Raw genomic sequence first — 144,179 nt, forward strand, 5'->3', positions numbered from 1 at the left:
TCCTTCTCCTCAGGGCTGCTACCAATCCATTCTCTGCCCAAGCTCTCTTTATCCTTGGCATTGCCCCAGCTCAGATGCAGGACCTTGCACTTGGCCTTGTGGAACCTCATGAGGTTCACACAGGCCCACCTCTCAAACCTGCCCAGGTCCCTCTGGATGGCATGCCTTCCCTCCAGCATGTCATCCCTTCCCACACAGCTTGGTGTCATCGGCAAACGTGCTGAGGGTGCACTTGATCCCACTGTCCATGTCACCAACAAAGATGTTAAACAGCGCCACAGTCTCAATACTGACCCTCAAGGAACACCGCTCATCACTGATCCCCACCTGGACATTGAGCCGTTGACCACAACTCTTTACGTGTGACCATCCAGCCAATTCCTTACCCACCGAGTGGTCCATCCATGAAATCCAGGTCTCTCCAATTTGGAGACAAGGATGTCATGGGGGGCAGTGTCAAATAATTTGCACAAATCCAGGTAGCTGGACTTAGCTACTTGGGCTAGATAGAAAATTAGCTTTTCTAAACTTTTGAAAAACTTCTATTAACTTTCAAAAACAACAAGAAGAGGAACCTAGACATTGTGAACATAACATTTTTAATGCTGAACTGTTCTGAAGAAAAAGGAAATTACAATCATGAGAGGAATGGGTAAACCAATGGGGGAGCATGGATCTCCCCATTTCTGCAGAGGCGGCTCCTCATGGTTGGTCTGAATGCCTTGTGTCTTCAGCTAAACGTTGGATCAGATTTGTGGCTGGTCTCAGCCTTCATTGCTGCATTAGGTCTTCAGCTTCCTGTGAGGATTAAGCACTTCTCTTGCCCGGGTGCCTTCCTACAGCTTTGCGCAGGCTGCAGCAGCACGGCTCCAAGCCTCTGCTGAAATATGTGGTGCTGCCTAGGGGACTGAGTTTCCCAAGTCTTGTTAAAATCAATGTCTCAATATCCTTGAAGCTGCCTGTGAAGTTTTGGCCATGAGTTTTTGGCCAAGATAGGATGATATATACCATCTTGTAGTGGGAATATTAATTAGTTACTGTTTCTGAAGTGCCTTGAACATGAAAATCTTCCGTCTCATTGTATCTCTGTCTTTTCTTATCTTCAATAAGAGATTTCAAGCCCCTCTAACTACCCTGGCCAATATTTCATATAAACCTGGAGTGCAAATCCTACACTGACATCTTAGAGGATAAGCCAAGTGACTATCATTCAAATATTTATTTCATGTGAAGTCAGAACATTTTGCACTTTCCTCCACAATTCTTTCAAAAGCAGCTCATTTCTTCTTGCTGGAAGAATGCCCATGGTTCATTTGACACTAAAGATAGGGCTCTGCTGTTTTCTTTTAAGTCAGTGATTGGAGGGTTGGGAGCAAAGAGGGAGTTAAGCTTTATTATGCTGCCTTGTCAAAAGGATACAACATTATGCAAAAGGAATGATGTGGAACAAAAATTACTTTCTTTTCCATGCACTCTCTCTTGCTGGCATACAGATTTCAAACAATCTTCCTCTGCTTTGCCTGGTAGATTGGATTTCAGATAGCTGTGTCAATTAAGTGGTAAGCACTTTGTGCACCTTGCTGTCTCAATCTTCGAGGAAGCAGCAATCAGTTTTCTGTCACCCTCAAAATTTCCCAGTTAATGAGGCAGAAGGGTGGTGCTGTTTGTTTATAAATCTATCTTAAAAATGCATTTGATCTCTTCAGTGTTGGAGGAGTCTACAGTCTGGAATGAACAGTATTCCCTGGGAGTAAAGACTGGCACAGTGCTAAATCCATGGAGGGGCAAGTGCAGCACAGAGGCACTCAGTGATTTGCCTGAGGTCATGCCACGATTTAATGTAGATACGAGGTCCTGGGCTTATAGCTACCATACCTTCAAATGAGACAGACACAGAGGGAGCATGTGATCTATCAAGAGAAAAGAGGACAGCCTGTTGCTTTTCTCTGCGGCTTCACAGAACAGAACAGAAAGCACTGAGTTATGCCCCTCCTGATTTGTGTTTCTAACAACATGTCCCTATCTCCCAGTTGCTTGCCTTGCTGCAGCAGGATCATTTTATAGCCAATAAAGTGATTCTCTTTGTGTGTTTATCAGCTCTGAACGTGGAATCCCTCATGGCTGAATGAGGCTTGCATGGAACGCTGTGGGAAACGTGTGGCAGGCTCCAGGAGAATTCCAGTGTTGAATGTGATTAGTTTCCCTATACCTCTGAGGAATACCACCAGGAAATTGCTAACACTGTAAATTGTCTCAAATATGCACTTACTAAAGCCTTTAAAGAGCAATTACTGTATGTTAACTGAACACCAATCAACTGTAAAAACAGCAGTTATGTGGGTTTAATAGGTATATAAAGGAGAAAATCTCACCGCCCTGCAATTAATTCTAAATCACATAAAAAGTGTAACTTGTACACTTATTGCTTATTAATACATAAAACATGTACAGCATGTTAAAACATTTAATTAGCACTTACATAATAGGCTAAAAGTTAAGTATCAAATTATCACTAAAATACTGTTGAGCTCTTCATTAAACACGTGAAACAACCCCCCAACACGCAGTGTTCAGGTCGTTCTAGCAATTAGGTGCTTTCAGCTACTGCTCAGTAATTTTATGTCAGCAAACTGTCCCGTGCTGTGTCAGGAGCAGTGATATATTGTCTGGTTTCACTGTCCCCAGAAGGGACAGTGGGAAGAGATGCTCCTGAACAAGATCTGCAGCTCTTGTCTCCTTGAAGCTGTGCTTAAAAATATGGCCAGTAGAAGATAAATTAATGACAAATCCCAAGGTGGAAAACCTTGGAAAACCATGAGGAGAGAGGTCAGAGCCTATCTGCAGTGGATGTCCCCACACAGCAGAGGAGGAGGTCAATGGTAAAAGGCACAGCCAGTGCAATCGGCAGGCGGGCTGATGGCAGAGGCCAGGGCGGAGGGGGCTGAAACCAGAGAGGCCTCCAGCATCACCAGGAGGAGGGCAAGTGACTAGATATTGCAACAGGTGTTTGAAAATGTAGAAAAGGGGGACACCTTAGACTTGACTTGGAATCAAAATGGGTGCTCGCTAGGGTTCCCAGAGAGAAGGAACATAATATCTGATACATGCCACTGGGAGCTCCAACCAACCACGCAGCCTGTTGACAGAAGGAAACCACAATGTAGGATTACCCTTTGTTTAGTCTAAATCAGCTGCCAGTATGCGCATACACCACATGAAAGGAGAAACCTGAACACATTCCCAGAACGTCTTCCTGAAAAAGCCATCTGCTGCCCAAGCTAATGTTACCATCCTCCTCATCACAACGAGTTTTAAAAGGATAAATTCCATTTTCTGGGCAAGATAACATCCTCACCTTAACAACACAGCTCTGAGCTGCCAAGTGCAGTCAAGAGACTGGTTTCTTCACAGAGGCTCTCAGCTATTGCATGCAAACTCACTAGAAAGGCATGAGTGAGGAAGGGGATTGCAAGCAGCCAGCACGGGCCATCACTCCTGTGGGTCTGCAGAGGGCTGTGGGCTTACAACAGAGACTCAGAGAAGAGGAAGGATTGCTAAGGGTCAGCACCACTAGCACCAGATTAAGGCAAAGCTTCCAGCAAGCTGGAGGGGTTTACCGCAAGGAGAGCTGTGCTGTCATGTTTCTGCACTTGCAGAAGGAGGTGGGAGAGGATGGGCATCCAGTCAGCCCCCCTGACTTCTGCAGGGCTGGTGTGGAAGTGCCTTGTCAAGGTGAAGGTCCAACAAGCAAGGGCCTTCTCTTAGCCCCAGCCATGTGGATGCATGGGGGCTTCTCACCAGAGGAGAGTGTCCCTTTCCCCAGAAGCTCCATTAACTGACCCCACGCAGGTGGGAAGATCTGTTTTCCCTCAAGAAAGAGGGAACTCGCTAATTTCGCCTAAATTCTTTGACTAAACTGTATTGCATTTTAACTCATCTTGAAAGTAAACTGGAGCCCATGGCAGCACAGCAGCTTTAAAGATATGTTATACAAGTAAAATAAAATCACGTCCTTCATGCACGGAATTTTAACTTAAAGAAAATATTTAACTTAAAGCTTTTTTCCTCTTGATATAGCTGCATCCATACACATACCAAGAGGACAGATTTAAATGTGAGCAGTTGTGGAACCAAGAGACAGATAGTTCCTAATCCTAACTCATGTCTTCAATAACTATCAGCAAAAGTACCAGCAGTCCTGATATCATCTAACCTGCAAAGTAACAAATGTGTGTCCTTATCAAGTGTTTGGACAACATGATGCCACTCGAAGAAAACAAGTAGCTTGCCAAAGGAACATATTGCTCCTCTCCCCTGTAGCTGAATGTGTTTTGCACGTCCTTGGAGTAAACTTGTTCTTTTTACACTAAGAAATGGAATATTCAGGTCTATATTCTTTATCCAGGGGACTTATTCTTGACCTGGCATTTGTTGCCTATCTCTGAGGTGGGTTTATTATCCTTCTGTGCACAGATGTGCACAGGAGTAGATGTTTAGTCCTTTTTTCCGGGCTGAACCAATTTTACTGTTAGTTCAGTTTGGCTGGACCCTGCTCTCCATGATGCAGACACTCCCTTCTGGGTTTACTTGCTTATTCTGGTTAAAAAAAAATAAATAAAAAAATGGTAAGTGCTTCATGCTAAAGTGATGAACAAGGGCCCAACTTACAAGAGCTTTTGTCCCAGTTATGATAGACTTCCCCAAGACAATATTATTTCCTATTCTTCCTGCATCAGTTCTCCATCGAGTAAATGGAGCTATTGAAAGCTCTTCCTTCTCCAACACCAACACACAGCATATTTGTCCCTCTGATGGTAAAATTTTTTTTAGATGAAGAGTTTGTGCTCTGTTCATACTACAGCAAGTGCTACAAAAATACTTCTGTGGCATGACTTCTGTATGCTATTGTCATGTGCAAAAAGAATAGTGTCTTGTTCCATTTTTTATTCCGTCCTTTAACTATAAATTACTCTGTCTGAGGGTGCACGAGCGACAGAGGATACTAGCATGAAATACTAACTGGCTTTTGCTGAAATTATGACTACCATTGCTGAAAAGAAGCATGAGAATTAAAATAATTGAAACACTTCATTAACAACAGAAGCCTTCCCAGTGCTATGGATCCTCCATAAAGCAGACTTTGAAATGGTGATAGGAGACATTTATAAATAGGTTTAAGTCCTTGTCTGTCACTGGAGTATAAACAGGAATTAAGGTTTAGGAATTTTGAATACAAGTTTGTACAACTCTTCCTGCTCAACTTCTTTGAGAGGACTCAAAGTCTAAATATTATATATTTCATGAATGTAATTCAGAACACGTGAAAGCTAGTCAAGAGGGCAGTTTCACTACCTTTAAAAGACTGAAATCTCAGTATGAAATTGGACACAATATGGACTAACTAAAGCTGCACTGGAAACCTTCTGTTGGAGAAGCAAACAAGATTTATCACTCTTCACAGACAGCTAAAGATGTCTGGAAAACTGTGCAGTCCAACAATGAAACAGCTGCAGAGAGAGGTTATTTAGGAACCATCAATTTAGATGTTCAGATTAGAGATGGATTCAAGACACAGGACTTTGATCAGGATTCAGACATGCTGTAAGTTTTCAGACTGACCTTCCATAGGGACTGGGCAGTATTCAGCTCCTAACTTCTCCAAAGTTTATGTAGAATTTGGATCTGAGAGTATAGTTTGCACCCAGCTGCAGCTCCTAGAGGTCAGGTGCCTCAGTGTTGAAAAGAAGTACTTGAACCTTGACTCACTTAATCAGAGGCTTTGAGGTCTGTAAGGAAAAGCACTGTGTCAGTATGGTTGACATTCACAGGTAACAACAGCAATGGACTGAAATTGAGAAGCTAGCTTGTGGCATGGCTCTGTGTGTTTATATTTTCTCTTTTCCAACATTAGCTTTCAGATGGCATTAGACATCTGGAAAATATAAGCATAATGGTCAGGTTTGAGATACGTAAGCTACCATAAAAAGGCAAGTGACCTACAAATACATAAGATCCAACCATGAAATGAAGTCCTTGTTATTTGCAGAAAGTGTGACTAAAACTCAGAATCTGTCAGTAAAACTCTCATAAAGCAGAAACTCACCTGAGTGCTGGAGAACAGCTCTTTTGTATTACATGCTTGCTGTTTCCTTACAGCCTTTGCTAGTGTTCTTATCAGCTTGCAGCTCTCTGAATATGATCATTTTAATTGAGAAAACTTGAGGGCTCATACTACTCAAGGTTTCCCTTTGCAGGAAAATCAAAATGAACTCCTCTTTCATGAAAAGATTAGCCACCTGTGAACACAACACTTTCCAGGTGGCTATATCTTATCAGGCTCCTACGTGCATGTGGAGCAAGTAATGATGGAGTTTGGTCTCACCAGTATTACACCAAGGAGGAAATCTCCTGGTTTTTTTCTGAGGCCAAAAGACCTGCAGTAAGTGACTGAAGTCTTCTGCTTCAGGTGAATCGAGACACAAATGAAAAGCAGACACTTCACTGCCTGCAGTCAGAGAGATGTACCAGGAGGCCCTCTCAGTCACCATCACACCTATAATACAAACTCCCATATTCACTCCTGAACTCACATCTCCTGGAAAGTAGGATTTTCGGATGTTTTCGAAACCACTCGGGTGCCAAAGGATTCCAATAGGCCCCTGGAAACAGAAGTTTCAAACTTCTAAAAATCTCAAGCTGCCATTTCAGCTGTTGCAAGGCAAGGAGGCTGCCAAGGAAGTAATGCGTTTGCTTACTTTTGCCACCATGTGTGTCATTAGCATACTGTTTGGAGAGCCTTATCCCTTATTCCTCTTTTCCATCTCTCTCTCAGGCTCTCCCAGCTTGCGCAGTGTTCCTGTGAGCAGCCCACCCACTCAGGGTCAACACCCATTCGATTTAAATTAATGGGAAAACAGCATGTCCTTTTCAACTTTCCAACTCCATTACATTGAAAGAAATCTAAGCTACAGCATGCCTGAGGGGATGAATGAGGTCCTAACTGCTAAACATGTATGTTAAATGGATTAAATAACAACATACATTTAATCTGATTATAAGAATGTAATTACACTTTTATTGCTGCTGTTAATTAATTACATAGGGTATGATATCTAGAGCTGATCGCCTGTTCCTCCTGCTTTTGGTGGATAGGACAGATGACCAGCCTGCTCCTGAGAGAAGGATCAGGCACATTCACATCCATTCACCCCTCCAAATCTTTTTTCTGTGTGTGAGCTGAAACAGCAGACATCCTGTTTGCACCTCTGCTCCAGAGCTCATCAGAAGGACTGATGAAGGCAAGGACAACTGCGCTTTTGATTGCCATGTGCCTTGTGTGTGGTCACAACTAGACACAGCCTAACAGATAGCTCTGCTTGCTTGCCTTGCTGCACGCTCCACCTTACCAGGCAGGTACAGTGCCTGTGCAGTCTGTCGTGCCCATACATGAGCCTGGGCTCCCTGTAGCACCAGAAACCACGTTGACATTCTCACTCTCCTAAGAATAATAGCTGAACTCCTACCAGTTCTAGTGTGGCCAGGGTTTTTCATCTGATTACTAGGAGTAACCCTGCAATGGAAAGTGGAATAGACAATTACAGGAGCAGCTGGGGCAAGGGGTAAGCAAGCCTCATTTTCTGCCTGTTTTCTAGTAGGAGTCTCCTATAACAATAGCAAGAAATACCTTGTATGTAGCTGCAGCAAGACGACTCAAAAGATGACTCAAAGACACTACTTTTTTTATTTTATTTTATATTTTTTTTCTGCAGACAACATCCTTTTTAATGCCATATATTTATTTACCTGTGGGATACCAACTCCTTTCTACTTCTGAATTATTATCATTACTTAAATCGTGTGGTTTCAACAATCACATACCTGAGTTCCTGAAGAGTCTAAGCAGAGGAAAACATTCTCCGGACATAACACGCAAAACACTCATTGCTTTACAGAGCCTGCTGTCTAATTATCCACTGTTTCATACAGACCAAAACTACCACTTCTCTTACTGCGGCATCTCTGATAGAAGTCTTTGGTGACTCCAGTCTAAATGACTCCACAGACCCAAAGCATCTTTTGGCTCAGGAGCTTAATATGATTTCCTTCCGCTGCAGAGAAAAGTTAAAATTTCAGTCCAACATTTTCAACACAAGCTAAATTAATTTGAGGCATAGCTGGTAAATATATTCCTCTCTTTAAACACTACTGAGAGCACGGCAGAACAGCTGCAAAGAGACACATTTTGCTTAGATTTGGAAGTCATGCATGTACAGTTGGCTAGACTAAGCTAAGCTCTTCATTAATAGAAGAGTAAACTCAATAGAGAATTCAAGAATCAAGCTGAGCCATATTTGCTTTTACACTAAACTATTCAAAGAGGCAAATTATTTGAGAATAACAGAAGCACGTCTCTTCTCATTCCAGCAGATGACTTCATTTTTTCCTAAGCATCCTAGCTGAAATGAATCAACTGGAATTCTTGACAGATTATTTTATATACACAAAAAATGCTTTCTATGAACAACATAAGAATAATAAGAGTTCACACAACTAATTTTCAGGATAACTAAAATTACTAAATTAACTTCAACACACAAAAATATTTTACTTGTCAACTCTCATCACAGAAACAGAGTTCAGTAAAATTTACAATGGAATTAGTAGTGAAACTACAACATATAATGTAAAATGAATGTGGAACAGGTAGAGCTCCTTATGTTTCTGAGCATAAAACTGTCTTCAGAATGGATTAGTATGAGATTTTTCATTAGAGACATACTATTCTCTTCCTGCTCACCAAGCAATATTCTGTTTTTTCCTTCAGGAGTCAAGCCCCTGACCTAGTCAGACACATGATCTGATCAACTCTCCCATTCCTCCGTGGGACTTGACGAGATGCATCCCCAGGTCCTGAGGAAACTGGTGGATGTAGTGGTTAGGCTGCTGTCCATCACAGTTGAGAAGCCATGGCAGAGCAGTAAAGTTCCTACTGACTGGAGGAGGAGAAATATAACCCCCATTTTTAGCAAGAGAAGAAAGGAGAACCCAGGGAAGTACAGGCCAGTCAGTCTCACCTGTGCGCCTGTCAAGACCCTGGAAACTAGGCTAAGGCACATGGAAAATAAGGAGGTGACTGTTGACAGCCAGCATGGCTTCACTAAGGGCAGGTTGTGCCTGACAAACCTGGTGGCCTTTTACTATGGGGTTATAGCACTGGTGGATAGGTGAAGAGCAACTGACATCATCTACCTGAACTTGTGCAAGGCATTTGTCATTGTGCCCCATGATGCCCTTGTCTCTAAATTGGAGAGATGTGGATTTGATGGATGAATCACTGGGTGGGTAAGGAATTGGCTGGATGGTCACACGTAAAGAGTTGTCGTCAACAGCTCAGTGTCCAGGTGAAGACCAGAAACAAGTGGTGTTCCTCAGGAGTTGGTACTGGGACTGGCGCTGTTTAACATCTTTGTTGGTGACATGGACAGTGGGATCAAGTGCACCCTCAGCACGTTTGCCGATGACACCAAGCTGTGTGGGAAGGGATGACATGCTGGAGGGAAGGCATGCCATCCAGAGGGACCTGGGCAGGTTTGAGAGGTGGGCCTGTGTGAACCTCATGAGGTTCCACAAGGCCAAGTGCAAGGTCCTACGTCTGGGACGGGGCAAAAATAGAGGCTGGGCAGAGAATGGATTGGTAGCAGCCCTGAGGAGAAGGACCTGGGGGTGTTGGTTGACAAGAAGCTCACCATGAGCCAGCACTGTGCGCTTGCAGCCCAGAAAGCCAACCGTATCCTGGCTGCACCAAAAGCAGCGTGGCCAGCAGGGCTGGGGAGGTGATTGTCCCCCTCTGCTCTGCTCTCGTGAGACCCCACCTGGAGCACTGCGTTCTGCTCTGGGGACCCCAGCGCAAGAAGGACATGGACGTATTAGAACAAGTCCAGAGGAGGGCCATGAGGATGATCAAAGGGCTGGAGCAGCTCTCCTATGAAGACAGGCTGAGGGAGTTGGGGTTGTTCAGCCTGGAGAAGAGAATGCTCCGGGCAGACCTTACAGCGGCCTCCCAGTGCCTAAAGGGGGCCTACGGGAAAGCTGAGTAGGGACTCATTGTCAGGGGATGTAGAGATATGACAAGGAGCAAAGGCTTTAAATTAAAAGAGGGTAGATTTAGATATAAGGAAGAAATTCTTATACTCTTGGGTTGGTGAGGCACTGGAACAGGTTGCCCGGAGAAGCTGTGGATGCCTCGCCCCTGGAGGTGTTCAAGGGCAGGTTGGATGGGGCTTTGAGAAGTCTGGTCTAGTGGGAGGTGTCCCTGTCCATGGCACAGTGTTGGAATTGGGTGATCTTTAAGGTCCCTTCCAACCCAAACCATTCTGTGATTCTATGATTCTGCTAGCAGAAAATAGTTCTCAAATGTAGAAGAAGAAAAGCCAATAGTGCTACCTGACTCTTAGCTGCACAGTCCATCAGTCCATCTGTTGCTACACAATGGAGTACATTGCACGAGAAGTTATTTGTTCATGCGTTTTTTTTTTTTCTTGATGTTTTCATCCTTTTTTTTTTTCCTTTTTTTTTTTTTTAAGTTGACAGAACTTTGGATGGGATTCTTCCAGCTGTAACAAGTGAGAATGCTGGTTCAATCACAAAAGCAAAGCAAAAACAAAACCCCACCACACTGACACTAGTCTTTTTTTGTATTTCACTTGATTTGTAGCATATTGTGGGAGTGCTGGAGAAATGGAATTGTGAGATTCAAGGCTGAATTAATTAAATAGTTTGGGCCAAGAGGAATCCCAGAAGCACAGAGAGATATCTTCTATTTGATAGCTGTTTTCTACATCTAAGCGCTGTTCAGTGCTGTCCCTTGCTAATGATGAAAATAAACCCACACAGAAAGTCTGCTAAAAATTTTCTTTGATCCTGCCATGAGATCGTTACCGTAGGAGCATTACATCACTGAGCATATATTTGTATGGAAGTAATGCCTTTTGGTTAAAAATGAGTGGACATAGGATAGACAGAAATGCTGAGTTCAGAGAAGAGCTCATGAGTCAATGAGCACCTCCTTAAAGTATTTCACACCAAAAACACGGACTTGCAAAATGTCAGGGGAAATTTATCTTGAAATAGGAAATGGGCCTGAGAGGGATTTTTGGAGGTCTCTGGTCTGACCTCTTGCTAAGAACAGAATTATTGCCAATGCTACACTAGGTCAGCCATGGCTTTTATGTGTTTGAAAAAACAACAAGGGTGAAGATACCATATCCTCACTGGGTGACCTGCTCCATTGTTGTCCCACTCCGCTGTTCAGGAAGCTGTCCTGTTACCCTGTTCAAATACCTTCTCCCTTTATATCCACACTCACACAACCTGCATGACTGATGAATCAGACTTCCTTCTCTTCCTGCACCCTTGCAAAAGGTGTACTGCATTTCCACATACAGGTAAGTAACTGCAGACACAGCAGGAAGAATGATGCGTTCGGCTAGGTTCTCCAAACCTCTGTTGATCCAAACAGGCATCAGCCTTCTTTACCAAAAATTTGACCAGGATGCTCGCTCTTTTTCTTACGGCCCCCATTCCCACCTTTGACTCATAGGGTTATTTGACGCCACCCATTTATCTGAGGGCAGTCTGATAAGTGACAGACAAGACAACATCAAAAGGTCTACTTGTTGCATCCTGGGAGGACTGTAGCCTTCAATGCTGCAGGTTGTACTCCAGACTGCTCAAACTGAAATCCCTGTTTCCAGTGGCAGGTGGTGTGGGGGCAGTGGAATTAACCACTCTGCAAACAAAGAGAGGTTTCTGTAACATCTTAAGCCTATCTTGGATTACGCATTCCCCTTTTCCAAAATCTTCTTACCCAGAATCATTTCCTGTTCAGTAATCTGGTTGCTTTGGAGCCAGACAGTTGGCTCTCATGGTGGAAAAGTCCTGTGTTATCAGAAAAAAATATTGAACAAAACACACTTCAGGGTAGGGAGGAGAGGAAAAGCTTGGGGCAGTTTTCACTGAAATGTACCGAACATCTGCAATTGAGATATTTTCTTGATATTGAGATACTTTCTTGAAGCCAGGAGACTGACTTTCACTGTTTAAGTTCACATGAAGTCTTCCATAAGACACTAGTTTCCAAGATAACTTAGGTACAAGTATCACATAGGTCCCACTCATTTTGCAAACAGTAGATTGTCCACTGAAAGCCCTGCAGCACTGGACTGATAATCTTTACTGTGACATTGCCAATCCTCAGTTTTGGTCCCTAAATCACTAGGTAACCTGTGGCCTAGGCTGCTCAACCCAACTCTAGGGAGGTTGTGTGTTTGCAAGAGGGAGACTGTGGTCTCCCTTCCCATAGCAACTCCAGCAAAGCCTTTGCACCGGTGTGAGGACCTCAAGGCCAAACGAAAATGCCAGGAGTCAGCTAGCAATAAGGTAGTAAACATTTACCCAGACTTCTTAAGAAAAGGAAGGACAATGAGCCTGGGAACACTGTGTGCAGAGCACCAGTTGTCCAACAGCATGAATGCTTGCTGTGAAGCCCAGGGCTCCCAGTTACAAAAAAAAAAAAAAAAAAAAAAAAAAAAAGGAATTTCAAGTAAAGACTCATGATAGCAACTACTTCCTTTGCTTCTTCCTCCCCCAAAACCTTAAAATGTATTTTAATTCAGAACAGGAATTTCAAGACAGGTGAGCGAGTCCCATTCAGCCAGAAACCTGCAACTGGGAAGGGAAGACAGAGGGCTTTATTTCAATTTCACTTACACAAACCTGCCACTGAGGTGAATGAGATAACAGAACTGTAATACCCTAGAAATCATCGCAAGGTCTTTCATTATGTCAGTCATGTAATTCTTGTTAGTGGCTGATCACTGGCAACCCTTTCTCTTTTTGAAGTGCAAGTTAGTTCTGGGTTAGAACATAGTGTGCAAATTATTTGTAGGCCTCCCTCATGGACAAAGGTTTCCAGAGATCACTGAAAAAAGGCAATGTCTACAAAGCCTAAAATACATCATTTCCCCACCCCACCCCACCCCACCCTTTTTTTTTTTTTTTTTTTTTTTGTATAGATAGGCTAAAGAATTAGTTATTTTAAGACACATGGAAAATAAGGAGGTGATTGGGTGGGGAAGGGGGACACTTCTGACATCTTTTCAATGTGCTATTAAAAATCTATACTTAGCAAAGAAAGATTCCAAGACAACACCACAAGCATCATTTCAAGTTTTCAACAGAGGAAAAGGCAAAAAATAATCCCCTTTGCCCCAGCTAACTGGGTGTATATTCAACTCTGATTAAGCACAGTGTCAGGTCATCAGATACTGGAGCATACAGTATCCTAACTCACGAAGAGACTGAGTTGATAATCCAAATAGTAGCCTGTCTCCATCTATTTTGATCCTTCAAGAGAGACTGCAAAATTTCTTCATTTCTATGTTTGGGTTCAGGAGGAGTCAGCAGACTTTGGCAATATGCCCTTGTCCTCTAATGGATGTTGGGCTGGTGGATATGCAAGGCATTCTTCAGGGATGTGGCAGACCCCTCGCCCCTATGTGAGCTAGATCAGAGTCACTCCACCCCACCTGTAAATCCAAAGTTCCCTTTCCATGAAATAGGGGGAGAAAGGATGAAGAGAGGAAAAAGGGATGCTTTACTCCCTCCCAGAGATGTTAAATGCAGAACCAGTCACATAGATATTTCTATAGTCCCATCATGAAAGTAGCCAATAAAGAACAACACACACACAGGCACACACTCTTAAAAAGTTTTTATTAATTTTCATTGTTTTTTTTTTTAAAAAAAAACAAACCCGTCAGTGCAACAGTTCAGTATCCCCTTCCTATCCCCCATCAGTAAGCAGTAATTTTAAAATCAGGAAATACCGAGTGCTGAAGCCAATGGGTTAGCATTTTGCTATTTAATTCCTTCTGTCAAACTCTGAAAAAGTCCTCTGTATAAATTAAACAATGAAAAAAATGTTATTTTCAATTCTATGTCATTACAGTCAACAGAATCATAATAATGCATCTAAAATGTGTGTCCACAATATATCAGGTATACATTTTTGGGAAAAGAAAAAAAAGGAAAACAATATGACATTCTAAGCTTGTTAAAAGGATAATGGTCCCATATGTTTTATTAACAGGTTAGCAAAACAAAATCCAATGGATTACAATATTTACATGTTATTTGAAAAATAAAGTAGTGATAAAAGCATGTCACAATCATTTATTTCTTTTTTTTTTTTTCTTTTTCATTTTTGGTAACCATTACAAACACCCAATCCAGGTATGGAACTGTTGAAATACATTTGAAATGAGGCCAATTAAAAACAAATACAGACACAAAATGTGTATTTATATTTGTCCCTCGAATGTGTTTTTCACATGACGTTCCCTCCCTACTTCAAAAAAAGGCAAAAAAATTGGAAAACAAAAATCAAAGGAATCCCCCTACCCCACAACTGATGAATCCTCAAACGCAAAACACCATGCTTCTCAAGTAGCACTTATTCTACAAATGCAACATTTTTGCCATCAATTTTATGTGAAGCTCTCTGAGACACCATTTTCCCAGCAGCTTCCTCTTTTCCCCCCTCCCCCTCCCATAGATCCCCCCCAAAACAAACAAAAAAAAAAACAAAGACACATGCATTTCTAAAACTAGGTTTCAGTCAAGTACTTTCTACTTTTTGGAAAGAAACTCTTTTTTGTTCACAATCAGAACATACCATGGGCACCAGATCCTGTATTCCCTGCTCAAAATCCCCTTGAGTTTGGTAGGCTTTCCATCCCAGGAAAAGTGCAGGATCAGCCACTTAGGTATGCAGGTTCCTATTCATTCTACGCTGCTCCCCTCATGCTAAAAGCTAAGGAGGAGGGGAAAAACTCAGCAACTCCACCTTGAATCGAGTAAAGTAGTTCTCCAGGCTCAATGTCATATGTAACTATTACACCTCCGCTTGCAAAAAGATGTGTGTGTTAACAAACACCCCTCCCCTCCCACCACAACAAAAAAGAAAGCACGCACACCACGGACAGAAAAAAACAAGGCAGCCAATCTTAACAAAAAGTTACTGGTGTGAGACTGATAGATGTTAATATGACAAGCAACAGAACGGTTATGAGGACCTATGTGTTTGGCCCGCAAGCTGCATAGCTGTGCTGTAAGTTTGGTTCTTTAGTCTTAAAAAAAAAAAAAAAAAAAAAAAAGTTAAAACATCTTTGTTATTTACGTATGTTTAAAATTAACAGCAACAACAACAGCAACAAAAAGTTCTATTCACAAGATCTAGTCTCCTTTCCCTGTCCCCCCTCGAAAAGAAATAATTCGTTTTACATGACAAACTTAATTGTGCTGTATTTGTAACACCTCAGGCTGATAGAAAATAAATGTGGCAAACAAAACCGCACAATCAGTCACATGAAATCTATCAAATCCTAAAATTAGAACTGAATACTAACAAACAGCTTACCTGGAATAAAGGATGACAATTCACAAACAGTTATCTAGGAATTAAAGTCTCTCTCTTTTTTTTTGTTTTTTTTTTACTAAAATAATTAAAAAAATCACAGTATTTTAAGAAATAAAACCCACACTGGGATTTTAAGCACAATTTGTTTCTTTCTTTAAAACTTTTTTCTTCCTCCATTCACCACCTTGCCCAGCAGTCTCTCTACATTTAACCACAATGACAACAGGTAGTACTGACAAATGCAGAGATCTCCCTTGGTTAATTTTGAGGTACTAGGAAACAGGTGACTGTTTTAAGCAAAGCAGTTTCTGTTTTGTTTCTGTTTTCTTTTTTTTTTTTTCTTTTCATTTCTAAAGCAGTTGCATTCAGTCTGGAAAAGCATTATGTATTAAAACTAGAAAAACGCACCAAAATTTGTGCGTTGAAAAGTTATCCCCTTACTTCTTCCAGGCTCACGATGCCTCCATTCACAAACAATCCAAGTCTCCACTGCAAAACACGTTGTGTAATGTAGGAATATGGGGAGTTTCTTCATTAGTCCAAGATGAATGTAACTTCCCATTGTCAAGATCCAGAAGAAAAGATGCAGTGATGTAATGGAGCCACTTATTCCACCACTTAAATAACTTTAATACACACACACTCACACAGGTACCAGTGCTTTGAAAATAGATCATTCAGTCCTAAAAGCAGCTTTATTTCTTCCTTCTGCCCGCCCCGCCCGCCCACCCCATCCCACTCATCACTGTTCAAGTACGTTGGTTAAAATCACACCAAATGCTTATTCGTTTTTGGCCTCCGGGTTTTCTTGGAGAGGTTTGTCAGCAGCTACCACACTGACTACTGTTTCACTGCTGTGGGAATAGTCCAGCACCATTTTCTCAATGCTTTCTTTTTCTTCTGGCAGTGTGCTAACAGTCTCCTCCACATCCTCCTTCGGCTGGCTGTCCTCGCTGGTCCCATGCTTACTTTCATTCAGTGCCCTGAAAGCCAAGCAGCAGAATACAGAAACGCAGTCAAGACAGAGAACAGCAAAGCCAATCCATGCGTATCACAGAAGGGGGAAAAACAGACCTCTTCCTAAAAAAGTTGACACAAGCAGCCACACCTTTGCCACCTCATGCTTAAGAGGAGAGGTAGTGGAATGAAGCTGCCAGTGGGACCCATGACATTACAGCTCAAAGAAAGGCACAGGAAAAGAGTACTTTTCCCAAAGAGTTAATGATCCAGTAAAACTTTTTCTAGCTTTCAACATTGCAAATACTCTTATCTAGGTAGACAAGATTAAGAGTATTAAGATTAAAGTATTTTTCATCCTGCCACAGTTAAGTTACAACATTGTATTTAAATGTCTTCCCCAGGACAGCAACCTTGAACAAGTTCTGTTCTTTGAAGAAACTCTTGTCAGCAAAGACATCTCTACTACAGAACTGATCTTCATCAAGAGAAGGAAAATTAAGTGTTCCAGAGACAGCTATCTTATCTGTGACGTGTATCATCCCACGGTGTGTAAACTGTTGACAAAGATCTTTGCTATGAACTTCACTATGCTCATTTTAAGAGGAGTTCTTTACAAATTTAACTTCCCTTTAAGGCCTTACCGTAATTTCTCTGCACATAATTCTTTGCACTGCTCTACATGTTTAGCTGCAAGCATGCAAAATAAACATAATAAGAAAGGCAGGAGAAAAAAAAATGGTGCTTCCTAGAACATTCCTCATTTTTTTTGCCGTTTTTAAGTTGCTCTACTGGCAGGCAAAGTCAACAGCACACTGCTGAAGTTATCCTGGGGCAACTATGTGGTATTCACTTAGGGATAGCCCTACAGTCTACAGCCACTCTGGGCTGTGCAGTTAAAAAAGGCTGAACTGGAAATTCTCATACAGAGACATCCAATAATTGTAGCAACACTTAAGATAGAATTCTTCCTTCATGTAAACATGTTTGCCTTCATCATGGGACTTGCTGGAAGGTGAGAATACTGTGGGGGAATACACTACTACTGTTACCTCTGGCTCTTTGGTGAAGGAGGGTAAACCAACTTACATGCCATGTCTCAGCACATGTCGCTCCCACTCAGAGCCTTCTGTAAATGATCGGCCACAGAATTCGCACGGGAAGCGTTTCTCTGGAGGACCAGTGTCAGAAAACATCATGGGATCTGGAAAAGGTCAGCAAAGCCTGTGAATTTTTATGTCCCAGGGCAAGAAGGGACCACTGCGATCCTACTCTGACCCCTTCTGCTGCTCCAAGAGAAAAGAAGTATCTCTAAGAAGCAAAAGGACATACCCATCAATTATTGTGTTTGTGAAAATGCAATTTCCCCAAAGCAAAATGACACTGCCAAGCAACATATCCCATCCTAAATCTTAGAACATATCTGCAAAGAAATGTAACAGAGTTACTTACTACACCCTGTCCTTGTATTTCAATAAATGAAGAGACTGTGGAGTTTGAATTCAAAACGAACACTGAGATGAGTTTATGGTAAAAATGGCTTGAAAGAAAAATGAAAAAAAGCCCATCTACATTTGAATTTTTTGAATTGGTTGTACACAAACTCTGAGAGCACCCCTGAGGAGAAGGACCTGGGGGTGTTGGTTGACAAGAAGCTCAACATGAGCCAGCACTGTGCGCTTGCAGCCCAGAAAGCCAACCGTATCCTGGCTGCACCAAAAGCAGCGTGGCCAGCAGGGCTGGGGAGGTGATTGTCCCCCTCTGCTCTGCTCTCGTGAGACCCCACCTGGAGCACTGCGTTCTGCTCTGGGGACCCCAGCGCAAGACCTCTTAACATGGACCTGTTAGAGTGAGTTGAGAGGAGGCCACAGAGATGATGAAGGGTCTGGAGCATCTCTCCAAACTAAGGGAGGTTATGAAGGGTCTGGAGCACCAACCCAAACCATTCTATGATTCGCTGATTAACATGTGATCCTCAGAAGAAATAGACTGTTCATTATGAAGTCTTACAAGCTAGAGTATCTGCAAAAGTCTTGCATCATAACTGCATAGGTGTTTCATCCCATCCTAATCTTTTTATACGAAGGGCTTGGGGCCTCATTTGCAGAAGTGTCAAGCACCTAGTAATACGAGTGAACTCACTGGCAGCTGAGGGAGCAGTATTTCTGAAAGCCAAAACCCACGTGAACACAGCTAGCTTTAACAAAAGATGAAACATTTTCTCACAAATTAAGAAGATCACCACACAAGCCATTAAAAATAATTGCATGGACTATCTCACTTGATTCTTTTGCTGGATATGAGACAGCACCATCTGCTCAGAGCATTAATTCCTTAGCAGGGATTATCTTAAGCAAGAAATCAACAGAATGTCTTTCTGACTCCTCCCAAACTACATAATAAAAGGGATTTTGCTTCTTTCTAGTTCTGATCTCTGCTCGCTTGATTTCTTCACTCACAGATTTACTCTGTTCAAGATCAGCCTATGATCCTAAAACTGTCCACACAAGCACTACTATCCACATCTAAAGTTCTGTAAAGGTATTTTTGTGACACATATCCCACTTTAGTAAAGTTCTATACGAAATTATTCTTAACATCATTTGTTGCTTCTTCCCCCTCAAAGAAACACCCCCATTTCCTAGTTTTTACTGTTGGTGATTTATTATGTGGATAAACATCACAAAGCAAGGTGCTGTGTCAATAGGAACACCAGAAATTAAGTCAATACCATTAGTTCAGTTTACACAGAATCACAGAAAGGTTCCAGTCCCCCTGCCATGGGCAGGGACACCTCCCACCAGACCAGGTTGCCCAAAGCCCCATCCGATTTGGCTGTGAGCACTTCCAGGGATGGGGAAATCCATCTGGATCTTAATCCATGTGTGTGGTACAAATTTATAAGTACACTGCAACACACAGACATGGTACAGGGACAAATATATGTAGAGGGCAGATGTTCTGGAAGCAGAAGTTGCTCTTCTGTACAAGAAATATGCCTGACATATAGTACACAATAGGAACTTCGTTCTGGTTCTCTACAAAGAAGAGATATGTACTACAGAGGATATTTTGCTGAAACAAATAGGGAGGATTTATATTTGCGATTCCCACTAAGATTAGCAAATGCTACTCTAGTAAATCCACCAGCTCTTCAGAATACACTCTATTGTTCACCCTACTTCCTGATCATTTTTGCTTCTAGGGCTGTGAATTTGGACTGCTTCCCTGAAGGAGTATCAGAAGCTGCTCTTCTCTGGGGCCTGAGAATGAGACGGATGAGAGGTAACAAACTGCACAGACACCTGACTTGTCTTCAGTTTTGGTGGTGTTTTTTTTGTTGTTGTTTTTTTGTTTGTTTGTTTGTCTGCTTGTTTGTTTGTGGTTTTGTTTGTTTTTTGTTTTTGCATAATATTATGTACAAGGACTTCTGGATCCTTCCCTGTTTCCCCCCTCTACCATGGAAGTAGATTCTGGTGAGACAGAGGTCATCTGGGACACAATCTCTAGCAGGGGCAGTGTTTCTTTTTGTGGTGTATCACAAACACCCTCTTTTTCCTCTCCAGCCCCTGCCATCTTCTTCCTTCCAGGTCATTATGTTTTCTGCTGTCCTTCACCAGAAACAAAACATTGTTTTCCTTTCCCATCAAAAACAGCTGTTCAGCTCTGCTGAGGGGACATACCCATCTCTGTCTGCTCGCATGGGCACTCGTTCTTCTTTGGTCCACTGCCCCAGTAGTCCATTTGGAGAAGCAACACACTCCTCTCTGCACCTTCAGTACTGTGCATTCCAGCCTCAAGTCAAAGCGGTGAATCTAGGCCGCTCGTTTGACTCATGGAAAGAAACCCTGGTTCTGCCAAAGTCACAGACTTCAGAGGGTTCAGGCAGCATTTGCTTCCAGATTCTCAAGAGCACAAAGAGGCACTCTCAGCAAATCCCACTTCCTGCTAACACCACAAAGGCTAGAATCATCAAAAGCACCCCCAAGAGGAATATGAGACTGCAGAGTTTGATGTGGTTTAAAAGCTGTGACACCATTAGCCACTGTGGCAGTCAATATTTAAAAGCATGGGTCTGGTCCTCTGCTAACACAGCAAACCATTTCTACGTTAGAAGTATCTTCTAAAAATCCATTGGGAGACGATGTCAACATGCAACTCTGCATCCAATCACACTTTCAGCTCCTGTCTCACTGGGACATATTTCTAAAATGTACTTCGGATCTTGCACCTTAAAGTGGTAAACTACAACTTGGCAAGAAAAATACAGTAAATACAACTTCTGCAGTAGGCATAAATGTTTTCCTATTCAATCCTGTTCAATCTATTATAGTATAAAACATTACAAGTTGTAACAGATTAAAAGGAGAAAAATTAATAATGGTGAAACATCACCCTTATCATCCAGTCAGGAAAGAATACCTGCAAAACAAGCCAGAAAACATGCATGCTTTTTTTAAATTGGTCATCTAAACAATCATGCACAAATCCCTTTTTAGCCAGCCGCTGATGAGAAATACACAGGTGGAAAAAGTACAGAATAAAACTTAGAATTGTTTACACACTATCCCTTGCTTAACTATAGATCACATGAAACACACAGATAACACTTATCTATTTTCCCTGTAAGTTTAAATCTCCAACAGAGAAGGCGATGTTTTTACACTTGCACTGTAAATGTAACAAAAAGAAATATCCTAAAGCCAATTTAACCAATGAACTTCACCTTCAGCTGTCCCCCTCCCTACAGCACATTTACAGGGATTTGTAAGGCCTGGCAGACAGCATCTTCTTCCCCTTGTACTGGATATCACAGTTTCCATGGTCACTTCAGTAGCACTGCTTCTGTGTAATGCTAAGGTAATCCTCACAAGGTCAGCGTGACTCTTCATCCTTTACTAGCTGTGGGTCTATCCAAAACATTAATCACTATGCTGTATCTGCAACCAGGAGGGGGGTGGTCCTGTAGGCAAAGTGTTCCAGTCATGAACCTCTGAGGGTTGAAGCTCTGCCTGAACTGACACCTGAGCAGGCTTTCACACTTAATAACCCTGAACTTTGAAATGCATATGGAGCTAATATCCCTTTAGCAGGTCCTCTGATTTTTCTGCTGCTGCTACCTAAGATCTTGTGAAGGATACTTTTCATTAAAATGTAAATGGTTTCCTATCCCACTAACTTCCTTTCTCATTTAAATAAAAACTATCATTAACTACACTTGAAGTGCTACTGATAAGCACAGACTGAATTTATGCTGCAGGAACACTAAACAAAAGCCAAGACACTGGGGCCTGGCTATTAAGAAGGTGAGAGAAATGAACTACACCTCTCTTGTTCTGAAAACAACTTGTGAATCCAGAAATCTTAATTTTTCAAGGTCTAAAATGATTTGGGGAGACACTTTTTCTTTTGTGAACAACTCCTGTATGTGTTGGAAATCAACCTTTCACTGAAAGTTGAAAATTCAGGAGGAAAAAGGTAAACATCATGGCATATCTTTACTTAAGTACATATAAACTTAGCTAACTGCAGTCATTGGCACCTGGAGGGTGAATGACCCCCAGGATCCCAACATCGAGGCATCGCAGGGCTTATTAAAGAGTCATGAACATACTGTATTTGACTAATGAACTGAACACCACAGCAAACTAAACAACACACAATTTAGACCAGATACTTGCAATAAGTTGGTTTTCATACTGGGAGAGGGCAAGGACAACATCCGGTTTGATTTATAAGGGTATTACTTTTTCCCTATTGATATAACTTTGACCAAACCAAATGCATTAGCGAGTACATGCCCTAGCCTTGCTAAAGTGGGATTACTCACAGAAATGCACTTATGCACATAAATACACAATGGTATACATTGGACATGGACCTACCCTGGCTCTAGAGCTGCCAACCGCAACAACTACAACAGGACTAGCTCTCTAAGAAGGAAGGAATGCTGGGCACAGAGTTAGGAACAGCCCATAAAAAAGTTTGGCCATGACTCCTTCATCCCTTGCTTGAACACTGCCAGCTGAGAAGCTAAAAACTGATTACCAACACAGAAAATCTGAGAGACCTCTAACGTACTCCCTGCTTTAGTTTTCCAAGACCTTATAGATGTTATCTGCATGGGCAGATAAAGTCAAAGATCCTATCTGCATTTTCTCATAGTACGTATTTTCTTAACAGACTGAAAACTTGCAATAAGGATTAGAAACATGAGATACCCCCAGGAATGGTGTCTTCACAAAAGCTCCATTCTGTTCTTCCTGGCATGCCTACATGACTCTGCTGGAATGTGCTGTAGAGTCAACAGCTGACCTTCCTTGTTGGGACTGGTTGGGCACGTTGCTGTGTCTTAAAAGAAAAAGAAAAAAGCACTGTACTGACCTCTCTCTTCAGTTTTGGGGCTTAACTCGTCTTCTTTTTCTTCCTCATCACTGCTGGAGCTCTCTGTTTTTCCCTTCATTTGTTCCAACTGGTCCAAGTTAACCCGTCCAACCAGCTCAAAATTACGACTCACCTTTGACAAAAACATTTTTGTCAGCAATCAGCATGACCATCAGCTACTCAGAAAAAACACCACATATGCAAAATGAAATCCAGTACACCCCAAAGCCCACTCAGCCACAGGTGACATGCAGACCTGGTCAAATTAACACTCATTTATTTTCAGTAACGACAACTCATTTTTCACTGTTTTATCTGTGTTTCTCATTTTGTGGTTTTCAAAAATTAATGCCATTCAGTAAATTATCCTCATTTCTTCCTGTCTTTGAGGTATTAAAACTAAAGAAGTCCAAGAAATATAAAGTACTAAGTTGTATCCTACTTTTACAGGATCATTCTACTATGATGATCAAACATTGCCATTGCACACTCATATTGAAAGAAAATTGTTTGTGGCTGGTTCATTCAGCGTCACGCATGAAAGGATGAGTCCTTTACTAAGCACATGGCTGCTGCACACCATGTACACTTTCACTCATTAATAACAGATTAATTCTCACGAACAGCTTCAAAGTGCTTTGCAAACTGATATATAGACTATAATGTGAACACTTCACCCAGCAGTTAAACTCAGCTAACCCTAGGGTAAAGTGCACCAGCACTTAATAGCTCAAGGCAGCAGTATGTAAGCAGCAGCTTAGGGCACAGAAGTCAGGAACTCTACCACATTCACTAGAAACAGCAGAGGAACAGTACAGATTTACAGTAGAGGCAGACAGTGGAAGCATGACCAGGAAACTATGGCTAATACTTGTTTGATGACGAGAGCCCTCTGAGCTCATTGATCACTGCTGGTAAGGATTTTGGATTCAGCTTTCACACAAAAAGACAGCCCTCCAGCAGCACAGGCACTGAGCTACAGAGGCAGAGAGGACGGAAACAGAGGAATGAGTGCAGTACAACACCTCCTGCAAGATGCTGAATGAAATACCAACCCCCACTGGCTATCTTTTATGCCTCTGCAGAAAAGGGAATCTGAATGAACCTAAGGGTCATATGAATTAAACTCTAGTATATCTCCAAATAGCAATCTATCCTAAACGCAGTGGTGTACAAGCAATCAGGTTCCTAGAACTACTACCTACAGACAGCTGGGACGAGGTTCTCTGACTTGACACATTACCCACTGAGACTTAAACAGACAGGACCACATGCAAGGCATTTAATTCAACCCAGTTCATACACAGGAACTCTTTAAGGTGCAATATATCACTTGGGTATCTGAGCCCAGAACTTGGACACAAATTAGTAAGATATAAATTATTGAAGACAGACATAGAAAAGATACTGTAAACTATTGGGATCATTATTGCAGTTACAAACTGGAAGGAAAAGCTAGGTGAGGAATAATCTTCCCATTCTGATCCACTGTGAAAAGAATGAGGATTAATGTCTCCTAGATATGCCAGGGCTTTTGCTGTGGTGATTGGAAAATGAGGAGCATCTCATGCACCACATGAATTGCAGAAGACTCTTGAAGAGTTATAAAGAAGAAGACAAATAAAAATAAGCACAGCTGGCCAACATTAAGTTTACAGAGTCTGTTTTTACAAGACAGCCAAACATTTATTTATTTGTTTGTTTGTTTGTTTGTTTTTTAAGTGCAAAGAGTTTTACTGGGACTTCTGATCTGCTAATACTGTCAACATAAACATGTTTGGAGGTAAGGGAAGTGTTGTTCAGTTAATGAAGTGAGAGTGAGTTTTAATGAGGACTTGGGCAGCTCAGCTCCAATAGATGGAAACAAATAGCTGCCTGCCCTGGAAATGTAACAAGAAAATACTCTGATAAATACTCCAAAACACAACTAAGTCCTAGAACTTCAGTATCTCCCAGATACACAGTTCACAGCTACAGAAATTCAAAGTTAACAGGAGTCTATGGGAAATCTTGTAGCGGCTTCTTAAAGATTGGATTAGGTCTGTACTCATGGATTCCACAAAAACTTCAACCCAGTCTTAAGCTAGGACCTAATTACACTTGCAGTTTATCTTTCCGGTGTTAAATGTAAACGGAAGGTATTGCCCACTTTGTTATTAAAATATGCATGGCACTACATGCTGCTGAAGTTGCCAGAGCAATCTTATGTTTGGAATCTCCTGCCTTTTAGAAAAGCTGAATCATATAGCCTTAATATTGTTTTGTAATGTTTTTTTTCTTTTTTCTTTATTTCCCTTTAAAAAAAATACCATTCATAAGTGCCTTTTCCAGATGATCACACTTTGCAGAAAATAGTTTGCCAGTTCTGATCAATCTAACAGTTTTAGAAACTCTCAGTTTTGACTTTCTAAAGAAAACAAGAAAAAAAAACAGGAAGTAAAATCCAACATGGGATTAGTTTTCAGATTGTCATGGGGTGGGAGGAAGAGAAGGCAGGTTGGCTTAATCAGAGTTAACATGCAAGTAAACTAAATGCATCCTTTGCAAGGAGTAGATAGTTACTAATTAAAACTATTTTGTAATTACCTTGTGCTCATCTCGAAGGTGAGCGTCCAGCTCTTCTGTGTGTTTGGTCTCATAGTAGCAGAGTTGGCATTTGTAAGGTTTCAGTTCATTGTGCTTCTCTATGTGCTGCTGCAAGCTCTCATCACTGGAGCAGGTAAAGGTACACTTATCACAGCGGAAAACAACTCCCTGCAAGTACTTTGACAGTTTGGAACGACAGACTTCAATGGGAACGACCCGCTCTTCTGTAGGAACAGGACAACGTTCACTTAACAAATTTTATGAAATACCAGGCCACGTGTCAACAGCTTGGAAACTACCACCCACACAAAGAACAGAATCTTGTATAAGGGTATGCAAATCCACCTACATAGGAGTGGGACCCAAACTGGAGTAACGCACACACACATACAAAAAAAAAATTCTCTGCAACAACAGGGCTAATCCCCTAAGACTACAGATGCAGATGTCCCCACAAATGTAACTACTCATTGGGTAAAGAGGATGGGAATGGAGGTTTTGGAGCAAATGATATTCAAAGCTACTCACTCGTGACTGTGAGGGCAAGTAAGGCAGCACCTTTTTCTGGAAGAGACTGTGCAGTTCAGCCAGCACCAGAAACTCCCAACACATCCATAACTGCTAGAAAGCTCAGATTCAAAATCTACACACACATCATGTCACACCTCCCACAGTTCAGATCAGGGATACAAGCATGTACAGCAAATGCTCTTGCTGAGTTTTTAAACTCTCCGCTTCTCAAACAAAATACAGATGTTTAACAGAGCAGCAATTAATTTCAGTCTTTTGACAGAACCAGAATCTGATGTAACACTCATCCACTGTGTTCCCCAAACTGTGTGCATAAGGGAAATCCCAAACTTGACCCTTCAGCTGAGGGTCACCAGAAGGTCCTTATTATGGGCTTTTGTTATTTAACTGGCCTTTCTTAATTAGAACACTGAAATTTAGTACTGTTATCCCTTATGGACTGCAGATTAAAGGAGGAGTTTGATCCTCCCCATGCAGGTCATCCTTAACATATTAAAACAAATGAGAAAAAAAAAAAACAGGCCTGAATCTCAGGTGGTTGACAAGAAGGGTACAGGAATGAGATGTGGTAATCCACATACAAGTCTGAGCAAATGGGCCCTTTTCTTCAGCAAGGAGGGTAATATCACAACACAAGACAACCAAAGAAATACAAAGTCACTTATGGCTTCTGGAAGGTGGTAAAAGCTCCACTATTCTCTTATCTTCAGCCAATCCATGTGCCACCACTGCTCACAAGACCTTTTCCACAGCCCATGAAAATATTCCATCCTCCTCAGCTTCTCCCAGAATACAGAAGTTTTCCTACCTCATAACTACCACTTTGGCCACTTCAAAAAAGCAAAATCTCTAAAAAACCTGGAGGACTTGTGATTCTTTTCTACACCAATAACAGCTTCTCTAGCTATAGAGCCGCTAAGTTGTGGCCATTTGGTGTGGAAAGCAGGGAAGGGAAAATATAGTCTAAGAGACAACAGAATTTAAAGCTGTGGTTCTGTGGTCAAAGATTTTTTTAGAAGCTTGTTGCTACTGTGTGCTTTTGGACTTGCTGAATAAGTGAAGCAGCTGGTTTCAAAAGTGAAAAGGCTAAGTTAAGCATCCAAAAAGAGAAACACCAACTAAAATATCTGAAAATTCCCTTTTCTTATAGCTCATGGCACAGATTTAAAACATAAAACAAAACACTAAAACTTGGGATAGTATAAAATGTTTTATCTACTACTCTGGAGTAACTCAGCATTTCCTAGCTCACATAAGGAAACCCTATTTTCTCACAATTACACATACATTCCTCAAATGAAAAGCAACACAGTAACATGAGAAAAGCAAGATAAACATAAGTTCTAGAGTGAAGGATTTTACTTTTAGGGGATGATTTAAAACTTTTACTTGATAAGCTCATAGTGTGATACCTCCAAGAAATTACTTTGGAACTTGCAGGGTGATTTGGACCCAGAACCTCACATTTTGTAAGGTGATGTTCTTATATCTGGCTTGCCCCTATAAAGCTTTCTGTATTTAATTACTCATTTAGAACACATTTATCATATGTGAGCAACTGGCAAAATTACAGCAAACCATAAAGCCTCTGACAAAATTGAAAGATTTAGCTTCTTTTCTCAAGTGTAGATTTCTTCAGACTTAAGCAGTGTCTAAACTAATCTAATTTGGTGGTGGCATCACCATCCCTGGGGGTGTCCAAGGAAAGGTTGGACCTGGCTCTTAGGGACATAGTTTAGTGGGTGACATTGGTAGAAGGGTGATAGTTGGACCAGATGATGTTGAAGGTCTCTTCCAATCTTAATGATTCTATGAAACAAAGACTTCTATATATGCTTCATGGAAAAGATGTCATGAATTGTGGAATAGTATCAAGAGGTCTAAGAAAAAACAAGAACAAAACAAACACCTAAACAGCATCATCTCAGTTCAGGAAATTCAATCATAAATTAGACGCAAACATTCAGCTTAATTCCAGTGCAGATCAGAGAACACACTGAAAGGCCATTGACGTGCCAGTTATTTGCTACTTAAAGCAGATATATATTTTTTGTCCAGAGTCATAAAAAAGACCATGACTCTATCAGTCCTTTGTTAACAAGGAAAATTCTTTACTCACCAACAGACTATAGCACACACAACTCATTTCCTTCCCTTAAATGTAAACCAAGTGCAAACAAAATAGTCCTACTATCTGTTGAGCCTACAGAAAAATTATTTGGTACTGTTGGGTGTTTGCACATACGCATTTTTTGCCTGTAATGAATGTAAATACAAGCTACAGTCACAGAACACATACCATTTTGTGTTTCAGTAGCCAAAAGCAAGCAGACCACAAGGGTTCTGCATGTATGAATGAAGCTGTGTGTACAAGAGATAACAGCAGAAACAACCATGTGTAAGGAATCGGCACAGGCAGCAATGAAGCCTTTTAGGGGGTAGATTAAGTTGGAAATTTGAATATTTTATCTTGAACTTACTATTTGAGATAAATGGGTGCAGTTTCTATTAAATGGAAGAACAAAATCATCATTTCTACTAGCAAGAGAGCAAAATGATCACTAAAAGAAGAAAATATAATTTCCCAAGGACATTAAAGTAGACCTAACACTGATCTTGGTAAGTTGCATTCAGCCCTGGAAAAATATCAACGTGTTCCAAAATGCTGCTGGAAGGGATAATGAAACCTAATCACACCGTCCAGACTACGTTAAAGGCCAATAGTTCTGCTGGCCATGGAGCAAGATTTCTGTCTCCTCTGTAGAAGGTTCCCATGCTTGCCTGTCAGAAAAGCAAGAAAGAACGCAAGAACCACGCTCTATCTCTTCACCTGCCCGCATAACAGAGGACCAAATCCTCTAGATGTGTCAGTCCCCCAATATGGCCCACCAAAAGGCAATGAGTCTGTGCTCCACCTGTGCCTGCAAAAGGGATGGTGAACAGCTTTTACACTGATAAGGAATTGATTGAACAGAATAGGCTACACATGCAAGAAGGCTCTTGGAAGCATCCTGTTTGCCCATGTCCTCAAGGGGATGCAAATTTCTTGTCTAATTATTTCTCACAAGCCATTCAGCCTTAGAGCTTATAATGCTTTAGGCCTGTGAAAGTCAACTTCCACAGACCCTAATTAAGATGCAAATATACTCTCCATTTCAAGCACATGCTGTTTCATCAAGGACTACAGGTGCAACAATTTGGAAGTAATATAAGAGTTATGCATCTGTAAATGTGCCTTTTTACACAGGAGGAACATGAAATTGATCAAATCCTTCACTCTTGATTTTACACACTGCACCACTCCATCTACCTAAAAACTGATTTTCTTTGACCACAGATCACAACTATACTCTTGTTTTATCAATGCAATGACTATAAAAGAAGAAGGCTATCCCAGACTGTGTTCATCATCTCTCATTTTCTCTCTCGGTGCATGTTAAATCTTGTCAAAATCATCTGTTTTTGCTGCCAAACAATAAACAAAATTGCAGGGGCGCCTTTTTTTTTGTTTGTTCTGTTTTGTTTATTAAAACTTCTTTTACTCAGTTTTACCTCTTCCAGTGCTAGAGCAGGTGTACAATCATGTCCTTTGCTATCTTTTTTTTTTTTTTTTTTTTTCCCAGCAGCACAATGGCTCAAGGCTGGTTTGTGCATTTGAAGCAACAGCAAAACAAAAGAACAGATCCACAGTGTCCCTTACTCAGGAGGTAACCACCTCCTTGCAACGGGTCAGAAACACCTCTGTAGAGGCAGCACAGCTACATGAAGTGTTCTTTCACTACTGCAGCTAGACACTCCCAGTGTAAAGTCTATGTTTGATGGAAACTTTCCTAACTAAGTCCATCACGTCCTTTCCTCAGTCTGTCTATCTGTATTTTAAATGTCTGGCAGTGTTCACTGGTGCTCTGGCACAGCCACAAACAAGAGCACACATTGGCATCACTTGGAACCACACAGTCTACTGTACAGGGGTTAACTAAACCGTCCTCTCTTCTGAAGAGAGATAATTCTGGAAAATGCCCTGAAGCTGGGCAAAATCTGACACTGCAACACCTTCAAAGACAGGAAGTAAAAGCATCTGCCAAACTTTTACAACCAAATAAAGCAGCTTTGTAATGTGCTTTTTGAATCACTGACAGGTCATTTTTTCCCAGATGTTTCCTCAGAATAGCCGTGCTAGGAGATAGAAATATGTATCAAGTCTGCCAACCTCATTCCTTTGGTACAAGAAGGACTTTAAGTAACCAACAGTGGTAAGTGCTATGTTATAAGGAATTATGATAGCGCTTGTCACACCAGGATCTCCTCCAGGAAAAAGATGGCATGCAAAACTTGTGTTTGCACACCACCAGTATCCTACTGTGAAACTCTGCCCAACCTGCAAGCAGGCAGAGTGCCATCCCAACACATGGGTTTGGATTTCGGCAGCCAACAGACCATCTACAAGCATCAAATGTGATAGCTACGGGCAGGAATCCCAGCCCAGAGAGCGTAAACAGCTGTCTCTTCTGAGCTAGTAAGCCTGCAGTTAATACAATATAGAAATCCCTAATCCCATTTTTAGCTGGGTTAAAAAAAGAAGGGAGAGGAGCAGAAAGAAATGAAGTCTTAAAGAAAATAAAACATGATCATTCTTGTTTTGATCCTAAGAACAGTGACACATCATGAAGAGAAAGATTTCAAGCAAGTAATCAAGAGATATTCTGGGTCCTCTACAGTTAGTTGGTGTACTGTGCCCCAGAATTTTTGATAGCAAGGACTTTACAATAACAAGGACAAAAGCAGTATACAACTCTAGCCTAGATCAAAGCTGTAAATTAGTGCTACTCTTGGTAAATAGGTGCTTGAAGACTATTAAAATTGTTTTTAAGCTTTACTTTAGAGAGGTTGAATCTGTCCTGTTTCAACAGATTTGAATTTTACAGGAAACTATTAAGATGTATGATTTAGAAAAGAACAAAAAATACTGAAGGCCTGATTTCCTATTGGTGTCCTGATGGCCTATTCAACGTACTTGTGCTCAAGCACAGAGAGGTGAAAATTTAATGAAGCCAGTCTGAAATACACAGGCATCGTTCAGCATTTCCCTCATCAGACAGACACATACAGCAATATCATTACCTCTGTGCAGAACTATGTGGTCAATCATGTTGCGTTTGTATTTGGTGTGATATAGGCAAAGAGGACAGCGAAGGTCTTTGGGTCCTTCCTCAGGAACTGCCGAATGCCCAGCTTCCACGTGCATAGTAAAAGCAGATCTGTGAAACAGGAGGGAGAGATGGAAGCAGTCAAAAGAGGTGTGCAGTGAACGATGAAGTGTCACAGCTCTATAAGGAAAGTGTCTTGTAAAATGGTACAGATACCACTCAGCCTTGTCTTCGCAGTGCCACATGGCATTGCAGCAGGGCGACTCACATGAGTAACACATGAGCAAAAGTATTTGTAGGCTTGTATCCTCAAGTAACTGGCACACATTCTGACAATATATTCTGCATGGGTTGCTCTATAGTCACATTGTTATAGTTAAGATAGCAAAAGAATTCCCATCTTCTATGTTCATTATTTGTCTTCAGGCTGAAATATTCTGTGTACTTTTTCTAACAAAAAAATATTTTTTAGCAACTTGAGTAAAATCTAACTGTTCTGCACTGCAGGGGTGAATGCAGATGTATTTCTGGAGGCAAATAACATTCTTAACCACCTCTGTCTTTGTAAGACAAGACCATTGTGATATTACGTTACAGGCATACTTAAAAGTTGTAAGAGACATGCAGCTCTTCCTCCATATAGAGAAAATTAACTATATATCTACCTAACCACAAGCTCAACTACTGAAATGAGAGGTGTCTGTAAACTTGGGGGACCTAGTTATTTTTTTTTCCTAAGGTAGTGGTAAAGCCTGCAAAAACTAGTGAAATTGCCACATTGAACTTGAGTTAAAAGTCCTCACTGAAGTTCTGCAAGACTGCTAGCTTGAACAACTTACTAATACAAGTGGCATTGGGCACAAGACAGTGATCATCAAATTCTACAGTTGTATTTCTATCAACTTCAGTGAGTGCTTTCATGCATTTAAGTTTCTACAGTGAGCTTAAGAGGGGATTTGTATGGGCTTTTTTACCCTTTTTTTTAAAGGGAGAAAACATAGTGTACTTCCAAAAGAAGACTTAGTTCTTGAAAGTTTGAGATACCACATGAAGAAATACAACTCCGTTATGCAAGTATGTGTATCTTTAATTGCCATTTGATTTAAGATGATTTTATTTCATCTCAGTAAAAGGCACTAGCAAGATGTGAGCAGATTTAACGGATCTAATGATAACTGGTAATCTTTAAGACAGATAGCAATCAGGGTATAAAGCATAATTGTACCATAAAGGCAGGGGGGGCCTGAAGATATGTAAATAAAAGTTGCTCTTGCGGAGATTGATAAGGTTTGTGCTCAACATTTTCTTTAACAGAACGTCTTTCCTGTACTCAATCATACTATTTACTGTCACCAGTCTCCTAAGTACTTAACACATTTGAGATCTCAAATGGCAGCTAGGGGACTTAGGCTTGAGGGTCCAGCGTATCAGAGTGAAATGATGCACAGGTGCATAAGCGTTTTTTCCTTAGGGAACAACAGCTAAAACACACACACAAGACAGCTGAGATTTTACATTCTGCAACATCTAATTGGATTTGCTGAAATGTCTCTACGTGCTATCAGTTACTCTGGAGAACACACTCCAGCTAGATAAACAATGGGAGAAATAAAATTACATGAGAGAGGTTTCTTCACAAAGGGATATAACTTTTCATATCTCCTTAAAACACTTTCTTTTTTTTCTTTTTCTCATGCTTCATGCCAGTTGCACCAGGAAATGACCTTATTTTTTAAAAGAACATTTTCACACCTGAGGATAAGGAAAACCTTCTACTTGCGTATGTTAAGGAAAAAGCACTACCTGTACCATCTCCTTCAGCAAGTAAAAGCTACTGCGAGGACTCACTGTGCTTTCGTCTGCAGCAGATGGTACCGGCTGTTGTAGGAGAGAGGAAAATGGATTACATGGATGCTGCTGTGATCTGGCATGGCATTTCCTATGTTCCTCTCTCTGGTCAGCAGTGGCCATGTTTCTGTTAGCTACAGCCAGCTCTCAAAGATCTCAGAAGTCTTTTCAAGTGCTAAAAAATCCTTGTGAGTTCAGTTTATCTGTTTTCCACAGTACTTACTTAAAGCCTGTATAAAAGGAACAATCTTTGCACTTGAAGAGTTTTTTCCCTCCATGCTTGTCACGGTAATGACGCCGAATGCTCTGTATGTAACCCGAGGAGAATTCACAAAATTCACAGTTAAGGATGGCTTCCGTTTTTTCCATTCCTGCAGCACTCCCTGAAAGTGGGATTGGGCTGACGTTGTTGTTGTTCCTGGCTAAAGCTGCAGACTGATAGTGGTTCAACTGCTGTTGAACATCAGGAGGCTCTGAGTATGAGGAGTCTGTGGAGAAACAGAGAGAAGCTGTTATTCCGTGTGGATCAGCAAACCTAAAAACGTTCAAGACCTGCTCCAGCACCTATCAGCTTTTACAGGGGGTTGACCAGGGGAAAGACGTCAGTTATTAAATCCGCTGACAGCTTTCTGAAGGGATTAAGAAGAAGAGGTATACCAATTCTAGACCTAATGTGCAATCTACAATATAAAATTTGATCAGTATAAATTATGCTTTTTAAAATCTGATTTGGGGAGGAAAAAAGTAGCAACAGGTTTAAGTTAAAAGTAGTTTAAAAAGAAGTCTTAAGACATTTTTCATTTACGAAGGTAAACAATATTAATCATACTGCTGAGCGCTTATGCATTTGGCGCATCAATCAGACCAGGTTCTCTGAAATTTTTTATGCCAATTCACACCAGACGAAGATCTGGCATAGGATACATGTGAGTTGCCTATGTAATAGGGGGAAAAAATAGTAAAGAAAAAAGAAATGGATACTCTTCCCTAATCATTCATGGAATTTTTTGAGAAACCCACACAGAAAGTTAACTGTAGTGAAAAGATGAAATTTTACTTTGTCACATTTGAATAGGTCTTCACAAAAGGTAAATTCAAGTACTCTGAGTTGAGGATTTTGGAATCAAGTCATCATGGAAAAAAGATATTTACTCATAAATTTCAGTAAAGCAAACTTCTAAACCACATTTCCTTAGAAGTTACTAAGCTTTGCTATACTGAGAAAAAGATAAATCTGTACAGACACCTCCGTTCTACAAGCCAGCCAAACTCTGTCACACCATTTTAATGGCATGTGGAAAAACACAGTCCAGAGGTATCCCAGTACTGACACTAAAAGCTGTAATACTTTACTTGGACCCTGCAAAAAAGGGCAGGGTGTGTGTTGAACCTTTTCCGACACACTGCTTATATGTGGAGGTTAGGAATTCATCTGCTTTGTCCTGTATAACCCACAGCTGCCCATGAATGGCACAAATGAAAGCAGATGAATAAAGCACAGATGAATTTCAGTGTAACTTTCATGAAAAGAAGACAAAAGACTCTTTTCTTAAGCTTTTTGGAAGAAGGAAAAAAGGAAGAGAGAAAAAGGAAAGCAAAGAAGTCAGGATACAAACTGTACCAGTCAACTCCTGCTTTGATGGGTACTTCATTTTCCAAAGCTTAATTCCCTGAGGCTAGATATGCAGGAATTCTCTAACAGACATACTTGCGGGAACTTAATACCATCCATTCTAACCAATTAGTAAGGAGAAACAAAAGGCAAACAGGCCTATACAGCACTCGGCATGGGGACTTCTCCACCTGTCTTCAAAAGAGTAAAATGCTCACCCTCTTTTCTCATTACTACAAAAGGGGGTTATACGTGCCTGAGAAACAAAAAACCAAACCAACACAACAGAAAAACAAACACACCAACAAAACACAAGTTTGAGATAAATGTCTCCAGGCTCCCCTGGCTTCATCTCCAGGTGTACAGCAAAGACAAAAGCAGAGACATGAAAGATTCTGGTTAAATTAAATATTTTTTGTTTTTCCTATCCAAGTCTCATGAACAGAGGCTGGACTACAATACAGCATTTATCAAGTCTTGTTTTCACCAATTCTACAGCAGGTTCCCTCACCATGGAGGACTCACAGTGAGCTCTACCAATTCAGATGTTAAGCCTTTCTTTTCCCTTTTGTTTGAAGCAGGCTCCCCACTAGATTAAGGTTTAGTTAGTAATTCACCGTTCCCTTCCTCAGAAAGGAGGCATCAAAATTTTACAACACATCATGAAGATTCCCAGCCAAGACCTTAGTGACGTCCACCACTAAGAAATCTGCAGGTTTAAAAAAGATGTCTGGTGTCTATTATTCCAGCTGTGGATTCTGGTACATGAAAAATGAAGGAGCAGATAGCTACATGATTATTCCCACAGGAAGAAAAGTGTACAAGGTAGCTTTACTTGTCATCAGGAACAGCCAAAACCAAATCCTACCTTTAAATATTCACACTGGTCATCTTATAATTTTTAGTGGATCATTCTGTTACAACTAAGACAGTTATAATACAGGGGAAAAAAAAATCTGAAGAGCTTATATGGAGAGTCTTAAACAATGGTAGCATACATGTTCCTAGCTCTGCCTGCATATTCTTCCCCTTTTGCCTTGCCAAAAGCTTTCATTATTTTACTATCCTTCTGAAGTGCAAGATTTAGCACTTCCTGAAGAAAAATACCCATCATTAACACGTGTATGTGGCTTCTGTTGGTTTCTGAGAATCAGCTTGCCATACAGATATGCTAGCATGCAGGTGCAACCCAGCTCCACCAGGAACACTTCGGATAAACTTCAAAGCCAACTAAAGTCATGTGAGGTTTTCCACGAACTTCAGTATGCACTGAACCACACACTGCTCATGCACGCTCCAAAATGAGTGAAGGTAGTGGAAGGATGGAAACTGCCTTGAGTTGTTTCCAACCATGCCGTTTAGCACACAGCACACATAGGAATGCGAGCAAGAAACAGGTGATGGGGGCTGGAAGTTGGGATTTAAAAACAACAATTACAAACAAACCAAAAAACAAACAACAACAACAAAACAGCAACTGAGGAAAGGACTAGTGAGACAAATCAAAAATCAAAAAATCAAAAAGACACAGACAATGAGCAACGGTACAGTGATTTTTAAGAAACAGCACTGCCTCAAACTGGCAAAGCACTTTCATGTGTGCACCTACTCTACTCCTGCTGGAAGAGCAGGCTGATGTTCCAACTCCTCTGCGTGTGCCAAGCTGACTTAGATGTTAACCAAGCCTTTGCATTTACTCAGGCCTTGAGCTGGTGTGCACCAAAATGATGGACACCTTTTGCCTGTGTTGCTCCAACAACAAGATGCCCAGATGTTAAGAGTGAAGAAGGAAGGAACAAGAGAGAAGAGTTTTGCCCTCAAAACTGCCCCAAAACTGAGTAATGGCTACACACAATGTAAGTTCCACCTCAGCCTTTTCCTGCCTGCATCCATGGCTCAAAGGGTTGGGAGCACTCTAGGAGATCATTAACAATCTTGGTCAGAAGCACAAAGATGGTCCAGCCATACATGTGTGAAAAAAGTAAAGTGGCCATAGAAGACTACATCGAAGTCAGAAAACAGAAGAAAGACATTAAAATAAGCAAAGGGAAGAGTTAACGAAATTATATGAAGTAATGTAAAAGAAGAAGTAAAAAAAGAAAACATACAGAGGGAGAAAATGAAGAAAAAACAAACACTAGGAAGTACTGATTACATGTTAACCAAAAAAATGATGTTTTCTTTTTAATAAAACAGCCTCAAAGTACCACAAGAAAATAAATGACAGAATACTTAGCCCTGGTAACTTTAAAACACGCACACACAGAAACCATTTTTAAAAATTATTTTATCCGAAGTGAAATAAGGACCTAACTGTGCAACTCCAAAAGCAAGCTAATGGCATGGGATGTTCTGAAGTAAAAGAAGGACAACTATAGTCATGCCAAGAGGCAAAAATTAAAGGTAATTGATGCAGTCGAACACAGAAGAACAGTGGCAATGTTGCAAATCTTATGACTAGAACTTTAAACTAACATCTCTACCTACAGATTACCTGCACAGGAAGAATAACAAGGTTAGCAGGCAGTTTAATCCATGCCAGCACCTGTGGATCTAAAAGACCACAGCATTCACCCTTGATATACAACAACACTCTCATATCCAAATGAGAAAATGACTAGTTGAAAGGAAAGCAGAAGAAAAGACTGTCCTCATGGTGTCCCATCAACACAGCCATATCTAAATTACTGCCATGTGCTGGTAACAATGCATTAGAAAGTCTCACAGTGGCGCCGCAAGGGGGGAAGAAAAACAGCATGTCCAGAAGTGCCTAAAACACTTCAGTGCCAGGTAAGTGATTTTGCCATTCTGAAAACTTCACCCAGAGTGCAGACACAAAGTGGCATGAAGTCATAACTACATGTCATAACTACTGAAAGTCACTACCTTGTCCAAAAAGGCATTCACAGTCTCCCCTACAATGCAATGCAATGGTGAAAATGCAACTTGATACACACCTGCATACCTTGAGACTATACACAGGCGAAGAATATACAGCAAAAACTCACCACAAAAGCAAAATGAAAATTCAATTTTCATGGATCCTGTGCAGCATATTACATGCACATAGCAAATGTTTCAGACACCTGAAGAAGGAAAACTGAGATATTTTCAGAAGAAAAAAGTAAATAAAGATTCTGATCCAGTTACATAAATTTGCTTGGAAGTCAAATGATGTTTTAGCCATTTGTAGGTATTTTCAGAACTATCAATAACCATGGACACAAAAACAAAACAGACAAAAACATGACACCTAAAAAAAAACAAGAAAAACAGATCAGAGCAACACCTGGAAATGTCTAAGTAATGAACACTGAGCATCAGGTGAGAAATGGAAGGAAAATTATCTGTTTAAGGAAAGAAATCAAACCATTGCTTCATCCTTTCAGGGTAAGCAGAACTTGATACATCTAATGCGAGTATTTACATTTGCACAATCAGAGATATGGATGGAGGGAGAAATGTTGTTCAAGAGAAGCAACTGTTCAAGTACACTGAAAAGTATCTTTACTGCATGCCCATCTACAAATAATCAAATAGCTGAATGACCAGAAGAAGACAGAGGCAGATAAAAATGAGGACATCATGATTTCCTGGTAAATCCATATGGGAGCATCAACCAAAGTCAAAAAAGAGCAGCAACTGTGAGACAAATGAAACTGCAGAAGGCAATGTTTGGCTCCTGAGATAAGAACACTCAGATAGAATGTATAAATAACTAAAATAACTCTATGGGGAAAAATGTTACATAATACCAATACAAGCCTAAGACATTACAGATCTGTAAGAAAAAGTCCCAAAGAGACCAAAAGGAAAATATTTGGAATGCTATTTAATCTATTCTGAGTTCATTCATACAAAGAGATTTCTATGAAGAAGGCCAGAGAAATTCCAAGGACCTAAGAAAAGCACTAGACAAATGGAAACACATTTGTGAAACCAAATCAAGATGCAATACTACGTTTAAAAAAAAAAAAAAGCATGTTTAAATTAAAGAGTATTGAACTACTAGTAATAATTATTTTAAATGAGTAAGTTATGGCTACTAACTTCAGAGTAGAGACAAGAAGACTCCAAATAAACATTACAGTGTCTTTCCAATACCTAAAGGGAACCTCCAGGAAAGCTCTTTACCAGGGAGTGTAGTGATAGGATAAGGGGTAACAGTTTTAAACTAACAGAGGGTAGATTTAGACTAGGGAGAAATTCTTTACTCTAAGGGTGGTGAGGCACTGGAGCAGGTTGCCCAGAGAAGCTGTGGAAGCCCGATCTCTGAAGTGTTCAAGGCCAGGCTGGATGGGGCTTTGGGCAACCTAAGCTTAGTAGGAAGTAATTTTTAAGGTCCCATCCAACCTAAACCATTCTGTGGTACTATGAAGGCTAACAGTGGAGCTTATGAGATTTAGGTACAAAATCCCTTTTGAAATTCAATGGAAATCAAAATTACTAGCTCAACGAATGGCAGGAAAGCATATAGTCATGAATGGCAACAGCTTGAAAAGTGGGAAGGTGGCAAAGCAGAGTGTCATACAAAGACTGTCAAGACTACACACATTTGTTCACTTTATGCCATGCAGCACTGACCTGGAAGGAAGAATATGTGGGAGGGTGAAATGTTCTGGCAGTAAATTAACTGAGGGAAGAGGATGATAGAACAGAATAAAATTCAGAGGGATGCAACAAAACATACATGAAGATGCTTAAGGAACCACAGTGTATACGTTTTTTTCATTGCAAGTTTAAAAACAGAGTATGAACCTACTTCTTTACTTAATTCTGATTTTTACCAAAGAACATTTACATTGCTAGGATGTTATGAATGAGATGGAAAGGAAATAAACTTTGTATCCTTATTCACACACTCCAAACAGTAATCACACGGGAAAGAAAATAAACCCTTTTAATTAAATAATTATTTAAAGGATTTTAAATAAATGAATAAATAAATTTAAAAAAAGAGCCTTCTTAGAGGAGTTTATTTCAGCACTATCTGTAAAAGCCACTTTTGGATAACTTTGGACTAGCTATTGCATTTAAGAGAAAGATATTACATATCTGTCCAAGGTTCAGAAGAAGGAAACCAGAAGGATACATGGGCTACGCAGTCTTGCTTATTCAGAAGAGGTGATGTCCAGGTGGAGATCAGTAACAAGTGGTGTTCCTCAGGGGTCAGGGGTCAGTATTGAGAACAGTGCTTTGTAACATCTTTGTCAGTGACGTGGGCAGTGGAATTGAGTGCATTCAGCTCTGGGGCCCTCAGCACAAGAAGGACATGGATGTATTAGAATGAGTCCAGCAGAGGCCACAAAGATGATGAAAGGTCTGGAGCAGCTTCCTATGAAGACAGGCTGAGGGAGTTGGGGTTGTTCAGCCTGGAGAAGAGAAGGCTCTGGGCAGACCTTACAGAGGCCTTCCAGTACCTAAAGGGAGCCTACGGGAAAGCTGGGGAAGGACTCTTTGTCAGGGGGTGTGGTGACAGGACAAGGGGTAATGGCTTTGAACTAAAAGAGGTTAGGTTTAGGTTAGACATTAGGAAGAACTTCTTATACTCTGGGGGTGGTGAGGCACTGGCACAGGTTGCCCAGAGAAACTGTGGATGCCCCATCCCTGAAAGTGTTCAAGGCCAGGCTGGATGGGGCTTTGAGCAACCTGGTGTAGTGGGAGGTGTCCCTGCCCATGGCAGTGGGGTTGGAACTGCATAATCCTTAAGGTCCCTTCCAACCCAACCCATTCTATGATTCTTTATGACTTTGAATTGTCTTTTATGTGCATACCTGTCTCAGAATGGAGTTGAGACAGGATATATTCTATGCAGCTTCTTGTGCTAATATCAAAATCACATATAAGGGATATTGAATCTACTAAGAAGAAAATAAATAATTTTATCTTATGAATTCCTTTACACCAACAGACCCACACTGCTGCCTAGTGAAGCATCTTGGAGTTTCACAACTGAGATCAAGGAGAAAGTGATAAGATAAGATGCAAAGAAAAGCAGTAGGAATTATATAAGGCCTAGTGAGGATGAACACAATCAATGAAATATGTTAGACCATGTTCCTTCCCTCAGAAGAGAGGGACTAGTTCAAGAGCTTCATGTCCTCCCGTTTCTAACACTACCAGGTCCTATTAACATTATCTTTAAAGACTTCCATTCATCCTTAGGCAAAGCATAACATGGTCATGAACACTGCCTGAATCCTTACCATGCTCTACTAATGCTGTGATTTGGAAGGATCTGTTCAAGGTGTCCATGAAACACTCCATCATATTCACACTTAATTTCTAGCTATTCCTTCTTTTCACCTATCCCTCTCCCACAGCACAGTTTCTTACTTGGCTTCAACTCAGTTTAATTTTCCTTCAGTTCTTCAGGTGATTTGGTCACTTACTAGTTTTTACACTGTACACAATCCTCTCTTTAAAATTTGGGCTGTTTTGGTAGCTACTCTACTGCTTGCAATTGTTGCAACATCAGTGCCAAGTCAGTATGCCATTTTAACCCCACCTGTTGCTTTGTCTGTTGCCATTTCCCCTACAATAGGGAGATGATCCATGCAGTGTGCATTGTGTTTCCCTGCTGCATTCATGTTCTTCCATGTCTGTTTACCCACTGCTTCTTTTAATGTAAGAACATTGCAGACCGAGAATCTGCTGCTACCCACCTATATTGAGTGAATAGTTCAACCTCTCGATCATGTTTTGACCCTGTATTCTTATAATTTGTTATTGATAAAATAAAATAATGTATCTGAATATAATGTGTTAGATAAAAACAAGCCTTCTGTCTACATGTCAAACATCGGGATTCATGTGCTTATCAATTTCCATACCATGCATAAACTAAAAAGTTGTCTAGCTGTTCCTTACTCTGTTGAACGAAATTCAATCTCCTAATGAAATTACACTTACAGAATATAGGAACACAAATAGCTTTAGCAAGATGCTTATTTAACCAATCTGCCTGCAGGTAAACAGTTCTTTTCTGAAATGACCCTTTACTCGGGCAATAATTTATCAAGTTTTGTTGTTGTTTTGTTTTGTTTCATTTTTGTTTAGGCATGGGTAACCAAACATGCCTTGTGATTTCCTTCTCATTTTTAAGGACAACTCGTCAGGTATTTTTTTCAGGATCATTTCAGGTTTCCCTCTCTATTGCCCTGCCCCTTTTATCACAGAACCACAAAATATCATCAGTTGGAAGGGAATCATGAGGATCACCAAGCCCAACTCCCGACTCCTCACAGTTCAACCTAAGTTAAACAGCATCTAAGGACATTGTTGAAATGATTCTGAAACACTGACAGGTTTGGGCCATGACCACTTGCCTGGGGAGCCTGTCCCAGTGCCCGACCACCCTCTGGGTAAAGAACCTTTCCCTAACACCCAGCCTGACCCTCCCCTGTCCCAGCTCCACGTCATTCCCTTGGGTCCTGTCGCTGTCCCCAGAGAGCAGAGCTCAGCGCCTGCGCCTCCGCTCCCCTCGTGAGGAAGCTGCAGGCCACCATGAGGCCTCCCCTCGGCCTGCTCTGCTCTGGGCTGAACAAACCCAGGGACCTCAGCTGCTCCTCATATGTCTTGCTCTCTAGACCCTTCACGATCTTTGTAGCTTCCTTGGGACACTCTCTGATAGTTTTATGTCCTTCTTACACTGTGGCACCCAAAACTGTTCACAGTACATCAAGTTAGTCCACACCAGAGAAGAGTAAGCAGGACAATCACTTCTTCTGACCAGACAGCTACGACGTGCTCAATGCACCCCAAGATACAGTTGGTCCTTTTGGCCGCCACAGCACATTGTTTACTCATACTGAGCTTGCCACCAACAACCCCCCCACACATCCCTCTCAGCAGGGTTGCACTCCAACACTTGCCCTCCAACCTATACATAAACCAGGATGCCCCGTCCAGGTGCAGAATATGGCATTTGCATTTGTTAAATTTGATATGGTTGGTGATTGCCTAGCACTGCAATCTATCAGGATCTCTCTGCAAGGCGTTTCTACCCTCAGGAGAGTCAACAGCTCCTCCTAACTTAGTATCATCTGCAAATTTACTTATTGTGCACTCAACTTCTGTGTCCAGGTCATTGATAAAAACCTTGAAGATAACAGGCCCTTAAAATTGAGCTGTAGGGAACAGCCCTGGTGACTGGCTGTTATCCCATTTACCCTAGTGCTTTGAGTCAGACCCTTCAGCCAATTGTTCACCTTTTGTATTTGTTCATGTCTAGCTATATGCTGGACATTTTGTCCAGAATGATACTGTGCAAGACAGTATCAAAATTTTACTAAAATTAAAACAACAACAACAACAACAACAACAACACTTCCACTGCCTTACCTTTGTACACTAGGCAGGCAACCTTGTCATAAAAGGATATTAGGTTTGTACGGCATGACTTTCCCTTCAACAACACATGTTGGGTTTAGTATAAACATTAATACAAATACACAGACAGAAATACACATGCTGCTGTCATCTAAATGCTTCACTTGTCTCTAAGCTTGAGATGTAGAGGGAAAAGAAATTCAGCTCTATAAATTGCTATATTTTTGCATTCTGCTTTAAAACTGGCCCTATTATTACAGTGAAAATACATGGGTGCTGATGATCCATTCTATGTTTTAATGTTTTAGTCCTATGACAAAGTACTACCAGGTTCATGCTTCAATTCTCCACAAAGCAAACATCTTAATTAACACCATGTAGTTAGAATAGAATAGTTTTAGTTGGAAGGGACCTATAAGGATCTTTGAGTCCAACAGTAATTCTAATAATATTCTAGAGAAAATCATATTATAATCATAGAGCTCAGCAGCTTGTAATTTGTTCAGGAGACCTGAAGCATACGCCTTGGCATTATTATTGCTGCCAATGGAAAGACCTCATCTCTATCCTTAGATCTGAGTCATCTCAGATCACTGCAGGCAGCATTTTCAAACATTGGAGCTGAAACATAGTAACATTTCTTAAAGAAAAAATAAACCCAGCTATTTAAATGTCAAACCTCCAGCCTCCAACTATGTTGATGCTAAAACGTATGCCCATTTCAAAACATCTAAAATGAGCAAAGGAGTTTTACCTCTCTGTCAAACATCAAATCCCTCTAGCAGGTTTTAGATAATGGAAAGCAACTGGCGTCTCAGGAAACAGGGAGAATATCAGTTAGTTTACACATGAAGACTACTAACATGTAGAAATGATAGCCTGCAGAAACACTATCTTGCACAGCATTGGTCAAGACGTATCACATACCCCTTCAGAGCAACAGCATCCTATTTACTTTGTAGAGTTTTCACAAATCCCAGGGACAACAGTATAAGTTTCACCACCATTTTGTCTCCTACGCTAAGTATAACAACCAGTACCAAGAATGAGCAAAAACCTCAAGAAATAAATAAAGGGATCTCCATATGCTTCCTTCTTTTTCCTGTAGCTGCAGTGAGGTCTATTTCTGGCTAACAGGAAGGAATCCAGGAGATGTTTCTTCCTTTATTACTCAATCCATCCTAACAACTTATTCTATCTTCTCTCCACTCTGGGCAAGTCTTTCAATATCACATCAACCCTATCACAGCAGGCCGGCCAAATCCATACAAAGACTGGCAGCAACATCTTTCTTCCAGCTGCCCAAGTTCCTGTCTCCATCCTGTTGAATCTCAATTTTGCCTCTGCACATTCAGTTCAAGCACAAAAAGCCCTGGACCAGAAAGGAGCACAATGAACAGCAAGTTGACACCCCCACAGAGCACAACCAGTGATGGAATAAACATCTTCCTCTGTTCCACTGGCCACAAAACTTTTCTAAAAATGCTGCAGAAAAAGGCCAAAAGCCAAAAATCCATACACCATTGGAAGAGAGCTGCAGAGAACAAGGGCATCATCAGTGCCCTAGGGCCCTGTAACAGTGGGAAGTTTGTTCAGTAAACTTGGAGGTGAACAAGCCCTGCACTTGTTCTGCCAGTCCTTGCCAATCTGATGCAGGAGAAAAGTTCCCATCTGATCCCACATCTGATAATTAGTTTAATGCTGACCACAAGAAATAAGACACACCAACAAGTACCTGAGAGTTTTAACAAGCATTGGCAAGCAGTGTGGCCACTGACAGCACTTCTGGAAAGCCAAAGTCTTGGGAAAGCAGCAACTAGCTCTAGGTTAGGGAAACAAAGAACATGGCTGGGGAAGGAATGTGGCTGGGGAAGGGCTGCAAGGAAGAAGCATTAATTTTATACTTGAGATTTGGAAGGTGGGCATGCAGTACTACTCCTACAGGGCACAAAGCCAAGAAAACAGGCAGAACAGGGAGACATCCCTGTGAATCCTGACTACAAAAGCAGAGGCACCTTCTGTTCAGCAGTATGCAGACCACCATCTTGCATCCTTAACATGGATGCTACTCTTCCAATTCACCTTCCAATTAAAGACTTTATGCATTAAAGCATCGCCTAAATTTGCCCTGTAGTCACTGCTCGCAGGCTGGCTGCCCAGTCAAAAAACAGTCAAAGAAGAGGCTATCATACTTCAAAAGAGTGGGGTCCAAACTCCCTCACCTTAACAAACAAACAAATAAAATAAATAAACAAACAAACAACACAGATCCCAACCTAAAATACAACAGAAAGCCTATTCTGCTCCAAGATGAGGCTTCCAGGATTCTGACATTCCCTGGTTTTCCCTAGAAGTGGTAGCCATAAAACACTAAGACACAATAGCAATGAAACAGAAACAGCAAGAAAGGTGAAGAGTGATGCTCTTAGGGATTGTCCTTCTGCCCTGGTTGGAAGGCTAGAAAAACATACCTTATGAAGTGCTTTTTTTGCTATGCATACTTTATGAATAGAAATAAACCAGTCTGTTACAAACTAAGAAAATTATTAAAATAAATAAATAAATAAAAATAAAAAATAGGGGTAGCATGTCTAAGCATATGTAAAACATGCCTCCTACCTAAAGCAGAAGAGGGAGCTGAGTGGTTCTAGGGCTTAATGGATCACGGTAACAATCCTGTGTCACTGGCACCAGCTGAGAGAATTTTATTGAAAAGTCTCCTTGCTTCCACACAGATTTCCTCTCATTCTGGCAGTACGTGAAATTGGTTTAGCAAACCTGCTAAAGATCCTCTGCACCCCTCAAGATTTCATCTGACGAGCAGCATAGGAGACACACACCCTGATTATGTATTACATATTTTGAAAAAGTGTACAGGAATAGGAAGGGATTTACAGTTCTTAAACAACAGTCCCAGAGACACTACTTAGTCAACCCGTTTTGTACCCTACTTAGCTCCAGCAAAGCAAGCAGGTGTATTTAAATTCCAGTTTCTAGATGAGACAAAGTTCTTTTCCACTGGCAAAGGCTAAAGTTCAGAAAAAGCTGGAACAGGGCAATGGGTGTTTCACTTAGCAGTTTTTAATGCATTCACTGTTCCATTTAATTAAATGTAATGAAGATGTTGACATAGCACGCACTGGGAAATTTTAAAAAATCTTCTAACTCTGACTCTGCATGTGTTTTGTGATGTGTGCTGTTATTAATGATAGATACTGTTTGGTTTGCATAATAGTGAAAAGCGTGACTATTGAGCTTCAAGGGCAGACATGAAATGTGCTGCTTTCTACATTTCAAGAGCTGCTTACCACTAAAAAGGAATGATCTTGTGCAATGGCAGCTTGACTGAGAAGACACCGGAAGCCAAATCCAGATCTGTTTAGTTTATCACTTGCACTTAGTACTGTGTTATTCCTGCAATTCAATAGCCTTAATCAGTAAAATTAAAAAACTATTATTTTGAATTACTGCACAGAGTCGTGATACAAACAAATTTATGAGGCTCCAAGTCTGCTAGCCATATGAATATAGAGCAGTACTCTGCTCTACAATAGTTAGGCCAGAGGGTTTTGTTGTGTTGTTTTTTAAAGAGCTACTCAAAAAAAAGCAACAGTATTAGCCAGGGCAATTTAGAACAAGTATTTTACAAATTCCCAAAAAGCTTTTGCTTAAGGGTAAAGTAATAACGTGAAACCATTTATCCATCTTTTGAGTCATTTTGCTTTATGGCTTTAAGACAATTGACTACACTCCTGGATTTCTCCAGTTTATACAAGGAAGGCAGTGCGCCACCTCCACAGCTCTCAAATACAAGCAAACATGCATAACCTCGGTGCTTATACAAGCAGCGCCTCTCCACGTATGCTTTCTCCTTAGCTGATGATCACATTGCAGGTAACACTTGTTCCTCTGTATTCTTGTGTTCAGTCACACAATTTTTGTGTTTGACTTGCTTTCAACTCTTCCTTACTGAAAGTGACAGTGGTCTTTTAATATTATGACTTGAGCACGCAGACCCTGGGATTCCATTGCCCCACACTCAAGTCAACAGAGCTGACTCTGCACACTGTAGTACTGGAAACCCTTCTCTTTGACACATACTGCCACAACATGATAGTACCACCAATAAAGTCACACAATCCTTCTGGGCAGAGAGTAACATGAATTTAAGTTCTGGTTCTTAAAAGGACTGTGAAAGAACACACAAATCTTGTTAGGGAATTCACCCAATAGTTTTCCTAACAGTTTGCAACCTTTCCATACACAATTTTAATTTTTACTGTATAAGACAGCAAAACCATTAAGCCACAGTGTAACTGCTAAGTCAGTGTAAAGGGCAAATAAGTAAGAAAAATGAACAACCACACAGAAGCAAATAGTCAGAACACCACTATTTCTATTTTTGCAAGAGAAAAAATACTTGTAAATTATCAGGAGCAAAAGAACAATTTACCACAACAACAATCTTATCATTTCAAGAAGAGTTGGACACCACAAACCATTCGATGCCATTATGTTATGCAAAATAGAGAAAAGTTGCAGAGGTGACCAACACTTGTTGATCTTTTGTGTCTCTTTTTATTTGAAAAAAAAAAAAAAAAAAACTCTTTTACATCTAGCTAGATTAGGATACAATAAAAACAGGTTCCTTACATATCCAAAAATCACACAACATGCAAGTAGGGTACAAAAAACACCATTTAAAAAAAAAAAACACCAATGACTGTAAGAAAGTCTTCACTGCTGACTCACTACTGAGACGGATGCAAACACCTTCTTACACTACTGCCCTGAGAGAAGCATACAAGCATTAAAGTGGATGTTATGCTTTCTAAGGACAATGTAGTTGTCGGGGATGGCCTGCCTCAACCTTTCAGTACCTACCCTGCTTTAACTTCACTTCCGCAAAAAGTACATCAAGCACCCAAAACATATCCAGGATATACAGTTGAACACTTCAGGTACGCTTGCTGCTACCCACATAGAACTGAGTCACACAAATTCAAATATATTTGCAACTTTTAATGAATGGATCAATCTAGCAGAACAAAAGAAATGTTCTAAGAAAGGCCCCTCAGGGAACAATTTCTACAGGAAAAAAAAAAAAGCATTAGCAGAAGTTCCACCAAGCTCTTGTCCCAGAACAGTTCTATTCAGACATGCACTCTGCTATTACAATTTTGGTGCCCTTTCTCCTTTTCTTCATTTTTATAATGCTCAGCTATGGACAAGAGGAATTCTGCTACACCCTCAAATCTCCACAAACCATCCAGCTACCTTTCTTCTTCCAACTATGATATTCATCCAAAGACAAAAACAAACCTTTTCTGCAGCCATTTCAATTATACTGTCTGCTGCATGCCTACCAGGCTACAAAACAAGTCCATAACAATGTGAGGCAGCATTTTGACAGTCACTCACCCCATCCCTAATTCAATTTTGTATCCCAAGTGAATTAACTTGATCAGAGCCCATGTGTAGATTATTTATACACAGCAACACAACCAAAGTCCAACTACACATTGTACAAGCCCCTCTTCTTATTGGTTCCAACTGGACACAACAGAGCCTCTCACATAGACATGCATTTCCGATTACTGGGACAAGTCTTTTATGTAGCTTTATGTATCACCTGCAACTTGCAGGCCTAGGTCACATACAGCTTGTTTTATTCCCTTTTAAAAACCAAAAATAAATGATGTCATAAGAGCCTCTGCCATTACCTTGATCTACTGCCAACTTCCTAATGAAAAAAAAATAATTAAAGCAGGTTATTCCTTCCTCAAACAATGCTGGAAATGTTAACACTATAATTATAACACCTGTACTCATACGACTAGCTCCCCAGTGGGTGGCTTCTATTATTGTCAAAGTGACTTAACCACTAACCCTGTTTAAAGATGATCAAGCTAATTGGGACAAATTCTGCCTTGGTCTCTGGATGCAATACAAATCTAGGTAACAGAGTCAACCTCATAAGGTGTTTTTGTTAACAGATTCATCTCCTTTTATTTACTTTAGGAAGAATTTATATTAAAGATTATAAAATTATATTCTGTACTTGAATTTTTGACTTCTGCACTTAAAATTTTTAACTTCACTAATCATGACTTTGAGCTATGGAAGAAACAAAAAAGGTGTAAGTGTACCATTTTTCCCAAATTCAGATACTGTCCTTCTGTATGTCTCAACACCACTATTACTATTAAAAGATTGCTAATACACAGTAAAGACTAGGACAGCCACTAAAAATTATTCTCTACTTCTTGAAAGTCAGCAGCAGATTATTTTTTTTAGCAATTAAAAAGCAGAATACCATCACAAGATGTACTCTGCTTGTTGGATTAGCTTAAGCTAGCATTAGCAAAAATAAAAGCTCAGTTAGTAAGTCTTCATCATACTGTTCCAGACAACCCTTTTACAAAAGGCAGTCTGAGAGCAGCTGGTCAAAATCGTTTGATAAGATTCTGATTCTGACCCCAGAAGTGACTTGCTTAACCACAAAAATATTATTCACTTCTCTCTTTTTCTTCAGCTAAGTATTTCTATGCCAATTATTTTTTTCTTTAAATTCCTTTCTGCTGTTTTCTGAACTTACTTATCTTTCGCTTTATCATTTCACACTTTTTTTCAGGCAAGAAATGAAAGAAAGGAAGATGGGAGACCAGAAATGCTACAAAATGACTACTGATAGTATTCAGAACACTGCCTACCCCCCACCCCCCTTATTTTGCCAGTAAACAAAAAACAACAAAAAAAGTTTTTACCAAGAAACAAAACAAAAACAAACAAAAAAATCCACCAAGAACCCGGCAAACTTCTGGATTTTTCCCTCCTTTTCTAATACCTCTCGTGCCAGTTCCTTGAACATCTGCAGGTCTCAATCTTTTCTTTATATTCACCTACATTCTCTACCCATGTAAACGCAACTCATCTAGGAATCAAAATTTTTTTTGCCCAAAGACCAATTCTCTTGATTGAAAGGAAGTGACACCCAAAACTTGCCTCTTAAGCTACCCATTAAAAAGTCTTAACACTTTCTATGATACCACACAACATTTTTCTAGAAGTCTAGAAGTCTAGCTCTGTTCACAGCACCCTTCCTCTCCTGCTTTCTAAATATCTTGTGTACTTCCATAGCACTAGGTGATCAACAGCTTTGAAGGAAAGTGTAGGAAAGAAAACAGTTTCTCATTCTTGCAGATGCAGTCTAGTATCTGGAGGTACTGTTTCTGTCCTCTGTAGCAAGAGCAAGAATAGTAACTTTTACAATTGTTACATTTCTGCATTTTACCCTTAGTCGTATGGTTTCATTGAAGTTCTCCAACAGGACAAAGGGCCGTTTTTCAGGTGCATGGATGGAATTAGATGACTCCTTTCCCACTGGTTATCAATAGGAGTTCTCCATTTGAAAATTTTCTGCAACTTAAATCTTTCCTAAGAAGTAAAGCCAGCACTGACATATTCCAAAGTCAACTGGTGACAGGACAAGTTAATGAGGTATTCACTGGTGAAGGTCATGACCTAAAACACCATGTTTATTCTTGGTTTTGATGCAACTTCAGATTTTTATTAATAATCAAATGAAGTTGCTTTTTGGACAAACTGCCTGCTGTTTGTTTTTTTTTTTTTTTTTTTTTTTTTGTAATCAATATATTAAGTGGCACCTTAGAAAATTAAATTCTTGCTCTGAGGCACCTCTTACCATTAGAGTCCTCCACTTCTTCAGCAGGAGTGTGGTTCTTGGAGGTGTGGTGGGCGTGTGAGGCTGCAAGGTTGACCATGCGGGGTCTTGGTAGTGTCAATGCTTTCCCATGCACTTTCAAGGAGTGCTCTTTCAGCTGGCTGATTGTCATGGTGGAAAATGAGCAGGAGGAACATTTGTAGGCATGTTCACCTGGGTGAGCGAAATACAGGCAAGTCATCAGCTCACAAAAGAAACAAAATGGGGTCCCCATACTTCTCCTACTGAACTTGGAAGTAAAGTTCCCATGGACTCCTTCAGCACTAGACTGATCCCAAAGATAACAAGCTACGTGCACCTCCTTGTTGGAGCAGCCTGAAGTCTGTGGCTACAGACACCTGCTTTGGAATGAAGTATTGGTTTTGGACAACTGCAGATACTTGTAAAGTGACTGATGTCAAAAAAACAGAGACCAGACTATTAGCATGCCTGTGTTGCATGGTATGAGAAGAAAACAGATTCTGAGATGAAAATGGAGTCACTTAACTATAGCTTTCCAAACTTCTTTGGGAGCACAGCAGCTATAGAGTGAAATCACCTGTTTCTGCATGCAGCAAGTTCAGCATCATTATTAAAGAAGAAAGAAGGATACTACAAAATGATATCAAAGGTCCCTCAGAAAACCAAAGACAAACAAACAAGCGAACAAAGCAAAACAAAAAAAAATTACATTTGGGGAACGTCACATTTTTTCCTTACGAAAAATTTTCCATTAGGCAGGAATAATCTCCATAGAACTGGTAACCAAGTCAAAGTTCTTTTACAACAAGAAGTGAACATGGCAATACCAAGAACAGCGCATATCTGTAGGGCTATGTGGAAGTGTGTTATGAGAAAGCACTAAAAGAAGTGAAAGAAAAGAAGTAATGAACAGTAGTGAACTTAATTTTGAACACATTCCAAGCTACAGAGACAGCAAACAAGGGGAAACAAATCTTGAGATAAGATTTGTTTTGCATTAAGCATGGAGGCAATTGGAACACAAAGTGAAACTCTCCCAACACAAACAATGTGATAGTAACAGGTGCCAAGTTATTGTTTTGGAAGTACCACTTCCATGTACACTGGCCACATATGAGCTGTATATAAAGAGCCAAAACTCATATTGGAGTAAAATATTCATGAACAGTACAGCAGACCAAGGGCTCTGGTAATGAACAAGGCAGAAAATGTTTTCCATCTCTCAAATTTAGCAAACAAGATTCTCAAATGGCATCGTTTCCAACAGCACAAATACATGAACCAAAACAGCATGTGTAAACATGCATATTGCAGCAAGTCAGAATAAGCACACCTGAAAAAATCAGCAACCATCTTACAAAAAAAAAAAAAAAAAACTCCCAACCCTCTCTTTCTGAAAAACTATGCTAATCATGGGGACAAAACATAAACTTAAAAAGACCCTTTTGGTACATCTGAAAGAGAATAGATCACAGAATCTGAAGTGGTAAAACAAGAAATTGTCCCATTTCTTCAAATGGTATTTCTCACCTGCATATTACGTCAGAGTTATGTATTACCTTTATACAAACAGAAATAAAGCATTTTTTGGATAGCATGTACAACAAGCTGCTTAATGGAACACAATAATGTAACGCCACAAGAAACTCCCGAAGTACAAGATACCAGTGAGATACAGGTATAAACCTTCACAGTTTAAGAAATTGCTGGACAACAGTAGGCACCAACCATTAACTTATAAGCATCACAAGACATTCAAGGAAAGACAACAATTACATATTAAGAAGACTGGACACAACTAACAAATATACACACTACCCATCAACAACAGTTCTGGTAGACTTCAGCATGAAAGGATGTAGTAGCTTCTAGAGGCAGGACTATAGTTTGATTCAATATAAGACTTTGCATGTTTTCAACTGCCAGTTTTGCATTTCATAAAAATATTGTATTAATATACATACAAATAAATACATCTAAAATTTTCAGGGGGCGGGAGGGGGGAGTAATCTCGGCACTTGATATATACTTGGAGCATTACGTTTCAGATTATGTAGAATGCAAGCGGGGCAATACTCTGCCACTTCAGGATCTGGGATTTTAGTGAATTTTAAAAGACCTCTGGGACACTAGACAAATTAATAAAGGGGCACAGAAATTTCTACTTCTAAACAAACTGATAATGAGAAGATTGACAACAGAGAAAAAATGGTAACAAAAGAGGTTAAGAGAACCACTGTGTCACTGAAAAACTGTGGAGTCTAAGGAGAAGTCTTCATAGAATGTTTATTCACTATTATATATTTCTAAAGGACTGACTCAAAACACAACAAAGCAAATCTCTGACTGAAAAACATCTGAGCAATTTTCTGTGATGTGAAAATCTGGTAGAAATGGACTGAGGCAGAAAGAAACAGATCATAAGCCTTTGAAAACCCTATTACACAAGTCATTGTGCAAAACACTATCTAGGCAACCATGAAATTGTGTTCTTGTATGATGCAAAACATGGCCCTTCAAGCAGTGTCCACTAATCAAGTTCAATAGCATGAATTCATAATAAATAAATCAATAACCTACATGAAGAGGAGTGTGAAGTAAATATCAGTTGCATGCTAACTTTAGATCTAAAAATATGGCAGGTTTGAACAAGGTAACACAAAGAAGCCCAACTTCACAATAGCGTAGATAAAACATTTTATGGTTGGTGAAGATGAAGAACCATGTCATCTCTGTACAGGATGTGGGATTCTATAAACTGAAACTGCTGCATACAGTTGGATTGCCTTGGAAGTAGAGAATGCCATAGTCACATAGAACATGAGGTTGGCAACAGACAAGCTAATCCACAACACCCATCCAAGTACAGAAAAGGGTCCTTGGCACAAGCTCTGTGAAATCTGAGGAAATGGAGTACAAGAAAGACCAGCAATCCCTCCTACATTTTGTAAACAAAATGTGTCTTGGATCAAGGGTAAAAATTACCTTTATTAAAAATTATTAGACAGTTACGAATTCCTCCTATCTTTTCTCCCCATTTTCACATCTTCCTCCTCCATCCCAACTTGAATATAACATGATGTGAACAAATAATAAAGAAAGGAACATACTTCTAGACCTTTGCCATCTGTTCCAGTAGTTTCTACATGTGAGTTGGTAACAACTGATCTACTTTACAGCTTTTTAGATCAGCCAATATTATGTTACGTGTATCAGAGTGGATGTCTGGATAGTGGTTTGGGGTTCGTTTTTTTATCTGTTATCCAAAAAGATGTAACAATTGCAGACAGAACCAGCGGTTCTTGACTACAGTTTTCTGATAACCTTTCAATGCATGATGCATGACACTGCCAAGAATCCAGGGCCATGTAGTGAAGACAAGACACCTACCAGGATATTTTGAGCCTCAAGCTTTTTAACAATCACAGCTGCAATACTCTGTGGTGATGTATCCTGTATGATATATCCCCTTCCCAGTCCTTGTTCAACAGAAGCATGTTTGCATGCTCACTCGTATGGATTCTGTACTGCAATACAGAGAACTCCAAGATAAATTTCCATGTGCAATAATGGAACGATGATGTTCTTAGTCTGCTGAACACAGACTTGAATCCCAAAATTTCCAGTGTTTGGCTTTGCCATGAAAGCCAGCATAAGAATCTACCAAAACCAATATTCAATCCACAACTGTTTTCCCACTTAAAGCACAAACATAAATACAAACATAACAGAGCAAAGTTGAGACAGTGGTATAAGCTGACTGATTAGATTCTCCTGGAAACAAGCAAGAAAAAATCATTTACAAAAACGAAACCAGAAGAAAAGGAAAAATTTCTAGAAGTACTCATCACTGTTTTAAACTTTTTTATTTCTGAAAACATTATCCAAATTTCTACTGATTCCAATAGGTGCATAGGTTGGCCAATCCTGACTTGCCATTGAAATCTTACCCAAATCTGGTGACAAAACGCGTGACTCAAACCAGCATCTCTCATCAGCAACAAGAATACATGGGCCATTTCTGCTGCTGCACTGCAAAACTGAGAGAGAAAACTTACCAGCATGAGCCTTCAGTATATGGGTTTTCAGGCGGCTATTATAAGAGGACTTGAATGGGCACAACTTGCAACGGAACGGTTTATGATGTCCATGATGGGTCTGCATGTGACGATCCAGACTTTAAAAGAGAAAGGCAAAAAAGGGAAACACAAAAGAGTAAATAATTTCAACTATTCCTTCAGATGCAAGGCAAAACATTTACAGCAATAATTAAATAAGAGCCAAACCAGGCTCAATTACAATTTCTCATACAATCTCTTTAAGTTCAACAGGTCTACCTACAGATAAAGTAGAATCTAATTTGAGGAAAAGGAGCAGAGCTGACACCAATTCTGTTATGCAGAAAGCAAGCCTCTTAAATAACTTCTAGTGCAAAATTAGTATAAATTAAATTATACCTGATTTAGACTTAAAGGACCAGTTGAAAGAAACAAGAAACAGATGAAAACAGTAAAATTATCATTACAGAATGTTTTTCCTGGGAAACATTTTTGTGGAAATATGCCCCCTTTTGTCCTCTTGGGGAAAAAAAAAAAAAGGAAAAAAAAGGAAAAAAAAAAAAGGTATTTTTGACCAGCTTTAATGAGGAAGCCTTTTGGTTACAGCAGCAAAAGCAGATTAGAGATCCTGCTCTGGGGAGGGTGCCAGCAGGCTGCAGTTGATGAGTTCCAGGATTAAAAGGCAACAGAGTTTCAGGCAGAACAGAGTGGGATATGCTGCACAAAGCTCAACAAGAGAAGAAGGGGTGGCTAAGACCAGCCTCTACTTTCTTCAGGGAAACTGGAAGCTACTGACAGCTTGATAACCAGGGTGTGATCAGAATCTGCTCTCTCTCCACAGCTTCTTTTAACAGCTCAGTGAAATTTAGAAGGAAAAAAAAAAAAAAAAAGACATTTTCCAGTTTTTAACAAAAGATCAAATTCATTCTAAAGTCCTGCAGAGCTCTGCAGTTTCTATCCTGTGGCTCACAGTCAAGAGTTCACAGTCTCCAGGTGGTAGGCAAGTAGCTTGAGCTTGTGTTGTAAATATTTCCAGCACAGCCTCTTCCTTGGAAACATTAATGCTTTGTGATCTACTTTTAGTTTGAGTCTCCTTACACATGGCGATGGAACAACGAGGTAGTTAGAGAGGGCTGTAGGAGTAGTAATTTGACAGAACTGTCCCCCCACCTGCCACCTTAATTCCAGACATATTTTAGGCTTATTTCCTTGTTTTACCTAAATCATCATGTTCTGCTTTACTGAACATCAACATGGAATCAAGCGCAGGCTGTTCCAGCCCTCTCACACTATACAGATAGTCATGGGACCTTTAGTCCCACACTGACAGAGCTTAAACCAGAACATCCCTGTTTACAAGACTTAACACTAACGTCTGTGTCTTCAAAATTCTGATGGTAGCAAAAAAAAAATTAGAAATAAACTTATGTCCCTCTCAGGGCCACTTCAAAGAAATACAATTTAAAACAAATCCAGGATGAAGTTTGCAGCATGACAAACTGTACAGCTTTTCCAGGGAAATAGGAAAAGATGTCTCACTATGCAGACTGGACCCACTTCTTAGGGACATCTGCTACCTCGTTGGGGCCCCAATTAAAGATGTGAAGACAAAGCTTCCTACTCTGATGCAGCCCTCAGGTTATTATCCATTATTGATTTTTCAGGCTAGTAGCACTGAAGTTTCAAAGTCTGAGGGCAATCAAGAGAGACTTCAGGGCCTTGGGACAACTGGTTAATGGATCAGGAGCTCAAGTAGTGTTCTCCCCTGTCCCTCCGGTTGCAGGGAATGATGAGGGGTGAAACAGGAAGAATCAGCAGGTCAACACCTGGCTCTGAGCCTCGTGTCACTGGCAGGACTTTGGATCATAGGTTGTTTTACAAGACACCAGGCCTGCTGGCAACAGATGGGGGTACACTCGTCTCGAAGGGGGAACAGGATTTTTGCGCAGGAGTTACCAGAGCTCATTGAGGGAGCTTTAAAGTAGATTTGAAGGGGGAAATGGATAAAACCAGGCTCAATAGAGACAAGTCTGAGGGCAACAAACCAGTGGTTGTGGGACGGTGTGCTAGCAAGGTCTTTTGGTCTGCCATCCCAGCGAAGGTAGGGGATGGAGAGCCATGTGACAGAAAAGGCACAAGTGATATTGTTGATGGGTGAAATCACTGAAGCGCCTGAGAATGGTCACATAGTAATTAAAACCTCTTCCCCCAAAAAGGTGACAGGATCAGTAGCCCAACTGAAGTGCATCTACACCAATGAACACAACATGGGCAACAAACAGGAAGAACTGGAAGCCATTGTGCAGCAGGAAAACAGATACAGTTGCCATCACGGTAATATGGTGGGATGACTGGAGTGCTGCAAAGGATGGCTATAAACTCTTCTGATGGGATAGGCTAGAAAGGAGAATCTGTTAGGGAGCAGTTTGACTGTCTTGAGCTTCATGATGGTGACAATAGGGTTGAGTGCTTATGGGTAAAAATCAGGGAGGACAACAAGGCAGATGTCATGGTGGGATTCTATTAAAGACCACCCAACCAGGCTAAAGAGGCAGACACAATATTCTGTCAGTGGAAGTCTCACAGTTGCTAGCCCTTGTTCTCATGGTGGACTTCAACTTACCAGATGTCTGCTGGAAATACAACAGCTGAGAGGAAACTGTCTAGGAAGTTCCTGGAGTGCATGGAAGATAACTTCCTGACTCAGCTGATAAGTGAGCCAACAAGGGACGGCACCCTACTGGACATTTTACTTGTGCACAGAGAAGGACTTGAGGGTGATGTGAAGGCTGGAGGCTGTCTTGGGTATAGTGATCACAAAATAATAGTTTTCAATTCTTGGAAAAGTAAAGAAGGAGATTAGCGGAACTGCCACCCTGGACTTCCAGAGTCCAGACTTTAGCCTGCTTAGAGGAGTGGTTGATGGAGTCCCTTGTGAGGCAGTCCTGAAGGGCAAAGGAGTCCAGGAAGGCTGGACACTTAAAAAAGTAAATCTTAAAGGTGAAGGGGTTTCCCAGACCCCTGAGCTAGAAGGTAGGGATAGGGAGCAGAATGAAGCCCCCATAATCCAAGACAAAATTTTTAGCGACCTGCTACATGTCTTAGACACATACAAGTCTATGGGACCAAATGGGATCACCCGAGGGTAATAAGGGAGCTGGAGGAAGTGTTCACCCAGCCACTTTCCGTCGTTTATCAGCAGTCCTGGCTAGGCAGGGAAGTCCCAGTTGGATGGAGGAAGCAAGTATGATGCAAATCTCCAGGAAGGGCTCGAAGGAGAACCCAGTGAATGTACTGGCCTGTCAGTCTGACCACAGTGCCAACAAAGATTATGGAGCAGATCATCCTGACTGCCATCATATGGCACATACAGGATAACCAGGTGATCAGGCCTAGTCAGCATGGGTTAATGAAAGCGTGACTAACCTGATCTCATTCTATCACAAGGTGACCTGCTTAGTAGATGCGAGAAATGCTGTGGATGTTGTCTACATTGACCTCAGTAAAGCTTTTGACCCTGTTTCCCACAGCATTCTCCTGGAGAAACTGGCTGCTCATGGCTTGGACAGGCATATGCTCTGCTGAGTAAAAAACTGGCTGGGCCCAAAGAGCTGTGAATGGAGTTAAACCCAGCTGGCAGCTGGTCACAAGTGGTGTCCGCCAAGGCTCAGTACTGGGGCCAGTTCTCTTTAATATGTTTATCAGTGATCTAGACAAAGGGATCAAGTGCACCCTTTGTAAGTTCACAGATGACACCAAGTTAGGAGGGAGCATTAAACAGCTTGAGGGTAGGAAGGCTCTACAGAGGGATCTGGATAGGCTGGATCAATGGGACAATGCTAACTGTATGAGATTCAACCAAGGCCAAGTGCCCGGTCATGTATCTGGGGCACACAACCCCATCTGACACTACAGGCTGAGTGAAGAGTGGCTGGAAAGCTGGCCAGTGGAAAAGGATCTGGAGCTATCGGTTGATAGCCAGCTGAATATAAGCCAGCTCTGGTGGCCAAGGCCAACAGCATCCTGGCTTGTGTCAGAAGTAGCGTGGCCAGAAGGACTGGGTAAGTGATTGTTCCTCTGTACTTGGCATTGGTGAGGCTGCAGCTTGAATACTGCATTCAGTTTTGGGTCCCTCACTACAAGAAGGATATTGAGGTGCTGGAGCATGTCCAAAGAAGGGCAATAAAGCTGATAAAAGGTCTATAGAACAAGCCTTATGAGGAATGGCTGAGGGAACTGGGGTTATTTAGCCTAAAGAAAAGGAGGCTCAGGGAAGACCTTATCACTCTCTACAACTGCCTCAAAGGAGGCTGTAGCGATGTGGGGGTTGGTCTCTTCTCCCAAGCAACAAGCAGTAGGACAAGAGGAAATGGCCTCAGAGTTGTCAGGGAAGATTCAGGTTGGATATTAGGAAAAATTTCTTCACTGAAAGGGTTGTGAAGCATTCAAACAGGCTGCCCAGGGAAGTGGTTGAGTCACCATCCCTCGAGGCATTTAAAAGTCACGCAGATTTGGTGCTTAGGGACATGGTTTAATTGTAGACTTGACAGTGCTAGGTTAAAGGTTGGACTTGATTTTAGAGGTCTTTTCCAACCTAAATGATTCCATGAAATCTCTCAAATAGTAAGATACTGAATGCTTGCAGTGAATACTTGTAACAAACACTTAAAACATATTTTAAATAGCTGATAGGCAATGAACTTGCTGAACAATTAAAGCAGACTGTCAAAGATGTGTATAATACATATTCAAGCTATTCTAAAATACATACCTTAAGATGTTCGACATTGTAATACTTAAAACTGTATTCATGACCACATATGTTGCCAGCACAATTCTTCCAAGGGCAGGTTTTTAAGTTTTGGTAAGATTCGGGAGAACAGTGGGTCAGTTAAACACTGGTTTGGTTTCTTTCATAAACTTTATCTCTCAAGACAACAATTGCATCAGGATCAAAAATAAAAGATAAAGCAGACCACCTCAACAATAGCAACAGCACCTATTATCAAAATAGGTGGTAACTGTAGAGTTCTTCCCTGCTTTTTCACCACTTTCTGACTTACCAATCCTTCTACTTGTAGGACAAGGACTTTATCCATTTCCTAGGTAGAAAACAGAGTAACCAGAGACTAAACACAAGTCTGATTTTGGAAGCAAACCAATTTACTAGGCAAACAGCAGGCTTTGTGAGCCAAGAGGTCGGGGCGTCCCCATTGTCAGCCTCAACAAAGATGGGTGGTATATGCACAGTAGTATCCATCCTTCCCCCACCTCATGGATCTTTTCAACACGGCAGACCAAACTGTGGCATCAATTTGTCATGACACTAGTAGAAAACTTGGTTTCCAATGTAAGGAGTATAAAAACATTTTGTATTGTGCTTCTCTCCCACATACATTTAATGGCAAAACAGCAACATGTTCACCAAATTTGAGGGTGCTACTGATGGTGCTACAAAATGTCTATATTGAATGAGCATGTGAATCATCTCTTCTTCTGTTAAAATGGTAAAGAAGCAGCTCTCTCCCCAAACTAGCAAAAATGTGTCACATATGTGATACATGTCACAAAGAAAACTGTATGTCAGTCCAACATGCCAGTGAAAAATACCCCTAAGCCTCCATTTTTTGGGAAGGTTTATACATATGTATGTATGTATATGATTGTAAGAATTTTTAAAACTACCCATCTGATGGCAAACTCAACCTGTAGGAAGAAAATCATAAGAATTCTGACTGTTTTTGATGACTATAAATTTTTTACATGCTGCATGAGACAAGGAAACAACTGACGGAATCATAAGTATACCATGCTGGTGTGAAATTGAAATATTTTAGAGTGAAATTGCACACCGTGATTAAGGAAAAAAAAATCTATTTTTAAGGAATCTTATGATAGCTATTTAACATTAGATATGAAAATTCAATGATCAAGGAGTTGTAGTAGTTACAAACAGGTAGTTGTGTGCAGCAGAAGTTCATTGTGTGTTAATGATTAAAAAGAAAAATATTTTTCTCTCCTCTTCTTTACCTGTTAGGTCTCATGCATTTGACTTGGCTTCATAAATGGTAAGTTTCAACGTTTACCTACTGAAAAAAGTCATATTATTTGGATTGCATGTTTTCCCCCTACATGCAAGAAAAAGGGGCTTAAATAAATTCAAGAAGATATAAAGATGTGATGTTTTAGAAGCAGTTACAAATAATGATGGCCAAAGGTTTTGCAGCACAGAAGATACCTAAATGCTGAGAAAATGGTTGCTCAAAATCAAGTTGAGTGTGCTCTTCTTCACTGTCAACCTAAAGAACAGTAGTGCTAATCTGTGCTTCTTTTGAAAACAAAAATAAAAGCCACAACTTACTTGTGCCTGAATGCAGAGACAAAGGAGCAATACTGGCAGCTGTACTTGTCTTCCCGGGTAAACATGGCCAGAGCCAAGTGACTCCTCTCGTGAGATCGCAGACCCTGCATAGACATCAAAACCCGGTCACACTGGCTGCAGTGGTAGCCCCCAGGCCTGGTTTCATCTTCCAAGGATGCTCCAGATTCAGCTTCTGTAAATTCCACAATGCCAGGGTCTTTGGCTCCCTCAAAACCCTCCAAAGTTGTGTTTGAAGAATCTTCAGCTTCCTGCTAAAAAACACATACCCCCCCAAAGCCATCAATTCTCTCTCCCTTCTGCCCTTCAGGCTTTCCCACGTGCTCATTTTAATTCCTAGGTTTTCCACTACGTTGTTTTTCTAAATATATCCCTACACAAGCTCCATATTAATGGCTTTCTGAAAAAAAGAGCCTATTCTTGGGAGGGGAAGAGGTAATTGTATATATTGTATACATACACATTAAAGAAAATCTCTCTGCGTAATAAAATAATGAATGCAAAGAGACAAGAAACTGAATCAACTCTCTCTCAGTAGTACTTATATGAATCTTCTAGACTTGATCAGTGAAACCTTGGTATGGTATAGAGCAAGTTCACTTTAGTTTATTTTGCTCTAGCTTATAGTGTAGCTACTCTACAGACTGATAGAGTAGTCCATTTTACCACATAGATTTGCCCATCAGTGTCAAATTCACAAGAAAGAAGCAGGTGCTCTAAGATCCCAGAATCCTTAAAAACAAAAAGCAAACAGAGAAAGTCTTTTCTTATTCCCTTTCTTAACTGATCTGCCCTTTCCCTTTTCTAACCAAAGCATGTGTATTTGCAGCAACTTTAAAAACCTGTAAGAATATCTGCATCATGTTCTTTCAGCACTGAATTTCAACTTTTGTTCCCTGCTGCATAACATCTATTTATTCAAAAGATGGCATTGACCCCACATTAACTTCATGTGAGAAGCTGGGAGGAGGGGAAATGGTCTGATAGGAGGGAAACATCACAGTCTATTAGCAGTCAGGTAAGGTAAAAAAAAAAAGGCCCATGGTAGGGCAATGAAATCTCTCTGAGGTTGCATGAGTTTCCTCAAAACACACAGCTGGTGTCACAAAAGAGGCACCATAAGTAAGGGACTGAAACCTGCAGCAGGAGCACAAGGAAAAGGAATACACACCTAGCTACTGCAGCCTTATTGCACCTGCACTGCTGCTAACAATACCATGGAAATCAAAATCAGGTTGTGGAGCATGGCCTATCCTTGGAGATGTCCTAGAAGACACTTTCTTTCACAGGGAGAAAGGAACAACATTTACAACTAATCACCTGAATGGTACCACTGTCTCAGCTGGCCATTTCAATGTTCTGTCTGGAGCCAGTAAGGAAATCACAGAACCGTAGAACAGCTTGGGTTGGAAGGGACCTTAAAGCTCATCTAGTTCCAACTCCTCTGCCATGAGCAGGGACACTTCCCACTAGATCAGGTTGCCCAGGGCCTCATCCAACCTGATCTTGAACACTTTGAGGGATAGGGCAACCACAGTTTCTCTAAGCAAGCGGGTCCACTGCCTCACCACTCACAGAGTGAAGAATTTCCTCCTAACATCTAAACTAAATATACCCTCTTTTAATTTAAAGCCATTCTCCCTCATCCCGTCATTGTCTGCCCGAGCGAAGAGTTGCTCTCCCTTTAACTATCGAAAAGCTGCAATGAGGTCTCCCCGGAGCCTTCTCTTCTTCAGGCTGAACATCCCCAGCTCTCTCAGCCTGTCTTCATTGGAGAGGTGCTCCAGCCCTCTGATCATCTTCGTGGCCCTCCTCTGGACCCAAAATTTCATGTGCAAACGTATACCACAAGCAACTTCACCATTCACCCATTTGAATGTGCACACTTACTCTTCTTAAAAGAAGAAAAGGAAAAAAAAAGGAAAGCAGGTCTTTTATGTTTTAACTAAGCAGAAAAGTAGCCCAGAATAGCTGAGAGAAAGCTTCCTGCTCATAAACCAAGTCTTTCGGTCATCAACGACATCAATTCCTTTGTGGCTGAGAAGAAATGAGAATTAAATAGTCTTCGTGCCCCTAGATCAAAAGTGGAAAAAAGTTAAAACATCTTAAAATAAACCAAATGCACTGCAGAAACTTAATGTTTAAATGACAGAAACATTACACTGAACTGGAACACCCAACTCAAAATCCATTCAACTTCACAAGAGCCCTCCACAGGTTTTCAATGAGTCCTTCATTTTAAACAATGTTAAAAGGTGTAATTACAGTTTTTAAATTCTCACCTTTACTGTAGCTGACACAGAAGAGACATTTCCATACTGGACATGCTTGCGGAGGTGATTACAGATGGCTCGAAGCGTTGGATGGACTTCCACACAAAATTTACATTTGTAACCAACCACTTTCCGCTCTTTAAGTTTTGAAACATCTTCCAGGTGCCCAAAAGCCTATGAGTACACAAGCATAAATCAATTCATATGCTAAAGTGTGCTTTTATATCTCATTTTAAGGAATGCAGACCAGATTTTGCAGCTGAAGGGAAATTATGTTTGATGTGCACATGTCCTGTTTTTGCAAGACTGTAAGGCCAATTTTTGTTGATGTCTATTACTGCCTCTAGAACAAGTGGGCAAGACATCTGTGCAGGAGAGACCTTCAGGTCTTTCATAACAGTGGTTCTCCAGAAGACTATTCAATCTGGCCTGAAACTGCTCTTTCATGACCCCACCACTTCCCCAACAGCTGTGAGGGACTTTTCTGCAGCAACTATATTCCAAATCAAAGCAGAATGAAGGGGGTGAACAAGCAGGAAAAAGAGCACAATTTGGTCTTCCAGTTATGGTGCACTAGTCCAAAGCTTCAGTCATCAGATAGATTCATGTCATGTTAATATTGAGTGCTTTATCAGTAAACACACTGGAAGAAACGAGCTTGAGAAGTAAACTGACGTGTTACTCAGAGGTACTCTTAAAAAGGAGATTGGACATTCTGTGAAGAGCCTGCAACAAAGTACATGGCAGCCTTGCAACAAAAGAACAAGGAACTGTCAGATACAGATGGCCTTCCAGAAGGGTGGGAGGAAAGGAAGGAGATGGAGAAAATACTGAAGGAAGCAGTAGGAAAGCATAGGGTTTCCTACAGAACCTAGGGAGGGGTGGAGGATGAAGGAAAGGATGAGGAAATTAAAGCTGAATGTGTAATTGACTTATGGAGCTCACTGACACACTGAGTCATTCATTAGCCTGTGGTCATTTGGCTGTCAAAGAGAACATGCAAGTGGGCATTAGTAATAGGCAGCCTCTTGGGGTGCAGAAGGGTAGTGTTTTTGTTTCTTTCCCCTAGCAGGGCAGGGAGAAGAGGGAAAGAGACCAGACACAGAGATCCTTACCCTCTCTTGTTTGAAATCTGCAAAAGCACCATCTGCATATTTCTGCTTGCTCAGAAGCTGCTTCCTCCTCTCCTGACGTTTGGCACGCTTCTGGAATTCCTCATTGTGACCATTCAAGTGTGCAGTCAGCTCTGCCGTGCTATGCAATTTCATATCACAGTGCTTGCACTGGTAGACAGCATTCTGAGAGCGGGTGCCACTTCCCAGTATGGTAAAGTCTCTCTTCAAATCCTTGCTGTGGTGGTCAGTGTAATGCATGCACAGCAGCTCCGCTGTGCTGAAGGACAGCTTGAAACATTTTATGCACCTGAAGGGAAGCCACTCAATTTCCTGAGCCTCACTTTCCACCTCAGGCTTCTCAAAGTCATTCCTCTCCTCAGTTGGAGTTGGCTTTTCATGCTCATCGGCATATACAGCAGTGAAGTAACCCCCCAGCTTGCTTGCATGCTGCTTCTTCGGGAAAACACCAGGGTGACGCTTCATGTAGTGGGACACAATACCCTTTTTGCTGAAGGACTGGAAGGAACAAAGCGAGCATTTCTTCTTCTCTACAGCCCTCCTCAGCTCCTCACTTAACTGAGGAGTGTCATCTTTGGGAGGAGATGGAATGATCACTTTATTGGGTTTGTCGCTTACTGTCCTGGAGGCTGCTAAGCAGTGAGTGTAGTAAGCATCAATGTCATGTCTTTTCTGGTAGTGTGCTGCAAGCCCTTTGCGGATAGGGTTGGTGTAGGAACACAAAGCACATTTGAAGAGGTTGTTCTTGCCTTCTGGCTGTGCCCGTACATTGTTATGTTTGATGCGGTAGTGCCTGGCTATCCCCTTCCGGGTAGAGCAGAAATATTTGCAGAGCTGACACCGGAAAACTGTGTGTGACACTAAATGAGAACTGGAGAAATGAGGTGCTGCAACAGAGATTTCTCCAACATCCTCAGCAGCAATTTCTGGGGAGGCCTTGATTTCAGTCACCATGTCTGGCTCCAGTGAAGCAGACACCTTTGGTGGTGATTGAGCAAAAACATCAAATTCAGGTTGATTGTGGTATTTCTCATAGTGAATTTTGAGCTTCTCCAGTGTACCATGGGTATAAGGGCACAGCTTGCACCTGTAAGCACCATAGCCTTGCTTGAAAATCCTGCTCGTCTCTTCCACATCATTCTGAGCAATATCATTTGACTGCTCCACATCATGCACAAAGTCTTCAGCAGTGACCTTTATTGATGGGTGCCGTTTCTGGTAGTGTGTGAGAACACCATGAATACGTGTGTTAATGTATGGGCAATGTCTACACTTATATACAGCCCCTGGGTTAATGTCTATATCCTGAGCAAAATCTGCAGCTTTCACTTTCATGCCAGGATGTTTTTTGCCATAATGTGTCAGAAGGCCATGCAAGTTGTTGTATTCAGACTGGCATACTGTACACTGATATGGAGTAGAGGAGATGGCAGGGTTTGCAGAAGCCAGCTGCACCGTTTTCTCTTGGGAAAGGCTGGGATCATCTGCACACTCTGCATCCTGGTCCATCTGTGACGTTGTTATCTGGTCCTCAGAATCCATCCTGATCCCAGTTTCATCAGGCTGTGTGCCAGACTTCTCAGCAGCATCTTTTTCCTTAATGATATCTAACAGCACAGATTCATCCCCATTCATGGCCCAAGGGTGAAAAGCTTGGTAGTGATTAGTAATATCCCAAATGGAAGATGCTTCAAAAATGCAATCTCTGCATTTGTAGGACTTTGCCTCTGTTGGCATCACTAGGGCAGGAGGGGAAGGATCGGGACCTGCCCAGAGTTTAGTTGCCATGTAAGTATAATCAACATAATGCTCAGGATGTCTCCTTTGGTAATGCACAAGCAAACCACTTGGCTCTGTGTGTGAATAAATGCACCATTCACAGTGATAACCTGCCTCTATCAAGCCATCCAAAAATGCCCATCTGAGAATGGATGTGACTGTAGCTTTCAGCGTTGGGTGATCTTTCTTAATATGCTTCCTCAATGCATAGAAGTAAGGTGAAGTATAGCTACACTGCCTGCACTTGAGGGCTCTCAGCTTTGACTTGTCCCGTTCAGTGCTAGAGGTGTGAGCAGGCACATTGCCAGTTGATTTCTTCTGGCTGCGATCACAAAGGCTTCTAATGGTGGCTGTATGCTGTCTAATCACATCTGCATTAGCTTTGAAGTCACGATGCTTCTTTTGATAATGAATGAGCACACCTTTCACGGTCCTGTTTCCATAATCACAGTGCTGGCAGAAAAACATTTCATTCTCGGGAGGATTCACAGAGGTCTCCGAACCACCTCGGCTCAACTGCTGCATTGACACTGGTGGCCTCTGAATACCAGGTGGCAGCTCACCAGCCCTCATCATTGCTGCAGTGGGAGGTGCCTGCCTGATATATTTGGCAGTGACCTTTATCTCTGGGTGCCTCTTCTGGTAGTGGACAAGCACTCCAACAACTGAGCGGTTGCTGTATGAACAGTGTTTGCAGTAGTAGAGTTCAGTAGCAAGGTCTGGGGGTGGTGGTGGGGGAGGTGGAGGCTGAGAAGCCAAGTTGGACAGTTTTGGGGAGACAGGTGTCCCCATCTCAAAAGACATCTGAGCCAGGGCAGAGCCTCTATCAACAGAGACGACACGCATGGTCTTCTGGATTCTGAAATATGATGCTTTTTCTTCGGGGTGCTTTTTCTGGTAATGAACCAAAACCGAATGCATGTTAGGGCTTGCAAATGAACACACGTCACAGTCATAAACAACCACAGTATTGACGGAAGGTTCCTTCTGATTTTCACATTCAGGACTAAAACTCTTGGCGGCATTTTTGTTAAAGCCAGCTGGCACACCAGCCCCGCGAGCCACGGGGGTGGAGGTTGCCATAGTTTTTGGAGCAGAATTCAAGATCTCTCTCAGTGTCTGAGACTCTGTGTTCAGCCCTTCTTGCTGCTCAACAACATAGCTTGAAAATATCATTGCATTGTTAATTTTCACTGTGGGATGCATTCTTTGGTAATGTGGCATCAGACTTCTAACATTCGGGCTTGTGTAAGAGCAGAAGCGACAGCGGTAGATCAGATCAGAATGATCAAAGTTCAGTACATTCATAGCTTCAGGGTGATGTTCTCCATAATGCTGCTGCAGGTCTTCAAAGTTTGTATAGTCAATATAGCACTCAAGACACCGGTATACTGCACTGTGATCATTGGGATCCAGGATATACCTAAAGCTGAATTTAATATAGGGGTGCATTCGCTGGTAGTGGGTGCTAACACTCCGGGCAGATTTGTTGCTGAAATCACAGTGTTTACAATAGTAAAGCCTGCCAGAGTCATTAAACTCTGCATTCTCATTGTTCTGATCAGTACCATACATGTTTGACTGGCCCCCCAGAACAGAGGCATTAGGGCTCTGATGTTCTTTCATGCTGACAGAAGAATAATAATCTTCCTCATCTTCTGATAAAGTGAGCTCAATCTCTGCTCCATTGGCAGAATTGTAATCATGCTGCAAGCTTCTGAAGTTTGCCTCCTTCTGGGAATCATTAGCCTCTCTTCCCCACATTTGCTGTGGTGCGTAAGAACTGGAAACTTCTATCATTGGTTCTGTTTGCTCTTCTTCTCTGTCTAACTCAACTTCTATCTCCACCTCATTGTCTTCCTCCTCTTCCTCATCATCCTCTACATTAATCACAGCATCTTCTTGCTGTTTGTTCTGGTTGATTTTGCTCTGCAGATTGCTTGCTATTTCGTCAATCCTAGTTCTTTTTTTCACTGGTGAGAGATCTAAAGGGAAATCATTTGACACCTTCCGAGGTGCCTTTGCAACAAAGTTATTTTTAGATGACAGCCCAAGGATCGAGGTCTGGCTCTTCTTCACTGTGCTGGCAGAGGTGTGAGCATCTGCCTCACTCTCTTGTGGTGTGTTGGATGGTGGTCCATCATATTTCGGCAAGTTGTCACAGAATGAGTGCTTGTGCTGCTGATGAACTCTGAGGCCTTTCAAAGTTGTGGTGGAATAGTTGCACATTGTGCACTTGTATGGATGCTGTGAATGGGGCTGGGGTGATTGCTGTTGTTGTTGTTGTTGCTGCTGCTGCTGCTGCTGCTGCACTGGCTCCATCATCCCAGCTGACTTCCTGCCATTTATATTTCCACTCTCATAAGACACAGCACTGTCATTCAAAGAAGAGGCGATGCTTTCGGTCTGAGAGTTCACAGTGTCCCAGTCTGATGTTGTACCTGTATGACATTGCTTGTGGGCGCCAAGCTTTAATGAACTCTTGCAAGTGAAAGGGCATTCGTCACACTTGTACACGGCTGTCTTTCCAGACAGGTGGATGTTCTCAATGTGACGGGAAATGCTTCGGCGGTGCATAGTCAGGAAAGGACAAAAAGGACACTGGAACCTGTTCATATACCTTCTAAAGGGGATCCCCTTTGTTTCCAGGAGTTTGTTGCCATCAGATCCCATCAGCTGCTCTGCGGACATTCCTGTGGTCTGGTGATCCATGGAGTTCAAGCCATTCTCGCTGTCCATTTCATTTAGCTCTTCATCTGAGCTGGAGTCATTTAGCATACTGTTTGTTTCCAGGTCAGCAGAAGAATTTGTCACATCAGCAATTCCATAGCGGGATCTGTCAGACAAATTAACCATGCCTGAGTTGTGAGGTGACTTAGGCTTCATTTGAGGATAAGACACGGAAGAAAACTTGGAAGATGTAGAAGAGTTGGGCCTGATAAGGGAATTGCCCATAGAGCTTCTGAAGTTTGAGACATTAGCGTTTGACATCTCACGTCCTGTCGTATTCATGGACATATAGTTAGAGTTTGGGGAGGCATTCTGGGCACTCTTGTTCTGTACATCAGGTGCACTGGTTCCTTCTTGTTGCTGCCTCAGGCTTGACAGTATTTTTACCATACTGCGGTGCTTCTTCATCATGTGGTCACACCAGCGCTCCCTTCGAGGTGTCTGGTAGCTGCACCATTCACAGCAAAAGTTGCCCCTTGACTTTGTCAGGGGCTTGACCATGGACTCCAAAATGCTCCGCTCCACCACCTCTGCAGGCAGCTCCTTGCAGGGTTCCTGCACTGGCACAGAAGCAGATGTTGATTCAGATATAGCAGTGGCAGCTGTAGGGGGAGTTGAACTCTCTTTCAGGTTGTTTTTGTGATACATTTTCTGGTGCTTAATAATCCTTGCACGCCTGGGTGACTTGTAGGTGCAGAACTGACAACTGAAAACTTTGCCAAACCCTTCATGCATCATGATGTTGTAATTTAAGGAACTAGTGGTTGGTGGCCCCACTGAGCTCCCCCCAGCCTGCGTTCCATGAACCTTGCGTGTGTGCTCTATGAGGAGGTTTTTGGAACGGAAGTAGCGCACACAGAACTTGCACTGGAAAAATTTGTTGGTTGGTTTAGGATTTGGAGCCATATGCTGACCATAGAAAGTCTGGCTCTGGTTATAGTAACTTCCAGTCCCCATCTGACTTGTTGCATTTTGCCCTAAAATGAGAATTAAGGTGAATATATAAATAAATAAAATAAAATACTGAGCCTTTTCTCCACCCACCCTATACGCATAAGAACACAACTGCATCTTGTTCAACTATCAATCACACCAGGGTTCTCTCACTTACTTATGACTTAAGTACACTCTCTACAGACCATATACTCTCTACGCTTATCTATATATCTGGCAACTTTCAGAAAAATGGCCATTGTCCATAATATAGACATATATGTGATATGGTGTAAACTTTGGGATGGACCATTTCCAAAATTATCTTCTTTGGGAAAACAGAAAGCTAGCACACTAATAAGGTTGAAAATTTTGAGGTGGTTCATAGTGGTGAAGAACGATGAAAATCTGACAAACAAAAAGCATTATGAAGAAATACAGTAAAAGCGGCTAATAAAACCACCCTCCACATTTCTACTTACAGGAAGAGCTGTGGTCAGAACCAATATGGCTGAAGCTAGATATCTGCTTTGCTGTCACAGCAATAAGGATAATTGAGTTTTTACAATCACATTAAAAGTATTAACTAATACGTACTAAAATAAGCCACATGTGAAATAGGTGGTTAGAGCTGAGATTTACCTGCTATTTCATCTGCAATCGTAAATTCATCCTTTACGGAAGAAAACTCAACCTCAGTCTGGTTGCTAGCATTCATGGAACCAGACCTTGGCTGGCTAGGGCTTTCCTCTGAGACATCGGTTGGCTGCAGGAAAGCAGTGTGAACATCCTGAATATGAGCTTTAAGGTCTTCATACGATGGAGCTCGAAAATCGCAGCCATCACACTGCAGCACCTCCATGGTTCAAAAACGATCTTTCACATGAGAAAATTCTGCAAGAAAAAGAGAGGGAGAAGAAGAGAGAGGTTTTAAAGCAATGCCATTTTAACAAATTTTGAAATTGGTAATATCATGTTTATAAAGACAGTCATTTCCAGAGATTCCATTTACTGCAGTGTAAAACTCAAGCTGCAGTTACTATATGAAGATGCCTCAGTCTGGATTCACATGAAGTCCTACCTAGGTAGCTCACAAGTTGCTGACTCAACCCTACAGTCAATGTTCTGACAAATGACTACTGACTCAGTGGACTTTGTCCTCTTGGCTTTTCCATTACATAGGACAGGGCTGTTGTTCAGAAGTTTGTCTTGTTCAAAGACCACAAACTGTATGCTACAGAAATAGCATATTACTCCCAAACAGTCATGTACTCGATTTTACAATCAGAAGACAGTGGCTTCTGCCTCTGTGAATCTCACTAACACTTCTTGGAAGTTGAAAAGTATTGCCTGCTTTATCCACCACAGATTAAAAGCCTCTACAGGAAAAAAATCTGCCTTTCTTCTCAATATCCTCTCAGTTCTGAGGTTGATGGAAAACCTAGACAACGCTGCAAGTTGAGATGCAGCCACATGCACTCAAGGTAGTACAGTTTGTTCTACCTTACTTCCACCATGCCTTGCAAGGGCACCTCCATTCTTTGTTAAAATGTTTACTGCTTAATTTGAGTCTGTTCTGGGGACAGAACCTTTGCGAGATAGCAGTCTTTTGGGAAGGCAAGACCTGGAGGATGAGTGAGACAGCAAAGGAAATAGGAATTTTGCAAAAGTACAATGGACGTATGAGTAACAAAGACCTTCCTCAGAAACATCATGGCTTCTTTGATTTATCCAAATGCTCTACATATCTTGAAGTACCAAGTAACACAAGATATGGCAATGTGAATTATGGAAGTTTGGTGTGTGAGCAACTAACCCTGCTTCAGAGAGTTGCATATTTATGCATTGCCATGAAGGAGAGGAGACACAAAACACAAGCAAGACAAAAGCCTTAGACTTTCCTACTCCGTGCAGTATTTAGACAGAAGAGCAACTTTTCTATATCAATAAAAGAATTACTTGTTTAAGCTTCCACATGCTGTGCTGGTACAGCGATAATCTGGGCAGTCCAGAGGTCCAGTATACAAGGGCTGCCTCAAAAGCTGAAAATTCCACGTTTTTTATACATAAAGTACAAAGCTACTTCTACAGTGAGAAGAATGCTCCAAAACATTAGTGAAATGAAATTAGAGAGGATACTGCATCAGGATTTTATATGAAAGAATGCTTCTTCTAATAGCCTGCTAAAATAAACTTCTAGCAAGTCAAATTCTGGACAGTGAGCACACAGGCTCTCCACATATTTACCTACATTATTTTGCAGGCTGCACTGTGTCCTTTCTCTTCCAACCCCCCTCTCTCCCTCCCACCACCAATAAAGAAAATGAACGCTGTACCAGCTCCTTTTCGGCTAACAAAGTTACAATAATCGAGATACTCAAGCTTTTATGTACAAGCACCAGACCAAATTGTGTGGAAGAGCTTGCTATCTGCTCTGGATCAAATTACAGCAGTGAGTGAAGCCCCACCCCACGTCTCCTTTAGCACAGTCCATTAGACCTGAAAACAAATTTTTCCATGGAGCAGACGACTCCTGCATTTAGAGCACTTCACAGAAAAGCAGATCATCTAGTTTTCACTACCCATCCCCCAAGCTTAGTCCTTTCATCTCAGCCAAACAAGCCACAGCTCTGCTGAATGTGTTTATCACACTTTCAAGAGATATGAGCCCCTGCGTCACTGAAGCTTTAAGACTCACTAAGCTGCCCTAGTCCTCTGAGCTTTGGGAGCAGCCATTTTAGCTCAGACAACTCCTGCACTGAGAGGCTCAGAGCTTCTCGCCCGTGCGCAACATGGCCTCACTTATCTCAGCTTCATCTCCAGCACACCAGGGTTTTTCTTTTTTTTTTTTCCTTTTTTTTTTTTTTCCTCCTCCTTCTTGGGTCACGCTTGAAAAATCAGCACCAGCAGAACACACCTCCCCTACTCCTGCGTGACTTGCACCCCAAACCATGTCACTGGTGTCCCCCTGCACTGCCCAAGCAGCACCTTCTCTCCCTGAGCAGATCGCCGGCAAGCATCTCCTAGGGTTGGTTCCCCTGTCCCATGGATGACAAATGTGATGATTCAATCCAGAAACACAGCATTACAGCATCAAGACACTGGTCCAAGCTGTCCTACAGAGGCAACACAGAGCCGAGCCTCCCAGGAGGAGGCGGGGTTGGGGGGGGAGGCAGGCGGGGGGCCTCCAGCCTGCCCTGTCCCTGGGGAGCCCTCCTGCTCAGCGCAGAAGACACACCACCCCACTCCCCTGCCAGATTCCAAAGTCTAATGACCTTTGTTAATCACCAGCCAGCCTGTCTGCATCAGCAAACCCTGCCAGCAGACACACCCTTCAACACAAAGGCTGTAGCTATGCCTTTTAAGAGAGGTTCTCTGAAAGCTCCATTGTGTAGAAGAGAGGAAAAACAACACACACACACACGCACAAATCCATCCCCCCCCCCCCCCCCCCCCCCCGCCCCCCAGCCCCCAAAATCTTCAGACCCTTTAGAAACACCACCACGAAACGCTTTCAGCTGTCTCTTTCAGAAACTTCAGGACAGCTTACAAAATAGAAAAAACAGGGAGGGCAAACCTGAAGTTCTGAAAAAAATGTAACTCTGGCAGCTTCAAGAGGTTAAAAACACCACCATCCCCACCTCCAGCAGTCACATTTCTTTCACGAGCTGACAACCAGAGAAGGTATCCTCAAGGATGCTTGCTGTTGTCTAGACGATCTTAGATGAACAACAGCAACTTTCTGCTACAAATCAGAAGAATGAGTTGGAAGATCATGAACAACTGCTGATTACAAAACCTGATGGGGTCTTTCTCATGGGTTCTAGCTTTAATGTCTGCAGGATCTCTATCGCAAAGGTAGTACCAAGTCATAGAAGAGGTTAATTTTACTGCAGCTGAGAGGAACAAACATCAGGTACAGCTGCATGGACTTCAATTTTATGTTTTCATCAAGCATCAGGCTGAAAGCAGGATGAAGCATTTTATACAGAATTCTGCCCTACTATTTCCACTTTTTTCCTTAAAATTCAGACATTTCACAAAAGCAAGAAAAACACAGTGCTAGTTTGAGCTCATATATCAAAAGAAACTGAAACACAATGTGTGTCTTTCTGTCTTCTTTATTGTCTGCATGGAATACAGAAGAGAGATCCACCTAGCCACCAGTGAAGAGCATTTTCACTGCAACACTTTCCATACATACAAACAATACTACTTTCTATATTTTTCTTTAAAAAGAAAAAAAAAAAAAACCTACAGTCCTTAACCCTTAAATTTTTGAACAGCACAATAAAAAATGTAAGGGGGAACAGAGGTGGATTGTGAAGGGTATTACCAAATCCATTAACTCAAAAGCAGAACAGGAAGCCTGGAAAGAAAACAAACAAACAAACAAACCAACAAAACAAACAAAAATAAGCAAACAACCACCATGAAATGAATCCATAAATCCCACAAGCCCTCTAACATATTCACAACCAATCTCTTGAGACCACATTGCCCACAGATAATGTGACTTCTAAAATACCCATACTAATGTGATGATAACCTCACCAGATTATTAAAATCCCATTGTCTGGCTAATTTTCATTTACAACCTCTTCTTAAAATATATGGCTTTAATGCTGAATACGGAGAAGAGGTATTCTTATTTCCCTTATGAGTGAAAAGCTTCCAAAACACTGAGCTCAAGAGATTCTCAAAGTTTTCATAGTTTTAAAGACCCAAGCTAAGCTTTCAAATTGTCTTTGACATACTTCTCTACGCTCCTGAACATGTAAGGAGAACATCAGAGAGACAGTTGCATTAGATTTCTAGGTTTTTAAAAATCCAAAACAAAAGATAATTGTGCTTGTTGAACAACAGTCATTACAGAATTTGGCAGCAGCCAAAGTAGTACAAATCATTATGTTTAAGTTTGGTTTTAAAGCTTCAAAATACAAAATTAATTGTGAAGCCCAAGGCACTGACCTCAAAATTGAGCTTCTGTGGTTGACTACCCATCCGTTATATTTTGAGATGGAGTCAGCGCTGCTTCTAGAAGTTAAGAATATGCACATACACAACCACAGCTGAAAAGGTCACTTAGACCACACACACTATCTGAACTTCCACCTCAATATTTTTAACATTGCACTTAAAATAAAGAAATCTCCAGTTTTCCAAGCCTTTCCATACTCTGATGATCAGACGCATCTTAATCCCTACCTCACACATGCAGGTTGCACTCAACGGTTTTCACTTTACTCATTGCCAAAGGTGAAGCTGAAACGGAGCAATCCTGGCGTTACACACATGGCTCCAGAGGCAACAACGCTGCCCAAGCCTGTTTCCACTTTACAAAGCTACCCTGGAGGCACAGACTGTGTCAGGGCCCTGAGGGCACCCACAAGCTTTGCTGTCCCTGCCTGGCCCCGTGGGCCTCCCCCTAACTGCCCACAGCCTAGGACCCCATTTCAGCCCTGCTCAGGCCTTCACCACCTTGCCCATGGCCCAGGATCCCCCCGTGGCCCTCATGCCTGCCCAGTGAGAGCAAGGCGGGTCCCCAGCTGTCGCCAGCTCTGCCCTGAGACCAGCCCTGTCCCCAGTGAGGTGCCTGGTGCCGGGGTGCTGGGACAGGCCTGGCTGCCAGGCCCTGCGCTGCGGTTCGGGGGGGGCGCCTCCATGGCACCTGCTCATGTCAAAGCGTCTCAGCGTAAACAAAACATCGTCGCAGAGGCTGGAGTCATGCATCAGGGTGATCTTTTTCCTTGAAAACATGCAGGAAGCTTCAGCATTGGTCTACTCTTCCCTCACCACTATTTTTTTTTTCCTGTTGGAGATTAGTCCACCAGAAATGAACTATCAGACAGTAAAGCAATGTGATTAGCATGTAACTAATCAGAGACACGGTTTTCAAGAATCCCATGGATAACACCACAGGCCAGGCAATTTTCCCTGCTGCAGAAGCTGGGGTTTCAGGAGGAACCAGTACCTACAGGCCTGGTGGGTTCTCAGAGGCATTGCTTGGGCTCCTGTCAGTGCTTGCTTAAGCTCACATACCACTAAGATGGTCTGATGACCTCAGGTTTGGGGCTTTTTCCTTTTTTAAAAGCAACGAACAAACAGCAACAACAAAAACAAAACCTTTTTATAACACAGGATTGCAATGGGGAAAACAGGCAAAACAAGTAAAATCACAGGAACGGTGCAAAATTTGAGGAACTGGAAACCTGAAGACTGTTCAAAGTGGAGGGAGACAGCCTCATTTTTCATTTATGAGAAAACATAATTAGTGAGGAACTCCATGAGTAAATTCAATTCTCAGCTAAAGTCTGGCAAACCCACTCAACCCATGGGTCTTTTTCAATGACTATATACCATTCAAACTATGGGGATTCTTGGTCCTCCAAGGCTTGACTTTGGAGCCATGCATCCAAAGTCATATAAAAATAAACTGAATTGAAACACTGGTTCCTTTCCCCCCCCCCCCCCCCTTTTTTTTTTTTTTTTTTTTCCCTTGAGGGGAAGAGGGGAGATAGGATGTTTGATAGAACTGGACATTGATAGGACTCTATGGGTTGGGTTGCAACTGTCCACTCACATATGGTTAATTCATGGTTCCTATTTTCATGTAAAGTACTTATGGTAAAATATGATCACCAGATATAGGTTTTATTGTCAAAATTTCCATTCTGATATCCAGTTTGGGGCCATTTATAACATTTTGAAACTCAACAGTTATACCCTTGAGAGTAATATGTTATCTGAGATATGTGATCCTTATTCCTGTTGCCCATTTCTTCCAGGAAATATTTTACCAGTTTGTTCTAGTTTATTGACCAACAAGGAAATTTATAGCATATTACAATATAAGATGTTGTCAAAGTTTTTGGAAAGAAACTTCTATTAGAGATGCATTACAACTCAACAATAAAAATGATCTAAACTGAGAAGAGACAGACCCACCCCCTGGAAGACTGCTTGAACTTCAGGTGAGTTCCAGGTTGGATTCCTTCTTTGCACAATATACATCAAACTTGTCAAAAGTCTCCCTATCGCAGAAAACAGGATGACCAACTTGTTCACCCCTATGAAGTCACCATTTGCTTCAGTTGCATCTCTGTACTTCAATGCAAGCATTCATTTAACATACAAGATACCATACTATGGGTCACTGTAAAGCTACAGCATAGCTTGCAAAATCTTCAACACTAGAGGAAATATAAACCACATTACTCTTAAAACTTGTGAAAGAGCAGCTACACAGTGCTGGTAGCTGCCCAGGAACATAGATGGCTTTTTTAGTTCTAGAGAACAATGATTCACAGAACTTCTGGTTATTTTTCCTGAAGAACTCAATAGGTAAACACATAAATGACCTGAAGCAGGTCCATCAGGATCAGTTCAGCCAGTTCCCCAAGACTATGACTTAAAAAAAAAAAAAAAAAAAAAAAAAAGGATTGGAACATGATGTCAGTTTTAGCAATGTATCAATGAAAAAGACTGCAGTCCCCAGCCTCAAGCAGACACAGCAACTGATAATTATCTCACTGCAAAAAAAAAAACCCACAAACTTCCCCTGCAGGGAATACAAAATTCAAGGATCATAGAATAATTAAGGTTGGAAAAGACCTCCAAGATCATCTGGTCCAACCATCACCCTACTACCAATGTCACCCACTAAACCATGTCTCTAAGCACGAAGTCCAACCTTTACTTAAACACTCCCAATGACGGTGACTCCACCACTTCCCCGGGCAACCCGTTCCAATGCCTGACTACTATTTCTAAGAAATATCTCCTCATTTCCAACCTGAACCTCTCCTGGCACAACTTGAGGCTGCGCCCTCTAGTCCTATCACTAGTTACCTGCGAGAAGAGGCTAACCCCCAGCTGCCCACACCTTCCTTTCAGGTAGCTGCAGAGAGCAATAAGGTCTCCCCTGAGCCTCCTCTTCTCCAGACTAAAAGACCCCAGTTCCCTCATCCACTCCTCACAGGACTCGTGTTCCAGGCCCTTCACCAGCTTCGTAGCCCTTCTCTGGACATGCTCCAGGGCCTCGATATCTTTCTTGTACTGAGGGCCCAAAACTGAACACAGCATTCAAGGTGCAGACTCACCAGAGCTGAGTACAGGGGGACGATCACCTCCCTGGTCCTGCTGGCCATACTATTCCTGATACAAGCCAGGATGCCGTTGGCCTTCTTAGCCACCTGGGCACACTGCCGGCTCATGTTCAGGTGACCGTTGATCAACACCCCCAGATCCTTTTCCTCTGCACAGCTTTCCAGCCGCTCTCCGCCAAGCCTGTAGCATTGCATGGGGTTGTTGTGGCCAAAGTGCAGGACTCAGCACTTAGCCATGTTGAACCTCATCCCACTGGCCTCTGCCCACCGACCCATCCTGTCCAGGTCCCTCTGCAGGGCCTTCCTACCTTCTGACATATTGACTCTTCCCTGCAACTTGGTGGATGGAACACTTCATCCTAAACCCAGATGTTCTTTACAATAAAATCAAATAAATTTTTTTTTTTGAGCCATGAGGTGCATATAAGTTACCTAAATGCTGATCAGTCAATTTGAAGTTCTCACAAATAACTTCTCTTACTTTTTCTTTGGTATCCTATTTGCTCTTTGGTATAAATATATATCTGTTCTTTTGGGGGAAAAAAAAAAAAAAAAAACAGACACGTAAGTGCCTGAAGGCTACTTTCACATTTTTATTTGAAAAGCAGATTGTAAATATGATGGCACTACTTAACTAAAAGAAAAATTAAGAAAGCATCTTCCAAATGTACATCTTCTCTGCCTGACAGTTAGCTGTCAAGCATTATGTGATACAGAGCATGGGCAACTGAGGTGCAGGATGAAAAACTTCAGGACTATGAGAACGCTCTCAAATATTAAATTCTTTTGCTCCAAACATGACTAGGATGTATTTTTCTCATCTTCTAAATTATCTTCATGGAAAGTTATTAATCCATACAGAAATCATGGCTCTAAATGTATGTTCAAGGCTTAACAACTAATGGTCAGAGTAGAACTTTTTCTTTATTACGTATGTCAGTTACTCCATTTACTGTACAAAAGTAGTTGTGGAGGTTCAAGTATAGACACAGTTTTGTCAGCTTTTCCTTTGGTTCACCAGATTCAATAAACAGTATACTGCCCTGGCTACATGTTTCACAAAGATGCAGCAACTATGCTAGGGGAGGAGGTCATTCTGATCAGATATGCTCCTTCTTTTCCACAGAATGAATTTAGTTTCCTTTCTGACCAGGAAGAGAAGAAGAGGAAAATAAAACACACACGCAAAATGCAGTAAACCATTTTCCCAGTCAAAACTTTCAAGGAAAATATGTATTTCAAACCTGAAGTTAATCTAATACAAAATTAAAAAAAAATTATTATTAAAAAATATATATATATATATGGAACAGCACAGAGCAAAACTGTAGAGCACAAATGAGGTGTGCTGCTTGGTTCCCATACTAAATGATCACAGGAAGTGAGCTGCCACCCACCTCAGTGACACCCACCTCAGTGACACAACCCAAACTCTCAACACTGTTCTGCATAGATGTCTGGTCAAAAGGCAATTGGGCTGGCCCACCTAAGAGAACAGATACCAGAGCAAATCAATTTTGGTTTTGTACCCTGCTCCTCATTGCTCCACACAAGGCATAGTGCAAGTTGAAAGCAGTGGGTCTGGAGTTTCTTATTTTGAGCCAAGTGTATATTGTTAATTACTGCAAGAAATCCAGTTCCTGTGATGTGAGAAGTGGACTCTCCTGTGTACATGGACTTGGGAGAGGAAGATGTCAGTAGGTGGTGCTGAAGAACACAGCAGTGCTCTGCCTGGGTACTCCAGAGACAACCCAATTCCTTCTCATGCATTGCAAATAATATCTTCCAACAGCTCTTTACACAAAGGGTGCATTACCAGCCTCACCCTCATAGGAGCAGGGGGAGGAGCAGACTCCTCAGCCTGGCATAACCCCAGCAAAGATCTCTTTCTTGCCAAGGAAAGTCAGACCTGTTATAAATGGTGTCCTGACAGTAGCAAATCAGATATGACAAATTCAACCACATACCCTGCTACACCATGAACTGAAGAGGGAAAGAGCAGAGCTGTGGCTGAAGACAAAAAAGATTATGTCCTGATGGCCATCTGCCCTTAAATGAACCCTTAAACAGCCTTGCCTAGCCTGTACTGCCTTTAAAAGCAATCTTGCCATTCACCCAAAGTACATACTCCACTGCACGCTCTGATCACTTACAGTGCTGTGGCTGATGAGTTGCAAGCATGCTATAAAGAGAACTGATCTTAGTTTGCAAAGAGCATGGTGTTTTTACAAAGACTAAATACAGCTTAAAAACTGGTGACAGTGATAAGCTATGGGAACACATGAACTGCTGGATTATTTAGAGGCCACAGAATTTTAATCCTGGAGATCTGAGATTAGACTGGCCAACACAGTTGGTTTAAAACATGAGCAGGTACTCAGTGAAGTCACAGAGGTAGAAACCAAGTCACTAGCACTCATAAAGTACCAATGACAAGAGTAAAGCAATGTTTTGGAACTGCTACAGAAGTCGTCAAGATGGTAAAATTAAGAGAGATCATCATCTTGTAAGGCAGATTTGAAAAGCTGCTTCTCTGGACACACCTTTCAGCCACAGGTTCAAACACCACAGATCATTTCCAAAATCCAGTGCCCAGTTAGGTAGAAATACAAGACTCCCTAAATAAGAGAAATTCACAGGACAGTTGGGAACCCAAAAAAAAAAAAAAATTGCTGCATGGATCAGATCCAAGAAAGCAAAAGGCCATTGCCTGCTTTCATCACCAACATGGGTTCAGCTTAGTAAGAACCCTGGGGACGACACAGTCATCTCTCTCAATCTGTCCTGAGATCCTACATGTTCCAGATGTAACCAGTCCTCTTTCAAAGGGTACATGCAGACAGCATATAGACAGGATGAAAAAGGGCATTCAGAAGAACAGTTTTAACCCTGTAAAACCAAACATCAGAAGTCATGTTCTGTACCAGCAAAGTTGAGTAGAATAGCACCATCATCTCATGCAAACCCAAACCCATCTCATGCATGAATATAATTATAAAGCAGGATTTGTGGCTGAAATCCTACTGGAGAACAAGAACACACTGATTAGCAAAGTCTAAATATTGTTCTGTGTTCCCAGTAGACTCCTCAGAAAATCTTGTTTGAGGAGCTAGCTCCACTGACAACCTGGCTGCTTTACCACTGCCTGCATCTCCAGCTATCCATCCTCTTCCCCCAAGCTTCTTGCTATATCTGACATTTGCTGGGCAGCCAGCAGAAGCCTTTTTGTCAGCCAGTTCATTTCCTCAGGTAATACAAATCCATCACTGACCCATTTATAATGCCAGACAGAATTCATGTTTTTATTTGCCCACTGACTCACTCACAGTATGGCAGCCAGCATCTTTGCCCCAGGTAGAAGAATATATATTTTTCCAGTATTTGACAGATCTCAGACTAGTGGTAATCACTAGTCTGCCACCCTTCATTCACCCTGCAACCCCTCCCAGAAGACCTTTTCCACCTGTGCAAGTGAAGATCCTCTGTTTGGGACGGCAGCAGCAAGATGCTGGTACCATCACTGACTTTGCTGAAAAGTGATACCACTATAAAAAAAAGGAACAAACTGCAGCTAACATTTATATGTTATCCAAAATATGTTGTCCCAAAAACTGTGTATATACTTCACTGGGTTACATGTTGGGATGCAATATATAAACACTGAAATGCAATATCCTGCATCCAAATGGGAACCTTGCTTCTTTTACTCCCCCTTAAAGCTCCATCTCCACCCACTTGGTCCTTCCAGGAAAAAAGTTTTTGCAGTTGGTGTAATATATAAGGCCCGAGTACAAGCCATTTTAAATAAGGGAAGAATGCTGACTCGATCATCACCATTTTTGTGATCTGCAGATATCAGTATCTAAAAGAAACTACATGGAACATCTACAATGCACTTCAAGGACAAGAAGAAAAAAAAAGTAGAGAATTCAGAGTGATCCCAGCATTTTGCTTCACAGTATCTATGAATTAACCAAGGTTAATGTAAGGTCTCCAGCTAGAAGGTGTCAAGATCAAAGAGATGTTAGAAACAACTGCATCAAAAACAGGGAAAAGCTGCTATTCCCTGTCTGTAAAAGAAGTATACTTTGTTACACAGATAATAATTAAGAATAATCTACCTCACAAAACAAAACAGAACCAAAACAAACAAAGAAAACCACCTCATCTTTCCAATAATAAGCAGCCCTTTCCCCTAACTATTCTGGACATATTCAAATTAAGGAGTATTATTAAAGCTGAATTATATCAAAAGTTGAAGCTTCTAATGAAGGTTTGTCCCAGCCTATTCCTTTTTCCTTGAAATAACCTATTTGAGAGTCAACCACTAAAATTCAATTTCTTTTGCATCCTCCTAAGGAATACCCAAACAGGAAATGAACTATAAAGAAAAATAAATACGACTTTATTTGTAATATGGCCCACAGCTAAGGAGGGCTGAGATAATAACCAACTCCATCCTTCAAAAGCTACACTCCCTGAAAGCATGGAGACATTAAAGAACTATTGTGGCTTCTCTTCTGCACACATCTTTTACCATACTAGGAAAAAAAAAATGATTCACATTTAGTAATATAAAGCTGGAAAAATTTCTAGAATTTTAAGTACTAAGGTTACAAAATCTAATTTTAGACTAAAAAATCAGTTCCTATTGACATCAGATTACCTTCATTTTGAAGAAAGTGGGACCATTCTGGCTTTATCCTAAAGATACAGGGTGAAAGCTGACAAAAGAGAAACTAGTTTCCAAAACTTTATTGCAGAATATGCACACAAATGCCAAACTACATAAAAAGAAAACTATCTTTATTGTCACGAGTTCAGTTCAAGACTAGTTTATCAACAGGAAAAGTGTCCCTTCGAAAAGAAATTAAAGGGAGACCATGAACAGCCTGACGTTATATTTTCCAGACACCTACTCTTCCCATTTAATGCACTGAATTAAACTAACAGCTTCACATAATTTACAAATAGATCATTAATGATTTTAGCTACCTCAGGCCACCAACAATTTGAAACGTGGCTGTCATGTTTTATTCAAACACTCTAAAAGAGGATAGTGTATCTTCATTATGCAAAAAGAAAAGCATAGGACAATCCACTTCAGAGAAAGGCTCCAGATAATTTAGATTCCATAACCTTTGGAAATCTGTGCAACTTGTAATCTGAATCCAAATGCTTGATTTTTATTTTCATTTTTTTTTAAGAGGCAGGATGTAGAAGACTCAACACAGGTCCCTAGAGAACACTGTCTAAGTTAAGGTGAAGTACAGAAAAAATCTTGTTTCGCTGGCCTAAGAAAAGAGACTTCTTGGGCAACTTTAAGGCAGGAATTTTTTTTGGCATGCTCTCATAATTGTGCCTAGTGAAAGAGGAAAAAATACCAATACAAAATAAATAAATAAAATTTAAAATATAATAATAATAAAAAAAAGTGCAACCAAGATACTTGGACAAATTCAAGAAAAGGCAGAGATTCCAACAGCAGGAGAACCCTAGATTTCACCATGGTTTTGGTTTTGCACAAAAGTACTAAGAAGCAAGAAAAAGCAGTCTGAAGAGAAGCATTAGATAAACTGCCAAGGAATTTAATTAATCTGAAACCAGTTCACTAATGTTCTGAAAGTAAGGAAAGGGTAATCGGGCTCATAATGTTTTCAACAAAGAGAAAGAATATTCACATATGGTACCGACAAAGACATGCTGCAGTGCACTGCAGTTCCAAAGCAAAGGGGCACATCATTGACACTGCTTTTATTGATGGTTACACAGCCACCTAAAGGAAGGAACTAAAGTTTGACTTAAGGGGAAGAAGCTTACAAAATTCACAACTTACTGGTTTCTCAAGAGGTATACATAAATACTTTAGGTAGACCAAAGGTCATTAAAATCTCCAGCTCAAGAGGAGGATATAAAATGAACTAGGTTTAGTTCAAAGCAGAACCATATATAAAAATTCTCTTTTGTACTTGTCACTTCTCACTAAAGTAACTAAGATAGAAACAAGCAAGCAATAATTAAAAATAAAAATAAAAAAATAGTAATTAAGAAAAAAAAAAAAAAAAGAAGAAGAAGAAGAAATACTCAACCAGAAAGATTGTAGATTGAACTGTTACAAAATTACATGTCCTCAGATCTATGCTGGTCAAAAGGGACAGATACATCTTTTCAATTACACATAGAAAGGAGACCTGGACAATCACAAAGATAAATATGTGCCTCTTTCCAGTAAAAGTCCAGCTAAGTGAACAGTCCTTCAGGTGCTTCATTCAACCACACTACTTGCCGATCAGGTGAATCTCCTAGCTGTTTTTTCATCCCAAAAGAGACATACATAAACCATATGACACTAAAATATAATGAATTTTTGAAATTTCATTTACATTAGCCAGCATCCTTAAAAAAAAAAAAAATCTTTTGTAGTCTATTCTGGACATTTTCTTCTTTAAAACTCATTTGATTAAAAGCCACTTGTAGTCTTTTATTTGTTTCTTGCAACAAGCATTCATTCAAGCGTGGGCTCTTGTTAGCAAGAATGTATGCAGAGTTTCACATTCATTTAGGACTTCATTGACAAAAGAGTCTATGCCAAAAGTATACAATCAGTCCTGCAGAAATTTCATTTTTCCTTCTGCTGTTTATGGAACACCAAAGTGACACAAGACAGTATCATATGTCTCTAGTTTCAATTCATTTGTCATAAACAAGTCATTTAAATCAGCAGAAGTGACTTGCTCTCAGAGACAGTAAGACAGAAGTAGTCCTGTGGTTTTCAGACAGATACAGATTATTGAGCATTAGCTGAGGACTCGCAACTGGTAAATAATACGTAAAGAAAAAAAGTGTAGAATTAAATATATCAAGCAGCAATACTGATACTGATACACTGTTCCATACAGTTGCTACCTATTTGTTGGAATCGTGTAACTTCAGGCCACACTGTGGTAGGCTCTCACTGTGTGAAAAGCAAGAGGAGCAAGTCTTCACCATGAAGATCCTTCTTCCTTTACCTGATGTTAGAGAAGCACAAGGAGGTGAAGTGGCCTGGCTACAGGTTGCACAAGTAGTCTGAAAGAAAGTGGGTTTCCAAATTCCAGCCCTTCCTCATTATGCCACGCTATCTTTCTGTGCCATTGGCTCTAAAATCCCAGTGCTAACTTCCCGCAACTACAAATGCAAAGTTCTCCAGCACAATGGAAGTAAAAATTTTGGTAGCAGGGGTAAATCACACACCACACACAAGTATATAACCGATGCTCTTTATTAATCATCTTTGTGTTTACGTTTTAAGTGGAATTGCCATTTCCAGCTTTCTGCACAGAATCCAAGTCTTTTGCTGAAGAATTTAGGTCAACTCAGCAAAATGCCTGCAGAGCTGAAGAAAAGAATACCAGGGGAGGCAGAGGTTAGGGATGGTGATCATGGTCTAACCCTCATATTACTTGAGATCACAGGAGTTCAAGAGGGAGAAAGGAGATGGAAAAAAGGGAGGCAGTTCAAAAAGGGACCTTTATAGTAGGGTGGGAAAGGAGATTTGTTTCCAAGGACTGACACTTGGTAAAATTCAAGTTATTGTGAGGTCTGAGAGGCACTTCTCTTGAGACAACTTTACCGAAACTGCTGAATCCTTACGCTCTTACCAAACTCTTCTAAATATTGGGCAGTGTATTCATAATTCTTTTGTTCTGGCAAATGTCCAGGGGAGGGAAAAAGAAAAAACAATAATAATAATAAAAATCGAAGGGGATGTTCTTTTCTTTATAGCAACTTTATAAAAATATCTGTAAGAGGAACACTCTAGATCTTCCTCAATATCTTCTGTAAGCGGGAGATATTCATGACCAAAGAAGAGGAAGTTTGATTTAATCAGACCTCTCTTTTACACATGCTAGCTGGAGCCACAAAGCTTGTGCACACTTCCACTCCACCCTGGATAACAAAATTTATGAGAACAACCCAGGCAATTAGTTTTCACATGCTGACAATTGCACTTACCCTTCACTGTTAGGACAACACCACAAAAAAAAAAAAAAAAAAAAGACATTTTATGGATTTTTTTTTAAAGTTCAGATTGTAAGAGAATCAAGTCTTAGAAAACCTCTAGTCTACATCACCACCTTCACTGTATGTTCAACTAGTACTTTTTTCCTGAAAAACTTCAGTAAAATAAATATCCTATCTTGACAGTCTGGATGTCAAACACGTTTTTCCAAAAATGGCAATTAGCCTCTGCTGAGAGCCATATACAATCTGCCAATGACTCCTGATCCTGTTTAATGTGAACCCAAATTCTGCAGGAGCTTACAGACACAAAACATTCTCTGTAGTAATCCAAGATACTGCTGGCATTCCTGCTGAAGGAAGCATACTGATCATGCTTCATCCTACTTCTGCAGCGCACAACCAGCCTAAGCTCTGCCAAAAGCCAAGTGTGTCTTGGGCAGCTGTAACTTACTTGGCCTGGGCAAAGATATGAAGTGGTAACACCTCTTCTTTGTTTTGTTTTGTTTTTTTTTGTTCCCCTACAGTTGTCAACCGAGATACACAAACATGCTTTCTGCAGCTGGAAAAAGCCTAGCTAAAAATCCATTTTGAGTTTTCTGTGAGGAACATCTTGGAATCTGGGATTTTTCTGGAAACAGCATCTGCCAAATCTCTGCAGTCAAAAAAAGTAGTCTTCAATATTTTAGCACTCTAGCTTAAGGCAGCATACAGGCAGATGGACTGTGCACATCTTATATCTACAGACAGCTTCCTTGTTGTGTCACCTGAAAGAAGTAGACCCCCTGCTACCTCACAGCAAGCCACTGGAGGAATCTTTACTTACCAACTCTGCCAATCCAGCTCACAATTTTCTGGAAAAGTCTGGAAGTAGATATGACATCAGCATTTTGAGGAAGTATATAAAAAGTTCTTTTCCTTTGAAAGAACATTCCTTTCTAACATAACCTATCTCACCTTCGAAGCTGTATTCCTGCCATTAAACCTCAAATTCCTGCTTTTCTGCCATATTTTTTCCTGGTCTGCCTACTACTTGCTCTGTGGGCCACTCCTTCTCCAGGTCTTCTGGAAAGATGCAAACTGGTCACCTGCTATTGCTATTTCCACAGCCTAGAAAAGAATGATGCTGGTGACATACAGCTTCAATGTAGCTCTGAAGTCAAAGGAGCTGGTCTTTCATTTCTTCTGTGTATGTTTGGTGTGCTGGTCCCAAAGCACACAGGATGAAATAAAAGCTACTGCTTTCATTTCTTAAGAAAGGAACATAGTAGGGCAGAGAAAATAAGGGAGGGAAAAGGGAGGGTTGTGAATGTACTACATCAGATACCACCAGGAATGACCAAAAGTCATCTGGTTTTACTGTCTCTCAGATGTGCTGGTGAGGAAGGGCTTCCCATGCACTCCACAATCTGGTATCTGAGCCTGCAGCAGTCTTACATTTCTTCCTCTTTCTTTTTGAGGAACAAGACTCCCTTTTTGGTTCGTATTGTCTGTTGCTCTGAACTCAGTAACTGATATAACTGTGGTCAGTCAAGATATTGCATATGTGTGTGTGTGCGTGTATGCTATGTCTGGATCCTCAGGAAGGCAGCCTGGTATTTTATTTTTAAACTTTGGCTCCTGTTGCACAGCCCCACATATAATGGCTTCACTCCTGAAGGCTGGATACTCTGCTGATATCAGTTTTCAAAGAAAAACAAAGCCATGCAAGCCAATATTACCAAGAGAACAGGAGCAAAGTTCTCTCCTAAAGATTTTCTTTCCCTCATGAAAAAACAAGAGACCACAGAAAGATTAAGCCATCAGTGTCATTCCTGCTCCTGTATTCTTTTGAGCTGCAGAATGTTGTATAAATTCCAGTACCTATTGTGCTTTTTGAGATTTCTCCATTTTTATTTTTATTTCTAGAAACTTGCTGAAATTTCTGCCAATTTTCCCCAGCTGAGGACCAGACCCTTACGTGGATCAGTACTTACTGATTAGCTTTTATTACAAAATAGAGGGTCAAAATGGAAATCCATTTCTCCTTACCTGAAAGCAGAACTTGCAATGGATCTTCAAGGTCTTGGAAGCTAAAGGAGGCAGAACTAGACTTGGATAATCATAGGATTGGTGCTGCAGCTCACCCTTCCTTCACCCTTCCTGAAGAGTCTGCCCTTCAGATGTGTTCCAAAGCTGACAAACTAACTTGTATCATATACCTCTAGCCACCTGCAGTTCAAGATCATTTTGGCAGTGAAGTTTCACTGTCAAAAAAAAAAAAAAAAAGTGGTTTCCTTTTCAGCTGAGCATACAGGGGCTATATCTGTAGGCTTGATTAGAAGAAGAAAGGAAATGTTCAAGTTAAAGACAAGAAGGTTCCTTTGCAACCATGCAAAAAGAAGATTTGAAACTGGATATGGAAGATAAATGGATTGGGAACAGTTGGAAGAGAAGAAGTCACCTTCTATCTTAACTTCACTTGCATTTCATGATGGAAGACAGCTGTTACTTATGAGTTAAAATAATCACTCATTCCCAAGGAAACAGAAAAAACAGCTCAGACCTCTTCCCCCTTCTTCATTCGAGAAATCCTTTGTTCTGCCATTGTCTTCTAACTCCTCCAATTAGACTACTGCAATACAGTGTTCTGAATCTTGAAAGCCTTCCAAAACTAAAACTACAAATTAAGAACTGCAAATATTTTGTCCATTAGGGAATCAAAACTCTCCTTCATCCTGTTGTAATAACTGTTTTACAAAAAATAAAAAGAAAAGCATTTACAATGAGGACTTTACTGCAGCATGACCTTCAAAAGAAGCTAATATACCATTTTTCTCAGATATTGACTACTTTGTGTATCAGTTATCAAGAAACCCAGAAGATTTAATGACAGTGCTAATTTTAAAAGCGTTTTGATTAGCACAGAAGAGAGTTAATCTCTAAGTTTCCTAGGTGTATCGTCCTTAACAGAATAAATATGATTTTGAAAGGTGCCTAACAAAAAACTGATAGATTACTACTGAAAGATATTATGAATTGGTTATTATGAAATTATGACTATTGTGAAAACTGGTTATTATGAAATCACAATATAATTGGTGGGGTATTTTTAATAGAAAGTTAGGTTGCTCTAGGAAATCAACATGTTTACAAATTCTGATTGAGTTTTTATGCCACAACCACCTCTGTGGTAACTGCAGCACCAAAGTCTCTAGTTCCTGTCTGTAAAACCAGGAGTAAAGTTCTGGGTGACCAAAGTGCTGGTCTGTAGAGTCCAGAGGAAACCAGAGGTCTTCTGTTTGGGGGATTTACTGTCCTTTAGAAACCACAATGTGCAAGTCTGTAGCAGCTCAGCACTGTCAGGACTATATAAAAACTCTGTTCCGTTTCTTCTTTTCCTCTATTAAGACAACCAGAAAACACATCTAGTTTGTAAGAGAGGAAGGCAGCTTCCACCAACCTTGTACATAGATTCCATGTTGAGAATTAAGTGCAAGTCGTTTACCCTTAGTTCTAAGCCTAAGATGGGGAAATGGAGGAAAACCTGGGAGAGAGATAATCTAGCATCAACTGATAGTACAAACCTGCAGTCTGCCTTATTATTTCATTTAATTGGTTATTTGCTTCACTCTGGTATGCCTGGGGAAAATGATTCTCACTGCATGTTCCAGTAAAACTCAAGTACCTGTTTAGATTTCCTACATTTCAAAGCTCCAGCATTCTCATCGGCTATTCTTTGAGACAACTTACCCCTGACCTGGCATGAGATAAGTGCAGTCACCTTGCTCAGAGTTCACCACCTACAACTAGGCAGTTGTCCTCATCCAACTCATTGATAGTACTCTAAAGCCTGTCTCTCAGCATGGCTTCTAGAGAGAGACTACAGGCTTGATGCCTTAGGATTTTCTACCGAGTCCATTAGTTATTCCAATAGCTCCTAATCTTTTTCCACTATTAAATTAGAAATAAATAACTATTTATATAGCAAACATTTTCTAGTCTTAGATTCCAGCCACTGCATCTTGTTACAGCTTGGTACAGATTCCAGATTCCTATAATATCGGGCATAGCCTGGCAAATTAACTGCTTTTAGCCTTCTAAATGTCACTTCTGAAATCCTCTGAAAGGGGAGAATGGACTATCTGTAAGTTCTCACTGTGAAGCACAATTTTCCAGACTTCAAATCATTGCTATCCTCAGCATTTCTACCCTTATTTTTAAAGACATGCCAACTTCAGGAGTGGATTTAATATTCCAAGAGTAGTACTTGCACAGATCAGCAGAGGAATGACAGTATCCCCTGTATTTATATATCTGAGTACTGTAGTAGTCCGTTTAGCTATTCTAACCATTTTGAATGATATCTACTCCTTTACAGCATTTTTGTTTTCTAATTCAAGAGAAAGATGGGACTCTTGAAGTCAACATTGGCTATCAAGCCAAGGCATTTCTCAAGTGATTCACAAAGCATTTTCTATTCCATATTTTCTATCCATTACAGATAAAAACTGAATGAGGAGATTTTAGGTCTGTTTTATTTCTAAATACAAATTACTGGTGTAGAGAACAGAAGGAAAAAGGAAAAGTCTCTTTAAATCCTATCAGATACCCCTCTTTTCTGACCTGTGGGATGCTTTTGTTTGCAGTGGAACAGGTCCAAAAGAAAAAGGAAGACCCTTGCTTTTCTCCCTGGGATCAAGGGCTCTCAAAAGCACAAGGCTGGTTTTATCTGTTTGATCTATTAAAGCAAGGTCAGTATTTACTTTGGTCATGGAAAGACCCCAAAGTATTTTCTGATATACTAGAAAGCCAGTAGCCAATAAGACCTGTGATTCCTCTGTGCTCTCTGCATGAGGTTTTCTTACCCCAGAATCCCCTTCTTCTAGAGATGCAAAAGCAGGTACCTCCATCTGTATAACCCCAAGGAAACTACTCAATTTTCAATCCCTTTTTACTGGGAGAAAAAAATAATAAAAAATGTTAGACTGAGATTTAAAGATTGTACAAATACATGTTTTGATAACTTCTCTTCAGCTTGGCTCCTTTGTGAATATTTGAGGACAGCGCTCCCCCTCTTCTTCCCCAAATGGCTATTGCCTTGTAATGATACTGGATAAATTCCAAAAATCATCATTTACCCACAAGAACTTCAAATATCCACCTTCCTTAGCCTGGATAGATGAATGACTGAGAAACACAGTGGCTCTTGCTTATTGCACAGTTCAAAGTTTCATACAAGCCAACCCTTCTTGGTTCCTCTGTTATATAAGCCATAATATACTCTGTATTTTATGAAAACATTACCATAATTATAATTGGTAGTTCTGACTTTCTAGAAAACAGTGATGGGTCCAACTGTCTTGTATCTTAAGGAGTTGTATTGTTAGGAACACACTAAAATAAAATCCCATAAAGCAAAGATGAGATCTGCTTAATATAAAGTTGGAATATGTAACAGCTTCAATGGATCTCCAAAACTAGCCAACATCCTCTGCTGTGCCTCCTGTTTCCTGAATAGGCAAGCAGAGCATAATAAGAAATGTTTTTGCAGCCTTCGTTGATAGACAATTGACTTTTTGTCTCTGCTTAGCATCAAGCTGATCGTGTTCTTTTCAGAAAGCGCTCCTTCTCAGAACCACTTGGAAGAATGCTTTGTGATTTATGTGTGAGATTTATGTCCACGCAGGAGATTTTTCATCCTGTCCTCACACCCAGGTATTATTTGAAACTTCATTTAACTCTTTTCCAACAGACTATATACGTAGCTTTGGTCACCCTGCCCAAAGCTGATTTAGTTTAGACATGGTGCAACCACAATTGAATAATGGAGGCAAAGAAGCCACAAGAGCTCAGCCACGGAGCAACCAGTATCATCATTTCCTCTCCCAACAGTATTTCCTCTTGGTCAAGACAGCTGGAAACCCATACTGAAGGATATGTTGGGTCAAATCCAGCATGGCACACCCTCTGGGTCTGCATTTAACTCCTTCCTAGGAATAAGAAGATGGAACTTTCATGATTGCTTTTGGATACTAAACAAGGTGGTCATGATGGCCCAGACATCACATATTTAAAAGTTTCAACACAAGGTTCCTCTCAAGGGGTCTGGTGACTTTCTGATGCGCTTTTCTAAGCAGGCTCCTAAAGAAGCATCTTCATCCCCAGTGCAAGGTAGCGATGGACTGTGTCCATATCTTGTGGAACTCATTACATCTCCTTAGAATTCATATTACCTTCTAGACAGTTTGTTGGAGAACAAGGAATGGAAGAGATCTCATGGATCACCAAGACTGGTTCTCTTGTTATTACACATACAAATCTCATATCTATTAACTTAAAGAAAGGAAAAACAGCATACTTGCTAAAGAAATGATGCTATGGGACCCTGAACCAAGAAAAGCCTGGTTTTAAAGAGAAGGGAATATATACAAAAGTCTTCTGATAACCAGAAATCTAACTGCTAGCAACTGCTACTCCCAGTGACCACACAAAAAGGTAACACACAGATCTAACCAACTATGATAATGACGTAACTCCTACACCCCTCACTCTAAAGTATTCACTTCTCAGCTGAAATCCCCCTTGAGGGTGGAAGTCAAATCTTACAGCTCTGGAACATGATGTAACCCCCAGTTCTACTCAGCTTATCAAAAATTCCTGTTCTGCTCCCTCTCTTCTCACATTTCCTTGGCCTCATTATGCCTGTAAAAAGGGAGCTTGGTACTAAAATCCCACTTGGGCTAATTTGCCTATGACAGCTTGACAGCTGTAGCAAGAGAAACAGAGGGATTCTTCCAAGCAGATGATGATTCTGACTGTCCCATTAATTTGATCAGCCCAGCTCTCCCTGTATAAAAATCCCACCAGGAACACAACTGAGAGGTATCCCGGAACACGTGGATAGGTTATTCAGAAGAGACAAAGGAAAAGGGAAGAAGAAAAAAAGAGAACGAGGGAGGGAGGGAGGGAGGGAGGGAAAAACTCTGAAAATTGTTCATGTACAGAAAGTCTTAAATCATTCTTTACTAGTAGGTCAGAATTAATTGGTCTTCTACATGCACTGAGCTTCCTTCGAGGTAGGTCTGGTCCCATATTGCAAGCCTGGTATATTTCTTCTGCCTCCTAATAACAGTTAGGATTTTCTAAGCAGGCTACAGAAGAGAAAGTACTTGTTCAATACCAGTAGCCCATTGCCACACTTTCCTATTACAAGCTTGTCAGCCTGCCAACGCAGAGAACTTCCAGAAATCTTGCTTGCTCTCTTCCCACAGAACACAAAGCAGCATATTCCTTCAGAAGCTCTATTCAACCTCCCTTTCTTCTCTGTAAGCTTGCATCTTTGAGACAATGGATAAGAGGAGCCCTTCCTCCATTCATTTGCTCAGCCTGCTGAAGCATCAGATCTGTCTGATCTTGCAGCAGAAGCATTATCCTTTGTTCTGATCAGGTTGCACAAATAGCTGTGCTTGTGTCAGTCCCCAGAGCAGATATTTTTTTCATGACCAATATGATTACATCTCACACAACACATTGTGTCCACCTAAAAATGTTGTGGTTTGTTTTCCCCAAGATCCAGGAGATCTACAAAAATACCACTCACTGTTATGCACAAAGGAAGAAGGGGAATCAGTGCAACACTGTCAGTACATGTATCCTAAGCAAATAAGCCAAAATATTCATATCCCTACCAAATAAGTCCAGAGTCATAAGGCTCATGTGAAGGGCCCCTCCAAGTTGAAGGATTTCTAGGGGTAGAAGTTGATTATGAATCCCAAGACATCCCACTACTTCTCTGCAGATTATATACTCCCCACGCTGATAAACAACAGCTGCTTTTACAGGTTCTAACAACTTATTTCTTCCCACACAGACATATTGGGCTGGTCCCAGCAACCCTCACCACTGTCGTGACATACCTTCACCTAGAATTCACACCTGGACTGCTTGCAAGCTATCTTCAACTGAAGAGACGTGTTAGCTACTGCCAAGTTAGATGAATATTCAAAGCAGTATGTCTGGTAAGCAGTTCAGTTTCCCACACTGACGAAGAATAATAAATCACCACATCTATTGATATAGTCATGAGCTCTCAAAAGGTTACAAAGCATGGCTTTAATTTTCCCTTCCCCCTATTCTACCATAATGCATGCTACTTATGAAACCGTTGTTATCACACAGACTTTTTTTTCCCTAGGTCAGAAAATCATATTAACCAGAAAGCACAGCCTGTAGGTTCTTCAGAACTTCAGTCTGTCAGAAAACACTCATTCAAGTTGGAGGTATAACTTTATCTAGTACCTGAAAATCTCTTGTATTTTTGCCTACGTGTGACTACATATGCTGTGTGGTGTCTGAGGCCAGGTAAAAGCTTGAATCCCCATTTCTAGCTTCCAGCCAGGATTTAAACGTGGGGGGAGAAAAAATGCTAATTCATGGTTTGCAATGAACAAAACAAAACAAAACCCTACTACAGGGGAAAAAGTCATTCTGCCTTTAACCAAATCTAATCTAATCTTTCCTCACAGCTATAACATCACTCTGAGTGCTTCACTGCTGAACTTTAGCTTCACACACAGACCACAGAGAATTACTGATACAAACCTTCTGTACAAGGCCAGACTCGAAAAATACATAAATGGGTCTGATTAACACTGCTGAGTTTGCAATCAGAATCAATACAGTTCCATGAAGATATTGTCATTTTTAGTAACTACAATATCCTCCAAAATCCAACAGCATTATATGATTTCTGTTTCATAAAGGCTTTGACTTTCCTTTTATTATCCCAGTCTTGCTTTAACACATATTTTATATTAGAAAGCATTCCAGGAAGCATATGGCAATAGAACTAGGTCAACCATTAACCAAATAACAGGAAGCTGCTCTGCAGAGCACACCCTTCAAAGCTTGCTTAATGAGCTAGCTCTTCAGAATGTGTCCTTCAGTAAGGTTGCAACTAACTGTTCCACAGGATTTTCTTTAAAGCCACAAGGTCACCCAAGTTAGGCAGCTCCTAGACATGACACATTCAGAACAGCCATCAGTAAGTATAAAGGCATCTATCTAGGTCAGATGTTGAGATGAAGAACACTCTTTAAGCATACATGGGTCACTGGACATCAGGAACCAGTTCCAACGCTTTCTTCATCTTATCAGTGAGCAGAACCCATCCAATCATTTATCTACTCCCACAATTTCAGGAAAGAACATATAAATTTGCCTTTGTAGAGCTTGTGTGGTGGGATACCATCAGTCGATAAAGAACCTTACATCTCTCTGCCTCTTTCCATGCTTTCCTATCAGAGGAGGGCAAATTACTTCCCAGATGAGAGTCACTTGTCTGGCTTGCAAAAAAGGACTGTTATTAAGGCTGGAAACTCAGTGTCTCACTAAATGTTTCATGTTCTGGTTTTCCCTTGTTCTTTTAGCGATACAAACAGTATTTAACATGGTCTGTCAAATCAGAGAGAAAAAAAATATCATCATGGTTAGTACCTTCATTTGTTCCATCTCAGTCTTACCAATTGCTTCAACTGAAGATCACTTTCTATATTTTTAAACAATCGAAGAAGCATAGGCTTGAAATGTAAGTTTTTAGGTCTCTGAAAAGCATCAGGTGTCAAGGAATAAAATCCATAAATAATGCAGAGATTAGTCAAAGTTCTGATTCACACTGTACTGCTAACAGAGCAGTGGAGGTGGCCCAATCAAATTGTTTCTAAATAAATAAAACACAAAATTTGCCATCACTCTACTTGTTTTGCATAGAACACTCAATTATATCCATCAAATAACTGTTGCAACAACATAAGTCAACAGCGACGTACCAAAAAGTATTAATTTTTAAAATAAAAATAAGCCACCATCAAGCTGTGTGCCTACGATCAAATCTTGACACTGAACCTATAAAGATATTATTATTCTTCTGATACTCTCAGAAAATAATGGGTAGTCCCTTATGTCTTCCTACTGTAGTCCTTCATTTGAATATTTACAAACAAACAAAAATTCTAAGATCTCAAAGTCATTACTTACCCCCAATAAATTGAAAAAACAACAACAACAAAAACTATCTCTACATTTTCATTGCTAGTTGTAGGCACGTTTCACCACCACTTCTAATAGAAAAATGTGTTGTGAACTTCTACAAACCAAGAGTTTGATGTCTACACTTGTGGCACCAAAAAAAAAAAAGAAAAAAAAAGAAAAAAAGAAACATCCTACAAATGTTCTCGTACCAGTGTTTTCAAAACTGAGAACTTCTCCGTCACCTGATGTTTATGAGATGGGAACTCAAGTCCATCTTTCTGGTGCTAGAGCTTGCTAGAACCAGATAACAATTCCAGTTCCTACTATCAGACACAGGAAATAATAAGGCATCCATGATGACAGAGAAAACAGTCAGTGTGTGTGATCATATGTCCCTGCAGATTGCTTTGTATCTTAAGCGACAGCTCCTTGCTGAAACAGGCTAACTCAGTGGAAGACTGCCAAGCATGCTGTGGTGAGATTATCATCTTAGTAGTTATTTATAATAAACTATCTTCAGCAAGTAGCACCTTTTTGGGTATGAAAAAGTGAAGGACCCTGTATTTTCTTTGCAGTATAGAGATGTTCTAGCTTGAGCAAGAAAAGGTGCAGACAAAATTTAGAAGCCTTATTCATTTGCATATGAAGAAACACTTCTGATGAACATTCTCTCCAGTGTGCACTAGAAACTGTTCAACACACTGAAAAAGCCATAAAATTTCCAACTTCCAGAAAATAAAACCTGCAAGAGAAATTATATGTATGCAGTTACTATACCTTAGAAGAAGAAGCCTATTGATTTGACTGTATCCTTGATACTTCTAATGCTCAAACAGCTATCATACATGGAGTTATCTATGTAACCAAGAAAAAGTTCTGCCTGAGATGGTGTTCAAGTTTCACCTAATTTTTCAGTGATATTTATTTCCAAGTACACTATGGAGAAGTGCTAGTCCTCCATAGTTTCAACCAAAAAATCTGCTGAATGGGGCCAATGGAGCAAGGAGGACTGTGTAAAGATGAAGTTACTGCAGAACAGAACAAACAGTCTTCACATACAGACTTGTTTTATATGCATCCCCTCCTCCCATCACCAAATTACAACTGGGAAAACATACCTGTGGGTTGACTACTACCACACTCCCACTCCAGTTCTTAGGAACATATGAAGAAAGTCATACCTTTGCAGGGCTACCACAGAACAGCATCTAAGACAAGGATTCATTCAAGAGAAGCTGTAAAATCATTCTTTGAAAATCCTGCTGAACTAGCAAGAGAAATCATGAGAGCTCTGATTATGAAGTAGAGCTCTGCCATGCCCATCAGGAAGCAAGTTCTGCTATTCTAGAGCTTCCCAGGCTGCAGTTACAAGAAGATGTCTCCAAACATTGGGGAGAGGGACATTAAAATGACAACAACAAAAACAAACAAACAAGGACAAACAAAAACAGGAGACCTATCCATGACTGAGCATACAGAAGACAAATCACTAAATTTTTTAAGATTTAAAAGTTCACAGAATGCCTGAAAAGCTTATTTATAAGTTTTTTGTTGTTGTTGTTTTGTTTTGCTTCCCCACCACCACCACCTCCCCCCGAGATTTAGACAGTCATGTAACGATATTTGGCACTTAAAAAAATGGTGTCAAAGTAATTTGGCACTAGCCTTAATCAAATAGGAAAAAAAAATCTAATAGGACATTCCTGCTTAAAAGAAAGCAGAAACAATTACAATGGCTTTCTACAGTTTCTTAGTAATTACAGTTTCAAAGACTATGCAGTATCATTTGCAGTATTTTGTACCTTTCTGCATTTCACAGCTGCAGTACAATGTTCTTAAATGGTTACAGCTTTTGAACAAACTGTCTCTGCACTAAAGCCAAAAGGATCTACAATGAAACTTCAGCTGAAGCTCAGAACTTTCACATGACTGAACTCTTCTCTTTCTCCAGATCTGCTTAGCCCTTCAGCCTCCCCCTAACCCCTTTTAAAATCCATCAGACATGCTTTTGGAGGGCACTTCACTTGTAAAAAAAAAATAAAAAAATAAAAAAATAAAAAAATAAAAAAGAATGGTAATAATAATTTAAAAAAGAAGAAAAAAAGAATTTCAAAAAGAAATGAAACCCTGCTGGACTGAAGTTTTCAGATGACAAAGCAGAAGGTAATTGTTTAATACCAAGTATGAAAGCAGCATAAAAGGACAAGATGCAGAGGGAAAAATCTATTTAGGCTTCCTGCGCTGGCATGAAATGGCTGCTTTCCTTCTTACTGCCAGCTCCCATGCTTCATGTTGACATTACACATCCTGTACTGTAGATCCACCCCCATGCTGATGCTTGCCCAACAGAATTATCTCCTGCGTCACAGCAGTGGTAACAGAACTGCTGGCTCTGCAGATCTGAAAGCACCATTTCAGTGCTTAATACATTCAGCAACTGGACACATTACCAGATATTCTGGGTTGGTTTGTGGTACTCTCAGCACTGTATTACTTGGCTGAACCTTCTGTTAACCAGATGGTCTGTTCTCCCCTTGGGACCAAACCATTAAACTTTATTTTATTAATTTCTACCAAAACGCAGGGACACTTTATAGCACTTGTGTCTGGTTTATCTCCAACAGGGTTGCTAAGATGAAAATGACCTAAAAATAACTGGAAGTGCTGCTTCACACCAACAGAGAACAAGATCTTTTGGAGTAAATATTTAAATGACCTGCCAGATGAAGTACCATAGTAGCATGAACACATGGATAGCAACTTCTATTATATACACATATGCAAATTTACACACTCCTATCATTGTAAAATGGTCTAGGTTACATTTTCCCTGATCCAAAGCACCTCTGTCTTGAACAGGAAATTACCATGCTAGTGTCTATTCAAACCATTCTCTTAATGGCAAAAAAAGTGTGAAAAGTCATGGCTTCCAAAAACACCACAGTTAGTGACGTGGCTCCAAAATGCTTGAAGATCATCTAGAGGCAACAAAGAAACAGGAATGTTCCCAGCTGAACACCGTCAAACTCATATAAAATCGTATTTCAGGGACATGCCAGCATTAGTTGAAGTCAAACTTGAGTATTTGTAACACACATGCTCCCCCTGTCAAAATACAAAGAGTGAGAATGAAAGAAAAGGAGCACATGAATGAAAGTGAAAGAATTATCTACAGCATTAGTTCCCATTGGCTGTTGCAAACCAGCTACAACCATGCCATCACGTGCAACCACAAATGAACATCTCGTGTATGTAGGTGGTAGCTGTTGAAAGCTGAAGGCATCTTCTATTTAAGATGCAATTTTCAAACGCCTCCCTGAAAACTCCAAAAGAATTAGTCCATGTAGTTAAGGATTTGATCTTCAAATGCGTACTCAACAGGAGTAGCTGCAGTCAAACTCAAAGTCATATCACAGGGACTATTCAAATGAATAAGTTTTTACAGGATAAGGGCTTTAGCCCTCATCTTGTATTATCTGCCAAACGTACCGCAGTAACAACAAAATACAATGGGAGATGAGGTCTGACCTATTAAAAAAGCTTTTGTTAATGTTCATAACAGTGGTAGTGAGGATTTATTAAATAAATAAATAACACATACATGTCTGCACACAAAACAAAATCCCAGGAATGTAAGAAGAATCTTGTAGAAGTTGCAGTTTTAGTGCCTTCAAATAGGAAGCCAATTCACTTAAAATCTAACAATAATAAATCATTAAAATAGGTTCTCCAGGGCTACCACTACAGTGCAGTGCTTCCAAAGCAAGGCTGGAGTCACTATTCAGATTGCTGCAAGCAGACATTTATCAACGGCAGACTTCTCAACCTACAGCTCCAGTCTCTCTAGGGCTGGGATCTCAAATATGTTTAAATAGGACAGCACTACTAGTGTCCAGCTTCCCACATGTAACTAACTTCTGATGTGGAAGGAGATCATAAGCCATCTTCTTTGTGCCACTTGGGCAACTAAACAGTCTTTTGGTCATTCATTATTAAAATTCTTACTTAGACATGAATAACCCTCCAATCTGGATGTCAACAGATCAGCAGGCATTGCCTTCAGCTCATAAGCAGGCTGCTTATTTCACCTGTAAAGAGGGTTAGATGTCTTCAGCATATCAAGGAAACAAGCGTAAGAATAGACTGTATAGCATTTTAGCTCCATCTATCTTTAAAATTTCCCCAATGAGAAGGATTTTTTTTTATGTCCCATTTAAGTTACTACCTCATCATCATATGACTGGCCTCCACTGCCATGTCATACAAAACTTCAGTGTATGGTAACAGGCCCCCCAGAAAGTCATTCCACAACCTGAAACATCATCTACCCTTCAAACACACTAAAAATAGATTGCTCACCCTCTTGAGGTCTCAGCAACCCATCTGATATTACAGTACAGTATTAACAAACCTATGTAGACATGAATTCTTAAAATAAATATCTTCAGAGATAAGACCATAACACCAGCAAGCAAATTATATTCCTGTACACCACTGAAGTAGCATGGGTGAACCTGTGGAAGCACTGAAGCAACATGGAGGGCAATGAGGATTTCATGTTCGTTTTGCAAGAGAACACCACATGCAACCCTTGGTCAACCTGCCTGTCATCCTGCCAAGCAACTCCTGACTCAAGTCTTTTGGTCTCAAAGACATTTTCTGAGAGGGACCTTAACAGTTTTTATGTGGTTTCCTGGGAACAAAACACACTGAAAATCTTGTATTGCCTCCTGCTCCACGGTGGAAGGAGAGCACTGCATTTGTGGAGAGGGAGTTGAATGGAAAAATCTTTGTAGTTTATCACCTCTCTAATCCGATCATTTAAAAATAATTCAGATTTACTCATTTATTCATGCAACTGAGAGACCCAGAATATATTGACTCACTTTTTCAGCAGCTTCAGTGAATAATACAGTTATGTCCTTGGAGCCAGGGGTTTCAGAAAGTCTCTCACGTGCATGGATAACCTGGCAGGAGAAATCTGCATGCTCTTGAGAAACAACAGCTTCTTCTCAACCTAGCAGAGTGGAAACACACCAGGGGCCAGAACCACCAAAGAGTTAAAAACATGAATCCTGCAACCCCCAAGCGGAGAGCCATCATACATGCTGATTCACACAACGGCCTTCAGTCATATTTACCTCCTGAAGGCCCGATAAGGTTCTCCTCTCCCCAGGCCCTGGTGCTATCATGCACAGGGCTGTTTTACACCATATGCTTGATCACAGACAAGAGAACTTGACCTCTATATGACCTGACACAGTTGAAAGCTGATATGCTTTCTCCGCACTGCCCTCCCCCACCAAAGATAAAAGGTCATTTAGACCAAAAAGAACCAGTCCAGACTGACTTCAAGTTACATGAATTCAACTTTCAGGATGTGCTCCTGGCCAGGAACCCAAACCCTTTCTTGCAAGGCTGCAAGTTACAGCCATGTGAGAAGGCAGAGAAAATTCAGCAGTCAGGAAGCTAATTAACAAGGTTGAGAGCTGCCTGGCTATGCTCAGTTTTCCATCATCCATTTGTTAACATTTTTACACTCATCAGGTTGTTCAGCTGGGCATGCTAGAAGCACAGTTTCAGGGCCTACCAGTGCTGGAGGTCCTATATCTTGCAGCCAAAGCCACCCAGATGCAGTCAAGGAAGAGAAAAACTGAAATGCATGATCAGAGCAAATAAAGAGATATGAACAAATTTGAAATGATTTATTGACATTTATTAATGTTTCTGACAGTACCACTTGTCACACAACATAGGAAACACGATGACTCCTCACGGCCATTTCCTTCCCAGACTTTAATGCATTAACAACTAAAGCTAAGTAGATGCTGTATACATAGTTAGCCTCTTCCATACTCACCACAAGTAGTAACATATCTGAGAAAAAATGATCAGTCAGAATGAGAGCAATGACATAGATGAAAAGTGGCAGATACCTCCAGTTGCCATCTCCAAGTGTTTGCAAACAGAAGAGATCTGGTCCAATCTCACACACCAGAATCACTCTCAAAAGGAACCTTTTCTTTTCCTATGTACACATAGTTTTGTTTCGACTGACTGCAAAAAATCTAGCACCAAGGTCTCAATTTCCAATATCCCCATTATATTCTATTTATGGCTATTTCACTGAATAGAGGAATGGATTGTTTAAGGAATTCAAAAAATTAACAGGAAGATTTCCAGAGCTGGCCACTAATTCTTTGGTCTCCTCAGCGTTTGGTTAGAGATGCTGAAAATCGTGTTATAAACACCCTCTTACCCACAAATCTAGTTGAGTCTGACTGCACCTAAGAATCCAATTCTTAGTTAAAATAAACAAATGTTCAGGGACCTAAGTTCTCTGCAGAAACAGTTTGCTCAATACAGGTTTTCTGTGGGAAAACTAGAGTTGTATGCCTATTCCGGGAAGGGAAGGGAAGGGAAGGGAAGGGAAGGGAAGGGAAGGGAAGGGAAGGGAAGGGAAGGGAAGGGAAGGGAAGGGAAGGGAAGGGAAGGGAAGGGAAGGGAAGGGAAGGGAAGGGAAGGGAAGGGAAGGGAAGGGAAGGGAAGGGAAGGGAAGGGAAGGGAAGGGAAGGGAAGGGAAGGGAAGGGAAGGGAAGGGAAGGGAAGGGAAGGGAAGGGAAGGGAAGGGAAGGGAAGGGAAGGGAAGGGAAGGGAAGGGAAGGGAAGGGAAGGGAAGGGAAGGGAAGGGAAGGGAAGGGAAGGGAAGGGAAGGGAAGGGAAGGGAAGGGAAGGGAAGGGAAGTCAACTAACTACCTGTGTTAAAAACTACCTTCACCAATCCATCTAAAATTTCTGCACAACCTGACATAGGAAATATGGAACCATGTGAGCTGTCAATTTAACATCAACAAGAGGGAAGAAGGAAAAAAAAAAGTTTTATTATCATCAGACAGCTGAATTCTGACATTTAGACCACATTCTGGCATTCAGACCCTTTATTAATGATCCCTATCTCAGCTAGACATTTATTTAAATCTTCACCAAGTCAACCAAGTTGGTTAAGAATGTACCACCCGGAATGTCAAACTCATGCTGAACCCAAATTTTCCAGCACATGTAGTCTTACCTTGGCTACTCTGTTTATTTGATAAATCAGGAGAAACTCAAAGTATAGGCTGCTGGAACACTGGTTCTGGGTGTCACATTCACCCATTCTGCTCTTTTCTTTGACAGCAATGAAAGATCTAGGGATAATGTGTGACAGGGATGAATTTGCCTGGCTCTTGTGATACGTAGCTATCAGATTCTGAAATATTTGCATGACAACAGACCAATACGGTATGACCCATCTTCTTCCCCAAAAGAATATCCTGTAATGCCTTCTTTCCACAACTACTGCTACCACCCTGAAGCAGCACTATTTGAACCTTAAGAGCTGCAAGCGGGAAGGAAGAGTTTGCTCATTCGGGCAGTGCAAAGAAGCCCCTATTGTCCTACAAGGCCACGGAAACAGTGACCACATGTACATCAGAAGATTCCATTTTTAGCATCTTTCAAAACAAAGTCTTCTCTTTCACATTATCACGAGCACACTGAATCCTCAGTCTTCCTATATCATTCTCTGCAATGTCTGCTTTGTTTTGTCTTGAAAAATCATTCTCCTGCCTCTCTACCCCACGCAATTGCTCTATTAGCAGCAAGTTTCCACTACACATAATTATGGCATGCCTTAGCCTACTTTTCTGTTTGCTGAATAGCTATGCCTATTTTCTACTTGTGCTGATGCTACCATTTACTTTTCCTGACACTCTAATCCTTGTATCCTTTGAAGGCCTGACTTCCTCCACCACAACGGCAGCTGGGGTTCTCAGGCCCCTTTCCAGAGCTTTTTAATAGCAACAGTAATGCCAGTGCTGAACATCCCCCTTCTTAATCTTCAGGTCATCACAGAGGCTATACCTGTAAAAAAAGTGCTTCAAATACACTGTCCAGTGCTGCTAACCACCCATTATGTAAATGAACAGCAAGTTATTAATTGCATTTTCCTGGCATACAATACAAGCATCTAGCTTCTTCTCTCCCAAAGGTGTAAAATAACTTCAATTTTCTGCACATTCCCAATTAGATTTTTTTATCTTCCACTGCAAAAAAAAAAACAAGCTACACACTTCAACTAAATTCTTAATAATTTAACTTCAATTTAACTAGTGAAAAACTAACCACAGTCCAGTGAATCAAGTGTTCTCTCAGAATTATTTGCCCTCAGCACAGTGGCCTTGCAATGATTGCTGCCCTGATAAGCTCTCAGTAAGTCAGTATCGCTCATGACATTGACGCTGTGCCTACAGCTCCTTATGCTGACATTATTAAATGTATTCTTAAAGAGACTGTGTTTGACTCCACTCAAGAACAATGACTGCACATCCTCAGATGTCTCATTTCCATCTTCTTTAAATTACCAAACTGATTGTTTTTCTTGAGGAATCCTATGATCTTCTACCCACAGAACTGCTTCTAGCCCTAGCCAAAAACCCACTGTATTCCCCACAGACAGCAGCTATGGAGGTCCATCATTATTTCCAAAAATTTAAAAAAAAAAAAAAAAAAAAAAAAGCTAGTCAAAAACAAAGAGGTGAAGATCAAGAGGAAAAGAAAGGTATAGTATTACTGCTAAATCTGGGACTGATGTTCTGATAATCATTGTCTCTCAAAAAATGACTACAAACCAATCACAACCAATAGTGTAGGAAAGGTTCTTTTCCAAACACTGCTTAAAGGAAAGCTCCTTCAATCAGTGGTTAAGCAAGGATATTTTGAGATGACTGCAGTAACAGATACTGACTCAAGCTGAACAAAGCAACTGTACCAAGATATTCAATCAGTAAGAGATGAAGAGAACACAGAAAAAAAAAAGAAAAAAAAAAAAAGTTGTACATAAGCCTGTTTCAAATATCAGACACCAGAATTTAAAGATTTCCCTAAATAAAGGTTTCCCTTTCCCCATCTCATCCCCTCTTTCAAAACCCTCCAGAGTTGTGTTTGTACTGCAACATCTGGCACAGCTTCATAAAACCCAAGAGATAAGTGTCAGACTTCAGATCTTTGGTACTATTTCCAAAGTTAAAAGAACAAAATGGAACAAACCCTAAAACTATCTCATATGACTTTTTATTTACGCATGTGTTCAACTTCCCAAACACATGCTGAAAGTAGACTAATACTTCCAGAACCCAGGACATAAATTAAGATTGCATTAAATCTAGTCCCCTCATTTGGAAACTTCTGCTAGAGCCTTTTCACTACAACCAACAAGATAATTATCATAAGTTGAGCTATCTCCCTTCCTCCCCCCTTTTCTTCTTTCAGCACTGGCATACAAGCCATGCTATTTTAACTTCTTTCCTGTTCTCCCAGTTCTTCTGGAACATTTTATTTTCAACAGTCAACTCATTTGGAGAAGTGCCATGCTGAAGTTCAACCGTTTACAATGTTAACTGTGTCTCTGCCAGCAGCAGAAGACTTACACCACACCACCTTCTCCAGCATCTCTTTCTTTAAAAATTTTGAGTTCCTGTCTTTGAGGAACTTAAGTTTCTGCAGTTTAGCAGATATTTAAGCAACTTTAATTCTTATCATTCTCCTTACTTCTCTTCAAAATTGCCCTCACTTTCACTCCCTGAAGAGTAAGGTGGCAGTTCTCATCCCCTCCTCAATTAATACTTCATTGACAGCTGTTCATGTGCTATGGGCCCATATTATATCTTAATGCTACCTGAAAGATTTCCATTAAACAAGCCCTTTCAGAGAGACTGCCTGATTAGTTAGCACTCTAGAAGGAAGCAACTGTTTGAAAAGATAGCAAGCATTTAGCTTGATGAAGTTAAAGATTTTACTAAAGCCAGCAATTAGAACTTCATCCGTGATCACATCCTTTAAGTGTTAAGCAAATCATACAGCTGATAGTAACAGCAGGCCTTTTTCCTCTGGAACAAGTTCATGAAAGACAGGATTTCAGTTCAAAACAAAGATTAAGGGAAAAAAAGAAAAAGAAAAAAAAAAAAGAGCATTTATATTATTTTCTGCTACAGTACATTGAAAATATACCAAAGTACAAAGTACAGGGAAACATAGTACCTGAAATGACTCAAAGACGATATGGGTCTTCATGGGCCTTTCCTGATCTGTCAGAAGAGTATCTCCCTTCCTCTACCATTGTGTTTCTTCCAAACATTCTTTTCAGTATTTCAGTTCATTTTTTGTTGTAGTGTTTTTTTGTTGTTGTTAGGATTTTTTTTTATTTTTTGATAATTATTCTTCTACAGGTTTTGTTGCTAGTTTTGGTTAGTGTTAGCTTCATAATAGGGCAATGTGAGTAAATGAAGTAGGAAACTGCAGAAAAAGGACTTATATCTGTGAAATTATTGAAAAGCTATGTAGTATTCATTTACTCACATTGCCCTATTATGAAGCTCAAAGTAGTGTTCTGCTCAGTTTAAGTAATTATCCACAACAACGTGCAGAGAAAGTGTTACAGCAAAAATAGAGCAATCTCAATTTATACTGTAACTCCACATGTTGTTTGTAATCATAGGAAAACTCACAGGAAAAACTCATTTACACTTGTTTCTTGGAATTCCAAATTTCAGGAGGCATCTTTGGACTTTTCTGAAGTAACCTTCCTCAAACTGTAACCTGTACTATTATAAAATTTTAGCTCTTCACATTTCCTTTCTAAGACTAAAATTAAACTTGTCCATTCTTTGGGGCCCAGGGTAACATCTGCCAGATGTCCAGACATCTATGTTGATGGTAGTTCTTCTCCAATACTTATCAACTCTTTAATTACTCATGTCTTCCTAAGAGTCAATTCTCCTTTAAATCAAAGTTCACAACACTACAAAATTTGTTATAAACCTTACTAAATTAAAATGACCATCTTTTTTCCCACTTGTGTTTGCAGTTGTACTACTTTCCATTTCCAGCATCCAATTGTGTACTCATATTCCTCACTGCCTGGGCATATACAACACATTTTTAGTTTTCCTCCTGTATCAAAATTATTTTTAAAACCAATGGAAAGAAATTCTAAACATGATGTTTTAAGTTTCTCCAGAATGTAGTTCATTATTAACCTTTAAAAAAGGAATAAGGAAATCAACTATTTGTTTAAATATTTTTAAAGCAGTGGTCCTTAGGTTATGTCTAGTGGGGTTGAGAAAAGTGATTAAGAAAAGCTAGTTTATATACTGAACAATAAGCTATGAATGCAGTTTCTGATAGATCTTGCACCATGGACAAACTGTGGGTGCTCATAAATCAAAAACAATTGAAATCCAATATCTGAATGAAGAAATTTGTGTCTGATGACAAGAAACATACTGGTCACCACTATCTCTTGAATTAAAATTATCATTCTAGATCCCCTGAAAGCCTTTTGTTTCATTTTTTGCTTCTTTGTTTTGAAAAATAAAAGTCACTCAGCTGGTCTTCTAACAGTAAAGTGAAATTCAGTCTGGGCAGACTAAAGCAAGGAACATCATTAATGAGAATATTCTTCTCTAAAGATATTTCAGTCTCATAGTAAAGAAAACACCCATTTAAAATAACACTACTCTCCAATACAAACCATTGCAAAAATGTTCTTTTTCCTAGGGTGTCTGTCACCACAGGAGAGGGGCAAGATGCCCTCCCATCAAGATCCCCAGCTTAAATCTCAAACTTGTTCTTGTATTGCACATGCCACATTTATGAACAATGTATCTGCAGGTCATGTTGTAGTGTAAACACTGAGTTGACTTCTCAAGAAGTAAGAGCAAATTCATGATTTCGAACTATGAAACACAATCAGATACCTATGGAGAGAGTATACCTAATAGAGAGGATGGATACTTAGGATCTGACCCAACCAGCAGAGGTCAGTGAGGACTTTGTTATTATCTTCAGTGGCTGCTGATTTAGACCTGTACAGAAATTGTAAAGCGCATCAATGAACATCACATCAGGGGAAAAAAAAAAAAAAAAAACAGTTAACCTCCTTTCTTATTTTGTCAAACTGTAAGGTGAAATATACATGAAATGGTATGTTGCATGGCCCACCTCTGAAAGTGCTTCATTTCAGAAGGGTGAAGATAACCACAGTATCTCAGTACTTTGTGTGACATTATCAGCAACCAGAACTACCAAAATGCACAGCTGATAATGCAGTATGCTTTCCAATAATATTAGAGTATATACACTACACAATTTATTCCACAGGAAAAATGAAACAAGGACATTGATTTTAACCTTGCAGTAGCTGGATCCCAAGTTCATCTTTAGTGATTACAGTCATCAAATCTTTCTATTCTTGGTGCCCATGTGGGAGTGTGTTTTGATTCAGATTCACTGGTCTCCTATTCTATAACATATACCTCCCATATATAACACGTTCCTTCTTAAATGCTTCAAAATAATCTACATATGAATGCTAACTTTCTATGGAGGTGTGCGTTCAAACTCAGTAGCACTGCATCCTGGTATCCACCTCATGCATTTCAGCATGTAGTTTGAATTTTTTGAGGAACTGCATCTACTATGCATCTGATGTGCAAATCAAGATTGGTGGGAAAAGAGTGAGGCCTGGTTTGAGACTACTGAAACTGATTTCAGATTAAAAGGTGGGCTAAAAAAAATCACACAAATTCCTTTTCAACTGCTATCTCTCTTTAAAGATCTTAGGTTTCCATAATTACATTAAAATCATAACAAGAATGTTGCCATAAGTTTTCAGAAAAAAAACCTTTAAAGACACCAAAAAAGACAGCTGTGAAAACTGTTTCGTTTTTTCCAAGAGAAATTGCGTATTTTATGATGCTCTGAGGAACCTACTAAAAGCTTGCCAGTATCGTTTTAATGCAACCTAGTGAGTGGGGAGAAATATTCCATCTTAATATAAAATAAATCCAAAAGAAGAAATGCTCTTGAAAATCAGAAGTTAAAAATCCCATAAATCAGGCATCAACAGCATCACCTAGAAAAAAAAATGACATTTCATGACATTCTCTGGAAGAACCTGAGCAGCCTCAATCTGTGTGCACTTACCTCCAAATGCTTTCAAAAATCTATAAATATAAGCATACATACACAATTCTTTGGTCAACTGATCAACCTCCTAAATTCTGTGGTCTTTAACCAAAGAAAAATGTCTAGAAAGGTGACCTCCACATGAAAGCATAAGAGCAAAAAAGCCTGAGGATGTGTTTCTCTGTGTGAAGGAGAATCTGAGCAATTTCCTCCAATCCTCATTTCCTGATAGCATGAAGTCAGAGAGAAGACCCATCACAATGTTGTACATTGAAAAAACTGAAGAAACCCTAGGGGAAAAAATCATGATTAAGCCAGCTTCTGCCAGCAAAGCTTCAAAACATGGAGACACATCCACGATGTTAGGAGCACTTCCCATCTCAGCTTTGTCTACTCTCTCTCTCCTCCATTTTCTGGTGGAGCTAGAGAACATGACATGGCTTACCTGACTCAGATCACAGCTCTCTGCCAAACTAGTCACTTCCTCTTAGACATGCAAGCAGCTTCATGAGACAAACAGACCCCCACGGACACACACACAAAAGCAGCAGCAGAAAGCACTCAAACTTGAAGGTCTTTCTCCTTCCAAACACCAGAAAAACGAATGAAACTTTTCCCTTTTCTCCCCCAAAAGAGGGATGTGAGGCGGGGAGAAATCCTATCAGATCACAACTACATGAAGCTCCAGGAGGATCTCTGTGTGGAGAATAGAAACCACAATGCTAAGAGGACGCGGGGGGGTAGAAGAAGGTTACTCCAGAAGACATAAAGAGCCTGTAGACTGTGTGTGTGCATGTGTGCGAGAGCGAGGAGAAGCTTTGTGTTGTGGAGCCTGGACTGGAACCAAAGCAGACAGCTTGCAAATGGAGGACAGGGAGATAAAGAAAGGGAAAGAGAAGGAAAGATAGGGAGAAAGCTGCTCCGGGTGGTGGAGAAAGGGGCAGGGGAGAAAGCTCCTTCTCCCTTGCCTGGTTTAAAGGTAGGGACGTCGGAGAAGTGAGCGAGAAGAAGTGGGCTCCTTCCCTTTCCTTTCTTCCCTTCACGCTCTCTTTCTCTCAAAGGAGAGCAGAAGCGTGTGTAATGGCTCCTGCTCTCCAGCTGAACGCTGTCCTCCTCCAAGCAACCTCCTGCGGGCACCACCAGCCCCCCAGCCCCGGCGCCGCCGGGGACCCCCGCATCCCAAGTGGAGGAGCGCGGCAGCGGGGGCACCAGCGGCGGGGTGAGGGACCAGCCTCGCCAGCGGCGAGAGAGAGGGCAGCGAGAGGGGATGAGGAGAAAGAGCAGGAGAGGAAGAGGGGGAGAAAGAGAGGGAGAGAGAGAAAGAAAGAAAGGAAGGAAGAAAGAAAGAGAGAAAGAAAGGAAGGAAGAAAGAGGTCACCCGATTGCCTGGGTCGTGCCAGCACGGAGCTTTTCTCTCCTCCGTGTCTCTCCCGTCTCTGATCCAAGTCCACACGCACAGCACCATCCAGACCTCGCACACACACACATATCCACACGGGCACCCCCACCCCGAAAGCTCGACTGATATCTCACTTATCTCCCCATACCCCCCCCCCCCCTTTAATGCAACAACAAAAAATTAATTAACCGCCTTCCTCCTCCTCCCACCACCACCACCACCACCACCACCAGCACCTCCTCCTCTTCTCCTCCTCCATGCAAGAGACTTCTCTCAAACAAAACACCCCGCTCTCGCTCCCTCTCTTCTCTTTTTTTTTTTCTTCCTTTCTTTCTTCCTCCTTCCTCCGTTGGCCGAATGAATGGATTTCAGAGGAAGGTGGTGGAAAGAAAGAAAGACGGAGAAGACCAAACAAAAAGATATATATATACACATGAGAGATGATCTCTCCAATGCCAAACCGGAGATGGGTTTTAATTGCAAGAACTTACAGGAGCGTCCCGGCACTGCTGCTCTTGCTGCTGTCTCCTCTCCTCTTCCTCTCTGCCTAGCTCTTCTTCTTGTTATTGTTGTGGAAGTTGTTTTGTGAGTCTCATGTGCTCCTTGCCAGGTCTCAGCAATGGAGAATCGCCATCTTTCCCTGCTTTTCCCCCCCTCTCTCTCTCTCCCTCTCTCTCTCTCCTTCACTGGTTTGCTGCAGCTGCAGATGACCTGAGATATCCGTCTCTCTCTCTCTCTCTCACTCACCCTCTGTGTCTCTCTCTGAATAATGAGCAACCAGAGGGAGAGAGAGAAAGAAGACAATCTCCTCTCCTACCACACAAAACGCAAGAGCACCAGGGGGTGCAAGAATCCTTTCTAACAACAACAACAACGTGTAGGGGAAGAGGAGGAAAAAGAGAAAGAAAAGAGAAGAAAAGAGAGAAGGAAAAGGCAAGAAGAAAGAGAAGGAGGGAGGTGGAAGAGGAGGGGGGAAAGCAAGCAAACAAGAGAGAGATCCAGGAGGCAGACAGATGGAGGAGAAGATGGTAGTGATAGAGGAGGAGGTGTTGAAGATGAAGGAGATTAAGAGGAGGAAGGTGGTAACAAAAAGTTAAGGTTTGGGACACTGAATCACTCACGGGCCAGGGAGGAGGAGAAGAAGGGGGAAAGATCTGAAGAGCTTCCCCTTCCAAGCTGTTGCCTTCACAAAGCTTCTTGCACAGGAGCTCTCAGCAGCTCCTGCGATGCTGGGGGAGCCGCTCGGATGGAGCACTCTGCTAGGTCATAGCTCTCTTCCAGCCATGGCAAAAACCGGTTTCTGCATGCAGATCTGCCCCTGAGGTGATCCCTCAGACACATCCATCTAGAGGCTAATCTTCCCTGAGCAGGGTAAAGAACATAAATGGAGCTGGAGGTTGCAAAGTATAAAACCAGATCTACCACGTGGTTGGTTTTTAATCCCCCTTCCAGCTCGCATTTGATGTGGAGAAAGGAGACTCAAATTGTCCATTTCTGGCACGTATTTTGAAGTCTACTCCCGGAAATAAAGACAGTCATCTCCAGGTTTTTTATTTCTCACAAGCATTTAGGAGAAAAGAGAGCTTGTACTACCGAGCACCAAAATCACTTCCTACATTGGTGAAACGTTTTTGGCTGCAAAATAAAATAAATAATCCTACTTAAATAACTTTTATGCCTTCCAACACCTAGTTGTCTGCTCTTTTGTGACTGATTATTTAAAACCGAGGAAAGAAACGATCAAGGCTCACAAAGAAAGGTATCTTGGTGATGAAGGCAAGCAAGCAAAGACAAAGCTGCTGTAGTCTGCATTTATATTTAGCCTCGTTCTATTAAGCATTGTGCTTAGCTACTTCTTTTGCTCGACCCCCCTCCCCCCCAGCCCTCCACTCTTTCTACAACAACAGGTCAGATTCTTTCTAGGGTTATGCCTAACACTGGGGGTGGGGGCAGTGGGGGGATTAGGGGTTATGTGCAGACTCATAAAATCAATGCACGGGAGTGAGGGAAAATCAATTTGAGCACAAGGGCATGGCTGGTATTGGAACATCACTGGGATTTCTCGAGCCCTCAAGCGCTGCAATTTGCATGGGTGGAAGAGAGACTAGAACCACAGAGCTCCGGTTCGGGTGAAGGGGGAGATCCCTCCCCAGCTCCAAGGAAGTTTTGTGTGAGTGGTGAAGCTGAGATGATCTTCTTAAAGGAGTCCAGATTTTACTGGCTCTGGGAGAGGTCAGGCATGCTAGGACTTCATTGTCTGAACTCTCCCATCTTAGCTGAAGACCAAATGCAGAAACTCTAACGATAGCAATAAAATAAAATAACAAAAATCAGTCGCCCAGGTACTAGTCAAACATTAAACCCATGCACTCTCCGGTCTTCCCATCCGCAAGACTGCTGTAAGTACAAAGCACACAGGCAGGATCTCTCCTATTAAATCTTCTCTTTCTTTGAGCCGTGCAAGTTAATCACTAAACAGGAGAAAGATCTTCTCCCTCCTCCTCTCTCCTCTTTCCGCTCCCCCCCGCTCTCCCCCTCGCCCCAAACAAGTGCTGTGAGAAATAGGAGGAAGGATAATATCTGGGCAGAAGGAGCACTGTTGGATTTAGAGAATCCTTCTTAAGGAAAAGGGGAAAAAACATCAGAACTGGGGATTCCTACTAAGACTACTGGTTTCATGCAGACAAATGAAGCGGACACCTCCTAAGAAGCTGATAAAAGAACATTAAGGAAAAGGGAGGGACTGTCTTTAAGGCTGCCAGAATGTGCATGTGTTCTGCCTGCAATTTTCTATAAATCATCCTCTTCGCAGGAAGAGAGCGCCTAGGCTTTGCAATCTTTGACGTACCATCAACGCCGAGGCAGATAATTTACCTCTTTGTCTCTCAGCATTGTATTTTAAATTAAAAAAAAAAAAAAAAAGGAAAATAGAACAACCCCACAACCACAAACCCCAAAACACCTGACTTCTGACCAGCCACCCTCCAGGGAAGCAACAATTCCATTTCAAAATGAAGGTTCTTGGGAACAGTGGGCATCACACCTGGGAGAATAAAAATAAAATAAAATAGAAAATAAGTAAAATAAAATAAAAATAGGAAAAAAATAAAGTTAAAAATAAAATAAAATAAAATAAAATAAAATAAAATAAAATAAAATAAAAGTATCTTCACGGAGGTAGCCATGGAGCAATACCCTGCACTCTCCCCCGCAGCGTGGGTCCGGGCACCCACGCGGGGCCACCTGCGCGGGTGGGGATCTCGGGGGGTTGAAGGTCAGGGCTGCCGGAGAAACCCCGGCACTGGAGGGCAGTGCCGGGGTGCCCGGGGCGGGGGGCTTCTCGCCAGGGGTCTGGTGGTCCATAACTTCGTCCCGCAGACTTTCTGCCTTCCCCTCCGGGCTGCGAGCGCTGCTGGGGAAAGCGGGCGCCGAGGTGGACACGCTGGGCTGCGGGAGCCCACCAAAAGGCGGCCGCCGGAGAGAAGAGAGGGGGGAGCCCCCCCGTGTCCACGCACGACTGGTTTCGCGCGGGGACGGGCTGCCGGCTCCCGTGGAGGTGGGGAGAGCAAGTCCAGGGGTGCGCAGGACCACCGCGGGGAGGGGGGGGGGGCGTGAAGGGGGGGCTCGAGCTGCGGGGCAGCCCCCCCGGCTCGGCCCGGTGCCGTGCCCAGCGATAAAGAGGTTAACCGCGCTGACACCACCCTGGCCCTAATTACCCCGGCGAGTTAACAGTCCCATTAAGGGGAATGCAGATAGTTTGCACCTCCGCCGGTGCTGGCATCTGGGGACGCCGGAGGAGACGAGGGTGCAGACAAAGGCGCCGGTGCCTCCCGTGCCGGGCAGCGCGGCAGCGGGGAGGCGGCGGGGCGAAAAGCCGGCACCGACACCGGGCGGGGGGGCTGAGCAGGAATGTCAGCCTGCCTCCGGCTTCACAGAGGTCGTGTCCCACAGCCGCCTTGGCAGAGGTCACAAGAAGAGGTGTTCTGGGCTAATAAATAAATAAATAAATAAATAAATAGAAATAAAACAAGTAGGTCCCTCTGTCCTCCCCCGACCTGGGGATGGCAGATGATGCTCCACCATGAGGCCAGGGGAAAGAAAGGAGAAAACGGTTTCCAGCCTCTTGGACTGTGTACACCTTTCCTGACCCAGAAAATCTGACCAGCATGGGCCCAAACCTTTATCCCCAGGCCAGGTCTCCGCTGCTGAGCAGTGATTCAGGGTTGCATTGCCCCATTGCTCTGCCTAACACCTGCGTCCCACTTCTGCAGCCACTGGAAGTCCATGGGGGCTGCAGAGTGAGCCCCACAGCTGGAAAGCCACAAGCAGAGGCGTGAGCAGACCACAGGAAGCTCAAGATGGTGCTGTTCTGCCTTCCCATTTTTATTTATCTTTATCTTTATTTTTTTTTTTAATACATTTCCCCATAGGCTCTAATTAGCTCCTCAGGACAGGAAATTCTAATACATTTAGCATGGCCTTAGTGAGCAGGAGACACTAGGACAGCAATGTAGAAAATAAGACTCTGAAAGGATACTTCTCTATACATAATCAACAGTGAAGCACTATTGTTCATGTCCTCTCACAGAACTGAAAGTGGCCTTTTCTTTCTCCACAGATTTGGAAGATTTTCTTCCTTTTCCTGCAACAAGTTTGAGTGAACTTCCTATTTATTCTTCACTTCTTCATGGCTATTTTATCCTACCAGAGCAAGGTTTCTCAGTCTTTATGCAAGAGGCAAGCATTGTATCAGCTCACTAGAGAACCGAATATCACTCTCTCTAGAATATTATGTTCTGCAGCTATTGAGAGAATTTCACTCTCCTATCTAAGAAGATTAGAAATGTGCTGTTCTGACCTTTACCCTGGCAACTTACTTATTTCCTTAGCCTCCAAGGGTTTCGTTACTGTGAAGGACTTTGAGGAGAAACTGGTTGGTTGGAAGCAGAGAAATCCTACTCTGATCTATGAAAGACAAGAGATATCTACTCATCAAATTTTCTTTTAGCAAACAATCTTTTTGAGGACAGTGCATTTGAGAGGGTTTACATGCAAATAATCCAGATCCAAGCTCTCAAGAACCCTTCAGAAGATTCTTCTATTAAAACCTAAACTTTCAGCCTGCCAATAAAATTTGAAGCATTTTATTTCTGGCAGCGCTCAGACTGAAATCTCCAGAAGCAAGCTCTCCGTTTTAAGATCACTTTATTATCTGCAAGGCCAATGTATGTTGGTGTAAAGCTTAAGGGAAGAATGCTGGTGAAGTCTTGTATCAGCTGGGTATTGGAAGTCACTTTATTATTGGACAGGTGTATAGCTTGAAATTGCTAGAAATAAAATTTTTGCTCCCTCGAGGAAACTAAATCTTCAGTTGTGAGACGTTTTGGATAAACTCATGGTTATTTTTTATTCCTACCCTCAAGTTTCTTCAGAAACTCTACACCAAGACCAGGTGCCAATAAGTCAGTTCACGAAGAGAACAAGTCCTGCTTCAGAACCCTTTAATTTAGGCATGAGTCAAGAGTAATGGGCATGCGGTGTTGGAAGGCTAAAGTAAACTTCAGAGTGGATTTGGTAAGTACTACATATCACTGATTCCCCAACCTCAGAACATGTTTGAAAAGTGCAGGCAGCAGAAAACCTTCTGTTTAGAGCCCAGTCAAATTCCCAGTAGATTTAATGAAAAAATTCCACAAGCATTAAAATTAACTGGGTTGGAACCAAACAGAGCACGTCCTTAGTAACTGAAACATGAACTACAAATGGCCACAGACCATAGTAAGTACTACGTCAGTGTGTCTTCTCCTTTAAATGATCAACTTGATTTAATAGATGGATAAAATACAGTCAATCAAAAGGGTGTCCCCATCACCAGAAGGCAGGCAACAAGCTGATTTGGGGGGAAATCCATAATTGCCATGACAAGGGTTCTCTGAGCAACTAAAGACACATCCTGACTACATTTCTTACTCTCTAAACAATGACCTTGAAATTTAATTAATTTCACTTGGCACTTTTGAAATGTTTAGATGCAAAATATTCCTCACTATAAATGCAAATTAAGTTTTATGAATTCAGTTCTTCCAATCACACAGCTGGATTTCACTTAACTTTTGCATAGCTTTAGACGGAATCAATGAGATTGAAGCCACAGTCACTTTACAACATCAGACTTTCTGGATCGATGACCACTTGGTTATTAGTATAGCAATGTCATATCCCAACATGATATTACACTTGCTGGTAAGAAGACTTCAAGAGAGAAACAGTTTGATTTTGTCTTCAGAAGAGATAGATACTGAGAGATTTGTGAAATAGTTTTGAGCTTATTGGTCAGATATAAATGGTCTCTGGCTATGTTAACTGGTCATTTTTCAATCCACCTCACCCTGTATACTTTACTAGGTGTTTGCAATTCAATACAAAGCTATTCTTACTTGCATATGCTGGAAAAATGCCTGTTTTTCCTTTTCCTTTTCCTTTTTTAAGATCTAAATGCAACACTTGCATCTCTTGATCTCTCTTTCTTGCATTCCAGTATTTTTAAAACTTAAGCTCTCAAATGCCAGTCAAACAATTTTTATTCCATATGTCCTATTCAACCTGTATAATATACAGCCTTCAATAGATTTGAGTTCCACTTCCCAGACAGTATTTCTGATATCTAATTTTTCTAGACCCACCATAAAATTGAGCAAGGCCGTCTCTGGCTTTGTAGGGAAGTGCCTGGTACTTCTGAATAATCTGTCTGGTATATGCAGTTTGATGACATTTTTACTGATACATTACAAATTTAGTCCAAGTCTCATTTTTTGAAGCAAGTCCAGTAGGTATTTTCATTTCCCATGGAAACATTACAGGCATAGATGATTTCCCATCTTGCATGTCTTTGAAAGTATAAAAAGGAAACAATGTATTTTATCTCCTACTTTTGAATTGCTTCAGCTTACAGTTTATTTCTTAATGAAGTTGTTTCTTCCTCTGCTTTTGCTGAACTCCCAATTGTACATATGGGTCAATTCCAATTCATTTTCCCTATGAGCATTGGGATGCACATTGCAGAAAATTGAACACTGCTGAAGAACCTGCCAAAACTCTACCTTATTCTACTAATCACATCATTTGTTTTGGGCACACCATTCCTATTTGAGATCTTGTCACTGCTACTGTAAAACTGGAGATGTTTTGAAAAAAAAAAAAATTACAGACTTTTCTCACAATCTTAAGTTTGAAACTAACAGGAAATGAAGGTCTTCTTCATCCATCTGCTGCCCATTTCCCTCTGCTAAAAGATTGAATTTGTTCTACTCCCGTGTATTTATGGCACTTTTTTTTTTTTTTTTCCATTCCACGTCTCCACATGATCAGCCAAATCCTCAACTGATGTAATTTGGCTGGCTTCATTGACTCCAGTGGATATACTGCTAATTCAAACCTTCTGCCTGGCTCATTCTTACATCTAATTGGGTTAATAATCTTTACCAATTACTTTCAATACTTTGTAGGTGCCATTTCTTGAAATCAGAGATTCTTCCTCATTGATGCTTTCACTATGATACTTGGGATGCTATGTCTCATAGGGCAATATTCTGTTTTCTAAATTCATATTTCTTGTGTTCTATTTCTTTGATCTTCCTAGAATTACCCAGTTTCCTAATGCCCACCTTGACTTCCTACATTTTAAAGTATAGCCTTTTCCTGAGTTTCTCTCTGCATTTGTTTATTTCAACATGCTGTATTTCAAAGGAGTACTTCTTTTCCAGTAATATTGCATCTGTACTAGTATGCTTCATTTATAAAGTAAAAATTGTTTCCAGTTTTTTTTCTTTACAGCTAGCTCTTGTGTTCTCTAGAAATGAAGAGACACCATTAGTAATGTGAATTCGTGTTTACAATGTTGCGCACTAATTAAAGATTCATAGAATGGTTTGGGTTGGAAGGGACCTTAAAGATCATCTAATTCAGCCATGGGCAGGGATGCCACTCACTAAATTAAATACTGATCTGGTCAGAGGTGGGCAGTCATTATGAAAGTTAACTGCATGTGTAGGAAGATGTGCTATAGTGTAGACTTCAAAATGTATTTCATAACCTATGGCCATTTTAATTTGTCTTGAATCTTCCAATATTAAAGTTTCTATATTGATGTGTGGAAATGGCTGGGTATGTTTTGCTTCTTTTTTTGGCAGCACCATTTCAGTATCACAATTTTCAAACTTCTTTATAGTAACCCAATCTACATTTCAGTCTTCAAGGTGACTGGGTGGATACTGTGAATAGGGAGAATGTAGGACACACACACACATACACACACAAATTAAAAAAAAAAAAAAAGTCCATAAATAGTACTAGTACACTTGGAAAAAAATCCCCACTTATAATTACAAAAACATTTCGGCAACCTATTCTATCTTCAGAAAGGTAACAATTATTTATACATATCAGTCTCTATGCAAATGTCACCTGTCCAATCAATATATTAATATTTGAATTAATTTCAAAAGAAGATGGCAGAAAAGAAAAAAAAAAAGCCGTCATTTCCTCAGTAATGAACTAATTTATCTGAAAATCTGACAACTGCAAGTGGGTGGTACTCTTTCCTATATAGTCTTACAAAAGATATTACTGCAATCAAGCTGGTACTTGCTATTTTAATAGTAAAACATGCCGAGCATCAAAACTTGACATGGAATGTAATAAGAAGTGATATGATGGAGCAGAGATTTAAGAGATATGTTAGTTATATTATGTTAGCATGGTTTTTGATGTGGATCTTGAAATCCTCACATACAAACACACACAAAAATACGTAACAAGAGAGAAAAAAATCTTGTGGAAAGTGTATTTTAATGAAAGCCTTGGAAGAAAAAACAAAATATCACCAATGAAACAAGAATGCTCTGATTTTAAATGGGCAAATACAAGATGTTGTTATGACATATGTATAGTGCCTAATTCAACAGTATTTTTGCTTGGGATTGCCCCAGCCCAGATGCAGAACCTTGCCATTGGCCTTGTTGAACCTCATGTGGTTCACACAGGCCCACCTCTCAAGCCTGTCCAGGTCCCTCTGGATGGCGTCCCTTCTCTCCAGCTTGTCGACCACACCACAGATCTCGGGTGTCGTTGGTGAACTTGCTGAGGATGCACTTGATCCCACTGTCCTTGTCACTGACAAAGACATTAAATAGATGTTTTTTAAAAAGAAAAAAGAAGTTTTAATTTGACATGATTGGAAGTAACAACCAGCGAAGGAGATTTAGGAGAGCACTGAGGTGTAGATGGAATGACAAGCTGAAGTACTTGGGACAGGTAAAAGTGGACATGGTGGGTATCAAGGCAAAGCAGCGTAGTGATTGTAACAAAGGTAATCAAGCCAAAGGTGTGCAAAATCAACAAAATAAAAATAAAAATCAAGCCATAAGCAAATTAACATCTTCAGGGAAAACACTCAGAATTCATGTGTTGGATACAAACAGTTGAGGGCAACACCAACTTTGTAGCTGTTCAGAGAGACAAGTAGGTGGATTATGCATATAGGGGTCACAACCAGGCTGTGCTGCAGTTAGTTAGATACAGTTCAGTCAAATTTGCATTGAAAATTGCTCCCTGACTCTAAACTGGCTTATCATTATTGTGGCTGCTTGTTTGTACTGTTCTCAGATTGTTATTTGTGCTGCAGGTGCTGTTGCCTGTGGAAGCCCTGATGCCCAGTTGTGCTCCAAGGCCCAAGTCTGCAAGTTGCGTAACTTGTTCCTAATTTTTGTAGCTGCAAAGGAAATTCTGATAAATGTAACTCAAACACCAGCTGATGCAGGTACCTCTTCTGAGCTTGCAGAGAGCCTGGAGCAATAGCTCCAAGAGGCTTGAACCTTCTCATTCATCTCAATATGTTCTTAAATTGTCATTCTTTACCTTCTAACTTAATCATCAGCTTTAGAGCTGTCCCCACATTTTGAACTGTTTCTCTTTTGATCATTTCAGTAGAAACACTGTGAAGTTTTTATTCCCTAATTTCAAAGTGTTTCTTGTGCCCTCCAGGTGAGAAAGTCTAGAGCTGTGATGATATCTCTTTTCCCTCTTGACAACTTCCAAGCTTCAGATGGGAATTGCCAGTGCAAGAACCCATGGCATACTAGAAAAAAAAAAAAAAAAAAAAAACATAGAGACTCCAATAAATTAATCTGTTTGCCTACCTACTTAATTGTTCCTAAGATTAATGTACTGAATAGTTAATTGCCTTCATAGCTAGCTAATCACAGATTTCAGAAACTTTAATGTAAAAATCAAGCTGCCATGTAATTTCATGACAACGAGAATCCTTTGGTGTACCAACTCAGGTGTGGTTTGCTGTTGAGGAGGCATGGAGGTCTAAATGTCTTTCTCACACTTGGTCTTACACTTCCTAGATTAGAGGGCTGGTGTGAATCATTTTTTTTTCCATCAAACATTACATAATTGCCCTGACCAAATGCCAATTCACAATGCTTTAGTATTCTACAAGTTTATTCAAACATCCTCCTCTTCCCTTATGTTAAACTCTTCATTTGTTCTTTGTCCCTTGGATGTGAGGATTTAAGACTGCAGTCAGCGGAAGTGTGAGTTGTAGGAGATGGCCACTGCCATTCCTGTGAAATGTGCAGCTCTTGCGTCAATGTTCACTGGCCAGAAGGGCTCCAGTTTCCTAGCTAACATGTCCATCTGTCAGATGTTGTTTTCCCTGGTCTACCCCAATCAGCAAGACTGAAAGCCATCTTTGGAATAACCAGCCATAGTCATAGCCATAGTCAGCCATACTCTATTATGATTGATAAGACCAGACAAACTTGTGTCTTCCTGTCTCATAATGATTTCTTTGCCTTACTAAGGACTTTTTTACACTGGGAAACTAACCAGCCAAGCTATAGCAGTATCATTATTTCAACATAACCGGTCCATTTCCTGTGTAGACAAGACCTTAGTCTAATCTTCTTGTCTGACCCACGGCCCCTGTTGCAGAAACCTTGGAACATATTTCTGAGTCTTATTCCACTCCTAGATTATGAAACATGCCAAATGTTTTCATTTCACTCAAGGCTTTCTGCCATTTCAGCCCTGGAACCCATCTGATTCCAGATCTTTTGCCAATCAGCCAAGACTCTCCAGCCAAGCCACACACATCCTACCACCAGGATGCTTCTGTTTTTGCCAAGCTTAAAATCCTCCTCTGTTCTTCTGTCCATGGATATCTAACCTTGTTCAAATGTGAACAAACCAGGCAATGGACAGCTTGAGGCCAGAATGCACGCCTGTAGTCAAATGGGTCTATTCTTTTTCGTCCTTGCTGGCTTTCACATAGGTGGATGTAGCAGTCCCTGCTCTTGAGATATAAAAGCACCAATACATTCCAGTGTGTCTAATGTTTCCTAATGAAATCAATAAATTCCATCATTCGTCTTCAATCCTTTTCATAGTTTAAGTAGACACTGATTTCATCAACTTACCCCTTTAAAAAAGACAGGCAAATATGCCGTTCTTCCTTCTGAACACTTTATTTCATGGCTTTCTCCCTCTCACTATTTTTGCTTTTAGTTATTTTCCACAACAAGTTATTAAATTATATGAAGAAAATGCCAAAATACTAATGGATTTGCTGTAATACAGACCAATGTGTCCTATGAAGACACCTAAATGCAAGTACACATCACAGGGTAGGTGGATACTCTTTTTATTGGCTTAGTGTAATTCTCAGTATTAATTAGCCTCACACCATATTCCCTTCATTCCATTTGTTTGTTTCTTTCTTTCTTTGTTTTCTTGAAGTCCCAGCCAGAATAACATGAGTAAGCATAATGGAGATTTTTTTTGCATTGTAGTCATGTGTTATAAAAAGAAGACTGCAATAGACATGCAAGTTCTACTGCATAACAGTTATTCTTCCTCTTGCTATGTAAAATTCATCAGCACAAAAGAATACCACTGCTCAAATGGTCTCAGGTAGTATGTGCAGTAACTCTTACAGCCTGCAAACTTTCCCTGTCACTGGAGAAAAAAAAATCATCACCACATAAAGATCACAATCCAGGCTATTTTCCTCACAATTTCAGGCTTATTTCTATGAAGTAATGCAAAGCTATGGTATTGTTAGGGTATACGCTTCATATCCAAGGCCTCCTAAAATCCACCACTGACTGCCATCAGGCTCAAGCTTGCCACCTATGTCTTTCCCCTCTCATTTGTATCTAGCCTTTGGAGACCACACAAACCAGCAACCTTCACTTGTCCTTCGTAAGGATCTGTTTTATACAGGTCTGACTAGCCCATAACCTATCAGGGACCCACTTACTCTCCTTTGAATTCAAGGAAGGAATATATCCCTACTTCTGACTATCTCTTTCATCCTGCATTACCAACCTTCTTTGGCAGCTCATTTTTCTCCAGTGAGTATTCAAGGTTGAGATCAGGGGTGGGAAAGGCCTTGAAAATGAAAGAACTGACCTGGAACAAAGGGTTGAAACCAAACGCTATAAAGATGAGGAACGGTATGTCTGGAGGTCAATCTAACCTTTTCCTATCTCAAAAAAGTATATGAAAGGTAGAAAAAGCTTAAACTTGAATACTGTTGATTACTTTCTTTGGGTTATTAAGAAGTACTCTTGCAGGTGAGGATAGAAGTCCAACTAGTCCCATTCCCTACTACTGGCAGAATGATTCTCTTCTTTGTGGTCTTGGGAACATAAATCATTCTCTATTTTCTCCTTTCCTAAGAAAGAACAAGACGCAATGGCTTTCAACTGATCTTCCTGAGAACAATAAGTATATTGGGTCACTTCAGCCATGCAATGAAACCCAATTAAGCCTATTCTAAAGGCTTAAAAAGCACACCACCAAAGGCCACCAGTGAATTTGGGCACTTCTCATTTTAGGTTTCCTTTCATAAATGGGTGTGTTTAATAAATGTTAAATAAAGTTGGCTGGGAAACACACTTTTGACTTCATGAGAGTTTGGATATTTTGAAACTGGTTTTTGTTTGATTCAGAACAGGCAGTCAAAAATTCTTCTGAATATTTCAACACATTTAATTTCAATGATTTATTTTCTGATTAAAAATAACCAAAATCGTATTATGGCATTTTGGTAAAACTTTGTTTTCCAACAGAAACTGTTAACTCAGTAGTCATCTAACTAATTCTTGTATGCATCTATGCATGTATCTACCAGTAGGTGATAAAATAATTCCAGGTGATGTAATTTTAAAAGTAATAATTATAATTTATTTATTTTTTTATTAATGGCTTTCTCCAACAAAGGTTTGATTAGAAGAACTGTTGCACTGAAGTATCTACATTTTTAATAGAAATTCAGTGAATACAGAGATGGGGATTCGAAGACTGTAAAATATGGATTGGATATTTTCACACCACCTTTATCACAGTATTTTAAAAGTTATTAACATTCGAGTTTATCAAATATTCATCCAAAAGTGTATGAATTTATGAAAACTATAACCACAGTAATTAAGCGTTACAGAATAATTCAAGTGAAATTTGTATTTCATTTATCATGGTAAATTTGATAGAAGTATTTGTATTGCAAATATGTAAACAACTTCAGTGTAAAATTGAAGTAAGCATCTTTAAAAAGTGTGTAGGCATAGCAGATACTGAAGACTAATACTTACTGAGCTAACATTTCTCAAATGTTTTCAAAACTAGTTTGCTTACCAGTATATTCGAAATAATGAGAGGAGTAAAACAGGAAGGTGAACAAATCAAAGTTTGAATGACCACAGTTAAGTAGACTTGTAATAAGGGTGCAACAACACAAAAGCTAAACTGAAACTTTCAATGCCAGTGTTGCCTGAGGAAACATGCAGTTAGCAGGAAAACAGTGTCTGTACCCAATTTAAGGCATAGGTGGACTTGGCTGTGTAAATGAATGAAGAAGGAAAGGAATAATCACTAATTATGCTACCTCTGACAGCTGTAAGCACTTTAATTTTACTACGTGCAGCAATGAGAGGCACAAACCATCCTTGCTCTGCTAATGCAGTTGCATTGTTTTCTGCTCAGGTCTGCAAAGAAACAGTATTTGTTGCTACATCTGACATACAAGAGGTCCTGATGAATCCCACACGTTCAAGTACCTACAAGTCTGTCTTTTAGCTGTTTGTTGGATTGGTTACAGGATGCTTTCTGGGTATTGAATTGCCCAATGTAGAGGGGGGAAAAAATGGAAAAATGAATCCTAGGCCAATCTGATTATTCCAGAAGCCAGGGGAGCAATGTTTCATAAATGAAATAGTGTCCTGACCTGTGCTTCTGTCCTCCTTCCACCCAGCATTTTTCAGCCCTGCTATTTTGTTGGTCTCATTTTGTTGCTCAAGTGAAACCAACATAATAACAGAGACTGGAGTTTGCAGGGTACATATCTGCTGGATTGTGCATGTACTCAACATTGCTGAAGGCAGGGTAATATTTATCTTGAAGATCAAAGGCTTCCTGTTGTGTGAACTGTATCTAAAAAAGACTTCATATACATTATGAGCCTTCACCTTTCTAATTCATTCCTGTCTTAGGGAACTGCTCACTCACTATCACCTAAACAATGTGTGTCATGAATCATTCATTTATTCCACTCACATGAATGGAAAGCTTTCCATCAACCTCAATGGGGTTTGACTCAAACCTTGAGGGCTGATGCATCTACTCTTTCTCACACTGAGTGATGTTTTACGTTGGATGTAGCCCCATCATCCTTAGCAGCATCTGCCTCCTCCTCCCCAGTACAGCCACTGGCTTGCTCTTTCAGCTACAAGGGCTGTCACAAGCAGAGGCAGGCTGCTTCCCCTCTCTCTTCTTCCATGATGCTGTTTCTTGTCTCATCTGCTGAGTCAAGCCATCAAACACTTCAGAACAGAAGGCAGCAGGATAAGGAAAGCTTATGGGCTGCCTGTCACATTCACTTGTTGGAGTTCTGTTTGCATTTTCAGATGGTTGTTTCCAGAAGATTAGCTCCTTCTTGCCATCCTTCTAAACCATTTGAGAAAGACCTGCATTTCTTACTAGGAGCACTTGTACTTTGCTCTTTTATAGAAGAATCCATCAATTCTTCAGTTTAGAAAGGTTCCCTCTTTGTTTGTCTGGAGAACAATGTCCCGTGGGGTGCCAATCAGCTTTTCCAATGCTTTCCAAGGTTACGAGTGTCCCTCATTCCTGCTGCAAAGTGGATCTTCACACCACAACTTGCTGAAAAGAACACAGCACCTCTTCAGGGCTTGCACCCATGCTAAGAAATGGCCTTATTAGGACAATTGCAAACGACAGTGCTGTTTAAAAAGGAAACTGTATTTCTTTGAAATTTCTTTGTCTCATGCAAATAGATAGCCACAAGCATATGTATATGTGAAAGCTATATGCATGCAAACACGTACAACGGTGCAAGCAGTGTACCTGCTATTCCAAATGACCCATTGAAAGAGGATATGAGAACAGACATGCAATAGACCTACTGGAAACACGCAGAGGCCCAAGTGATGAGTGTGCTATATGAACCCCAAGCAGAAAAGAACAGAAAGCTCTTCAACTAGTTAAAGTAAGTTGATTTTGGCTGGGCTACTAAAGAACATTTGATAAAGTCAAAGTTTTGGCAGGCTCCAGGCTCCTTAATCCAAGCTCAATATAGTGTGGATTGTTCTACAGAAATGAAGGGATTGCCTGTTCTATTTTGGCCAAATAGTTTACAGGGTTGAGTATTAGTAACACTCAGGTTTAAGACTGACTATCATCCTCACAGTGTTTACTCCCCCAGAGGCCCTCAGATTCCTCTGTGTTTAAATCTTCCACAGCACAGTGAGTAGCCTGATCCTATGTGGTTTTTGCTTCTGTTGCTAGCATGTATGTTTTATCTCATTCCCAACTAAGTTTATTTGGGAGGGGTGGAATGGTGGGATGTTGTTCAGTCTTTCTGAGATCAATAAAATCAGTCTGGGCAAGGCTGCAAATCTGAGCTGTGTTTAAGTAAAAGTGACTGACCTGACTATGTGTTATTCTCTGATACTATATTCAAAGACTTCAGCTTGAAAGCTCTGTTCTGGAGTACAGCAGGTCAGATATGTTTTGTTGGATTTACTGTCCTGTAAGCCAGCTGTTGTTCAAAGTGCGAGGCTGGAATAAATTGACTGGAAGCCCCTTCTAGACAATCATGCATGACACTATGTATATGGAAACAGACAACTATACAACTTAATTCTCTCATTATGTAGTAGTATATACAGTTTTGTAGAGGCTTATCCATGGTTGTTGTTGTTGTTGTTGTTGTTGTTATTATTATTATTATTATTATTCAGAGTCTGCTTAACTGTACCAGAGAAAGATGTCTCTGGAGCTCATATTCCTTTCTCAAGAATCTACTATTGGCCATTGGCAGAGACAGGATTACTCTGACCTAATGTGACAAATCTTGCATACCTTACCCTAGGTAATTGTGTATTTATTTTTTTCTTGAGTGTTGTGGTGAATGGTCAAATAAGATGGAGTCTTACTCATGCCTGATGCTGTTAAAATAAGTAGTATTATTAAAGAAAAGAAAAAAGAAATGGATTAAATTCCAGAATCTCGCCACTGCAGCATCTCTACAGCATAATTTTCTCTGTTAAGAATACAACTGACATTCAAAACTCATCAGTACATTAAGCTAAGCCAAAGTAGGCCTCAGGTTTTCCACAGAAGTTAAACAGGTTTTCTGATGTCTTCCTATTTATTTATCAGGGGACATGTAAAGTTTTAGATGAAATTTCTCTTTTGTAAACTCTTAAAATTGAAGAAGATGTCATTTTGTACTTCTGGTTAAGGCCAAGATACTGGTTATCAGGAGGAACCTCATGTTTTTATTTTACCAGGCAGCTAATAAAGCAGGCAATCTTTCAGAGGAGGAATATGAGGTACTCTTATGATAGAAACATGAACCACTTATGTTTGTTGTGCGCACATCAACAGTGCTGCTGTTAATAGGGGTGCACAGATTTTATGTTCCCACATCCTTGGTCAGCATGCATCAGTGTGGCAACATTTTCTTCAGCAGAACTGGGTTAATTGCAGTGGTTGATGGAGTGCATTGTCCACTGCAGGTATGCAGACATTTATGTCAGCATGTATGACAATTTGCAATTCCAGAAATTCAGTGTAACAAACACTGTATTTGCATACCTTCCCTATTGGTTGGGCAGGAAGCTCTAGATGTTGAGGACTGAGGATCTAGCTACTTTGCATCTCTTTCAGAAGCCCCAAGATAAACCCTATTAGGCCCTTACTCATTTTTGATAAATATATTGTCAGATATTAATTTACTAGACCATCATTTTCCCCTATAAGTTTTTAATTAAAAAAAAAATATATGGCAATTGTACAGGAAGAAATTCTTCACGTGAAGTAACCACTTCAATCTAAACTTGTCAGTCTTTGTTTGCTCTTCTTTTTTTAAAAAATGAAAAATTCACATTTTACGAAACAAGCACAATATATTGTGTATGATTTTATTTTTCATGAGTAAAAAAGAAAATTAGGAACAATTATATTATAGACATGTTTAACTTTTGAAACGTAAACATTTAGAATAAGAAAGATTTCGTCTTTTCATTGGCATGAATACTACTGAACTAAAGAAGTATATCCCTGTGCTTCCTGCTTGATTTAATCTCCTATTACCTAGTTTTGTAGTCAAGTATAAAAATGTGAGCAATGTATTTTGTAAATCACGTATAAATAGAGGCATCTCAGGTATTGTAGAAGTTCTGTATATCTTTAAAAGAATCATTCCTGGAGAGATTTGAGTTGGTGAGAGGTAGAATGGAAAGACCAAAAAAATGATTTGTGAATGCTGCAAGTGGAGAAATAGTTGGATGGAATGGTAAAAGGATATAAGAGCAGAAGTCTGAACCAGAGGAAAAGGATGTTAAAGCTCTCCTGTGGCTTCAAGATACTCGCATTAATGAAGAAAAAAGTCCTCCATGAGTGGCAGAAATACTGAATTTTGTTTTTTAGCATCTCTTTCCTGTGCTTTTCCCATATCTAATAAAGGGTGAGGTTATTAGCTGCTCTCAGGGATAGAGGAAGGAAACATCATACAGACACTCAGCTATATAAATGTCTTCTTGCTAGAAAATGGGTTGAACATATTGTAAAGCCTGTGGAAGCAGAGTAGAGCCAAAGCTACAAACACCCCAGAAATGAATAAAATATCTGAGGTAAAATTATGGTATGCTGATCTCAGTGATGAAGATTTCATCGACTTTACAATACTGGGCTTTCATCCCAGTTTTCAGTTGTCTTTTAAAGGAAAACAGCTTTGTTTCTTTTCCATAAAGGTAAGATATGAAATGTTTAGTAGCCTTTTTGTTCTTGATTAGCCAAGATTTCCCAGCTATCTGGGGATGAATTAAGATAATCTAAAATTAAAAAGTGCCCCAGCCATGACGCTGGTCAAAGACACTGGCATTATCTCAGTCTAAAATATCAGAAGGCTGCAATGCTGGAGGAGAGGCTTAGCACATCGACTTTTCTGTTAAAAAATAGTACTTCTGATGATGCAGTGATAAAGCTAACATGGTTATGAAGGCAAGTGACTACAGACTTTCCAAGCTTAAGGATTAAGGTTTTAGGTTAAGCAGTCCTTCTGGACAGAAAGGGGGAAGGATTAAAAATCAGGAGGAAGATCAACTGTCTCTGTTCATAATATGGGTGATAGGTAAATTGGAAAAACACTATTAAAGTATTTTGCAGTTATAACATTAGGGTGAATGAACATGCAGAGCCACATGGCAGAGGGTTAGTCCTTGTATGTTAAACCCCAGCTGTGTAACAAGGAGTTTTCACACGACATGGGCTAATCTGTTTACAGCAGTGATGCAGATGATCTCGTTTTTTTTTGTTGTTGTTGTTTGTTTGTTTGTTTGTTTTGTTTTGTTTGTTTTTGTTTTGTTTTATTTTTCTTTAGGGTAATATACTGGCATAATCCATAGACCTGAATCTGCAGAACAAAAATTAAAAATCTCCTTCTGCTTCTCAATTCTACAGGTTTATTCAGAGTCATCTCTGAGCTCTTAGCAAGAAAGGAATGCTCTTCCAAAGAGAAAGTGAAGCAAATCTGCTTCCGAAATTTACAATGGCCAAAAAGCAGACAATGAAGAGTCTTTGTGGTGTGGGTGATTAGCCATTCTTCTTTGTTCAGACACAGACACAAATCCAACTTCTTCTTTTTCCTCTTAATCTTGGTTTGTGGAAACTTGAATTTAAAAAAAAAAAAAAAAAAAAAAAAAGGTTTTATCTTTGCTTGAACTTTAGACATATGCAAAGTATTTTTATACTTGGTGCACAAAAGGTGTTACAGAATTTGTTTGGTGGGGGGGCAATGTAGGAAATCTATCCCATCATCTCAAATGTTTACAGAGCTAGAAAAATCAATATTAATTTGCATAGTGTTTAAAAAAAAAAAAGGACCATTTAAATTTCTGATGCAAAACACATTGAATAAACTACGACTTTTGGGGAAAAACAGAGTGCTACAAAGGCTGAGTTATAATCAGCTCAGCAAAGGTCATAGCAGGTTGATCCAACAGCCATCCTCACTGAGGTCCCAGTTCCACGCAGCATTTAAATGCATGCTTAATTTTAATCACATACATAAGTCCTGCATGACCTTAATGTTAAGCACACGCTTGAGTGCATTGCTGAAGTGCGGATGGAGAAACGGTTTCATGAGTGCTGGAAACAGGAAGAAGAAAGAGCCCCTTACTGTAGGTCTCACTTACAGGGCTCATTTCAGGATCAAAGGCCGCAGTACTAGTTCTGAAGCAGTAAATGTCCATATAATACTGTGAAGCAGAGAACAAGAGTAAATAATTTGTAATGGAAGGTGCACTAGGAACTGCAAAACATGTCCCACAGATTGACAATGCACCTTTTTTTTTTTTTTTTTTTTTTTTTTTTTCTGTGTGGGCTGCATTCAACCCTGTGGTCCTCATTCTGCAAAGATTTCAGCAAATACTTACAGTCAGTAACTGATGACTTCGCTGGGAAAGTTAATCACAGGTCAAAATTGAACCCACACTCTGCTTTTGCAGAATATAAATTTACACATTAGTCATTGATACAGGGTTGAATTTTACCACCAACTTTCCTTAAGAATTTGCTACCATTTGTTTGATTTGACTGAAGTTTTCCTTCTTACATATGTGAAAAGGGGAGAGGTTTCCTGTTAAGACCTCCAGAATAAAATCCCAATAGTATTCATATTTCTCAATTGTATTTTCTTGTTGATGGTGCTAAACTACTAAAAGTATCTTGACATTTATACCTGGATACTTTTGCAACTCTACTGGTTCAAGCAAAGCTATATTAACTGGTCATTTCCCCTAACTTATTTTCATCATTCTGACAAAGTTTACTCTGGGCAGAGAAAGAAAGAAAAATCTTAATGTGTTCATAGTATCAAAACTGTATTCACTGGGCCGAGTTCTCTTCAATTTGTAACACTGTCCCACCAGTAAGACTTCAGTAGAGTTTACTCACACTGCTTTAAATGGAAAAACAACTGGATCAAACAGCCCCCAAAATGAAAATGCATTGTAGGAGAAGCACCCTATGCAAAGATGCAGTAGCTCCTAGCGCAGCGCCCAGACTGGCACCCAGGAGGACAGTTTTGCCTCTCTGAAATTCACGAGTCTCCTGCAGAAACATCTCTGCTTCTCCATCCACACCAGGGAAAAACATGACACTGCTTGCCTTACTCATAAAAGCCATCATGGAAAGGACTAAGGTAAGCCCCATAACACCATTTTTTTGTCTAATGGTGTGTTGAGCGTGAGGGAGGAGCTAGCATGGCTCATTGTTCACCACCCATTTTGCTGTGATTCCAGCCAGTGCGGCTGGCAGCACATGAACTTCTTTAGCAATCCCACTGTTTGGCCTCAGCCAGAGTGTGTTCATGACTTGAGCAGATGTTTCTGCTTTCAGGAATCAGTCGTTTCCTCTTTTCCAGAAGCACATGCCAGCACAGTCAATATCTGGAAACCTGCTGCTTCACAGTAGGTCCAGAGTCTAAACTGGTACTTTACTAGAAAATGGTAATAAAGCAGTTTGAATTGCTTTTCATCCTTCGCGCTCTTAATGGTTTTCAGGTTCATATGAGACCAATCAATTAATCCTGCTTCAGACCTAGAGAAATGGGATGTTTCCTACCCTCTGAACAGGAGAGAAGCCCATAACAGAGATTACCAATCTACTTAGTAAGACTTATGTCAGTAGTATAGTCTGACAGAACCTCCAGCTGGGGTTGGGACTACAGATTTGCAATCTTGCATAAGCCTAATGTTCACTAGTCATATGCTAATTAATTGCTAAATCACAAAAGGCAAATCATAATTATTGTTTCAGGTTAGCAATTTTCCCTGACCTGATTGCATGCTTGCTGTTTCAAAGAATTAAGAAATGAGGCTCATTTAGGATCATTTACCTGTATAACTTATGTTTCTTGTTCTGTTTGTTCTTGTGTACAGGTGTTGAAAATTTCTATTCAATTTTAACTATTCTTGGACAGATTTTGCTACTCTTAATGATTCTGTGAGATCAGTCAAGAATTAGGATGGTAATAATGAGAGAGAGTAAGATCACATAACGTTGAACAGATCATGTCTCTGGTCCAGCAGATTTCATGCAATGGTCAATCATCTTCAGCTGGATTTGTGCGAACAAGGGGAACTTCCTGTGCTGCTTCTTTCTGGAGGCAACTAGACCATTTGTACAGCAAACTCATGCTTTTCTATCTTCTCTATTTCTCCTAGGTAGTGTTAGAACTTGGTTAAAATTTCTGATGCAGTCATAATTGGTGGATGGTGCACAGAAATTCTAAATGATCTTCCAAAAAGCCCACTGAGATCAGAAGCAAAGCTCCTCCTGATCTGAGGCATAAAGTCAAGCTTTTGTATAATAATTGGTAAAGTCATATTTGAAAACAACAGACCAAAGGAAACATCTCCAGGCTTTTTTTGTCACCTGGTCCTGTGCACCCATAACTCCCAGTGAAGTCAATGGGACACCAGGAAGCCTTCTGGCTTCCAGTCAGGCATTCACATATTAGGGATGGCTGACGTGGCTAAAGTCAGGAGGATGCAGAGGATTCTGCTTTGGCTCAAAAAGATCTTGCTTAGCTTGCTATCTAAAACTGTCCCAAGCCATCAAACCTATCATATCTCTTCCAGACATTATCTTTTTGTAGTGAGGTGAGAAGGTTGAGCTGGCAGCTTTGGAATGACAATATAAAAATTGGAGTAATTTCCTAGCTAAGACTAAGGTAGTTCTGGAAATCCTGAGGGATACTGAACAGAGCCAGGTCTGCTGCATAAATACCTAGTCTGAGGAACAAACAGACACTGATCTGTCCATTACTTGTCGTAGTCATATGTAAAAGATTTTGATGGCTGCACTGAATTAGCCAATACTCAGGACAGTTTATCCCTGCTTATCTGTGTTTTCTGGTTTTAAACAGGGACTACAGAAGAACAACACCTGGCAAAGGACACCTGCATGAATTCTTGGAAAAAAATAAAAAATAAAACCAGGGGAAAAAGAGAGTCACAGCTCCTGGACAGTAGATGATTCAGGAACACTGATGGAATTTTCTAGCAAGTGAGAAGTTTCTGCAGACGAAGGGACATTTGCGTTCGGTTCCCTCCACCCTGCTGTAACTCTAGCCTGCCAATGAATCAACACAGCAGACATTCAGTGGTACTGGCCCCAGCCCAAGTCTCCGTGCCAGACTCCTAGCACACCTGTTAAACAGATTCCTTTCACCCAGCTTCCAGCTAACATTTCAGCTGTAGCTGGTGATATGCTCAGCCTGCTGCAGTCTTATGGCTGCAAGCTGCATTCATCATCTATCACACTTTGGCTCTCACCATGGTGCTGGGATGTCAAAACCAGGCAAAGAGCATGGTTGACCTGTACTGTATTGGACAACCCACCTTACTGGTGTAATACTAAGAGCACAGGGAAGATGTTGTTGTGTTGGGGTTGGCCAGTGCTAGGGAAGGGTGATGGTGAGCTTCCCAGCATGCTGACACACAACCTCTCACAAAGGTCTTGCCTTCTGTCCGTAGCACTCCAGATGTCTGGGTCATTTGTCCTGTAGAATCATGCCCTGCCAGTCCCACCTGAGTACCGTGAGAACTTCATGGCCTGGCTGCTGGCTGGAGATGGTGTTGTTCTTCCCTTCCAGATGCTCAGGGGGACATTGGGAGGTGTCTTCAAGGGCTCACAGCAGTGTCACAAGAGCTCTCCCCAGATGGTGCAGAGCTGTGGGAACTGGGTAACATGTACTAGGGGCAAGGTTTCAAAGGGAAACTGAGGCTTCCCTGCCCTACCTCACTGCTGAGCCCTGTTGCTTTGAAGTTTAAGTCTGAAGTCTGGAAATTGGAGCTGATTTAAGCTTGTAATGAATTTCTTAAGAAATAAAGAGGGGAAAGGAGCTGCAGGGAGACTAGGAGAAGCAGCAGCAGATTCTTCAAAGGGCAAGGTGGGCTTCAACTGCCTTTTGGATCATCCGTAACATTTGAATAGGGCACATATTCAGCCATATAGGGATAACAGGGAGTAGACAATGATCTCCTCCTCCTCCCTTTTTTCCTTGTCTCTTTCCCCTGTCTATAAACATGGATAGAAGGTTTTTGACTTAGCTTTTGATGAGCAAGTTCCAGGTTTGCCCTAATTAGTTTTGATCCAATATTGTGATACCAAGAGAATTAATCTGGCTTCTTACATAACCTCTGGGTGGTGGCTGTCCACAGCTTGAAAGTCCATTGGGAAGATTCTGTAGCAAGTTCTTAGAGAAACAGCAACAAATATTTTCACCTGACCTTCTGGGTTAGAATCAAGACTTTTGGAAACCTCAGCAAGAAAGAAAAATAGAGGTGCAGACAGCAGGACTCCATGCACAAGGGTAGGATGATTTATTCCATCTCAATTTGCAGCTACATATGCCACTGTTTGTATGTAGTGGGTTTTTGTTGTTGTTGTTGTCTTAAGTACAGTTGCTGAAGCCAAAGTTGGTCCTCATTTTTATAAACCTAGAGATAAAGCCATAATACTTGCAATATAACACAATTCACACACAGTGATGGATGAAAGTCACAGCTATTTAATTTCAGGCATCCGCATCTGACAACACCCTGAGGGTGGGGAAGAGTCACAGAGGTTTGGTCTCTTCCTAGCAGGCTACAGAGAAGGCATTAACTAAACTAATTGTGGAGGAGCCTTAGAATTCGCTGCTGATCTTGGTCTAGCTGAGTTCTTGATCATGCTCCAAGTTACCAGGGCTGGAACTAGTTTGAAAAAATTTGGTTTGAATGCTCCTTTCTTGTGTTAGGACCTTTTCTCTTTCTGTGGTTGTTTAGCACAATGGCTTTTCTCTCACATGGAGGATGCATTGCTTGTGTAGGCTTCACCGTGATGAAATGAAAGTCTGATTCTTTTAGTTAGCAAAGTCACATGTGAGATGTTCACTCAGCAGTGCTCAAGGGTAGTGTTAATTTATTTTTGTAAGTCTTTTTTAGAAAGAGGAGTTGGTGACAGCCATAATTTATTCATGGTGCTATGCAGCTTTGCATAGCATGTCACACTGGTCTGCAGCAACTGGAAGTACTTATTTTCCTAGGAAAGTGTAGAGACCAAAACTGATAACGCATAGTGACGTACAGGAATCTGCTTATGTTTGGGGAAGATAATGCACATCAGCAATGGGAACTGCAGATGGTTAAGAGTTCTTGTTTTCCTCGTGGCTTGTCCTCTTTCACAGCTTTTCTGATGTGGGTGTGTTTGACTTCAAAAAAAAAGATGTTCACAGCAAGCAGAAATTATTATTTGCATGCATTTGTATTGGTGTTCACAGCTAATACAATCAGAGAGTTGTGTTTAAGGGCTTTCTCCACAATTCCTCAGAAAAGACATGATGATATAACCAGGTTTGTTCTTTAGGGATGAAAGCTCAAAGTCACATCTGCTCTCATTAGGTTCAAATTTGACTATGCTGAACACATGCCATCATCACTATCATTTCCATGGTAACACATTGCATATACTACACTATTCAAGTCATGTGACAGAAGGTCAGGCTGAAAAGAAACCTGGGCTGGGAGAAATGAAGCACTTGTGTCTTTGGTGGTATTAATAAACAAAACAGATACCAGCAAAGTAAATTGGTTTTTGTATAAAAATTCCTTCCTCTAGCTTGCTTGAATGGAAAAGCTGTTCTCTAGGGATCTGTTCAGCAATTTGGTCTGTCTGGGGCTATAGGCTGCTTATTCTTCTTCTATGAACTCTCTACAGCTATACTACTGTCTTTCCGTGGAATTGTTGGGAGGAATCTAGTTTCATTTTCCACAGTTCCTATCAAATTATAAAAGAAGATATCTGAGGGAACCAGGTGGTCAGCTTCATGCAGTTTATAAATGTTAACCTCCCTGTTCTTCTGATGGAATGCCATACATTTTGTACCTTTTTTTTTTTCTTTCTGATTGATGAAGATTTCTGTTCTCCTGTTCAAAGAGAGGTGTAAAAACAAATCTTTAAGACCGAAGCAACATTTGAATAGTTTATTCAGATTGACTTTCAGGAAATTCTGGATTAAAAGGAAATTAAACACAAAGATAAGAAATTCAAAACTAGCATTGTTGTTCTTTCCCAAGAAGCCCTGAGGTCAGTCAGTGTCCTTCCTCTGATTTCCACAGGCTTTAACAAGATCTCCAATAGCCATAATATCCCAGTTCTTTCTCATTAAAGACAAAAAAGTCATCACTAGAAAGTTTGTTACAACCAAACAATTTCACAGTGTATACAAGTTGAGGGCTTGTTATGCCACAATTTGGAAAAAAAAAAAAAAATTTGGAAAATTATCTAGCAACGTCATCCTGTGAAAATTCAATTTCACCATGAAAATCTGAAAACATCATTTAGTATTTTGTCATTGTAAATACAGGGACAATCATTTTCAAAGACAATGATGGCTCAGTTTCTATTTCGAGAATTAAAGCACAAAGTTAATTAATTAGCACATTTCATATCTTTGAAGTACAGGTTATATGAAAATTAACCAGAGAGAGCAAAATCAGCAAAGACATAAAAGGGAAGATAGCAAACGTGTTCTGGGTCTTTAAAACCCTGCACCTCCCCATCATTTCAGGGACAATCTTCCATTTACACTATCTTTTCCAAGTGAAAGAAATTATGGCAAAAATTCTAATTTACTGCGGACATTTCTATTCTGAATGCATTTTAAGAAAGCCAGGCAAAATAAATAAATAAATAAATAAATCCAAAGATGTCCAACAGCCACTGAGGAACAACAACCAAGAAGATTTGATTTGCAAACCACAGATGTCAAGAAAAAGGGCTCCCTTTGATTTAATGGTTGGACTGGCTTCATAGTGTTCTATTATGAAACTTGATGCCAATCAAGTTAAAAAAAAACGAATACCTCTACATTTCTAATTGGAAAAAATGAAATTGCAGAAGAGTATCCTAGATATGCTGGTAGAAAAGTCATACTTAGTCTTATCAGCCTACATTTTTTAGAAAATCTGGTTGGAATCGTTCAGCCTTAGAAGAAACTTCATTAATGTCAATATAGCAAAAAAGGCTGTTTATTTATTCATTTTTACGGTCTGTTTTCATTTTTTTTATATCATTCTATAACATCTTAAATGCCTAAATATGTTAGATAATAAGTAAACACAGAATGATAGAATAATTTGTGTTGGAAGAGAGCTCTGGAGGTCATCTGCTGATTCAATATGCTGCTCAAACCATGACCAAATAGGTCAATTTGCTCCAGAACTTCACAGAATCATGGAATAGCTTGGATTGGAAGGGACCTTAAAGATCATTCAGTTCCAACCCCCTGACATCAGGAGGGACACCTCTCACTAGACCAGGTTGCTCAAAACCCCATCCTTCCTGGCCTTGAACAGCTTTGGGGATGGACATCCACAACTTCTCTGGGCAACCTTTGCCAGTGCCTCACCACCCTCACAGTAAAGAATTTCCTCCTAACATCCAATCTAAATCTCTTCTCTTGACCAGCTGAATTTTTAATATCAGAGTAGAGGCACATCAGTTCTGTGGCTCTGTTGCAGTGCTTCATTACCCTTACCAAGATTTCAGAACATTAGTCGTTGGAGTTTGCACCCATTGCCTTTCACCTTATTGCTGCCTAACCCGAAGAAGAGATTGACTCTGTCCTCTCTACACACTCTCTGAAGGGCTGAAAACTGTAATAATGTCCTTCTTTAACACTCTCTTCCAAAGATGGTACAAAAATGAGACTGAACAAAGTAACTCATGGAAGAGTTCTGGAAAGAAACGTATATGCAAAACATATCTGTTATGAAACCTACTCAGCATTATTTGCATGGGAGAGGAGCCTAGAAACATCAGTTAAGAACAGACAGTCTCTTTGCTGGGCACTGAGGAGGAACTATACCTGCCTGCACACAAATATTTTGCAGCAATGGACGAAAAATAAACAGATGGGAGGGAAAATAAGGTACAAAGATGTGAAGCTGTGATCTCATTAACATACTGTGAATTCACTGAGAAAAGCAAGATGGTGGCAGATGATCATAGAATCACAGAACTGTTTGGATTGGAAGGGACCTTAAAGATCATCCAGTTCCAACCCCCTGACATCAGGAGGGACACCTCTCACTAGACCAGGTTGCCCAAAGCCCCATCCAGCCTGGCCTTGAACACCTCCAGGGATGGGGCATCCACAGCTTCTCTGGGCAACCTGTGCCAGTGCCTCACCACCCTCAGAGTAAAGAATTTCTTCCTTATGTCTACTCCAAATCTACCCTCTTTTCTAGACATCTTTTTAAAAGCCATTACTTTGTCCTCTTACTACACTCTCTGATAAAGAAGAATCTTTATCTTTCTTGTAGGTCACCTTTTATTACAGGAAGGCCACTATATGGCCTTCTCTTGATCTCTAAAGGCATTCTTGTTTTCCTCATGGACTTTTCAATCGGGTCATCAGTACTGTAAGAGCTGTATTGAAGGAAAGATCTCTATACACCCTGTTCTCTATACACCCAAATATAAACTGAGCCTCCTACACATGTACAAAAGGTATTACTTACGTCATACTTTACCAATATGTGTTCATTTAAGTGTGATTAAATATCTCTGGGCCACCCTCCATTCCCAGAGCACTTGCAAGAGAATCTGGATAGACTTCTATGTGAATTGGTGCTGTCCACAGCAAGAACTCTTGTAATGAATTGTCATTGTAACTGGAATTATTCAAATTGTCAGTTGTTTTTTTCTTTTACCTCTCACAATAGGAAGAATCTAAGAAAATTAATGTCCGGTGTCCACAGTCAGACACATCAAACAATTAAACCTAAATGAAAGATGGAGGACAACACCTTGAACTGAGAAAATGAGGGGAGAGCCTCTGTCAGAACTTGAGTCCTATTTGCTGTAGCAGTCTTTGCCATAATTTAAGAAACATCTCCAGTCAGCAATATCCAGGAGAATAGCTGCTGTCAGTGTAGCCTACAGTATTACACATTCAGTAGATATGTGCTTCACTGCTAGCTACTGAGAGATCTGAGTTCATTAGTAGTAAATGAGAGTTACCTACTTGAATAAGGTTTCTCCATGTGTGCAAATTCTTTTTTGGAGCTGACTCCAAACCTGAGATGAAAATACGTGCTTCGGAGGCTAACTAAAAAAAATTCTGTTAGCTGAAGGGCAGCCAGGAGGTGAGAAGTTCTTTTTCTTCTGGATGTGTTCACACATTTATTTTTTGCAACATTAAATGCTAAGAGGGGTTGCCTTGAAGGGAATTACTGAGTCTAAATTATGAAAAATTCTAAAAGAGAATTTCTTTCTTCTTGGAATTAAGGAAAGAAAAAGCATTAAACAAAAACAAACAAACAAACAAAACCTCATACTGCTGCTTTTTCTCACCCCCAGCCAAAAGACTTTTCTCCATCAACTCAAGATTTTTCCTTTAAGCTCAACTTTTTCTAGAAAAATTTTTGGAAGTTATAGTTATCTCCGTGTTTTATTTTCTTGGAACACATTGATGGGGTGAACAAAACGTTTCCCTCCACATTGTTTCTACTCCTGCAAAGAAGTTTCCACATATACTCGAAGTAGATTATTTCCTACTTTGGTCCTGTTTCCAAACACTACTAGTACCAGAAATCCAATCCACTGAAAGAAATAGGGCCATAATACACCAAAGTACTGGGAAGCTTGTTAATCTTAATAACTTTTGGATACAACATCTGAAGGAACACAGAATGGAAGATATTTTGTGAACCTCAGTTCATTTTGATGTTAATCAGTACTGAATCTGAGAAAGTAATTCATTGAATAGACATGGGAGAGTTGATTTAGACATAAAAAAAAAAAAAAAAAAAAAAAAAGCCTACATGGCCCTGTTGGACTCTCCAGAGCTGGATACTTTATTAAGCTGCTTGCCTGGGGCTCACAGAATTTGGTCTCATGGAATTCTTCAACATCCTCCTCCAGCCCCTGTGGCACAATGCTGAAGCTCCCCATATGCCACCTCTCCATAAGAATAGGAGATACAATCCCGCCAGCCTGAAGCCCTGGAGCAATGCTGGCCACCCTGACTTCTCAGCACTTTGCACTGTTTAGAACCTGAGATAACTGAGGGCAAAGAGATACACTTGCTTTCTGGGAGCCATGAAACACTGTTCCAGCACTTCAGCTCATACAAGGAAAACACAGCTTCAGGCCAAATTAAACACAGTTCTGCTTGGTTGATTCACCATTCTTCCTTTTTGGCTTTAGGCATCCATTAAAGGGTTCAGGATGTTCCTTCCTCCACAAAAGTCCTCCTCTGAATCATGCAGCTGATTCTCTGCAGCCCAGCCAGCTTTCTTCTGTCTTGGCTGATCTTACAAGTTAACAAAAAACACCTGACAACTAAGGATGTCCTGCTCAGGGGTCCTCAACTTGGAGCCTCTTCTCCAGCTTCTCATACCTCATACATTTTAGAAGGCTGCATTGATATCTGGCTTCTTTGTTTTGGCTCCAGGAAAATTCCACTGCCTGGAGCCTGCCCTGGGCATCGATTCATGTCCTCAGCCATCCCGTTGCATTACTGATGCTTTCACATAAATGGAAGATGTTTAAATTAATGATCTCCCATTGTTAACTATATGTCATCCCTCCTGTGCAATTTCAGTTCAAAATGGTGGTGAAAACATAGCCAGGAGAGATAACTGCCTGCTTTCAAAGCTGGGTTTCCAGTCTGCCCAATAAAGTCCTGCAATATCAAGAAGAATTAATAAATTCGATCTATTTCCAAATATACAAGTTTGCCAGTAGTCTCTGTTTCACATTTGATTTTAGAGAAGGCTTTCTAAATTGACCACAGGCCATATAATTAAGTTAATAGCTAATAATCTATATATATATATAGGTTAAAAGAGATATTTAACAAATGCTTAGATGAAGTTGATAAAGCATCTTGAAGAAAGTTCATTGGCTCATTGTCTTCAAAGCTGATATTTTTTAGTATGCTGGTGTAACATGACTGGAAAATATCTTGGACTGCCCTTCAGATCTTCCATAGTTAAATAAATATTGGGGCTTTCAAGCCTATTAGAGACTGAGATAACCAAGCTGCATTTGGAGAGCACCTTGGAATTTACTTATTAAATTTCATCAAGTTCACTTCACTTCACTGTACTCAGTTCCTCCCTCCACCTCTTCTTTTTTTTTCCCTAAATTAATCTTTTGGATAAACTCAGGCCATAAATTTTAGAGCAAATAATTCAAAATCTCCATGGTGAGTTTTTCAAAATTGCATAGCACTGGCCAAATGATGTTCTCACTGAAGTCAGTGGTAAAGTATCCAGCAACTTCAAAGGAAGCAAAGTTAAACCAACACAGAGTCCTTATTAAGACCCCACCTTTAGTATTTTAAAAAGAAGGGGAAGTTTAAAAGGACTAACTGAGGAAATTCAATGCCCAAGTTCCATTGTAATTCAATAGGGATGGGGCGCCAAATTCCCTTAGGCTGCTTTGCAAATCTTCTCCTACAATGGATGCCAAACTGGCTCCCATAATGAGCAAGTCATTCTTCAGTATCAGACGGTCAAGGTGATTGCTAGGTGGTGATATCTGGCCTTAGCTGAAATAAAGAAGTACTCTGCAAGTACTATGTTTACATCATTGTGAGTCTGTGAAAGAAAATAATCCGGATGAGGTTAGAATGGGTTAAGAATGACCCAGCTTGAAGCAGGAGAGGATGGGGCTTGTTGCTGACTTTAAGAGGGCCATTTAGTGTCTCCAGGATGCTTCACCTCCACCTCTAGGACCTCTTGAGTCCTAGACAGAGTGATAAGGCAAGTAAATTACAGGCAAGACCACAAATGCATGAAATGTAGGTTTGAGAAATCACCCAAAAGATCAAAGACTGTTCTTTATGATTGTATCTCCAAATCAAGTAAAGGCAGTTGCTGGTGATTCTTCAGTTTGAGCTGAGTCCATTGAGCCCACAGGCAAGGTGTTGACTCTTCCTCTCCACTTGTCATTGTGCTACATAAAGCATGTCTTCTGCTGCAGCAGAGACTTGGAAAGCTACATCCAGCAATGGCAGAACCTCCACCCCGTGCTCAGACCTTCCACACCACCACCAGCCATGATATTGTTCCTGCAGCATTTGCAGCAGGAAGAGGAACCAGTGACTCTTCTCATTTGCAGCCTTGTGCACCCTCTGTACGTAACAATATTCACCTGTAAGATCACATGAGTATAAAGTGACTTTAGGGAAAAGAAGTTCAAATGACTTCACACACCAAGTCAGAATTTCTCCAGAAGAAAAGCCTGTAATAGTTTCCACACTAGCTTCAGTCAAGAAGTCATTTATGCTGAGGTCTATTAATGCTTCCTTCATCTTCAAAACAAGAACCCTCTCCAAAAAAATTAAAATACAAGCATCCTTCTCCTCACCCCCTACTGTTAAGACTGGTGATCTTCGTGGGCTGAGCAAGGCGATATATACAATTTCTTTCATTTGGTTTGATTAACTCCAAATGGGCTTGGATTCACAGAGATTTTTTTATATACAAGATTAAAGGAGTACATTGTTTTGATAACTCAACATTTTAAATAGCTATATCAATTTTTGCATTAGATGAGCTCCCTTCTCTTTACCTCAAAGCTACCTACCAGAGACCAGGGGAAAGAACCCAACAGTGCCTCAAGAATGTGTTTGTTTCAAGTGGGCTCAAAAGGGGTCCCGTCAGAGTTGTGTTCCTCATGGCTCTCATGATGTTGTTTACAGGAGGCAAATTCTTTGATTATGCATGATTTGGGTTTGTTAATAGAATTAATCAGTTTACAGGCACTGTTTCATTAACAATTCCCAACAGCAGAGACTTCCACTTTGTTGGTACTATTTACAACAGAGGAGGTTAACATCACATATTAGGAAGACAATATTGTATATCATAGAGATATGGTTTCCCTTAGCAGTGGTGTATTTTTTCAGAGGGATCCAGAGCAAAGCCCATGGAAGTCTACAGAAACATGCCATTTGCTTGGTTGGGTAGCTTAACATCAGCAAAAAGCTCAGAGCTGACAACACCCTGTCCTGAGTGCAGAACTATTATTCATATTTTTTCCAATTGTTTTCAGTTCAGCTTCTCCAAAAGTAAAATAAATAAATAAATAAATAGATAGATAAATAGATCTACATCAACAGGTACCTCCTATCTTTATATATAACAAATCAGTTATGCTGTCAATACTGCCTGCAATGGATTTTATGGAGGACTGGATCTGAAGCATTCCTCATGCTCACTGTGAAGTTACTGACGTGTGCAGGAAATGGCTGATGGAGCTGGCTAGAGGGTAAGCTTTGGGGCTGCAATGGGGATAGGAAACAATTCTGACCCACAGTCAACTGTCTGCTTTTAGGTGCACACATCATGGTTTGAAGAAGAAACCCATATTTGGAGTAATTTAGTCTTTCACAGGACAGCCATGGACAGACGTATTGTTTTTTTCTGTAAAAACTACTTCCAAAAAGTATTTCAGGTTCATTCTTCCTCAGAGCAGTGAGGGCTAGTGGGTATGAGGTAGACTCAAGAACTCAAGATTCCTCAGAATTCTCTTTGACGTGGCTGCAAGAACAGTTTTTGAGTGAATAAGACCACCTCTCATCATCTGTTTTCCTCATTCTCCTCAGCTTATTAGGAGCTTCTGTGCATGCAACTATTACAAGTCAACTGCTTGTAGGGACATTTTTATTCAGATAAGTACTCTCTTTTAGAGTTTGCTTTAATCCGCTTTAGAGCAACAAGGCATTCCTAACAGTGAAACCAAAGAAGCTGCCAAATGGTGATTTCACTTAGCTCCATGAAGTGTGGTACTCAGATTCCTGGTCCTCTGTGATCTGAATGGGGAGAGAAAATGTAACTGTCACTCAGCTACTCTCCTTCTAGAGAGTCCTCCCGTCCGCAGCCCAACAACACCGAAGTTGTGTTGTTTCGCAACATTTAAAAGAATCAGTCAAAATTCCCAGCCTAATGCTTCAGTTGTCATGCATTAGGACCTTGACAAATTACATTGATTAAGTTTTCCCCTTCAGGTGGTTGTTGCAGGTACAGTCTCCTGCAGTGCAGCTGGAAAAGACCACAAGGCACAAAGGCCACACAGGCAGGGTGCTTTCTCCCACAGCTTATGCATAGGCTTCCCTGAAAATTCTGTGACTATGC

At 40.7% G+C, this 144,179-nt stretch overlaps 1 protein-coding gene across 1 annotated transcript; it reads right to left on the reverse strand.

Annotated features, from left to right (window-relative positions):
* Window positions 1-16,259: 16,259 nt before the first annotated feature.
* Window positions 16,260-110,203, reverse strand: ZNF462 (zinc finger protein 462). Its single transcript, XM_035570960.1, has 13 exons — window positions 109,435-110,203; window positions 70,507-70,758; window positions 64,405-69,908; window positions 63,299-63,463; window positions 60,999-61,102; window positions 54,638-54,756; window positions 50,580-50,771; window positions 33,155-33,419; window positions 31,058-31,194; window positions 25,406-25,629; window positions 22,820-22,952; window positions 17,525-17,639; window positions 16,260-16,461 (listed from the first exon to the last, which is right to left on the reverse strand). Exons 2-13 carry the CDS (start codon window positions 70,724-70,726, stop codon window positions 16,260-16,262), a joined length of 7,380 nt encoding a protein of 2,459 aa, XP_035426853.1. The 5' UTR covers window positions 70,727-70,758; window positions 109,435-110,203.
* Window positions 110,204-144,179: the final 33,976 nt, after the last annotated feature.

The sequence above is a fragment of the Cygnus atratus genome, chromosome Z, assembly GCF_013377495.2.
Source record: "Cygnus atratus isolate AKBS03 ecotype Queensland, Australia chromosome Z, CAtr_DNAZoo_HiC_assembly, whole genome shotgun sequence".
In the NCBI taxonomy this organism is placed as follows: Eukaryota; Metazoa; Chordata; class Aves; order Anseriformes; family Anatidae; genus Cygnus; species Cygnus atratus.

Excerpts from the sequence above, each read along its gene's own strand:
- ZNF462 (XM_035570960.1), bottom strand. The coding sequence starts at position 70,726 with ATGGAGGTGCTGCAGTGTGATGGCTGCGATTTTCGAGCTCCATCGTAT. Across the intron at positions 63,464-64,404 it reads CAGATTTCAAACAAGAGAGG|GCTTTTGGGCACCTGGAAGA; the intron begins GTAAGGATCTCT and ends GTGTACTCATAG. Across the intron at positions 17,640-22,819 it reads CCCCAAAACTGAAGAGAGAG|ATCCCATGATGTTTTCTGAC; the intron begins GTCAGTACAGTG and ends GACCTTTTCCAG.